This window comes from Neoarius graeffei, chromosome 17 (assembly GCF_027579695.1).
Source record: "Neoarius graeffei isolate fNeoGra1 chromosome 17, fNeoGra1.pri, whole genome shotgun sequence".
NCBI classification, from domain to species: Eukaryota; Metazoa; Chordata; class Actinopteri; order Siluriformes; family Ariidae; genus Neoarius; species Neoarius graeffei.
The window spans coordinates 6990368-7134546 of record NC_083585.1 but is presented as its reverse complement, the minus strand read 5'-3'; the positions used below and the strand labels follow the sequence as shown (position 1 = coordinate 7134546).

Here is a 144179-nt window from a genome sequence, read left to right as displayed (position 1 = left end):
TTTGGCCTCTAGAGGCCGCTGTTATTTCCTTATCTTGTCTTGTTTGTTTTGGCCTCTAGAGGCCGCCACTGTTCCTGTGTTGATTGCCTGTTTGTCCTCATTAGTGTCACCTGTTTCCCATTTAGTTTTATGTGTTCAGTTGGTCGAGTTCATATCTATCTATCTATCTATCTATCTATCTCCCCTCAGTTTGGTCCCTAGTCACAGAGTCTTTGTGCTACCTATGGTTTGTTTCCTCTGTCCCATGTACCTTACTTATGCGCTTGTATTTTTTGGTATTTTGTTTTACCCTTTTGGATCTTCTGAGCATTTTGCCTTTTCTTTTTTTTTTTTCTTTGTACTACCTTTTTTGGATCTTCTGAGCATTTTGCCTCTTCTCATTTTTTGGACTTTGAACCTTTTGGATTATACTTTTTTTGCCCTGGATTGTATATATTGTAAATAAACTTTTTTTTGATACTCTACTTTCGCCTCACGCCTCTGCACTTGAGTCATTCCCCCTGGTGGCCTAGTGGGGGTTTGCTGGATCACTACACCAGAGATCCGGGTTCGATTCCCAGCAAAACCCTAACAGAAAGACTCAGTCATGACCGACTCTGCAGAGGCATGAGGCAAAAGTAGAGTATCAAAAAAAGTTTATTTACTATATATAAATAAACTTTTTTTGATACTCTACTTTTGCCTCATGCCTCTGCAGAGTCGGTCATGACTGAGTCTTTCTGTTAGGGTTTTGCTGGGAATCGAACCCGGATCTCTGGTGTAGTGATCCAGCAAACCCCCACTAGGCCACCAGGGGGAATGACTCAAGTGCAGAGGCGTGAGGCGAAAGTAGAGTATCAAAAAAAAAGTTTATTTACAATATATACAATCCAGGGCAAAAAAAGTATAATCCAAAAGGTTCAAAGTCCAAAAAATGAGAAGAGGCAAAATGCTCAGAAGATCCAAAAAAGGTAGTACAAAGAAAAAAAAAGAAAAGGCAAAATGCTCAGAAGATCCAAAAGGGTAAAACAAATCCAAAGAAAACAAAATACCAAAAAATACAAGAGCATAAGCAAGGCACACAGGACAGAGGAAACAAACCATAGGTAGCACAAAGACTCCGTGACTAGGGACCAACCTGAGGGAGTGTATATATACACAAAACTAAATGGGAAACAGGTGACACTAATGAGGACAAACAGGCAATCAACACGAACACAAAACACAGGAACAGTGGCGGCCTCTAGAGGCCAAAACAAACAAGACAAGATAAGGAAATAACAGTGGCCTCTAGAGGCCAAAAACAGTCCCAGTCCTAACAGGATCAAATTTGATCATCCTGTGCTGGGTTGTTAGGGTAGTCATAACATCTGTCTTCATAACCCTCAGCAGTAGTGCTCGGAGCATGTTGAAAAGGTCTCTACCAAGGAATGGCAACATTGGCTTATCACACTGATATCTCTGGAGGAAAGGTTGCAGTTCATGTAAAAAACTGGATTGACAAAGTAAAAGTCCTGCTTAGGTTTTCCTTCTGCCTGTGCTCTCAACACAGGTGATTTCACCAATTAGCTCATCAACCTGGCTTAGGGGATGTGGTAATTAGGATCAGCTGGTTCATTGAATTGGCTGGAGCAAAAATGTGGCAGGGTTTTTACTTTCTGCACCCGGGTTTTTCCACCTCTGCGTATCACAGAGATATAGAAGTTAATCATGGGGGTGATCATCTTGTCCTCGACAGCTTCACTCACAGTCACATAGCTCTTACAGGTAGGGGCAGCAACTTTCTTATTCTTCACAGCATCTACATATTTGGTGACGTGGCAAAATGGTAAGCGCGCGTTGTGCTACTGGTAGATTTTCAAGCCATTGGTGTTTGCAAAACTGCAGTGGAAATGTAGTGTTATTTGTCAGACTAGTGTAGTCTGCCTGTCTGGCAGGATCATCCTTAAATAGCCAGTACAGGCATGTGAAGAAATGTTGTAGTTTCAAAAAGAGAGCATTCTTTTCCATAGCATTTTTAAATGCACCATGCAGAATGTGAAGACCACAGGAACCAATGTCTATTAAAGTTTTGTCATAATCCATCTCCAGTTTGGCAACCATTTCTTGGTGAAATTTCCAATTGATGGCTGGGCCATCCATGGAAATCTGCAACAGTTTCCCTAGGTGGAGATCAGTGACACAATCGCAAAAACTCTTCACAAGCGTATCAGCATCGCCGTGACCCAGGAAATCCGATCCAAAATAGCGGGAGCGTACCGAATCATGATCCCAAAAACGTACATAAACATCAAGCTGTTTCTTCTGGTTTTCAAAGTTCAAACTCTCATCAAACATAAGCACAAAATTTCCCTGACTATTCGCTGTTTTTATCAAGAGAGACTTGAAATGAGGAGCGATCCCCCATTTAGCAAGACGAGCACATTTTGATTCCCCACACCCAAACGACTTTGCTATGGCACTATCAGGAAACATATCACAAAAAAGCTTATTTGTGCCTTCAGATGGCTTATATGATGAATGAGTTGTGACAATATGCAGACACCAAATTATCTCTGCTTTTAATGTGTCGTTTCGCGAAAAATAACTGTCTAATCTACCTTTGCATGTTCTGTTGTCACTGTCGGTACTCGTGGCAGACGTACTTGGCTGCAGCACTGCATCAGGTGGCTTAGTCAAGTTAGTGACGACCGATGGCGACGCTGATGAGGTTGTGTTTACGACGGCTATATATCCGTGATTCGCATGCAGTCCGCTATTACGGCCACCTGTTCTTGGTGTTTCTTTCCCTTTTGGTGGCTCGTGATAACAGCCTCGACCATGTTAGATATGTCAAACGTCTTCACGCATAATGTGCACTGTGCCTTGTGTCTGTCTCCCGGCACTTGCCGCAGCCACTTCCCGTATTCTGGCTTTTGTAGCCATCGATCAGTAAACAAACAATTTCCAGGCATCACAATTAATAAAAATATATATAACTAAAAAAAAACACCATTTATAACATTTTTGTAAATTGCGTATTTTTGCAAAAAAAAAAAGTAGGGGGTGGGGGTACTCTGCTAATATACACAGATGGCTGTGTATAAAAAAAAACTACACTAAAACTACCGAAAGCTGATCGCTTATGAGCTAACGCATGATGTTTGCGGGTGGCGCCATTTTGTACAGACCTATAACACATGCGTCAAATCACAGCATTGCATCTTATTATTTTACCAACAGATGGCGTTCACGTCGCTATAAACATTGAATACCGATGGTTGATCATCGCTATGATTTTTCTATGAAAATGTGTACGCGCGTGTGTACAGAAACTTTAGATATAACCTACAATAAGGGCATTTTATCATTTTATTTGTTTAAGACCAATTTTCCAGGATTTTCAAGGACTGAATATGAATTTCAAGCACTTTTCCAGGCCTTTAGGGCATATTTTGAAATTCCAGGTTTTTCCAGGCCATACGAACCCTGCCTCGGGGTGATTATTGGCCCCAGTCTTTCATTCGAAACTCACACTGATAACATTACCTGGATAGCTTTCTTTCATCTCAGAAATATTGCAAAGATAAGAAATTTGTCACTACATGATGCAGAAAAACTAGTTCATGCTTTCGTTACCTCCAGGTTGTATTACTGTAATGCCTTACTGTCTGGATGTTCCAATAAGTGCATAAACAAGCTCCAGTTAGTTCAAAATGCAGCAGCAAGAGTCCTTACTAGAACTAGAAAATATGACCACATCACCCCTGTCTTATCCACACTGCATTGGCTCCCAATCAAATTTTGTATTGATTATAAAATACGACAATTGACCTTTAAAGCACTGACTGGTCTCACACCACAGTACCTGAGCGAACTTCTGGTCCTTTATAGCAGAGCTCCAGCGGACCATACCTAAGAAAAAATGGTAAACCCATCAAGTCGATTTTTTGTGGTTTGTCCGTGTACGTGTACCACCAGTCATACACACCGCCTAGTGGTCAGTGTTAGTAATTACCAGTCATACACACCGCCTAGTGGCCAGTGCTAGCCAGTAAAGAAATAAAACAAAAGAGACTGGCTATGATATAAGAAAATTCTACAACCCAGAAACAGATGGGAGCTCCGCTTTTAGGCAGTGCCTAAATCTATATATTAACCCACCACGCCTACTTAGATCAAAAGGTGTAGGCTAAGATTAAGATTAAGATGCACTTTATTGTCCCCAAAGGGAAATTCGTCTTAGACTTCATTGCTGCTACAATGCTGCTTACATGGAGAATAAATAGATGAACAATACACATACCACTATACACAGACACACACTAATAAATATCAATACATATATAGACATGTACAGACACACACCTTCAGGTAAACATAAAAACATATACACCCATGCACCCATGCACACAGAACCATGAGTATAAATACACAATCAAAAACCAACATGATGAACCATCCTTAACCCTATTGCACAACACCTTTGGCCTTAGAAGCATTCAAAACTCTGACTGAAGTTGGCAAGAATTAATTTTTGAAGCGGTTAAGCCTGCAGTAGGGGACTCAATAGCGTTTGCCTGATGGTAGAAGTTCATATTCAGAGTGGAGGACATGGGACTCATCGGACAAAATTCTCTGTGCATGTCTAAGCACAGACTGCTCATAGATGGCCTGCAGGGGCAGCTTTTCAGACCTCCCTATCACTTTCATTGCTGTCTGTACCAGACGGGCAATTTCAAATGGACTGAGAGGTTACTGTACCAAGCTGTCATACCATAACTAAGAATGCTTTCCAAGATAGACTGATAAAATAAAAACATTACTTTTTGGTTTACACCAAACACCCTGAGCCTGCACAAGAAGTACAATCTTTGCTGCAGGCGAGAACACAGGTGGTCAACATGGACTTGCCAACTGAAGAGGTTATCAAGGTGGATACCAAGATACCTATCTGCTGGTACCTTGTATAGTGAAGGCTACATCAGGGGTCAGAGCCTTTTCTTACAAAGCCCCACAGTTATGGAACAGCCTTCAGGGCTCTACATTAACTTTTGAAACCACTTGTCCTGTCGGGCAAGTTGAAAGGAAATTTATTTTTCCGAATGTGAAGTTGACTTGTCCGAAGAAATATTTGAGAAAAAAAAAAACTATTTGTAACCCAACAATCTTTACTGCATTTGTTTCCGAATTCACAACATATGCATAATATCTATGAATCAAAAGTAATCAATACTTGATATACTGAGGCAAAAGTTCAAAATTATAGTAAAACAGACTGATTGATACCATAATTCACCAATTATTATGCTGAAGTTCAGATTCCAATAGAGTAGAAATTATGAACATAAAATTTTAAGAACAAAATAATTATACTATGAGATCCAGAAACACTAACCATTATATATACACAGATCAGTACTCTGCAGTTCATTAACAAATATCACAAAAAGTAACATTATCATAAAATTTATGACTTGATGAGATATCACTAGTTTGGACAAGAGAAACAAATAACAACAATGCTACAAATAAAAACAACTGATAGCAAAATTGACTGATTAATCAATCATTAATTTATTTATGAGAAATTGAAAACCAGAAAATTAAAATTATATATTTTTTCATTTTTAAATTATTAACTTTGAATATATATCCTCCACTGATTAATTGTTGTTGTCTAATTATTCAGTGTGGCTCCTGTATGGTATTTAATGGTTAAAAAAAAGATAATTAATAATTTCAAATAATCCATAATTATATCTAAATTATGAATGAATGAATGAATGAATGAATGAATGCTTTATTTCAAACATATCAAAGTGGTACAAAACAGAAGAGAAGAAAAACAAACAAAAAACAAAAACAAAAGAACAACTAAAAACACTTAATTCAATTAAAAACAATAGAAACAATATTAACATGTTTGAAAAGGAGTAGGAAGAAGCATTAGCTTATTTAATCCTACCCCTTTTCCAATTAATTAATAATACTATTTACTATTTACTTCGTGTGTGTGTGTATATATATATATATATATATATATATATATATATATATATATATATATATATATATATATATAATTTATTATTTATTTATTTTTATTGTTATTATTTTTATTTACTATTTTTAAATCACATACTCCTAAACACAAGTAATTAAACATATTTACCTGTACCAACAAAATAGAAAATAAACAAAATAAACAAAGTTAATAAAAATATGTGCAAAAAACCGTAGTGCTCGTCCCACCCTTCTTCCTCCCTGTACCTAGTGAATACCATGTGTTTGTACCGCTGTTTGAATATACTCATGCTTGGACATTGCTTCAGCCCCCCTGACAGTCTGTTCCACAATTGCACTCCACATACTGAGATGCAATGTGTTTTTAAGGTTGTGCGAGCAAAAAGATGTTTAAAGTTCATTTCCCCCCTCAAGTTATATCCCCCCTCTTTCTGAAAAAACAGTTTTTGAATGTTGACTGGAAATAGGTTGTTTATTATTCTATACATGATTTGTGCTGTTTGAAAATGAACCAGATCTGTGAGTTTTAGTATTTTTGATTTTAAGAATAAAGGATTAGTATGTTCTCTGTAACCAGTGTTATGAATTGTCCTTATGGCTCTTTTCTGCAGTATAATCAGTGGTTGTAATGTACATTTGTAAGTATTACCCCAAATCTCTACACAATAATTTAAGTATGGTAATATTAGTGAGCTGTAAAGAAAGTGGAGTGATTTGTAGTTCAGAAAGTGTTTTGCCTTACTCAGTACTGAAATGCTCCATGACAGTTTGGTTTGTAGTCAAGTCAAGTCAACTTTATTGTCAAATATGCTATACATGCTCGACATACAGCACAGATGAAATATCAGTCCTCTCTGACCCACGGTGCAAACTGGCAATGCAATAAATAAAAACAGAATAAAAATAGAATAAATTGAAAAACAAACAATATAAACAGTATAAACACTCTAGATAGGAACTAGACAGACTAAACACTCAAACAATATAAACAGAATAAATAAACAGTATAAACACTAGATAAGAACAGGACTGACTAAACACTCAGACAATATAAACAGTATAAATAAACAGTATAAACACTAGATAATAACAAGACAGACTAAACACTCAAACAGACAACATAAACAGTATAAACACTCTAGATAGTAACTAGACTAAACACTCATATATATACACACACACACACACACACACACACACACATAAATTGGTACAAATAACCAAACAGTCAAGGGCACTTGAGGTATAGCAGATAAACATGAAATAAGCAGTATAAACAAACTAGCAGCTGTTAAGATGAGGTAGTGCGGAATAGTGCAAATGGGCGAGGTAAAGTGAGATGTGCAGTCCCTGAGTTCAGTGTGTTAATGAACGATGAGATGTACGTGTGTGTGTGTGGGGGGGGGGGGGGGGGGGGACTGTGAGGATGACATGTCAGATGCTGAAGGGGTGTGTGCGAGCAGAATCTGTGGCAGGGGGCAGAGGGGGGAGGAGGGGCAGAACAGGAAGGGAGTTGAGCCTCCTGACCGCCTGGTGAAAGAAACTGTTCTCTACATGTTTTATGTGAGATTTCCATGTTATTTTATCATCCACAATTACACCAAGAAATTTATTTTCATATACCCTTACAATATCAACCCCATCTACCTGTATTAGTGCTTGAGTATTCCTTTTACAATTCCCGAATAACATGAATTTAGTTTTGTTAAGGTTTAAAGATAATTTGTTCCTGTCAAACCACTTCTTTAATTTAGACAGTTCTGTGGTGATCATCCCCAGAAGATCCTGTAAATTCCCCCCAAGCAAAAAATATCTGTGTCATCTGCAAATAAAACTAATTTTAATAACTTAGAAACTTTGCAGATATCATTTATGTTGAGAATGAACAGTTTTGGACCCAATACTGACCCCTGGGGGACACCACAAACAACGTCCAAGCATGAGGAAGTGTAATCTCCCAACTTCACAAACTGTCTCCTATCCCTTAAATAACTTTTCACCCAGTGCAAAACTATCCCCCTGATCCCATACGGTTCCAGTTTATTGATTAATATATCATGATTGATTGTGTCGAAAGCTTTCTTGAGGTCGATGAATATTCCAATTGCGTACTGTTTGTGATCTATAGCGTTAGTGATTTCCTCAACTGATTCCATTAATGCCAGTGATGTTGAACTGTTTGATCTAAATCCGTATTGACTGTCAGAGAGTAATTTATGCTTATCCAGGAATTTGTCTAATCTGTTGTTGAATATTTTTTCTAGAATTTTTGAGAATTGTGGTAATAAAGAAACAGGCCTATAGTTTGTGTAGTGGTGTCTATCCCCAGTTTTATACAGCGGCACAACTTTAGCTATTTTCATTTTGTTTGGAAATTTGCCAGTTTGGAATGATAAGTTACAGATGAAAGTTAATGGTTTTGAAATTCCCTCAATAACCCTATTCACAATTTTCATATCAATGTTATCACAATCAGTAGATGGTTTATGTTTACAGTTTTTTACAATATCAATTATTTATTTTTCTTCCACTGCTGTGAAAAACATTGAGCTTTGATTTCTATCTATAAGTTTATCATTCCAATCCTGCGATGATGATGGATCAGAGATTTTTTCTGCCAGGTTTGGTCCAACACTTACAAAAAAATGATTAAAACTATTAACTATATCATCTATATTGTCTATCTTAATGTTGTTATCTATAAAGTACTGAGGGTAACATTGTCTAGAGCCAGTTTTGATTATATTATTTAATAAATCCCATATTCCTTTAATATTGTTTTTATTTTTATTTAACATGTCATGATAGGGCGGCACGGTGGTGTAGTGGTTAGCGCTGTCGCCTCACAGCAAGAAGGTCCTGGGTTCGAGCCCCGGGGCCGGCGAGGGCCTTTCTGTGTGGAGTTTGCATGTTCTCCCCGTGTCCGCGTGGGTTTCCTCCGGGTGCTCCGGTTTCCCCCACAGTCCAAAGACATGCAGGTTAGGTTAACTGGTGACTCTAAATTGACCGTAGGTGTGAATGTGAGTGTGAATGGTTGTCTGTGTCTATGTGTCAGCCCTGTGATGACCTGGCGACTTGTCCAGGGTGCACCCCGCCTTTCGCCCGTAGTCAGCTGGGATAGGCTCCAGCTTGCCTGCGACCCTGTAGAAGGATAAAGCGGCTAGAGATAATGAGATGAGATGTCATGATAGTATTCCTTTTTGTTAGCTCTAATAATATTGGTTAACTTATTTTTATATTTTTTATATTTATTCTCTGCCTCTTTAGTTTTCTGTTTTATGAATTCTCTATACAGCATATTTTTCTTTTTACAGGCATTTTGTAATCCCTTGGTGATCCATGGTCGATCCATGTATTTATGTTTCCTGCTATATTGTTTAATTGGACAATTTTTGTTATATAGTGATGCAAATATCCTCAAAAATGTTTCATATGCATTGTCAATATCATTATTCTTGTATATAGCGTCCCAGTTTTGCACTAGCAAGTCATTCTTAAATGCATTCATGTTTTCCTCTGTCCTCAATCGTCTATATATTGGTCTTGTATCTGGATGATTTCCTTTAAAATTGCCATCATAAACTGTAAAACTGGTAGGTGGTCACTGATGTCAATGATAAGTCATCCGCTCACAGTATTGTTTTCAATGTCATTAGTGAATATGTTGTCGATTAATGTGGAACTGTATGATGTGATTCTGCTGGGTTTGGTGATTTTTGGATAAAGACTCATACTATACATTGTATTAATGAATTCGTCAGTCATTTTATGCTTCTTAGGATTTAAAAGGTCAATATTAAGATCACCACAGATGAAAATAACTTTCTGATTCATCCTCGAAAAAGATGCCTCAATCCAGTCTTTAAATAAGTCCATACTAGAACCTGGTGTTCTATATATTCAGCTGATTATTACATTTTTGTTTTTTCTGTACAGATTTCAATAGTTATACATTCTAACAGATTGTCAATTGCAGTTGAAATGTTTTCCAATATCCTATAATCTAAATTTTTGTCCACATATACAGCCACACCTCCTCCGCCTTTGCTCTTCCTGTTTATATAGTTGAGTTCATATCCATCCATCTCAAAATCCATCCCCTTATCAGCGTTGATCCAAGTTTCTGATATTGCAAGAAATATTATAGAGCCCTACGTTTCAAATACCTAAACTCCCATTACTAATTAGTTAATTAATACAGCCAGTAACCTAATTAGCAGCCATTTGACAGCTTGGTATTTCCTAGATAATTTTCCCCACTCCTCCCTCACTCCCTGTCAATCCACACGCACACAGGCGCACATTCCCCTCCAGCACGTGCTCGGCTATATAATGAACACCATCAACAACAATTCAAAGATTTGGAAATTACCACACACTCAACGTAAATATACAGTTGAATAATGATCCCGCCAACAGAAATGTCAACAAATCCACGTGTATGGCACGATTAAAACCAAACATACACGACCATTTACTTTCCAGCTCAAATACACGAAGCAAATCTGATTTGACGCAAATACACGAAAAATCTGCTGTCTGGGACTCGGCTCCGTATGGTTCAATCAGATTATAACTCTGCAATCATCTGCTGTGTTCTGAATCCTACATGCACCAGTAGGTGATGCACACGCATAATATTCTGTAGGCTATGTTAGGCTATGATGCATATCTAACATCTGCATTGCTGAGGTTATTCATTTTTTATTTGTCTCATCTCATTATTTCTAGCCACTTTATCCTGTTCTACAGGGTCGCAGGCAAGCTGGAGCCTATCCCAGCTGACTATGGGCAAAAGGCAGGGTACACCCTGGACAAGTCGCCAGGTCATCACAGGGCTGACACATATGCCGCTTTTCCACTACAAACACGGCTGAGCCGTGCCGTGCTGAGTTGGGCTGAGTCGAGCTGAGCGGGGCTGTTGGAGTTGCATTTCGACTACAACCGCGCTGAACCATGCTGGCTGGAAGTGGGTGGACACATTGGGTGGAGTTAGCGAAAGTGGGTGGACGTCAGGTGATGTCGTTAAGCAGCGCAAACAGTGACATCAGTGAGCTTTTAAGTGGTAGTCTCACGACCCGAATAGTAAACAATAAACATGAAGTCGTTAGTGTTGCTGGTCTTGGTTCTGTGGCTTGTTGTCACCGACAACACCAACAGATACTGGCAAGAGCGTATAGATGAGGCGAGGCGCATAAGGCTTCAGAAATTCTCGTAATTCGTAATTCTTCTCCTTCCGGGTTTGCGGTGTTTACAGATCCCAGCGTGCTCGCGGGGCATGTGTGGGCATGTGAGGACACTCCTCCTCACCAATCAGTGCACAGGGGAGTGTCTGCTCACGCCCCCAGCCTCACTCGTCACGGTTTGGCTCGCTTCAGCCCCACTCCAAAACGGTGCGAGTTTTAGGGGCTAAGCAGGGTTGAAGCGAGCTGAGTCGTGCTGTTTTTTGGTAGTCGAAACGCGAGCCGTGTCGGGCTGAAGTGAGCTGAAAAAGGGTAGTGGAAAAGGGCCAATAGACAACCATTCACACCTATGGTCAATTTAGAGTCACCAGTTAACCTAACCTGCATGTCTTTGGGGGAAACCGGAGCACCTGGAGGAAACCCACATGGTCAACATGCAAACTCTGCACAGAAAGGCCCTCGCTGGCCACGGGGCTCAAACCCGGACCTTCTTGCTGTGAGGCGACAGCGCTAACCACTACACCACCGTGCCGCCTTTTTTATTTGTCTTTTATTTATTTATCTTTTTATTTATCCTGTTTTATTAATTTTATAGACCTAGTTATTCTGCTTAATTTATTTTTGTTTACATCCATGTATTTTCTTCATCTGTTATCCTGATTTTTGTGGATTTGTTAGATTGTACCTGTTTTATATACTTCAATTAAAAAAAAAAGTTAGGCTACAATGCATGGCTGAATGTAACATGAGAAGACAAAATGGAGAATGGATTGTGTCATTTTTATTTACTAGTTTATGAGTTCAGTTTCTGCACTACATTACACACATTCATATTAGTCTTACAGTTACATCGACTTTTTTTTGTTTAAATAATACTTAATGAGATTAATGTTTATTGTTAATGATTAATTTAGGCCAATGCTCATTTTTGGTTGTTTAAAATACCTAAGGGGTACTGGGTAAACTAGGTCTATGACTTGCCTCAGTTGACCAAAGATAGCTGTTTTTCCTGATTTCCTTTGCATATTCAAGAACATCATTCGGCTTAGGTGTTTACATTCTCTCCCATCTCTGCTTTCTAGTGGTAGTGAAACTATATAAACATCTGATAAAAACCCGCCGAACTAACGTCAAACCCACCCAATTTTTTTCAACCAGCCCAAGCCATATTTTGCAAAGTAGAATTCAAAACCGCCCAATCTGGCAACACTGCCGGTTTCGCAAGTGAAATATTGCGTATGCGCACGTCGCTCTTTCTGAATAGAAACATCCGGCGATTCATCAAAACAATATGTCGAGTGAGATGCTTCGGAAATCATGTGAATAAACTGATAAATTTGATATGTAACCCGAATATCAGCGTATTTTGGCACTTGTCCGATCGGACAAGTAACTGAGACGATGAACTTGTCCGACATAAAGTATCACTTGTCCTAGACAAGCGGACAACCGTTAATGTTGAGCCTTCCAAGTAGTGCTCAGGACTCAGACACAGTCTCATTGTTTAAGTCTTGGCTGAAAACATATCTGTTTAGTCAAGCCTTTTGTTAATAGTTTTTTTGCGAGGTAAAGGAGTAGATCTGGGAGGTTCTCAGGCATAGAGTGTTTTGGTTTAAGTCTAATGAATATATAATGAATTCAAAAGTCTGAGTTTGTCAAACACCAGTGTGGCAGCGGGGGCGTGGTCAAGCGCCGGTCTGTGACAGGAGGGTGGAGTCAGGGAAGGTAAGTGGCAGAATCACTATACCTGAGAGCAATTAACCTGTTTGTGTGTCTTCCCACTGACCGCGCCCTACTTAAGGAGGGAGAGCGAGAGCAGAGGAGCTCATCCCCGAACAAGACGCCTGTCATGTGTGTGTGTGTCTATCTGTTTGAGACAAATATTGTTCACTGAAAAGTGTGGCAATAAAAGCCCTATTCCAAACCCTGATCTCTGTTCTGCCGTCCTCTGTGCTCCACCCACCCATACGAACTGCCACAGTGGTGCCGAAACCCGGAAAAGTGGAGCACCAGCCAAGCAGCCCCATGGAGTCCTCCCCGTTCGCCGACCTGGTCCACGCCCTTGCCACGGCCCAGCAAAGCCAACACCAGGTGCTCGTCACCCTCCAGAAGGAGCAAGAGCGACGCTTTGAGGCCCTGGTGCTGGCCCAACAAGAAGATCAAGAGGCGTTCCGGCACCTCCTTGCGTCAGCGGGGTCCACCAGTGCTCCTACCCGTCTTACCCGTCTCCCCTCACCGTCACCAAGATGGGCCCGCAGGACGACCCCGAGGCATTCATCATGCTCTTCGAGCAAGTCGCCGAAGCCTCGGGGTGGCCGATGGAGCAGCGCACGGCTCGCCTCCTCCCCCTGCTAACGGGAGAGGCACAGCTGGCCGCGCTACAGCTCCCCGCCAACCGCCGGCTGGCCTACACGGACCTCCGCCGGGCCATCCTCCAGCGCGTGGGGCGCACCCCAGAGCAGCAGCGCCAGCACTTCCGCGCGTTGCGCTTGGAGGAAATCGGCCAGCCATTCGCGTTTGGCCAGCAGCTCCGGGACGCCTGCTGGCAGTAGTTGAGGGCAGACAACCGCAACGCCGAGGAAATCATCGATCAGGTGGTGCTGGAACAATTCGTTGCTCGCTTGCCAGCAGGAACCGCGGAGTGGGTCCAGTGCCACCGCCCGGCATCGCTGGATCAGGCAGTGGAGCTGGCAGAGGACCATTTGGCGGCTGTCCCGATGGCAGGACAGCAGATGGCATCTTCTCTCCTCTTCTCTCTCTCTCTCCCCCTCCTCCTGTGTCCTGTCCTCGCCCCATTCCCCCACCGCGGAGGCAGGGGCCGGCACCACCTCAGCCGGCCCGCTGCACCCGTGGTGCCCTCCCGTTTCTCCCTTCTGTATCTGTCTCTCCCCCACCTCAGGTGAGTGAGCCCCAGATCACCAGTGCAGAGGGAAAGCCCGGGCCGGTTTGCTGGCACTGTGGGGAGCCGGGCCACCTTCAACAGCAGTGCACGGCGATGGAAGTGGGCGTGGTGGTTCGGATCCCCGACACACCAGAGGCTGCCCTCGATTGGGCCGGAGCGTATCGCATACCGGTGAGTATCCAAGGGGATACATATCAGGTGTTGGTGGATTCTGGTTGTAACCAGACCTCAATTCACCAAAGCCTGGTGCAAAACGAGGCACTGGGGGGAGCACAGGGGCTGAAGGTGTTGTATGTGCATGGGGATGTTCACAGCTACCCTTTGGTGTCAGTCCACATGTTTTTCAGAGAGGAAAAATTTATAGTGAAGGCGGCAGTTAGTCCTTGCCTTACCCACTCTTTAATTTTGGGGACTGATTGGCCGGGATTTCGGGATTTAATGACACGCCTAGTAAAGAGTGGGTCCTGCCATTTGACAGGGGGAGGTCCCGGTGTCGCTTTGGTGGGAGCAGCTGTCACAGAGCCATCTACATCATCTCCGCGTCGGAGTGAGGAGCCGTCGGCTCCTCCTCTCTCTATTGGGGAATCCCTCGTGGATTTCCCATTAGAACAATCGCGAGACGAGACTCTGCGACATGCGTTTGACCAAGTGAGAGTAATCGATGGTCAAACGCTCCAGCCAAACGCCACCCTGTCCGTCCCCTACTTCGCAATTATGAAGGATAGGTTATACCGAATGACGCAGGACACTCAAACTAAAGCGCGAGTCACGCAGCTTTTGATTCCAAAGAGCCGCCGGGAATTGGTATTCCAGGTGGCTCACTTTAATCCCATGGCTGGACACTTAGGGCAGGATAAGACACTAGCCCGAATAATGGCCCGATTCTATTGGCCGGGGATTCACGGTGATGTTCATAGGTGGTGTACGGCATGCCACGAATGCCAGTTAGTGAATCCAGCAGCCATTCCAAAAGCACCTTTGTGCCCTCTTCCATTGATCGAGACCCCGTTTGAGAGAATTGGGATGGATCTCATCGGGCCATTAGATCGGTCAGCACGGGGGTACCGCTTTATATTAGTTCTGGTGGACTGTGCAACACGATACCCGGAAGCAGTGCCTCTGCGCAATATCTCAGCACGCAGTATTGCAGAGGCGCTCTTCCGCATCATCTCCCGAGTCGGAATCCCGAAAGAGATTCTGACTGATCTAGGCACTACGTTTATGTCATAAACACTGCGTGAACTGTATGGGTTATTGGGGATTAAGCCGATCCGCACCAGTGTGTATCACCCACAAACGGACAGTTTAGTAGAACGGTTCAACCGCACCCTCAAAAATATCATTAAAAAATTCATAAGCGAGGACGCACGTAATTGGGATAAGTGGCTCAAGCCCTTGTTGTTCTCAGTGCAAGAGGTTCCCCAGGCCTCCACGGCGTTCTCCCCGTTCGAATTATTATATGGGTATAAGCCGCGCGGCATCCTAGACGTGCTGCGGGAAAATTGGGAGGAGGAACCTTCACAAAGCAAGAACAAATTTCAATACGTTATGGACCTGCGCGCAAAACTCCACACGCTCACCCACCTAACCCAGGAGAATTTGCGGCAGGCCCAGGAACAGCAGGCCCGCCTGTACAACAAGGGTACGCGCCTTAGGGAGTTCACACAGGGAGATAAAGTACTCGTACTGTTGCCCACTTCGAGCTCCAAATTGATCGCCAAGTGGCAAGGACCCTTTGAGGTCACACGGCGAGTCGGGGACGTCGACTATGAGGTGAGGTGAACGGACAGGGTTGGGGCGCTACAGATTTACCACCTCAATCTGCTGAAACTCTGGAATGAGGAGGTCCCCGTGGCGTTGGTGTCGGTGGTTCCAGAGAAGGCGGAGCTGGGGCCGGAGGTTCAAAAAGGGGCATTGGCATCCCGTACCTCTCCGGTCCCCTGTGGAGACCACCTCTCCCTGACCCAACTCACGGAGGTCGCCCAGTTGCAGACCGAGTTTTCGGATGTGTTCTCGCCCCTGCCCGGTCGCACGAACCTCATAGAGCACCACATAGAGACGCCCCCGGGGGTGGTAGTGCGTAGCTGCCCTTACAGGCTACCCGAACACAAAAAAAAGGTGGTTCAGGAAGAACTTGAGACCATGCTCGAAATGGGCATCATCGAGGAGTCCCACAGTGACTGGAGCAGCCCGGTGGTCTTGGTACCCAAGGCCAACGGGTCAGTCCGGTTCTGTGTGGACTATAGAAAAGTCAATGCGGTGTCTAAACTTGACGCGTACCCAATGCCTCGTATTGATGAGTTGCTCGATCGACTCGGCACGGCTCACTTTTATTCGACACTGGATTTGATGAAGGGATACTGGCAGATCCCCTTGACTCCACTATCCCGAGAAAAAACGGCCTTTTCCACACCGTTTGGTTTACACCAATTCGTCACACTTCCGTTTGGGCTGTTTGGGGCACCCGCGACATTTCATCGGCTGATGGATAGAGTCCTCCACCCCCACGCCACTTATGCGGCCGCGTATCTAGATGATATAATCATCTATAGTAATGACTGGCCGAGGCACCTTGAACATCTGAGGGCCGTCCTTAGGTCGCTGAGGCGAGCGGGGCTCACAGCCAACCCAAAGAAGTGTGCGATTGGGCGGGTGGAAGTACAGTATCTGGGCTTCCACTTGGGCAATGGGCAGGTGCGTCCCCAAATTAATAAGACGGCAGCGATTGCGGCCTGCCCGAGGCCCAAGACCAAAAAGGGGGTGAGACAGTTCCTGGGGCTGACTGGCTATTACTGTAGGTTTATACCTAATTATTCGGACGTCACCAGCCCGCTGACTGATCTCACTAAAAAGGGGGGCCCAGAGCCGGTCCAGTGGACGGAGCAATGCCAGCGGGCTTTTTCAGAGGTAAAGGCTACACTGTGTGGGGGGGCCACTTTTACACTCCCCTGACTTTTCTCTCCCCTTTGTGTTGCAGACCGACGCGTTGGACAGAGGGCTGGGGGCAGTTTTGTCCCAGGAGGTGGAGGGGGAGGACCACCCCGTCCTCTACATCAGTAGGAAGCTGTCAGTGCGTGAGGGGCACTACAGCACCATTGAAAAGGAGTGTCTGGCGATCAAGTGGGCGGTCCTTGCCCTCCGTTACTACCTGCTGGGGCGCCCTTTCACCCTCTGTTCGGACCACGCGCCCCTCCAGTGGCTCCACCGCATGAAAGATGCCAACGCACGGATCACCCATTAGTATCTGGCACTCCAACCCTTTATTTTCAAGGTGGTCCACAGGCCGGGGGCGCAGATGGTCGTGGTGGACTTCCTCTTCCATCAAGGGGGGGGGGGGGAGTCGGCTGCAGGCCGGACGGCTGCCCGGCCTGAGTCGGGAGGTGGGGGTATGTGGCAGCGGGGGCATGGTCAAGCGCCGGTCTGTGACAGGAGGGCGGAGTCAGGGAAGGTAAGTGGCAGAATCACTACACCTGAGAGCAATTAACCTGTTTGTGTCTTCCCAGTGACCGCGCCCTACTTAAGGAGGGAGAGCGAGAGCAGAGGAGCTCATCCCCGAACAAGAACCCTGTCGTGTGTGTGTGTCTATCTGTTTGAGACAAATATTGTTCACTGAAAACTGTGGCAATAAAAGCCCTATTCCAAACCCTGATCTCTGTCATGCTGTCCTCTGTGCTCCACCCACCCATACGAACTGCCACAACCAGTAATCACCCACTGGATCTGAACATCCATCCATTATCCATAAACGCTTATCCTGGGCAGGTTCACAGGCAAGCTGGAACCTATCCCAGTTGACTATGGGTGAGAGGCGGGGAACACCCTGGACAAGTTCCCCAGTTATTGCAGGGCTGACACATGGAGACAAACAACCATTCACACCTACGGTCAATTTAGAACCACCAATTAGTCTAACCTGCATACCTTTCGACTGGGGGAAACCAGAACACCCAGAGAGAAACCCATACAGACACAGGGAGAACATGCACACTCCAAACAGAAAGGTCCCTTTCAGTCCCTGGGCTTGAACCCAGAATCTTCTTGCTGTGAGGCTTCATGGATGCTTTCTTTTTTTTTTCACCTCCAGTGTAAAGACCACAAGTGGAGGTCATCCACATTGGATCTGCTTTAATATCAACAGATCCTCAATTAAGGTATGTGAATCCATTCAATATGGCACACCTTCAGCTTGTTTAGTGTGCTGAGTGCAGGATGTTTAGCCATTCTTCCTCCATCACTAGTGATCGCTTTATATGTGATAAGTGCAGGTTAGTTAGCTCTCTGACAGAGATTGCAGCTTTGGAGGTGCATATCCAGACTTTAGAGAGGGTTAGTGAGAATGAGAACAGTGTAGTTTCTTCAGGGGAAAGTCTGGATGCCCTAGGTGGAGTTAGTAATTCCCCAACTCCAGCATTAGAGTCCTCACAGCAGGGCAAATGATTGATGACTTGGCAGCATAAGCATAGAGCCAAAACTACTGCTGAGGCTCGCCCACGGGATGAACAGGCTAAACTGACTGTCTGCTAGCTGCACAGAGTCGTCACTTAGGGCCCACTACATCGAGACTGTGTCTGTTCCCCAAGCTAAACAAAAAAGTAGAAATACTAGAGTTTGTTCCAGCAAGCTAATTAATATCAAATTAGATCATACTGACTGTACAGCTGCTACCAGCACCTTTGATCTAAAGGTGGGGCTATTAAATATTAGATCTCTTACATCTAAAGCACTAATTGTTGATGAACTTATTACTGATCAGGAGCCCTCATGCCTGTGTTGCCTTCTGGCTCTCCCCTTTTAGTTATGCTGTCATAGTTAGTTTTGCCGGAGTCCCTGCTTGTACTCAGCGCAAAATGTATACTGTTCCTACTTATTTATGTGACATTGGACATACCTTATAACCTGTGTTTTCTCTCTCTTCCCCCCCATCTGTTCCTCTGAGTTACATGTCAATTCTGAGATTGAGATGCTAACCTCTTCTGCTCCTCAGACCTGTCTGATCCATCCTGATGCTCTATGTCTGGCTGGAGTCTCATCACATCGCTCCTGTGGAGGACAGCCCCATATGGACAGTTGAAAGTCGCACTTGGAAGATGCTCTGAACACTTACAGTAATGCTTTTATGGCTGAGGACTACAGTTAACTACAGTTAACTTTAGGACTGCAGTTGTCATGAACAGTTTTGCACTCAAGTTTCCATCAATGAAGAATTTATAACATCAGTGAAACAGACTTCATGTTAAAGCTGTTAGTTATAGTCATGTTGTCTGTTATTGCCCAAATGAGGATGGATTCCCTTTTGAGTCTGGTTCCTCTCGAGGTTTCTTCCTCATGTAGTCTGAGGGAGTTTTTCCTTGCTACCATTGCCACAGGCTTGCTCATTGGGGATAGATTAGGGATAAAATTAGCGCATGTTTTAATTCATTTCAAATTCTGTAAAGCTGCTTTGCCACAATGTCTACTGTTAAAAGTGCTATACAAATAGACTTGACTTGACTTGATAGCGTAGTAGTAGAGTAGCCAATTGGAGCGTGTGATTGCTCATATCCAGTGAATGTGGCTAGATTAAAAATTATTAGTTTCTTCACCACTTACTTAGTTCATGTTATCCGAACACCCTCCTGTCACCATTTTGGAGAGCAGGAATCAGCTCCACTAAAACAATCAGCAGCATCTTCTATCAAGAGCAAATATGGAATACTACTCTTTGACCAAAAGCATGGGTGGCTCTTAATAGAGCCATTTAGGGAAAGAAAACATGAAACAAACAAACCAACAAACATGTTTACTTCTTTTTGGGGGCTGCCTTTTTCGCCTTGGCTGTTTTGGGCTTTGTGGCTTTGGGCTTAGAAGTTTTTGTCTTCTTTGGGATCTTGGCAGCCTTTTTGGGGGTCACTGTTTTTTTGCCTTCTTCAGGCTCTTGTTGGCTTTCTTGGCAGCAGTGGGGGGCTTCTTCGCCTTCTTAGGAGATTTCTTGGTGGCGACAATAGGTTTCTTGGCCGCTACCTTCTTGGGCTTCTTAGCCACGGTGTTTTTTTTGGTGGCTGCCTTTTTGGCTTTGGGGGTGCAGCTTTCTCAGTGGGCTTCTGGCCTTCAGTCTGCTTCCTCTTCAGCTTGAAAGAGCCAGACGCACCGGCCCCTTTGGTCCGCACCAGAATGCCTTTCGCCACAAGTTTCCTGACAGTGATTTTGATGCGGTGGTTGTTGTTCTCCACATCATATCTAGTGGCCTGCAAAGCTTTCTTTAAGGTGGAGAGGGACACGCTGTTCCTCTCCTTCGACAAAGAAATCCCTTTGATGATGAGCTCGCCGATGCTCAGGCCTGATTTCTTGGTCCTTGAAGCTGCTTTCTTCTTGGGTGCTTTGGCTGGCATGGCAGTGGTAGGCGCGGGAGCAACTTCTGCCATCTGTCTCGGAGCTAAGTAGAGAAAGCAAGTGAAACGCTGTGTGTAAAATTTTGGAACCTCCCTCCCCTCAGCCGGGGGGGGCTGGTCTTAAAAGCGGTCATGAGAACGTTTTAGACTCAACCGCGCTGCCGCTGAGTGAGTGCGCTTCCATGAAAGGCTTGCAGTTGTGTTTTCTCATGGCATTTCTTGGTGAAAATAAGACTCCTAAGACAAGATCCAAAGCGATCAAGCACACATTTAGAGAAAAAGGCTTTTTCTTTTCTCCCGAACTCCAGCATGCCCAGGTACAGACACAGCATCTTGTGCAGTGGCCTAAAAGAGCAAGGCACGCCAGTGGCTCAAGCCAGCAGGCTATGCATTTTGTGTGATGCCGTGTGTAAAAACGGGCTAAAAAAAATGGTGTAGTCATATTAAGCACTGTGGGCCAAGTTGAAGGAGAGCCCTGTCAATGACCTTGATGTATTTCCACTGTCAGAGTGTAGTGTGTAGTTTTTGAAGCAGAGCCCCTTTTGTGCTGTGCAAAGCACAACTTTGGAGTGTGTGTCCACCTTTGTGTCAGGTGTGTGTGTGTCCATGTGGCTGAGTTGTTGTGTGTTGGATTTGGTAGAATTTGATGTGTTGATGTGAAAACTACTAGTACTACTAGTTTGTGCCCAAGCATGTGATTCCCGTGGTGTGATTCCCAACTTCTTTGCCATTGTCTGGCCTTCGACACTCATCTGGTGCTCAAACTCGGGATGGCTGTCACGGCCCCATCCTCTTCTGCTCCTGGTACTCCAGGTGTGCTTCTTTGCTGCCTGAGCAGCCTGCACCTTGTTGACACTGTCTTCTCCCTCATACAGCCCTAGGGCCTCAGTAGAACCCTAATGCTGTTTACCCTGACTGTGCTGTAGCCTTATGGCTATTTTATTCCACACTCCTGGAATCTTAGTTTTATGACCTCAACAGAGATAGAACCCTATTATGGAATCACTTTGTGCTGCTATAACCCTAACATGAAATACTTTGTGTTGCTTTAACCATAATACGAAATACTTTGTGCTGCTATAATCCTAATATGAATTGCTTTGTGTTGCAACAACCCTAATGTGAAATACTTTATGCTGTTATAATCCTAATATGAAACACTGTGTGTTGCTATAACCCTATTTTGAATCACTTTGTGCTGCTATAACTTTAAAATGAAATGCTTTTTGTTGCTATAACCCTAATATGAAATACTTTGTGTTGCTATAACCCTAATGTCTTATCTCATTAACTCTTGCTGCTTTATCCTGTTCTACACGGTCGCAGGCAAGCTGGAGCCTATCCCAGCTGACTATGGGCAAAAGTCACCAGGTCATCACAGGGCTGACACATAGACAACCATTCACACTCATGGTCAATTTAGAGTCACCAGTTAACCTAACCTGCATGTCTTTGGACTGTGGGGGAAACCGGAGGAAACCTACGCGGACACGGGGAGAACATGCAAACTCCACACAGAAAGCCCCTCGCCGGCCATGGGGCTCGAACCCGGACCTTCTTGCTGTGAGGCAACAGCGCTAACCACTACACCACCGTGCTGCCCACAACCCTAATGTGAAATACTTTATGCTGTTATAACCTTAATATAAGATGAAACACTTTGTTTTGCTATAACCCTATTTTGAATGACTTTGTGCTGCTACAGGAGTGTAGCTGGGGGGGGGGGGCTGTGACCCCCCCATCAGACCATACATTTTTTCAATAGACACATAAGAATATTGGAAAAGCGCCCACTGTAATTTTTCTAACATTTTTTTTTAAACTAGATTGTCACCTCAGCCTCATTAGGGTTTCTATAACCTTGTATGGACTTCCTGCTGTTTGGCCGTGAAAACCCAGTTTGTCAGAGTGTGTGCAGGAGAGGCGGATGTAAGTGCAGAAATGTTAAGTAATACACAGTGCAATATGAGCATAAAGTGTGTGAAACGCACACAACAGGCAAACAGTCCGAAACAGCAGGCATAGTCGTAATCGAGAGAAAGAGGCAGGAGGTCAATTGAGGCGTGGACAGAATATGAGAGGCAAAACTATACAAGATCAAGGGATGAGAAACAGGCGTTGAAAAACCAGGAGGTCAACAAGAACAGGGACAGGAAACAAGGCTCAGTAAGGCACACTAGATGCGGCTTAATGCTTTGCACCATCCTTGCATGGATGCAGTCCTTAAATAGCCCAAACATTGATTAAAGACAGCTGTTCTTTGTTAACGGCGTGCAGGCCGGAGCTCGTTAGGCACATGTGCAGCGAGGCGCGCCTTCAGGTGCACAAGCCAAGGCATGCAGAACTGACACAGTTCTGCACAAGCACAACATGATCGCACTAGAAAGCATGGTCAAGCTGCCAGTGTAGCTGCAGTCTTTTTAGTTGCGAATTACGAGTATTTCCTCTTGTGTTAATAAGTCGCCATGTCAAAACATGTGAAACTTTCCTCCTTCTTTTGACGTGAAGAGAGGTAAGCAATTTATTATATATTTTTTTCCATCAAAGTTGCATTTTGTGGCTTCGAAGCTAAGTTTTAGTGTGCCGTTTCTAGAATATAACATCAAGAAAATGTGGAAGAAACAGCAATAATGGAAGAACCTGTTTCTAAGCTACCTAAAACTAGCAATCGTAATTATTTTTTGTTACATAATGTACTCAGGCTGCCAGTCAGTGTGTGACCCCCCCCCCCTTGAAAAATCCTAGCTATGCCCCTGAATCCTAGAGGTTCACATACTTTTGCCACTCACAGATATGTAATATTGGATCATTTTCCTCAAAAAATAAATGACCAAGTATAATATTTTTGTCTCATTTGTGTAAGTGGGTTCTCTTTATCTACTTTTAGGACTTGTGTGAAAATCTGATGATGTTTTAGGTCATATTTATGCAGAAATATAGACAATTCTAAAGGGTTCACAAACTTTCAAGCACCACTGTGTGTATATCTCATCTCATTATCTCTAGCTGCTTTATCCTGTTCTACAGGGTCGCAGGCAAGCTGGAGCCTATCCCAGCTGACTATGGGCGAGAGGCAGGGTACACCCTGGACAAGTCGCCAGGTCATCACAGGGCTGACACATAGACACAGACAACCATTCACACTCACACCTATGGTCAATTTAGAGTCACCAGTTAACCTAACCTGCATGTCTTTGGACTGTGGGGAAAACTGGAGCACCCAGAGGAAACCCTTCTCTCATTCCACACAATTTGTAGTACAATATCAAATCCATCAATTAATCGCTTCCCTTCACCAGCAACACCATCAATTCACAGGGAATATCCATGTAGTGGCACCAGTCAAAACAGCCAGAGGTTCAGGGGCTGCCTTTAGCCCCTGAAAGTTTACAGGTTCTACATGCTCGGAGATGCATTCTAGTGCATTTCCTGGGACTTGCAGGCCTCCCTGAAAGTCACTCCTTTTTTGGTAATATTAATGAGATTTTTTTTTTTGCTAAAAGTTGCTGTGATTGAAGTCTTATTGTAATTAATATTCAACTATATTCATGACATATTTATGAATATAGTTGAATATATTCATAAATATGTCATGAATAAGCTGAAGCTGAAGGAGAACAGCATGAGGGAGGTCTGGGAAGGTGTTAAAACCATCACAGGCCACAATACAAAGACCAGAGTCATTGAGGGGACAGTGGAGAGGGTGAATGAGTTGAATGACTTCTTCAATTGGTTCAACCAGCCCACATCCCCCCCACCCTCTCCCTCACTGCAGCCATCTCTCCTTCTTCCCTCAACACACCTCCCTCAGTCATCACAGCAGCCCCCTCCTCCCCCTCATCCCCCACCTCAACACAGACTCCTCCATGCATTACTGCAGACCTTGTCAGAGGTCAACTGATGAAGCTTCACCCCAGGAAAGCAGCAGGCCCAGACAAGGTGTGTCCCCGACTACTGAAGACCTGCGCTGCTGAACTGGGTGAACCACTCCAATGCATCTTCAACCTCAGCCTGCAGCTGGGGAGAGTGCCCACCCTCTGGAAGACATCATGCATCATTCCAGTTCCCAAAAAGAATCGGCCCAGTGAGCTGAATGACTTCCGACCGGTGGCACTCACTTCACATCTGACGAAGACGTTGGAACGGCTCTTCCTCAGCCTCCTCAGACCCCAGGTACAAAATGCCCAGGACTGTCTGCAGTTTGCATACTGGGCAGGTGTTGGTGTGGAACATGCCATCCTCTACCTGCTACACCGAGCCCACTCGCATCTGGATAAGGGAAATGGCACAGTGAGGATCCTCTTCTTGGATTTCTCGAGTGCCTTAAACACCATCCAGCCCCTATTGCTTCAGGACAAACTGAACAGGATGCGAGTGGACCCCTGCCTGGTCACCTGGATATCCAGCTACCTCACTGACAGGCCACAGTATGTCAGGCTGAAGAACATCACGTCTGACACTGTGATTAGCAGCACCGGAGCACCCCAGGGCACGGTGCTGGCCCCTCTTCTCTTCACCCTGTACACCATGGACTTCTGCTACAACTCGGAGCTGTGTCACATTCAGAAGTTTGCAGATGAGACAGCCATCGTTGGGTGAATCAGTGATGACAGAGAGGAGGAGTATAGGAGCCTGGTGAGGGACTTTGCTGTGTGGTGCAACAGTAACCATCTGCAGCTCAACACCTCGAAGACCAAGGAGCTGGTCATTGACTTTGGGAAGTCCAGACCAAGGTCACGACCAGTTCTGATCGAGGGAGTCGAGGTGGAGGCTGTGGATTCCTAGCCTGGGCCCGCCCATCCTAAGCGTGATGCAACACGAGGGCCTGTTGCGAGCTTAGTCTGGCCAGGCAAGCTATCTACAGCTCTTCCAAGCTCCTGAAAAATCGGGAACCAATCAACTTTGAGCATCTCCAATGGCCCTGGGTAGAGGCGTGTTCAAGGCACTGATGTAGTAGAACTGAGACCGGAAGCCATAGATTGTTTACAGAATCTATGCCGGAAGCGCTTCATTCACGCTTCCGCATCTATTATGCATAGATGCTGTATTGAAAGCATTCAACGGGAAGTTCTCATTGAAAACGGAGCAAAGAGCAGCCCTGGAGGTATTTATTGAAAGGAAAGACATTTTCGCCTTGCTCCCGACCGGCTTCGGTAAGAGTTTAATCTACCAGTTAGCCCCGTTGCGTCGCATACGTCAGAGGAAAGAGTGATGTGATTGGTTTAAGCTTCATCACAGCCTTTTCTGGCTTCGACCAGTAGCAAACTGAGGCATTTCAGGGAGGCGGGTCAACCATGGGCTCTGGGAAACAGTTGGGCTTAATATCTTGGTCAGACCAATAGCTCGTAGAGCTTTGAAGTCATGTTAGCCAGGCTAGTGAATTCCTACAAGTACCTTGGGCTGTGGCTGGACAGCAAGCTGGACTGGACTTGCAACACCAATCACTTATACAGGAAGGGACAGAGCAGGCTATACTTCCTTAGGAGTCTGTAGTCCTTTAACATCTGCAGGAAACTCCTGTGGATGTTCTATCAGTCTGTGGTCGCCAGTGTCCTGTTTTACACTGTGGTGTGCTGGGGGGGCAGCACATCCAAGAAGGACACATCCAGGCTGGACAAACTGATCAGGCGGGCCAGCTCTGTGGTTGGCATGAAGCTGGACTCTCTGGTGATGGTGGCAGAGAAGAGGTCTATGGACAAACTGTTGAACATCATGGACAATGCCAGTCATCCTCTGCACACCATCATTAGCAACCAGAGGAGCCTGTTCAGTGACAGAATGCGCCTTCCCAAGTGCAGGACAAACAGACTCAAAAACTCCTTTGTCCCTCACGCCATCAGACTGTACAACTCCTCTCTGGGGGGGGGGAGGGTTAACAGGAGGATAGAGGACAGGAAGGAGCAGTAGCCTAGCCTAACAATAAGCAATACTGGACAATGTGCAATATAATGTGCAATATAAAGTGCAATAGCTCTCCTGCTGCTCCCCCTTCTCTCCCCCATTTTTTTTTCTTTCCCTCCTTCCCCCCTCCCCTTCCTCTCTTCCCCATATCTTATTCTTTTTATATTTGTATATGTAAATACTTAATTTATTTTAATTTATCTAGAAGTTTTCCTCTATTTCTTTTCTCTGTTTATCTGTAATGATGCTGCTGGAATCTTAATTTCCCTGAGGGAACCCTCCCAAAGGGATCACTAAGATTTTATCTAATCTAATCTAATCTAATCTAATCTAATCTAATCTAATCTAATCTAATCTAATCTAATCTAATCTTTTATGGAATAAAAATAAAACAACCAGTTGATGTTCACCAAATGTCAGCTTTATTTTGAGCTTCAGCCATTCAAGTACAACACAATGTAAAAAAAAAAATTGCCGGGGACTGGCAGATATTACGTGCAGGGCGTGCAAGTGCCTCTTAACATGGATGGCACTTTACAGAAAACACAGCATGAGTAAGAAGATAAACTGGACTAGCATGATCAGTGACAATCTCCACATAGAACTACTCAGGCACCTAGGCACTGGGTGCTTACGTGGACGGGGAGTCGAGCGTGTCCAAATATAGAACATTCGCATGGCAGTGCGCTGTTGCCACTGTGTGGGGATAACAAGAGAAAATTAAACAAAAGTTCACATTTTCATCATTGACAAGTCTTTTTATTAGTGTGGTAGCAACTTTTACAGCCGTCTCAGCAATGTTGTGGGCATAGTGGTAAGGAAACATTGCATATTGGCCCAATACACTGAAAAGGCCTAGTTAGAACCCTGAATTCAAGACAGAAAATATTCCTATTTGGCCCACATCAACCCATCCCACACCCGTTTTACCTCCTTTCTAAAATTCATAAACCCCCAGAAACATGGACTGTTCCCCCTGGAAGACTTATTGTTTCTGGCTGTAATAGTACCACCTACAATGTATCAATATTCACTGATCACTATCTCATCCCCCCTCTCCACCAAATACCCTTCCTACATTAAAGACACCTACAACTAGGGATGTCCCAATCCGATCACGTGATCGGAAATCGGGCCCGATCACATGGTTTCAGACTCGATCGGAATCGGGCATTGCCTCCCGATCAGGGATCGGATATATATCTATATAATATATTCTCATTTTTAACACATCAATAGCTATGCGTTGGCACAGAGTGAGACCAGACCTCTTGTCTCAACACAGCAACATCAACACGTGCGGCATGACATCACTTTGTAGCGGAGACGCTATTGGTTATTGGCTGCCTGTTGCCGGCAAAGTTGAACACGGAAGCAGTTCGAAGCGGAAAGCAAAGAATGAGATCATTTTTTTTTCGTTGGATGACAAAAGAAACGGGCTCAAACCTGAAAGGGTAGAAATGCTTGTTTTCATCAAGAAAAACGTTCATTTCCTTAATTGAAATTACTGTACACCACTGTGAGATGCGTTCTTAAAAGCAAATTACCGGCACTGTGGCACTTTATTTTTTTTATTTGTTTACATTCCTGCCAGGTATTTTAAGGTTATTTTTAAAAATTTGTTATTTATTGTTCAAACTGCCTCACGTAAGTGCTCTGTTTGCTAACGGAGTTGTTGGATGTTAAAATAAGGTGTTAAATAAAAAATGAGGAACATCCTGGATCCGTTTCTTTCCTCGTCTTTATTTTTTATGGATTATAAGAAGTATCGGATCGGGACTCGGTATCGGCAGATACTCAAAATCAAATGATCGGTATCGGATCGGAGGGCAAAAAAACCTGATCGGGACATCCCTACCTACAACTTCCTGGACAGAATCCAACCCATGGCAGCCCCCATCCACACTCTCCTCTTCACCCTTGATGTAGACAGCATATAAACCAACATCCATACACCCATGGGCCTACAAGCCCTAAACAACACATTCCATAAATAGCCAGACCCCACCAGACCAGATCATGCACTCTTTCAATTAATAGAAATATGTCTCACACACAATTACTTCCTGTTTGACAATAAATATTACTTATAAATTCACGGGACTGTCATGGGCCAGAGAGTTGCACCTTCATATGCCAACACATACATGAGTGAGTAGGAACAAGCTGCCTTATCCAAATGCCCACTACAACCCACTTTCTTTTTTTGTTTCCTAGATTACATTATTGGAGCTTGGCCATATTCCCTCCTGGATTTCTATAACTTTTTAGGCATTCTCAACTCTCACCATCCTTCTGTTCAACTTAAAGCCACCATCCAGCCTGAATTGGTCAATTTCTTAGACACAACAGTTTTCTTCACACCCATTTCCCCAACTCACAAGAAATTTAGCACTAAAGTTTTCTTCAAACCCATCAATACACATTGCCTTGTTCATAAATACAGTAACCATCCAAACATACATTAAAGGAATTATTAAATCACAAATCATCCAGTTCCACTGTATCGGCTCCTTTTCAGATGACTTTCACTACGCCATTGTAGGTACACAGTCGCAGTCCATCTAAGGACTACATTTCCCATCAACCAACTTCTGCATTGACCTACGTCATGCCTGGGTGGGATCACCTACGTCACATCCTCCATGAAGCCATAAATAACTGAGCAGACTTCCGTTCTATCTCTTTTGGCTCCGCGTGAACTCAGCACATGGACACAAGGAGGACTGCTCGCCCCAAGCACCCAAGATAAAGATGTCTTTCTCCCAAGAAAAATGACTCAGCGCGGTTTTTGTTTACCATTGGCCATGGTAGAACTACTTAAATCGTGCTATCTCTCTCGGTTGAGCTACAGCTAGTTTGTTTGTCTATTATCAGTAACGTTACAACTGCCGCCCAAGCAGTTTAATTAAAAGTTAGAAGCGACCTGATTCCTTCTAACTAAAAGCGCTGTGCACATTGTTTGATCAGAGACTTCTTCTCCATGGACAAAGCGTCCAGACTAAGAAATCCTCTGCTTTCACGGAAGCGACTCACGTGCTCCGGTGGACTCAGAAGTTTTGGAACATCTCTACGTAATCTTGCATAGGAGCAAGATACTAAGTAAGACTGGCATTTTGGGGCAGAAACTAGTCTTAGGAATTAACTTTATGAAGTAGTGTGAATTTAAACTCAGGAATTGTTTAATTGTGCACACTGATTTTGTGTCCTACATTGTTCTATGTTCTCTCAGTTGTTTTAAAAGATAAGCCATGCATGCTCTCTTCTATCCTTACTAACATCCTGGATTTCCTTATTACACATATTTTGACCTCATCAAGGTTTCAGTGGATTTAGGAATGTTATAAGCTAGTGAATTAGCAAATCTAAGCTAATCCTTTGTTCTCAAACCCCACGTGGTGACACACCCCCTTTGTTCTCCCCAAATCCCACGTGGTGACCCCCACACCTCAGATAACACACACACACACACACACACACACACACACACACCTCAGATAAGATTCCAGTCACTCTCACACATCACTCTCACACATGGCACTGTTCCTAATATATTTGAAGTCATCCAATCTCAAAAGAATTCCAAGATGCATGAATGCTATTGGCTGTAGATTGATGGTGATCATAATAATTTGGAATATACCATAATTTAGCTGTTCGATAATTTATTATTAAGCACCAAAATTAAAAGTATTATTTAATGAGACTGATTTAATGATTTAATGAGACTGATTTAATGAGATTGATCACTTAAGTACATAATTGCACCTACATTAATTGGTGCCCCGTGTGAGGCGATTGGTGTTGACTTCTTGAATATTGTTGCAACAACAGATAAATTATCAGTTTGATTCAGCAGTTGCCAAGGTATATCCCCAGGTGTGTTAACTGGTTAACAGTAGCGTGATAACCATATCACAAAATACTAATAACCTATTCATAACTTAGGATAAGAGATAGCATTTCCAAACAAAACAAACTTTATCAATTGAGTAATTAATTACCTACTTAATATTAATAAAAAATAATTAATTAATTAATTAATTCATTACATAATATCCAATCTAAGTAAAATGGCATCCCCTTGTGTCTCAGAAATTGAAGACAATGCTCAAGATGTGTCTCTCCTTGAGGTCATCGCAGACCTCATTCACTGCTCTGCCTCCGAAAAGGCAAACATTAGGAACACGAGTAAGAGTGAATGCCAAAACAACATAGATAACTCAAATAAACATATGAGAGATCCAAAAAGAACAACCATTAGTGTCTAAAATACTTCCAAAATACTGATTCAGCAATCAGACACCTCCACGGAGAGATTGACAGGCTGACCACCAGCAACTCCGAGCTGGCAGCTGATAATAATGATTTACATAGGGAGCATGAGCTCTTGAAGAACTCTCTTGATGATTGCGCCGAAAGGCTAGAGAAAGCCGAAAAGGCTGCCAAGAGGGCTGCCGAGGAGCAGACCCCCCAAGAAGGGCGCGAGGGGCATGAAAGACCCCCAACAATGCGCCGAAGCTCAGAGTGGGAAGAGGTGTCCGAACCGGACACCGTAGATTACCTGGTCGAGGACCAGACACCCCGCCAAACTCCATTAACTCGCTACATGACTTTGTCATTTAGCCAGGGTGGAGCTGTACTGTGCTCATTCCGAGCCCAGGACCATAGCACACCCAGGTCAGTGTGCTACAGTATCCTTGATCCATCTTCAGATGAATCAGGCTATGAATCTAGTGTGAAACAGGAGCAACACCAGAGTAGCTTAGATAGTGAGTCCTCAGGACAGCTAAGAAGGCCGCACAAGGACATGCACCAAACTCTTCGCTTACGGCAAATTGACCTACTTGCCAATGATGTCGAGCAATTCGATCCTGAGAATAAAAGAACAAATCTGGATGATTATTTGCGAGAAATTGACAGATGCCTGATGGACCTACCGAAAGCCACAATGCGAGAGAAACTTAAACTGATCTGGAAGACCTCCAGTAGCAGCGTTCGTGCCTTTTTAGAGACGCTACCCCAAACATTTGCGATAGTTATTCGAAACTTCACAATTACATGAGGGAAAAATATGCGCTGTACACGGATGAAACCTCCGCGACATTGTGTGCATTACAAATTAAACAGAAATGGTCTGAGGGGCCTCGCGAATATTATAGATGGCTATGTACTGCCTATTTCCAGGGTAGTAACGCACCAGGCTTGGAAGAAGATAGAGGTTTTAAATCCCTCTTCTAACATAACCTCCACCCAAGCGTGCGGACTCAAGTCACACTGACGTGTCGACAGGGTTTTTACTCGATGAGGGAAATTAGGCAACTAGCCCAAATGACCTGGGAGACCATTGTCAAAACCACAAATGGAAAAGATGATGAACCCAGAGTCCTTAGTCTCCAGAGTGAGGACAAGCCCCCGCTAGCCTTAGAAGGAGGTGAAGCTCCAAAAGGGGGACCCCCCCTGGAGAAATCCCGGTCCGAACTGCCCCTTGCCGAGCCATCACCAGGGTGAGTGGAAAAATCGGCAAGGTAAGGCCAGGAGGGACCGAGGGCAAGGCCATAGTGACCATGGCAACTGCCCCTCATATAAAAAGGGTCGTAAGGAACAAGGTGGTTGGCAGCAAGACCGTCATTCCCGCTCTGGCCAGAGACAGCAGGAGCGCTCCAACCGTAACTCTAAATGTAGGGGTAGAGATGACCGACACATTGACTCAGACCAACCTGGTGAGTTCCACTCAGAGCTGGACTCTTTGAAAGCCCCAGTTGGCTGAGATTAAAAGACTGTTACAGAGGTCAGACCCCTCAACAGATAAATAGAAGCGAGCATAAAAGGGCAAAAGGCCTACTACGACCGAAAAGCCTCCCATCACGAATATCAAATAGGCGACAAAGTCCTATATACTTTACCAAGCTGGTAGGAGTTTTTTTTTTTAAAGAAAAGTTCCTACCACACTGGTCGGGACCTTTCGATCATGGAAAACTGTCCCCCGTCGCGTATCGCATTAGGACATCCAGGCCTAGTCAAACGCCCTCAAATCGATTTCCATAACAATCAAATCAAGCCTTTTGAACAGTCCTCACTCCAAAAGGGGGGGACGATAGCTAGGCCCATCCTGTCCACCTAGCTTGTACACCTCACTCACCCATAAGCATACACTGACATTCCCAGTCACATTCACCAACCCAATACCTTTCCAGAAGATTAGGTTTACCAACCCAAACACTAATACTTTTTTCTTCCTTCATTTCTTCTCTTTTCTTGTGTTTTTATGCAAAGGAAATGAAGTATATATGTAGCGTTAATGTTTAATTTTTTTTTAGATGTGATTCTGACCTAGTTAGATAGCGTGATTATATGCCCAAATGCCTATAGCCTGATTATATGCCCAAATGCCTCTGCCTCCAACTGTCTTACTGGAACTCATGAGTTTACACAGTTTTCACAGGACACCATGAACTGTACAGAGGATGCTGCCTCAAGGACTATGGACATGTGGACTATATGGTACTGTGCTCTCAGTGCTATGACTCCATCATACCCCTGAGACCAAAAGGGGGAATGTAAGTACACAGTCACAGTCCGTCTAAGGACTACATTTCCCATCAACCAACTTCCTTGTTGACCTACGTCATACCTGGGCGGGATCACCTACATCACATCCTCCATGAAGCCATAAGTAACTGAGCAAATTTCCGTTCTATCTTTTTTGGCTCCGCGTGAACTCAGCACATGGACACAAGGAGGACCGCTTGCCCCGAGCACCCAAGATAAAGATGTCTTTCTCCCGAGAAAAATGACTCAGCACGGTTTTTGTTTACCATTGGCCACGGTAGAACTACTTAAATCGTGCTATCTCTCTCTCTCGGTTGAGCTACAGCCGGTTTGTTTGTCTATTATCAGTAACGTTACGACTGTCGCCCAAGCAGTTTAATTAAAAGTTAGAAGCGACCGGATTCCTTCTAACTAAAAGTGCTGTGCACATTGTTTGATCAGAGACTTCTTCTCCACGAACTACAAAGCATCCAGACTAAGAAATCCTCTGCTTTCACGGAAGCGACTCACGTGCTCCGGTGGACTCAGAAGTTTTGGAACATCTCTACATAATCTTGCATAGGAGCAAGATACTAAGTAAGACTGGCATTTTTGGGCAGAAACTAGTCTTAGGAATTAGCTTTATGAAGTAGTGTGAATTTAAACTCAGGAATTGTTTAATTGTGCACACTGATTTTGTGTCCTACATTGTTCTATGTTCTCTCAGTTGTTTTAAAAGATAAGTCATGCATGCTCTCTTCTATCCTTACTAACATCCTGGATTTCCACAAAAATTGCACATATTTTGACCTCATCAAGGTTTCAGTGGATTTAGGAATGTTATAAGCTAGTGAATTAGCAAATCTGAGCTAATCCTTTGTTCTCAAACCCCACGTGGTGACACCCCCCCTTTGTTCTCCTCAAATCCCACGTGGTGACCCCCACACCTCAGATAACACACACACACACAAACACACACACACACCTCAGATAAGATTCCAATCACTCTCACACATCATTCTCTCACACACACACACACACATAACACACACCGTTTATGCTTGCTTATATGTATATATCTGCTGACTTTATTGAATGTACATCATTGTTATAATAAATTCAATTATTATTGAAACTGTGTGTTTATTTGTTGCTCCTAATATATTTGAAGTCATCCAATCTCAAAAGAATTCCAAGGTGCATGAATGCTATTGGCTGTAGATTGATGGTGATCATAATAATTTGGAATATACCATAATTTAGCTGTTCGATAATTTATTATTAAGCACCAAAATTAAAGGTATTATTTAATGAGACTGATTTAATGAGACTGATTTAATGATTTAATGAGATTGATCACTTAAGTACATAATTGCACCTACACCATTTCCATACTTTTCAAATCTCTACACACCAGACATTATTCCAAATACTTCCTCCACTGCATTAAAAATCAAACACTGGCAAGGCTCTTTCCCACTCACTCGCTAATACACCTTCCCAAACCTCCTCTGATCCCCCTCGTCACCAAATTCTCTCAAGATATACCATTCCTACATAAACAACTTAGAACTTTACCCACTTCTCTACAGAACACCAAACTTTCCATAACCACACTTTCATATCCACCTACAAACATAATAAAAACCTCAAACATCTAGTTCATACCTCTTTCACCTGGCACCTCCCTCCTCCCAACCCAATAGAAGCAATACATTTCCAATCCCTACAATTTGTCACTTATCCACACACTCACCTTTCGGCCCCCTCCAATAAACTCAATCTGGATACCCCCAATCTGGTCTATGCAATTTTTCTAAATGGACTGAACGAGAAAGAAAATAAAAACATAATTACAATGTATAACCACTTTTTCCTATGGAGTTGGAAACCTCTCTTCTTCCTTCTTTTTTGCCACTTAGGAGTAACATTATACCTTTTCTAGTACCTAGTAAACTAGTTCTTAACAGGGCTGTTTACCTCCATGGTTAAAATGGCTGTCTTTCCACCCAAAGTTCATTGACTCAATTCCAAGCTTGCACATGGAATTGTCCATAATTTAATCTAACAATATATCCTCCTTGATTTTTTTTTTTACCAGTGACCCCCTACTAACCCCTTTTGTCCTAATTGCATGACATATTCTACTTTTTAACATTTATTTGAAGCACTTATAAAACTTTGTGAGTGCATATCTATCTATCTATCTATCTATCTATCTATCTATCTATCTATCTATCTATCTATCTATCTATCTATCTATCTATCTATCTATCTATAGTGGAAACTCTCTAACTCTCCAAGCAAAAAATGATTCAAAGTCCAAGAGGTTGGAGAAAGGTTTACATTTTTATTAAATCAAATAATAAAAACTGTGTTTGGTCTGCAGAATGAACCAAGTCAAAATTACAAAGTTCTCATTTTATACTGTCTCAAAGAAAAAAAAAATCCAAAGTGTATGCAAATAATTTCATTGGTTAACATGTCCCGTCATACCACTTCAACATTTTCTATTGGGCAGTACATCTCACACCTTTCATATTTTGCATCAACTGAGGCAAATTTTCCAGTATGAATGGTCCATTCAGAAAGAATCAAAACACATGATAAGAGGTGGTACACAGCATTCAGAGTGTACAATACATAATTTAAAATGACTGGGGTTAAATCAGGTTAAAGACTAATACAGGCTGCAGGTGGAAGCCAGCACAACACTCGTGGCCTTGGCCAGTCTCCTGCACCATAAGATTATAATTTTTGAATAGGCCTGTGATTTAACAGAAAACAACCTTCACAGTATAAACTATCTCAATGTCTTTGCTGTATTTTACTGTAATTATGATCATTCATAAACCAATTTATTATTACTTTTAATATAATTAACTTCATTTATTCTTTACTGAAAATTAACATACTCGGCTTTTAATTAATATTCAATCAGCATAAAAAGAAATCAGTGTATGTATGGATATATCAGAAGACATTTGTGATTACTTAAGGTGTGTCAAGTCAAGTCAAGTCAACCGTATTGTCAAATATGCTATACATGCTCGACATACAGCACAGATGAAATTTCAGTCCTTTCTGACCCACGGTGCAAACAGACAATGCAATAAATAAAAATAAAAATAGAATAATTGAAAAAACAATATAAACAGTATAAACACTCTAGATAACTAGACATAGACTAAACCCTCAGACAAACAATATAAACAGTATAAACACTAGATAAGAACTAGATAGACTAAGCACTCAAACAAACAATATAAACAGTATAAACACTCTAGATAAGAACTAGACATAGACTAAACACTCAAAAAAAAAAATCTCCTTCTCACCCCCGGCGGGGGGGTGGTATCCATGTCATCCTCAAGCTTGGGTCCTCTACCAGAGGCCTGGGAGTTTGAGGGTTCTGCGCAGTATCTTCGATGTTCCTAGGAGTGCGCTCTTCTGGACTGAGGCTTCAGATGTTGTTCCTGGGATTTGCTGGAGCCACTCTCCCAGTTTGGGGGTTACTGCCCCAAGTGCCCCCACTACCACGGGGACCACGCAACCCTTGACCTTCCACATCCGTTCCAGCTGCTCTTTCAACCCTTGATACTTCTCAAGTTTCTCATGTTCCTTCTTCCTGATGTTGGCATCAGCTGGGATCGCTACATCTATCACCACCACCCTCTTCTGCTCTTTGTCCACCACCACTATGTCCGGTTGGTTAGCCAGGATCTGTTTGTCAGTCTGGAAGCTGAAGTCCCACAGAACCTTGGCCCTGTTGTTCTCAGCCACCTTCTGTGGTATGGCCCATTGGGACTTGGGTACTTCTATTCCATACTGGTTGCAGATGTTCCTGTATACTATCCCAGCCACTTGGTTGTGCCTCTCCATGTACGCTGATCCAGCTAGCATCTTACACCCTGCTACTATGTGCTGGACTGTTTCAGGGGCTTCTTTGCACAGTCTGCATCTTGGGTCTGATCTACTCTGGTAGATCCTGGCCTCTATGGCTCTTGTGCTTATGGCCTGTTCGTGTGCTGCCATGATTAGTGCCTCTGTGCTGTCTGTCAGTCCTGCATTATCCAGCCACTGGTAGGATTTCTTGATATCAGTCACTTCCTCTATCTGACAGTGGTACATGCCATGTAGGGGTTTGTCCCTCCAGGTTGTCTGTTCCTCCTCCTCCTCTGCACTCTCATCAGGGTTCTGCTGCCTGAGACATTCACTTAGCAGTTCATCCTTTGGGGCCATCTTTCTGATGTATTCTCGGATTTTCGATGTTTCATCCTGGACTGTGGTCTTGATGCTCACTAGCCCTCGGCCTCCCTCTTTCCGCTTAGTGTATAGTCTCAGGGTGCTGGACTTGGGGTGGAACCCTCCATGCATGGTGAGGAGCTTTCTAGTCTTGATATCTGTGGCTTATATCTCCTCCTTTGGCCAGTTTATGATACCAGTGGGGTATCTGATGACTGGTAGTGCATACATGTTGATGGCTCGGACCTTGTTCTTACCATTCAGCTGACTTTTCAGGACCTGCCTTACTCTCTGGAGGTATTTGGCTGTGGTTGACTTCCTTGTGGCCTCATATATATATATATATATATATATATATATATATATATATATATATATATATATATATATATATATATATATATATGTTTAATGGTGGAAGTTACTGATGAAAATATATTTAAATCTAAATTAGTTTTCAAAATTTCGGTTTTCTAGACCCACAGTTTTTTTTATTTATGCCATTTTGAAAAATTACTAAATTAGAACAAAATGTACCCCTAAATCCTCGCCAGGGATTTTTGGGATTTTAAATGCATTTTTCTCAGCTTCTAGGCTACACAGAGGTTTGAAATTTGGTAAATTAATTCTCTCCATGTTGCTAATCTGGTAGGAAAACATAGGGCCATCTATCTAGAAAATCCTGGCCATAGGTACTTCCTAAAAATGCTAAAAATTAAGAAAAACGCACTCGTATGTGGGGTTTAGGGCCCTAATAATACTAGAAAACAAATGTATTCATCTCCTATCACTACCTGGTCTTATTATAAACCAGATTGCCTGGTCATTTATATAATGGGAGCTCTCTGATTAGATTATTTACAGAAATATGGCAGATTCAATTACATACCCCACAAAAAGTATCGTATCTTGAAGACCCTGAATGAAAATGAAGCACATTGTATGTAGTGTCTTGTTATTTGTGCATCATTCTCTTTTTTCAATCCCAAATCTTCCATTTTTAATGCCCTTGAATCTGTTGTTTGTGTATTTAGATGAAAACAGAAAGGAAATATCATCAAATAAAAAGTGATATAAATTATATACATGTATTTTAAATTACTGGTGTATACATGATCTATGGAAAATTAGAAATACTGATATAGTCTCTGTCAGAAATGCAGCTGGAAACAGACAATACACCCAATATCAGTCATGATAAAAATATGAATAGGAGAGTGCTGCATCTGTGATCTTAAATTACTTTTTCATGGTCAAGTATACTAGTGCATCTCAAAAAATTAAAATATTGTGAAAAAGTTCAATATTTTCCATCAGTTATTTAAGAAAGTGAAAATGTTATATATTATAGACTCATTACACATAAACTAAAATGTTTCATTTTTCTATTTTAATTTTAATCAGTATGGCATACAGTACAAAAAAAATCTCAAAATATTAGAATATTTCATTTCGAGTTTGAGTAAAACAGTATGAACACAGTGTATCTCTCGGTCTAGTTCAGTACACACAACCACAATCATAGAGAAGACTGCTGACTTGACTGTTGTCCAGAAGATGATCACTGATGCCCTCCACAAGGAGGGTAAGCCACAAAAGGACATTGCTGAAAAGGGTGGCTGGAAAAGGTGCACAAGCAACAGGGATGGCCGCAGTCTTGAGAGGATTGTCAAGAAAAGTTGATTCAAGAACTTGGGAGAGCTTCACAAGGAGTGGACTGAGGCTGGTGTCAGTGTATCAAGACCCAGCACGAACAGACATCTTCAAGAAAGGGGATACAACTTTCGCATTCCTAATATCAAGCTACTCCTGAGCCAGAGACAATGTCAGAAGTGTCTTATCTGGGCTAAGGAGAGAAAGAAATGGACTGTTGCTCAGTGGTCCAAAATCCTCTTTTCAGATGAAAGTGCATTTAATTTGGAAATCACAGTTCTAGAGTCTGGAGGAAGAGTGGAGAGGCACAGAATCCAAGGTGTTTGAAGCCCAGTGTGAAGTTTCCACAGTCTGTGATGATTTGGGGTGCCATGTCATCTGCTGGTGTTGGCCCACTGTATTTTATCAAGTCCAAAGTCAACACAGCCATCTACCAGGAGATTTTAGAGCACTTCATGCTTCCATCTGCTGACGGGCTTTTTGGAGATGCTGATTTCCTTTTCCAGCAGGACTTAGCACCTACCCACAGTGCCAAAACTACTACCAAATGGTTTGCTGACCATGATATTACTGTGTTTGATTGGCCAGCCAACTTGTCTGACCTGATTCATAGATTATCTATGGGGTATTGTCAAGAGGAAGATGAGAAACACCTGACCTAAAAACACAGATACGCTAAGGCCACTATCAAAGCAACCTGGGCTTCAATAACACCTCAGCAGTGCCACAGACTGATCACCTCCATGCCACACCGCATTGATACAGTAATTCATGGTAAAGGAGCCCCAACCAAGTATTAAGTGTATAAATGGATATACTTTTCAGAAGTTGGACATTTCTGTATTGTAAATCCTTTTTTTGATTGATCTTAGGGAATATTCTAATAATTTGAGATACTAGATTTCTGATTTTCATGAGCTATAAGCCATAATCATCAAAATTAAAACAAAAAAGGCTTTAAATATTTCACTTTACATGTAATGAATATAGAATATGAAAGCTCTCACAAAGAAAATGAATCTGGTGCTGCAACCACCATCTGGTTATTTGGCATGGCCCTACCCAGCATTAAAAGTTTGTCTATGTAGTGCCAGAAGGTCTCCTTCCATGGTAATTGGAATACTATCAATTTTGTTTGACACCATTTTCTAATTTTATGTTTTAAGGTGCATGTGCAGGTGGCACAGTGGTTAGCACTGTTGTCTCACAGCAAGAAGGTCCTGGGTTCAAGGCTGGCAAGAGCCTTTTTGTGTGGAGTTTGCATTTTCTCCCTGGGTTTCCCCCAAAGGCATGCAGGTTAGGCCAACTGGTGGCTCTAAATTGAGTGTGAATGGTTGCTTATCTCTATGTGTCAGCCTTGCAATGAGATGGTGACTTGTCCAGGGTGTACCCTGCCTCCTGCCCAGAGTCAGCTGCGATAGGCTCCTGCAACCCTGTATAAGATAATTGGCTACAAATGATGGATGCATGCGTGACCAGGGTGCTAGTTTTTTTTCTTTTCTCCTGAATTATTTTCTTTTAAGTGGAGCTACATTATCTAAAGTAAAGCAGAATGTTGACTGTAAGCATTCAGTTGTCTGATGAAGTTCTGTGGGAACAAAGTTGATAACTCTGGGAGACTGCTGATAAAACTTTATGCAGTAGTTGATGTGAATGTACTTTTGATGTGATGGCATGCAAGGTGCATATATTATTGTTAAGACATTTCAAAAGAGATGAGGCAATGGTCTGAGGGAGCTTCAGGCTGTGGAAGCATGACTATATTTTCTATATTTAATACAAATGCAAGTACTAGATCGAGAGTGTGACCACTAGGAATCATACAAAAACCTGAACAAAAATAGGGTTAGGTCCTGTGACCAAGGGAGTAACTTTGATTTTGACATTGGTGGGGACACAAAAGTGATCCAAGGCAGAGCTTCTGAAAGGTGTTTTTTTTTTTTTCTGTTAGCAATCATAATTTCATGTCATGCCTTATAGGTTAACGAGGGCAGCTGTGGCTTAATGGTTTGGATCTTTGGATCCCAGGGTTGCAGGTTCAAATCCCACCCTTACATCTCCATCCATGGCTGAAGTGCCCTTGAGCAAGGCACCTAACCCAACATTGTAACCAATACCCTGTACCAAAATAGTAAGAGTCAAAAGTGTCAGCTTAATGTAATGTCATGTAATGAAAGTCAAGGAGGCAACTTCAGAGTTCTCAGCTTTACTCATGCAGGATGTTAAGGGCTGCAAAAGTGCAACATACAGTCAATTAACATACATCAAGAACATTGAAACACATAACTACAACATGTAAGTAAATGTGTTGGTTACTGATACATAAACACAAGCAAATTAGTTTACACTGGTTGCTCCTATTTGAAAGAGGTCTCTGTAAAACGGTGAACTCAGCGGCTGTCACGCTGTTGATTCTGAAATGCAAGTCGCACATCTGCATGGCCATGCAGTAGCCTACATCTGACTACTTACATTCTGTAAAACCATTTGGTCTATAAATTTAACATTCATTCATCGAGGATATTATCTAACACCAAGTTACATTGCATTCCTTTTCTCTGCAGCTATGCAGTAGCCTAGCTCTGATGAGTCCTGTCATGTTGCCAAACCTGCCTAAGGAGCCGCAGCAATACTTTTATGAAAGGTTTCCATACATCAAAAGAATTTTGTTGAATTTTTAAAGCTCAAAGGAAACCCTGCACTTACATTCTTGATTTTGAAGGAGAATGAACGAATGTCTCGTTTCTTGGGAGGGGGGCCGTCGTCCATGAAACTCAAGTCAGCATGCGAATAGTAGGGCAAGCATGCATGGACATCGAAGTCCAACTCAATTTGTAGGCTGACGGAGAGTAGGGGGTGCGTGGGGTAGGTCAGGTGTGTACGTGTGAGATACGGGGGGGGTTGATGGGCGGGTAGTCACGGCTGCTGTGGGAAGTGTGCTGCTTTTACAGCAGATGGAGTGACAGCTGGGATAGCCAACCATGTAAATTAGCGAGAAACAGGTAGCTAATCAGAGAAAGATATCTACATTAGAAGGGGGATTATTAGCAGTGTCATACATTTAACCCTTTGTGTGCCATATAATCATTGCTCAGGTTAGGACATCGGTTTTATTGATCGTGATTACACAGTAGCGGCTGAATATTGGTCCCTACCCAAAAATTACGCTCTAGCCTGTGACACTAATTAATGCCTACTGAATCTAGAATGGACATGAATGCTATTCTCAGAGTCTGACAGATAATCAAAATGAATAATGTCTAACAATTAATTTGTCTAAATAAAGAACTAGGTTTGAGATGAAATCCGCAAATTCAGAAAGATCCTCAGAATATAAAACCACAGGTCTGTAAATAATAATTAGCTGAATTGACTGGGTAGACTTATATTTTGGCTACATATGTTAGGATAAAGAACTTCAAACTTGGTGAATTTTTGTTCAGGTTTTTGTACGATTCCTAGATTATCATTGTAAATAACTGTGATGCCTTCTCTACCAGTGAGATGAGGCGGATGCATATAGCTGGACGAGTTTCATTTAAATGCTCCATACCCATTTGGTTTGATCCACAGTTCTGATAAACATATTACTGATCAAGAGTTTAATGTACTAATTCCATTAACAGTTAGTCTAATCCTGCAGTATTACACTGATAATAGTGTTGCAGTTTAATTGTTACTTGTATGGTGGTAATTAAGGACTACTTAAGCTCAAAAGAAAAGATTAATAGTCTTGTTTTAAACATCACGATAAGGTTAGACATTTTAAAACAGTCATAGAAACAATAAAGTTCAAAAGTACAGGTCACTTTCAGCCAAAACTGGAATAATAACAACGATATTTAATTTGACAAATTTAATCATGCAATGTCTCCAAGTTAGTGCACTTGTAGATTTTAAATGTAACTGAATAAGTAAACATCTTTCCACACTGCGATCAGTGATACGGCTTCTCTCCTGTGTGAATGCGCTGGTGTCATTAGAGATTACTCCGATGAGTAAAACTCTTCCCACACTGTGAGCAGTGATACGGTTTCTCTTCTGTGTGAATACGCTGGTGTCATTGGAGAGCACTCTGCGGAGTACAACTCTTTCCACGCTGAGTGCAGTTATATGGCTTCTTTCCTGTGTGAATGCGCTGGTGTTGTTGGAGATTACTCCGATGAGTAAAACTCTTCCCACACTGTGAGCAGTGATACGGCTTTTCTCCTGTGTGAATGCGCTGGTGTCGTTGGAGATCACTCTGCTGAGTAAAACTCTTCCCACACTGTGAGCAGTGATACGGCTTCTCTCCTGTGTGAATGCGCTGGTGTTTTTGGAGATCACTCTGCTGAGTAAAACTCTTCCCACACTGTGTGCAGTGATACGGCTTCTCTCCTGTGTGAATGCGCTGGTGTTTTTGGAGATTACTCTGCTGAGTAAAACTCTTTCCACACTGCGTGCAGTGATACGGCTTCTCTCCTGTGTGAATGCGCTGGTGTTGTTGGAGATGACTCTGATGACTAAAACTCTTTCCACACTGTGTGCAGTGATACGGCTTCTCTCCTGTGTGAATGCGCTGGTGTTGTTGGAGATCACTCTGATGAGTAAAACTCTTCCCACACTGCAAGCAGTGAAACGGCTTTTCTCCTGTGTGAATGTGCTGGTGTTTTTGGAGATTGCTCTGCTGAGTAAAACTCTTCCCACACTGTGAGCAGTGATATGGCTTTTCTTCTGTGTGAATGCGCTGGTGTTGTTGGAGATTACTCTGATGACTAAAACTCTTTCCACACTGTGTGCAGTGATACGGCTTCTCTCCTGTGTGAATACGCTGATGGATTTGGAGATGACTATGACGAGTAAAACTCTTCCCACACTGTGGGCAGTGATACGGCTTCTCTCCTGTGTGACTGCACTGGTGTGTCTTGAGTGCATTCTGATGACCAAAACTCTTTCCACAGTCTGAGCAGTGGTGAATTTCCTTCTGTGTATCATTATGAGAAGGGTCAGAACTGAGAGGATCAGATGATGTTGGCTGACTACTGGAGTCTTCAGAGGGGATCTGAAGTTCATATTTAATCTCTCCTGATTCTCGCAGTCTCACATACTCTTCATAGTGGCATCTCTGGATGTGTTTGTTGAGGTAAATTTGAGATGCATAAGAACGAGGGCATGTGGAGCAGGAAAAGACTTGCAGCAGAGCGTTCTTTATTTCTGGAGAAGTGAAAGGACAAAAATATCTGAAATTGGACATGAAATGCAACAAGATTATAAAATGTAACACTAACCCAATGTAAGGGAGCATTTTTACTGAACCTCAAACATTCAAGATTCTACATGAATGAAGACAGACTAAAAAAAAAAAAAAGTTTGAGGACTAAGATATACCAGCCTCTAACTAGGAGTACTGGTACTGTAGATTCAATAAGGTACTGGAACAGCAGCTATGCACAGCATTGGCCATAGCCACGTGGGTCTGAGCGACCAACAGGGAGTTGTTGGTTTCTGTTTGATCTAATGTTAAGTCTAGGTAATGGCAAGCCTAGCCTTATTTACATCTAAGACATAAGAGTAGCAATTTAATTAAAAAAAAATTAAATGTAGGCATATTTAAAAATAAATAAATAAATAAATAAAAGACACATTGCAACGGTTCAAATGGCATTCAAGTAGTTCTGCAGTAGTATAGGAATTTCCTTACTGCAGTATTTGAAGAATGCCACGGTGTGGTTTGTAGTAATAAAGCAACCAAACCTCCATGTGTTTAATTATTCATTCATCGGATGCTATTTGTCCCTTAGCATGTTGAAGCTCTTCAGCTACAAGAGTTTAAGGAGCTAAAAATAAACATAAGTAAAAAGATAATTTCTCTATGGCATGACTCTTGTGGAATTATTGAATTCCATAAAAATACTAAAAATGTTATTGCTTGTTAAATTGCTTGATAATATAACCATCACATATACTCCTGAAATAAACAAATATGTTCCAATTGATTTGTATAATGTTTGATGGGTTTGACTGACATCTGCATTAGCCAATTAACAACTTCGCTTGGTTCAGGCACGCTGCATGTGTGTTTTCAACTAACTTCTCTCCAGCCAGCTGGTTGTATTGCACTGAAGGTATTTGTGGCTGTGGGGGCATGGCCTAGCATTAGTTTGTGAATAGAAGGTAGGGCCAGGGAAGGTGAGTGGCAAAGTCAATGCACCTGTTGTCAATTAAATGTGTGTGTTTGTTGCAGTGATGGTGGAGGTTAGAAAAGGAGGGAGAAAGTGAAGAGAAGGGACTCCTCCCAACCAGAACATGTGTGTGTCTGTGTATGAGCAATGAGTGAGTGAATGAAGCTGAAAAGCAATGAAAATAGTAAAAAAAAAAAGTGAGAGAGAACATCAGCTCCTGCCTGCCATGCTTCTGTACTCCACTCACATCAAGGACATATTACAGTGGTGCCGGGAGTATGGAAGGGAACTACCACATGGAGTCCTCCCCATTTAAGGATCTCATCCATGCCCTTGCTACCACCCAGCAGAACCAGCATCAAGCACTGACCGCTCTCCAGAAGGAGCAAGAGCAATGCTTTGAAGCCTTGATGCTGGCCCAGCAGGAAGATCGCCAGGCATTCCAGCATCATCTCGCATCGGCAGGGGCCTCAAGTGAGCGTGAATGATGGTTAAACTTCTTCAGCCAAATGGGACACCCTCCTTCCAGTTTTTCACTATTATTAAAGATAGGCTGTATCAAGTGATGCAGGACACTCAAACCGGTGAAGAGATAAAACCGTTGTTAATCCCCAAGAGCCGTAGAGAACTCGTGTTCCATGTGGCTCACTTTAATCCCATGGCCAGACACCTAGAATAGGATAAAACACTAGCCCAAATGATGGCCCGGTTCTACTGGCCAGAGAGTTGTGGGGACGTTCGTTGGTGGTGTGCAGCATGCCGTGAATGCCAATTAATACATCCCGAGGCCATTCCAAAAGCGCCTTTGTGCCCACTCCCTCTAATCAAGACCCCCTTGAAGAGAATTGGTGTGGATTTCGTCAGGCCATTCGATCAGTCAGCATGAGGATATCATTTTATTTTAGTTCTGGTGGACTATGCAACGCGATATCTAGAAGCAGTGCCACTCTGCAATATCTCCACATGCAGTGTTGCAGAAGCACTCTCCCAGGTTGGGATTCAAAAAGAAATCCTGACGGACCAAGGCACTACATTTATGTCACGTGCACTTCGCGAGCTGTACGAGTTATTGGGAATTAAATCTATCCGCACAAGCGTCCATCACCCACAAATGGACGATTATTAGAGCAATTTAATCAAACCCTTAAAAATCTAATTCAGAAGTCTGTAAACGAAGATGCACGTAATTGGGATAAATGGCTCGAGCCCCTCTTATTCACAGTACGAGAAGTCCCACAAGCTTCCATGGGGTATTCACCGTTTGAATTATATGGGCGAAAGGCGTGTGACATTTTGAATGTGCTGCAGGAAAATTGGGAGGAGGGACCTTCAACTAGCAAGAATGAAATTCAATACATTCTCGACTTGCACACAAAGCTCCACACCCTCACACACTTAACCCAGGAGAATTTATGGCAGGCACAAGAACGTCAAGCCCGGCTGTACAACAGGGTTGCGTTCCTTAGGGAGTTCACTCCGGGAGACAAAGGACCCATGTTATTATCCACGTTGAGCTCCAAATTAGTCACCAAGTGGCAAGGGCCCTTCGAGGTCACACAGCAAATCGGGGATGTCGACTATGAGGTGAAGCAAATGGATGGGGCGGGGCTCTGCAAATATACCACCTCAACCTCTTAAAATGATGGAAAGAGGGGGTCCCTGTGGTGTTAGCGTCGGTAGTTCTGGAGAAGGTGGAGCTGGGGTCAGAGGTAAAAACAACGAAACCAACCCAGTCCCATGTGGAGACCACCTCTCACAGAGGTTGCCAAGTTGCAAAACGAGTTTTCTGACGTGTTCTCGCCCCTTCCCGGCCACACCCACCTCACAAAACACCACAGTGAGATGCCCCCAGGGGTGGTGGTGCGTAGCCGCCCTTACCCAAACACCAAAATATAAATAAATAAATTTTTTAAAAAAGTTGGTTTGGGATCAACTCAAGGCCATGCTCAAGGAGTCCTACAGTGACTGGAGGAGCCCGATGGTCCTGGTACCCAAGACCGACAGGTCGGTCCGGTTCCGTGTAGACTATTAAAAGGTGAATGCAGTGTCTAAATTCAACACATACCCAATGCCACGCATTGAGGAGTTGCTTGATTAGTTAGGTGCTGCTTGCTTTTATTCAACATTGGATTTAATAAAGGGATAGATCCCCTTGACTCCTCTATCCTGAGGCCATCCTTTAAAAAAAAAATCCGTTTCCTGTCCACCGGGTGAGCAAAAAAATTTTCAGTAGGGAGGGAGGGATTTTTTTTTTTTAATGGATGGGTAAGAAATCACAATGCTGTTTGCTTTTTCTTTCAGTACTTTTTTATTACAAAAGCAGACACATTTAATAAAATGACAGTTTAATCAACTGAAACTTGAACAAAAACTTTAAGTTAGCATTTTAAATGCTGACTGCAACATTTGCAAAACTTTTACAAAAGGTACTTAAAATGCCCGACACATGGACGTTTTGTAGTTCTAAATCGACCGTTAGGCCTAGTTCGGATGAAATTACACTATTAAAATGATCACTGAATGATTTGTTTTTCTGAATCTTTACTATTTTGTTGTTCGCTAGAATACCATTTTGCGATTTCACACTTAAGCAAATGTTTGAAAACTCCGGATCTCCTTCCTTCATGGCGGCTGCCATTTTTTTGTGCCGCATGGCGCATGCGCAGAGCTGATTCGACAGGGCTTTCCACAAGCACCGGCTGCCGGCCATACAGCCGACTACACAATTAAGTCCAGCCGGCTACTTTAATGACTTATTTTTGTAGCCCACAGGCTCTAAATATTAATTTTCGATTTTAATAAAATTAAATGTTTATCTAACGGACTGACAATAATGTCAAACTGAACCGCACTCATTTAAGTTGTGATTCGTGCTGTTTGTACCAATAATAACCACAAATTCCCCGCCGACTTAGTTGATCAAGGGAGAGTAACTCATCCGCAGCCCCTACATGCGGTGTGTGTGTGCGCGCACACTCGGTGGAGGCAGTAGTGTGTCGGGGCTGTCGGAGGCGACATCGGAAGGAACAGAAGGAGAGAGAACACTTATTTTGTCTCCGGTAAACCAGTCTTCTCTCTTTCAATTACGTGCTGGCATCAAAAGACACCGTTGGTTGTAAATGAAACCAAACTGAGTCGTTGGAGTGTATTTGCATACACAAATGGAGAAATGTTCACTGAGTGTTTAATTGTGTAGCCACCACTGCAGACCGTTGTCGTTGTTAATTCATAGCATGCTCAGTTGCGTGAATGTGTGCACAGGAGTTTATTATTAGTGATGCAGTGCTATGCATTGCAAACTATTAAACTATTGACTCCCATATAGGGAGTCAGTAGTTTGCAGTGCAAAGCACAGCAAACTCTTGTTCTTCCGTTTTTCATCGTCTGTACAAATTTCGATTGCGAATAACCCAATAACCGTACATCGCACACAGACAAACAATACATCAAAACGTGCGGCTTGATCGGACTTGCTATGCTATTACTTTGTTCAGCATTCTATGATTTTTTTCGCGACTATGTCGCGAAAAAATCACACAAAATTTCCCATTCATTTTCTATGGAATTAATTGAAAAAATCGCACATTTTCAATGTTTTTCAAATATCCGCTGCTCTGGCATGCTTTCACCTAGAGACATGATTCAAACTTTAAAATGTAGACAAACTTCTCCTGTGTAGATCTGGCATTCAACATTTTTGCTAGGTTCTATACTTTTTGATCAGTCACAGATCAAACACCATGACCAAATCTGGAGAAATTCAGACTTTATAATGGGTGTCTATTGCGTTACACACCAGTGGGGCTCAGCAATTTATTGTGTAGGCAACCTGAAAAAAAAGCTCTAACTTTCTCATTTAAACTGTGTTTTCAACCACAATTTTCACTCTACACACATAATTTTCTCAAAAGTTGTAGTCACACTTGTCTTGATTCACACAATGTGTCTACCTGAGCGACAGGACTTATAGTTTTTGAATGAGAAGCCTGAAAGTAAGGAGAGGACAGGCACGCTGTCCCATAGACTTCCATTATAAACGTGGGAGCGCTTTGACTGCAAAATCAGAAAAGTCACTTGTTTTTAACTCGCTCTATTGTCCACATTTTTTAAACTAGGGACAAAAAAATTACATAAATGTGTTCATGGGAGCCTTGTAGCACTCAATGTGAAAGAATTTTGTGAGTACCTCCTTTCATTTCCGTGTAAATCAGCGTTGTTCGAGGAGAGGGAACTCTGAGAAAAAGCGCTCTTTGCTTGTCATATTGTGTCTCTTCCCTGCACCTGAGCACCGTTACCAAGGCAACGAGCTCCACTCAGGGAGCAGAGAGGGGAGGGGCTGCTCTTTCTCTCAAACACCCCCCGGGCGGCTACTTATTTGTTATGGCTGGCTAGTATGAGCCTTAGTGGAAAGCCCTGGGAATGCATAAATGTCAAGTTCGATTTTAGATTTATGAACCCCAAAAAAATGTGGGAAAACCGGCGTTAAAAAAAAAAAAATTCACCCGCACAAACGGCACTCACCCGGCCGGTGGACCGGAAACAGAACATTTTTTAATAATGGCCTGAGAGAAAACAGCCTTTTCCACACCGTTTGGATTACACCAGTTTGTCATGCTTCCTTTTGGGTTATTTGGGGCTCCCGCTACATTCTAGCGGCTCATGGACAAGATCTTCCATCTCTATACCATGTATGGGGCAGCATACTTCGATGACATTATATACAGCAATGATTGGCCATGGCACCTTGAACACCTTAGGGCCCTAGAGTCGCAGAGGTGTGTGGGGCTCACAGCTAACCTGAAAACGTGTGCAATTGGGTGGGTGGAAGTACAATATCTGGGTTTCCACTTGGGTCATGGGCAGGTGCGTCCCCGAATTAACAAGACTGCAGCGATTGCGGCCTGCCCGAGGCCCAAGACCAAAAAGGTGGTGAGACAGTTCCTGGGGCTGGCTGGCTACTATCATAAGTTCATACCCAATTATTTGGACGTCACCACCCCGCTGACTGAGCTCACTAAAAAGGGAGCACCAGATCTGATCTAGTGGATGGAGCAATGCCAACAGGCTTTCACCAAGGTAAAAGCTGCACTGTGTGGGGGGCCACTTTTACACTCCCCTGACTTCTCCCTCCCTTTTAATTTGCAGACAGATACATTGGACAGAGGGCTGGGGGCCATTTAGTCCTAGGAGGTGGAGGGCAAGGAATGTCCCATGCTGTACATCAGCCGCAAGCTCTCAATGCAGGAAAGTACAGCACCATAGAAAAGGAGTGCCTGGCCATCAAGTACACAGTCCTCACCCTCCCCGATACTACCTGCTGGGGCGCCCTTTCACCCTCTTCTCTGACCATGCACCCTTCCAGTGGCTCCACTGCATGAAGGATGCCAATGCGTGGATCACCTGTTGGTATCTCGCCCTCCAGCCATTTAAATTCAAGGTGGTCCACAGGCTGGGGGCACAGATGGTGGTAGTAGACTCCCTATCCCGTCCGGGGGGGGGTCCGCTGCAGGCCGGATGGCTCCCCGGCCTGAGTTAGGTGGTGGGAGCATGTGGCAGCAGGGCTGTGGCCTAGTGTCAGTTTATAATGTGTCCTGTTCCCCTCAGTTTCTGTAATATGGAAAGATCTGACAGCATTATCCGATATTGTGCATTTACTGTGACAGGGCATTCCCCCCCCCCCGACTTCTCCCCAATTTTCTCCCTAATTTAGCCATGGCCAATTCCCACCCATCAGACTGCTCTCCAGTATCACATAACAGCTACCAACCAGGGAGGGCCATCACGTGCTTCCTCTGAGACAAGTAATACCAGTCAACTGCATATTTTACTCATACAATGACAGGGGGGAGAAAGTGAAAGCCCAATCCACTCAATTCCTATTAAATGTACTCTCACACGCCCATGACTGGCCAGTGTAATTGACAGGGCAGGGAAGATGCAGCATGCCATCTCTCCCTCCCAGAGAGCCCAGACAATTTTGCTCTCTTAGGCTACCAACCACAGATGATTGTGGCATCATCAGGATTCGAAAGTGGCAAGATCTGGATGATGGGGAGGATGATGGGGCAACACTTTCCTGCTGTGCCACTCGGGATCCACAGGGCATGCATTTTACACTACTTCTGGTTCAATTGTGCATGATGAATAAAACTAACAGTATTTTGTGGTTTACTATATAGTCAGTTTCGCAATAACAGGATGTGCAGTGGGGTGACTTCACATGTCTCAAAAGGAAGCTGATAGACTTCACCCTCTCTGGTTGGTCACGGTCATATGATCGAGAAGACCTACCTGGTTGGTGGAACAGGCCAAAATGAGTTCTCTGGGGAATGCTCTAGTTATTGCAGACTGCATTGTACAACAGCTTTCATCCCAGAAATATTGGTAGGCTCAGAAATGTGTCACTAGACGATACAGAAAATAACCTCTATAACCTCTTAGACAAAAGTAACACCTTGCTGTCTGGTTGTTCCTGTAGGTGCAGGACTGAGTTCTTTGATGTACTCCTCTTCATACCACACCAAGAGCTCCTGTCCTGGGTTAATGGGTCGACAGCAACGATACAGAATCGCCCCTCGATACTGAAATGCCACAAGATTCTGTTCATCATCATTACGGGCACAATTCACATACCTAAAAGAGTGAGGCAACGTTCCAGAAAAGGTAAAAATCAGATCAGAGTTGCAGACTTGGAGAAAGCATGGCGGAGATATCAGTGATGTGAAGATAAAGCTCTTCCAACAAATGAGGACCTGTAAAATCAAATCACTAAAATGACCCAACAGCTGGTGTACTGCTCACCTCATCCAATTCACATGCGTCTCTCTTTTGGCATCGATGTATTCTTCACACTGCATGCTTCTGTATACCTGTAGAAAAATACCACATTTACATTTTCTTTACTAAATCGATCTATGGCTTTAAATGAGGTGTACAGAAACGAGAACGTTGGCTCATGCCAATATTATTAATTCTTGACTGTATCTTGAGTCACAAAACAGCCGACAAGCTCCAAGATAAATTTAGTAACTATAGGAAAATGCAGTCAAGGCTTTTCATCAGAATTTAGGCAAAGGAAAGATTTCTTATAAAAGGCTTTATGTCTGACATGGCAAAGCTGTGCTGTGAATCAGACCTCTGATTCTGATTCTCTGATCTGTCCCTTGTATTTTGGTCTCTAAACAGAAAGCTACAAAACTACACAACTTTAAAAAGTCAGTTCCATCCCTAAATGGGTTTTATATAAAATATTTTGGATTTGTACAAGTAATTCTTGTCATACTGTAAGTGTTTGGGAGCTAATGTTGATTTAGTTCAGTGTAGCAGTGTTTATTTTTAATTTAAAGAATTTTAAATTTACTTTTGGTCTTAGTCGTGTCCTGAAAATTATAGTTACATTTTAGTCTTTTTTTTTTTTTGTCAAGATTTAATCAGTGGAACTCAATTTTAATTTTAGTCTAATTCTAGTCAAAGTTTTAGTAATAATTTTCTCAGATAGTTGCATGGTATTTGTAAAATGTGCCCTGTAGTTTTAAGAGGGGCTGTCACAGCAGGAGTATTGCTGGATGATTCTCTGCCCCCAATAATTAGCATTCATCAAACTTTAGCTTAGTTAGGGAATGTTAAAGGTGCCCTTCCACCAAAAACATTTAATACAGGCTCTTTTTGAAATACCATAGTTCACTCCGAGTTGCATATGCATGCGAAAATGTAATTCTACCCCCATTCCCTGTATTAGCTTATGAAAGAAAATAGTCGGAAAAACGAGCGAATCTGAAAAAGCCCTACGAACTTACGTCACTTCGAAAATTAATATTCATGGCCTCGCCCACCTTGGCTTGCGACCGCCCACGGGAAGAAAGTTCGGATTTAAGCGCAAGGAGAGATAGCAGAGCCCATCTCGTCAATAGCTAATGAAGAGGACCTAACAGCAAGTTGAAAACATGGCTGAACAAGTTCATGCCTGTGTTATTTGTGGCAGTAAGACATCAACGTTGCATTTCTTGCCCAAGATAGAAGATGTGAAGAAGAAATGGTTGGAATTTATCTTTGGAACACCACCAGCGAAATATAATGCAACGTTAGTACTGTGTTCTTATCATTTCAACCACAGTGACTTTTCAAACTTCGGTGCCTTCAGTAGTGGTTTTGCGTCGAGGTTGTTTTTACTGTACCGTCAAGACGATCGACCACCAGCTCACGAGCTGTAAGTAAAACATGAACTTTTTGTTCGAAGGTTTTTGTTACAAAATAGCATGTTCATATTCTCCACGTTAGCATGCATGACATGGTCACAAGCCAGGCAGGGATGAGAGTTTTCCGCTTTTCGGCGGATTTCCGCTTTTTCTGAGTAAAAAACGACCTTTTTATATTATGCCAAATCCGTTGAGATTTTTTTTAATTAATTTCGGGGGGGTTGAGGTATGTTTCTTCATGCTGTTCAAACTTTATTAACTCCAACGATGTTTACACATTATTTGTAAGTCACCATCTTTAGTCTCGTTTAAATCTTGTTGAATGTGATGTAAAATTCGTGTTATCTACATTGTTATTGGTCAAAACATCGATGTCGAGACCATAATAGCCAATCAAAACAGTTTTAACAAAGACACCCACATCCGCTTGTTCTGACCCACTGGAGGTAGCGTCACAGTGCTGTTAGCCAATCAGAGGTAACATGTTTACTGATTGCTGTTAGCCAATCAGAGGTAACACGTTTACATGTCATGAATATTAATGAGTAAGAGCTGAAATCCTGTCGTTCTCCCGCCACCCACTCCTCCACCAAACTAGAATAGCCTGAAACAGGAGAGCCACAGCATTTTTTTCACCAAAACCGGCTCACAGGGCATTCATTCATACTAGAGACCACAGCACAATTAATGAAAAAACGATGCAATGAGACCTTTAACATCAGCGTGTCCGACTCTCATCTCCTTGCTTTAAAACAGTGCACATTTAAATTTGTAGAGTTTTAGCTTATTTGAGTCAGAAAAGCTGCCAACACATCCGGTAGCATGTATTCATCATTCAAAATACAAGTGCATGCTCTAACCAAAGTTCAAAATACAACCCCAATTCCAAAAAAGTTGGGACATTCTGTAAAACATCAGTAAAATCAGAATGCAATAATTTGCAAATCATAGAAAACCTATATTGCATTAAAAATAGTACAAAGACAACGTTTTTTTTTTCTCTCCGTGCTTTCACGGAAGGCGGTCGCATTTTTCTCTGCTCTCCCTGTTTTTCCCTGCTTGTGCTCCTTTGTCTCATCTTGTCTGTCTATACATTTGAGAGACTCTCTCCGCACTGCTCTCTAAAAAAAAAAAAATCATGGAATTGATAAACTGGTGTAGGTACACAGCCCGTCCTTTTAAGAAACTACATTTCTCATCAGCCCACTTCCGTGTTGACCTGCGTCACACCGGGGCGGGATCATCTACGTCACTTCCTACAGGAAGGCATAAGAGACCCGGAAGCGCTCAGCTCCTCCTCTTTTGGCACCATGATTCCAACGGACACAGAGAGAAAATCGCTCGCTCTGCCGGGCAAATCAAAAAGACGTCTTTTTCTTTCTTTCTTGCAAGATCCACGAGTTAGCGCGATTTCTTTGTTTACCTTTGGCCACGGTAAAAATCTAAGATCGCGCGATTTTAAACTCAGTGAGTTACAACCGGTTTTTCATTCATTCATTAAGTACGTACTACTGCAGCTCAAAGCAGTTAATTTGTAATTAGCTGTGCACATTACTTTGATCAGAGACTTTCTTTTCATCACAAGCGACCACACGCCGGACCCAGGAAGTTCTCTGCGCTTTCTCACGAGCGACTCACGTGCTCCAACGGTCTCGGAACATCTCTTCATATCTTGCTAAAGGCAGGATATTAAGTAAGACTTGGCATTTGGGCATAGTTAAAGCTAGTCTTAGGAATTTGCTTTTATTGAAATAGTGTGAATTTAAACTCAGGAACGTTTGTTTACACTGCTCGACACGCAGCGTGTTGAATTGTTGATTGTTCTGTTTTGTTTTAATCTCTCAATTTAATAGATAGGCTGTGCATGCTTCTCTTTATTCCTACTAACATATTTAATTCTCTTATCATACAACTTGACCGCATCAAGATTTCAGGGGATTCAGTATTGTTATAAGCTAGTGAAATTAGTCTACGGCTAATTCCTTTGTCTACTTAGCAACACAAAGCTAATCTAGGCCCACACAAACACACCTTGGTTAGCTACACAGAGCTAGCCTTTTGTCTCCAACACGTGGCAGTCCTTCCCCCACACACAAACACACCCTAGTTAGCCACACGGCTAATTCCTTTGTCTTGTTAGCAAGCTAGGCTAACCTTTGCTCAAGCCACAAGGCCTACACCACGTGGGGACACACACACACAAACACCCTCCTTAGCTAGGCCATAGGGCAGGGGTCTTCAATCCTATCCGCAAAGGGCCGGTGTAGCTGCAGGCTTTCATTACAGCCAAATTGGAGGCTCACTTGATTGTTGACTGGAGACGAGGGTGAAATGATTAAACAAGTGAAATCAGGTGTAGCTCCTGCTTGGTTGGAATGAAAGCCTGCAGCCACACTGGCCCTTTGTGGATAGGATTGAAGACCCCTGCCATAGGGCCTTTCACAGGCCACACCCACACAAGGCCTCTCATACACACACCCACACACACCTCACTGTTTGTATATATTTCAATCTGCTATTATCCATTTTTATTTTTGTTATAATAAATTCATCTATTATTGAAACTGTGTTTTATTTGTTACAATATACTCGAAGTCCCCAATCTCCCAAAGAATTCAAAAAGGTGCATATAAGTTATGTAATACGGTAAGTGATCATAATAATTTAAGTGATTCACTTTGAATGATTCACTTGAATGATTCACTTGAATGATTCATTTGAAAGATTCAATTTAAATGATTCAATTTAAACGATTCAAATGAGACTGATTCAATTTAATTATTAACCTTCAAATTTAATATGAGACTGATTTAATGAGATTGATCACTCAATTACTAAAATGCACCCACACTGGTCTCCTAACGAAATTGACAGTTTTCTTGACGAGAAGCTTGGGTTCGGGGGAACCCGCCTGCCCTGCCGTAATGTTCGCGGCTGGTTACATGATGGATGTGTGGGAGCAGTGACGGGTCGTGTGCCTGGCGATTCTTTCTGTGGAGGACATTGAAGACATCTACCTATTTGGAACTATGATTACAGGACTTTTTCTGATTGGATTAGGCATTGCCCTGGTTTATCGAGGAATTCAGACAATGGTGACAGCTGTTCAAAGCCCCATAAAGCTGCCCGATATGATTGAAGCGGTGGGCAGAGCTGTCGGCACTCAGACTGTGGCTATTCAGAACTTGAACCGCAACATGCATGACATCATGGAGAAGCTTTCGGCTTTGCAAAGGAAATGTATTTTGGAGACCAAATTGGACAAAATGGACAGAAATGAAGAAACAGAGTGGACGTGCAAAAAATGCGTCTGCTCGCCCCAAGACCAAGGGTGTGGTGTTGCAATTATATCCAATCACCGCAACCTTCCCACAAATTTGACCAATCGTTGGCGTCGTTTTGAGGTGACGTCGACAGACTACCTTCCGCCTTACTTCCGTGTATACGTTCAAGAGAAGCAGCATGCACGCAGTGTTGCCAGATTGGGCGGTTTTAAGTGCATTTTGGCGGGGTTTTGAACATATTTTGGGCTGGAAAACATCAGCAGTATCTGGCAACATTGCATGATGTGCGAGTCAGTGTTTATGTAGGCTTAAATTCTGTTACTGAAAGTGTGTTATGTTTACAGTGAAGGACTGTGTGCACTTTACATTATTTTTTTTTACTTAATACAAGAAATTAATGGATGCCAACATTTTTGCCAAAATGGTATTTTATTTTCCATTGTTTAAGCAGCTTCAGCATCATACTGTGAGATTCTGTTCAAATTGTTTTTTTTTCTTCTATGAAGCCTGAGCCATTTATTTTATTAGTTTATAATTATTGTTTAATTTAGTCTTCAGGAGAGACTGCCTGCACACAGTACAAGTATTAATAGTGTTTTTTTCTTACATGAAAGCTGAGGCATTTATATTATATTTTAAGGTAACTTCATGTTGTGCTGTGAGGTTCTATGCACTTTAACTTTTGAACCAACAGGTGCATTTGGATAAGTAAAGCCTATTTTTCTGCATTTTTGTAGTCCTGGTAATCTTTTATATTGGTAAAGTTGTTTATAGGACCATTTCTCAGTGTCTTTGTTTTTTTTAATCAATAGTTTTTCGGTAATAACTTAATATTTAACATATCACTCAATTTTAATCACAAAAAGAGAAAATCGCAACAATTTCTCGCAACTTTCACTTCCTCCCGCAATGTAATCGCAACAAAAACCAAAAAAAACACCGCACCTTTCATCGCAATTTTTTGGAAAAAAACCCCGCAACATCAGACATTTTAGCCCGCAAAAATCACAAAAAAGACCCGCGGAATCTTGGGGGGACTGAAAAAAGAAGGAAGTATGACCACGATTATTTAAAGTTTGGATTTTCATGGACTGGATCTGAAGATGCTCCACTGCCACAGTGTGTTGTCTGCCAAGAGGTGCTAGCTAACGATGCTATGAGATGTTTAAAATGTGTAAAACAAGATGTTTTAAAAAGAAAAGCACAGATGTTTAAAATGTGTAAAAGAAAAAAATAAAAATGTGTACAACAACCTTTTTTTTTTTAAATACGAATGGAACATTAAGTATCACAACAACAAAAATTGTGAGGGGGGGCGCTACTGTTTATTTGCTCTGAGGGGGGGCTGACTCTCCCACACTTTGAAAACCCCTGCTCTAGTCATTTTTTTAACTGTTTATGAACTCCTTTAACCATGCTTTGTGGGTGTGACCTTTTTGCTGGGGCATTACAACCAGGTGTTTATGCTTAAATTAGTAAAGCACAAAATTGTTTTGCGCAAGTTCTTCATACAGCTAAACTCTTAATTTTGCTCTCAAAGTGCACCAGTTTGATACATTTAACTTTAAAATAAACAAAATTATCTTCCAGGGGAGCATGCCCCCAAGTGAGGTCCACTGACCATAGTTTCACAAAATCCTGAAGGAAACATGATTATTCTGTCTTTTTAAAAAAAAATAAAAATAAATAAATAAATACTGTCAGTAAAACATTTACCTGTTCTTTTGTGAGTTAAGGTAGCTGTGAAAGAAATCCCTCTCAACTCAAAATGTAAAAGCAGGTGACTGTGATTGTGTGACATACTGTATCCTAGAAGCATGTTGATGGGTAGTGAACTAATGTGGCAAGTATGTGTGGAAGGAGGAATCATGAGACAGAGATCTCCACTTTTGAATATGAATACATCTTTGTCACTGCACATTGTACAATGAAATTGGATGCCATCCTACCAGTGCAATATCTGCCTATAAATAAACAAATATACTATGTGTTGCGATATAAAACTCTAAAAAGACACACAAGACATGCACATTCCCTGCATTGCACAGTCCCTTTAAAAGCAGCATTTAGTGCAATTATGGCTCTTGGGTAGAAGCTGTTTTTCAGTCTGTAGACCCGTTGCACTGATGCAGCGGCGCGGGAAGACACTGTCGGCAGGGGGTGCTGTGACGTGACCTGGGACATTTTTTTGAAGGGGGGTCTGGGGGTCCTCCCCCAGAAAATTTTGTATTTCTTAGATGCAATTTCCTGCATTTTAACCAATCAGGTGTCCGAAATCCTTTTAAGCTTGCAATTGCAATATTTCGTTAAACTGCCTACTACTTATAGGCCTAATCCGTAAAAACGACGTTTTTTTTTTTGAGTGATGACGGAAGAATCTGAAGCCTGTCTGTCAATGACAATTCTCAGTTAACACGATTACGAAGGACAGGTTATTTTAGAAGCAGAAGCGCACAGCTGTGGTTTAACAGTCGCAGGTTTTACATCTGCTCTAGATAAACTGAAGGAGACGCGGATTCCACCCGATTACAGCCTTACATACCCAGATCCAGTCAAGCAAGTGTGCATTTCAAATACAGTAGTTAGTCGCACGCACACACACACACACACACACACACACACACGAAACAGAACAACACTCTCGCTGGAACAACACAAACACCATGGTTCTCTCAATCAACAGACCGAAATCCATGAACCCACTCATCCTACTACTATGGGTTAGTGACACTAACTTAGTGTTCTATTGCAAAAATCACTCATAAAAGTGATGCAGTGGTATTTCACACTCTCCATTAAGAAAAGTAAAAGTAAAACATGATGAGCATGGACACACCGTTTTAAACGAACATTTTTTAAGACTGTAGTTACATCTGAGTCAACTTCAAAGCACGATGCTAGCAACACCTGCACTTGTTCAAGGCATACCAAATAGGCTCAAGTGAACACGACACAGCGGGCAAAATTAATAACCAAATGGCCTTACCTTAAAACGCTGTCTTGATCATATGACTTCTCGCAATTATTCCACTTAAATCCACACGGTTCTCTTCTGAGACATAGTAACTATTAAGTATCAACTAACTAACTAACTAACTAACTAACTAACTAACTAACTAACTAACTAACTAACTCTTACTCTTCTCTACAGACGGTCGACTCGTACTCGCTTCCTGTTGTAATTTCGCGCGCTGAAAAGCTGAACGTCAACGTCACGACAAAAAAAATTCTGATGGTCCACTAGGCTACATATTAAGTTATAAGTTTTAATTAAATCCTTTTTTAAATAACTAAAATGTAGCCCTCATCATCCTACATCTAAAACATGACATATAAAATCAGCAGAGCCAAATGAAAACAAATAAATAAACAAATATATTTTCACGTAAGTTTTGTTTTATGTTCATGTCAGTTTTGAGGGTCCACCACCAGGGGGTGCTGCCGCACCACCCGCACCCCCGGTTCCCGCGCCGGTGCACTGATGTCACATTTACATTATCAACCGCCGCTACCCTATACCTGGGGGATAAGCAAACTTTGTTTACATACTGAAGCCAAGCGGAGATGTCTAGCGTCTGTTGCTGTTGTCTGAAGAAAACTACAGTGAAAAAAGCTCTACTATCGGATTACTTGGATAATCTTAGTCAGAAAGAAGTGAAGGCTAGATATACGTGGAAATTAGAGTTTATTAGCGGTTATGATCCTTACAAAATTCCTTGAAACAACTGGAGCAACGGTGTAGATTTGTGGGCTAGCATTAGCTACATGTTGGAACATTCTTTTTCCTGAAGAGTCTCTACATGGAAGAACAGTTAAATAAATAAATAAATAAATAAATAAAACTACAAAAGCAAGAAAACCTTCTTTGCGTACAGAATTTTTCCCGAAATCAGCTTTTGGGAACAGAACATTACAAAAGCCAAAGCATTTACTCTCAAAGGACTCTGACCTGAACTGTAGGCTGGATCTTATTCCCACCCCTCCATGTCTCAACAACCCCAAGGACATCTAGGAGTGCAAATAGCTCTATAACATCTTTTATACAGTGATGCTTATTATTGTTAAAACAGTAATCTGAAGTGCTATTATTTGTAAAATAACAAAATATCTTGCTCTAGACTTTCAAACAATATTGTAAGATTTTATTTTAATTTTATCCAGTAGTGGATACGGACAGTAACAATTTTATCCAAAACAGTTTTTCCTGCCTCAGTTGATTTATTTCCATTTCACATGCATGCAGCTGTTGTAAAGTTCAGTGTGTTTGCATAGAACTCTTTTGAACCGTAGGTTCATTACTACACTCTGACCTCCACGTTGACATTTTGCACAGGACTGTGTTCCGCTGATAACAGAAAAAAGCTTCAGTGCTCTCTGCTTTTAATCTTTTCTGTTCTTTCAGGATACATCTGGCACGTCGCTCCTTGTTGGATTTTTTTTTTTAACCAAATTATGTCTGCGTTGTTCAGTGCCCAATCTGGGTTTTCCGTGTCAAATAAAGAAGCTGCTTCACCTGTAAGAACATCAAACACTTTCATGAAGAAGCTAACTTGAATTCAAGCAGGAAAAAAATAAAAGAATCTTAAGCAAACTCTTCCATACTCACTTCTGACATTTTTTAAAAATACATTTTAACTCTTTACTCCTTAATGACGACATATAACAACCCCGTGTATATCCCATAATGACGACATATGATGCCTTGTCTAAAACCTTGTCAAAACCTTGTCTTTAGACTTTTTTTCTTGTAAATATGTTCTCAGGGTGAACAGTTTATACATATACAAGGGTGGCTGGAGCAACTGCTTTCAGGGGTAAAGAGTTAAATACAATCACGAATTTCTCTGGAGTTTTCAGGCTTAGCTCCTCTTGCCATATTCTGTTTAACCACTCAATTCTTCATTGTTCTTGAAGCATTTGATTCTCTTTGTTAACATTTTTGTCGATAGCAGGGAAGACGGTAATACCTTTTTATCCATTTCTCTATTTGAACAACCAAAGGCAGTGCAAAAATGAACCATACTGAAGACAGGTTAAGCCTTACTTACACGAAAGACGGTGTCCACTTGACCCCCCAGGTGAAATTATCACGTGATGCGTGACATCATGCACAAGGAGTCTATTAGTCCATCTCTTAATTGATCTGAACTGTCTGCCCAAGGGCAGCAGTTCAAACAGAGAATGTCTGGGGTGGGATGGATCTTTTAATCTACCCTGGGTTCTTTTGAGGCAGCAGGAACCGTAAAGCTCTTCCAGGCAGGGGACAGGGTATCTGATGATCTTCTGGGTGGTGGTGCCGACCCTCTGGAGCACTTTCCTCTCTGCTGCTATGCAGCTGGCAAACGACATACTGATGCTGTAAGTACGTACAGTATGCTCTCAATGGAACAATGGTAGAAGGTCACAAGCAGTTTCTAAGTGAGGTGGTTCTTCCTGAGAATCCTCACGAAGTAAAGTCTCTGCTGTGCCTTCTTTATCACTTGTGTAGTGTTGATGCTCCAGGTCAAGTCCTCCTCTATGTGCACCCCAGGAAGTGGAAGTCCGAAACCCTCTCCACACATTCCCCACTGATGAGAATAGGCTGAATGTCACTTTTCTTTTTCCTTAAGTCTATGATCAGCTCCTTGGTTTTGAGGACCACGCTGTTGTCTTTGCACCACCCAGACAGCTGCTCCACCTCATCCTGATAAGCAGACTCCCCCCCCCCATGGTAGTGTGTCATCCACAAATTTGATGTCATTACTGGAGTGGGCAGGGTGCAGTCGCAAGTGTGTGTGGGGTGGGGGGGTCAGCACACAGCCCTGTGGGGGCCTACTCTCACCCTCTGGGAGCGATCAGACAGGAAGTTCTTTATCCAGAGACAGATGGATTGAGACAATCCCAGGTCTGTCAGGTTGGACACCAGTCTGTGAGGGAGAATGGTGTTGAATGCTGAGCTAAAGTTCACAAAGAGCAGACTAGCATAGCTCTCCTGCTGCTCAAGGTGAGTGATGGCAGTGTGGAGAGTTGTGGCTATGGCATCCTCTGGACTGGTTAGCTCTGTAAGCATACTGGTGTCATGTCTAACATGGGTGGGAGGCTTGCTATGATGAAAGTCTGGACAAGTTTCTCAAAGCACTTCATGATAACAGAAGTAAGTGCCACTGGACAGTGGTCATTCAGGCTGCTGGTGATGGTCTTTTTTTGGCAGTGGAACTATGGGAGAGGACTTCAGGCAGGGTGGGATGGTGGACTGAGATAGGGACTGGTTGACTTCTCATGTGATATCTTGTGGTCTGTACATAACATGGTTCTAGATGTTTTATTTTACTCCAAGATGCATGTCCATCAGAAATACTGGCCAGAGGTGATCAATTACTGCAGGAGTCTTGGTCAAGGTGGCCCATTGCTATTTAGCCCTTAATGCTCTCTAAACTTTAACAGCCCCATGAGCCTTTGCACTCTGGCAAGGCTCTGTGGAACTTGGAACAACTAGAGTGATTACCTTTTCTGGGTCACAACAACAATAATCCTCCTCCCTGGACCTAAAATTATTTTCAAAATCAAAGTGAGAATTGGATTAAAGGCCATTTAGTTACATTTTTTTAAATGTTCTAAATAAGTGACTCCCTACAAACATTTTTAATTAAAAAGCAATCATTGTTGTATTTAAAAAAAAAAAAATAAATAAATATATATATATATATATATATATATATATATATATATATATATATTCGTTTTAACAATTCGATTCGAATCACGATTCGTGGTTGCCGATACGATTCAAGGACGATTTTGGTTCATTTAGAACGATACGATCCAAAATGATTCAGTGACTTGAAATCGATTAAAACCATTGATTAAACCAGTGTACAGTGGTGCTTGAAAGTTTGTGAACCCCTTAGAATTTTCTATATTTTTGCATAAATATGACCTAAAACATCATCAGATTTTCACACAAGTTCTAAAAGTAGATAAAGAGAACCCAGTTAAACAAATGAGACAAAAATATTATACTTGGTCATTTATTTATTGAGGAAAATGATCCAATGTTACATATCTGTGAGTGGCAAAAGTATGTGAACCTCTAGGATTAGCAGTTAATTTGAAGGTGAAATTAGAGTCAGGTGTTTTCAATCAATGGGATGACAATCAGGTGTGAGTGGGCACCCTGTTTTATTTAAAGAACAGGGATCTATCAAAGTCTGATCTTCACAACACATGTTTGTGGAAGTGTATCATGACACAAACAAAGGAGATTTCTGAAGACCTCAGAAAAAGCATTGTTGATGCTTATCAGGCTGGAAAAGGTTACACAACCATCTCGAAAGAGTTCGGACTCCACCAATCCACAGTCAGACAGATTGTGTACAAATGGAGGAAATTCAAGACCATTTTTACCCTCCCCAGGGGTGGTCGACCAACAAAGATCACTCCAAGAGCAAGGCGTGTAATAGTCAGCGAGGTCACAAAGGACCCCAGGGTAACTTCTAAGCAACTGAAGGCCTCTCTCGCATTGGCTAATGTTAATGTTCATGAGTCCACCATCAGGAGAACACTGAACAACAATGGTGTGCATGGCAGGGTAGCAAGGAGAAAGCCACTGCTCTCCAAAAAGAACATTGCTGCTCATCTGCAGTTTGCTAAAGATCACGTGGACAAGCCAGAAGGCTATTGGAAAAATGTTTTGTGGACAGATGAGACCAGAATAGAACTTTTTGGTTTAAATGGGAAGTGTTACATTTGGAGAAAGGAAAACACTGCATTCCAGCATAAGACCCTTATCCCATCTGTGAAACATGGTGGTGGTAGTATCATGGTTTGGGCCTGTTTTGCTGCATCTGGGCCAGGAGGGCTTGTCATCATTGATGGAACAATGAATTCTGAATTATACCAGCGACTTCTAAAGGAAAATGTCAGGACATCTGTCCATGAACTGAATCTCAAGAGAAGGTGGTTCATGCAGCAAGACAAGGACCCTAAGCACACAAGTCTTTCTACCAAAGAATTGTTCAAGAAGAATAAAGTTAATGTTTTGGAATGGCCAAGTCAAAGTCTTGACCTTAATCCAATCGAAATGTTGTGGAAGGACCTGAAGTGAGCAGTTCATGTGAGGAAACGCACCAACATCTCAGAGTTGAAGCTGTTCTGTACAGAGGAATGGGCTAAAATTCCTCCAAGCCGGTGTGCAGGACTGATCAACAGTTACCGGAAACGTTTAGTTGCAGTTATTGCTGCACAAGGGGGTCACACCAGATACTGAAAGCAAAGGTTCACATACTTTTGCCGCTCACAGATATGTAATATTGGATCATTTTCCTCAATAAATAAATGACCAAGTATAATATTTTTGTCTCATTTGTTTAGTTGGGTTCTCTTTATCTACTTTTATAACTTGTGTGAAAATCCGATGATGTTTTAGGTCATATTTCTACAGAAATATAGAAAATTCTACAGGGTTCACAAACTTTCAAGCATCACTGTAACTGAAATAAATACCTGGATACTGGACAGTGCAGGTGAAGTTTTCTAGATTCCTGTTGTTTCTTGTAAGGGAATCAGGTATAATTATGGATATAAAACAACAATTAGTGGTAAATGCATTGACATTGTATTTGAATTAAGTGCAACCAACACTTTAGGTTGAAAAAAATAATAATACTTCTAAAACTTCTGCTTTTGTTTTTCCAACACAAAAATATTACAATATAATCCGAAGCATGGGTGGCACGGTGGTGTAGTGGTTAGCGCTGTCGCCTCACAGCAAGAAGGTCCGGGTTCGAGCCCTGTGGCCGGTGAGGGCCTTTCTGCGTGGAGTTTGCATGTTCTCCCTGTGTCCGCATGGGTTTCCTCCAGGTGCTCCGGTTTCCCCCACAGTCCAAAGACATGCAGGTTAGGTTAACTGGTGACTCTAAATTGACCGTAGATGTGTGAATGGTTGTCTGTGTCTATGTGTCAGCCCTGTGATGACCTGGCGACTTGTCCAGGGTGTACCCTGCCTTTCACCCGTAGTCAGCTGGGATAGGCTCCAGCTTGCCTGCGACCCTGTAGAACAGGATAAAGCAACTAGAGATAATGAGATGAGATCCAAAGCGTTTCCACACACTGGACCGTAATGCTGGTTTGAACATTTCCCACTCGCCGGCTTCTCCTCTGCTATCCGCCATCATGCCATGTTTTGATTTGTGCTGCTGCTGGCGCGTGACGATGACGTCACAGACAGGCAGACTGAATCGAGTAACGTTTAACGCCTTTATCATTAAAAGTGCTAAAAAAACCACATCAGTATAAAGTCTGACGTGCTTAAAATCCAGTGCATTATTTCCTATCGATACAATCGATTGATTACCTTTTAAAACGATATTAGATCAATGTATGTCGTCCGGAAGGCCGACTTGCTGAGCACAGATCGTTGTAGTTGGATCGTAGGAAAATAAATTGATTAATCGATGTAGTAGATGAATCGTTACACCCCTACCATTTCATGAGCCTTCTTAAAAATGCATGGGGTTGGTCAAAATTCCAAAATATGTATATACTGTACATATCTAATCAAGTTCAAATTATATTTTGTTTGCATTTCTGAATGCACCGGGTGGCATGGTGGTGTAGTGGTTAGCACAGTCGCCTCACAGCAAGAAGGTTCTGGGTTCGAGCCCAGCGGCCAGCGGATGCCTTTCTGTGTGGAGTTTGCATGTTCTCCCCGTGTCTACATGGGTTACCTCTGGGTGCTCCAGTTTCCCCCACAGTTCAAAGACGTTAGGTTAATATGGGACAGCCTTGAGCTGAGGTGCCCTTGAGCGATGCTCCCCGCACGCTGTTATGGCTGCCCACTGCTCTGGGTATGTGTATTTTCACTGCTTCAGATGGGTTAAATGCAGAGAGGAATTTCACAAACATGTGATCAATAAAGTTGTGCTTTTCTTTTCTTTGAATTCATGGAAATGAAACACATTGTGTAAAAAGTCATACCAACTGCAGACCCCAGCATCAAACCAGCTCACATCATGACAAATTTTGTGGCATCGAAAATCATCAGATCATTGGTGTGGTAACAAGGTTTATATTAACTTGAGCATTAATTATCATTAACAGTATCTGTTCAAATCCTGTAGTGTCATGCTTCTCTGTTTATCCTCGACATTTAGAAAAGAAACAAGCTAAGTGTGAATGAATAAGTTCTTTGTTTGTGTGTGAGAAGAAGCTACCATGTTGTCATGGATGCGGCAGACTCAGCTGCATTTGGGAAAACAGACTATTATGAAATGTCGATGGAAGCTATATGATGACGACTAATATTTTGTGTAACACAGAAAGCTGACCATGCTTAGGTCGTCCCATAACTACTTCTATGTTAGTGACTACCTGGGCTTATGATTTTATGGGACTTTCATTAAATGATACAAAAAAGAAATATTTGCTTGAGCATTATTCAGGTGTTACTAGTATTTCTATTATTAACCAGTGAATTTCCACCACACTGGCTAAAAGAATCAGGGTTAGATCTTAAGGTTTTTCTGCACTAGCCAGCCGGGCTAGTGGCTTGCAAATTGCACTAGCCCGCAGAGTGTTGCACTAGCCCGCTATTTTAAGCCCAATTCCTGTGACAATTGAAAGAATTTTAAATACTAAACAATGAACAAGTTGAAACAACAGAAGCTCCCAATTCAGTGTAACAAAACCAGTACTTTATTCAATCCATTATGGTTTTCATATGTGACTTTGTGTTTCAAACCATAATTGTCACTTTGAAGTATAAAAGAGGTAGTCATTGCTTACAGTTAAGTAGACTAGTACATGTAGTAATCTCGCAAAATGGACTAGAACTGAAATCATTCAGTTGCCTTAGACTGGAAAAAAACATAGCAAATTCTTATAGAAATGGACTAGAACTGAAATCATAAACTTATCTTGGACTAGAAAAGAACATGACTAATTCTTGTACAAGTAAACATTCCATACAAAAAATATTAATTAATTGTGCACATAAATGTAGCAATACTGTCAGGGTAACAAACATAAATGAGATCTAATGGCAACATAGGAAGATACAAGTACATAATGGCAGTCAACTGAGAGTTACAAGTAAAATTAATTTCTGTTTGTTAAGTACAAACCACAACACTTGAAGAAATATCACAATTATTTTCCCTTTAAGGGTGGGATTATTCACTAAGTGAAAGTAAGTCACCAGTTCATTCCCTGGTTGTTTCAGTCACACTAACAGAGTCTATGTGAACAATGGTATCTGCAGACTCATAATCAAGCTGCAGAACACTTGATGGCTCATCCTCAGACTGGCTGGAGTCGGACTCACTGTCCTCGTAAGAATAAGATTCTTCATAGCAGTCTGGCCTAGTAAACACATACCCAGTGTTGGGTCTCCTTGATCTGGTGGAAGATCCCTTCAGCCAGAGATTAATGGCAGGGTTTGGGTCAAACTCTCTTACATCTGGTGTATGGAGCTGGATTGTTAGTAAATTAGTCAGGTGATCAGCTCTCAGCCTTGAACGCAGTTTGGTCTTCACTAGCTTCACCTGACTGAAACCACGTTCAGCATCAGCAGAACTTGCAGGCATACATAGAACCAAGTCTACCAAAGCCAAGATGTTATTGAACCTGCCAGATTCTTTGTATGCATCATTCACCTGTTGCCAGTTCAGGGTTTGCACTTTTTCTGGCCTGCCATATAGCTCTGACTTCAAAAAACTCCATTCAATTGTAATTGCATCTGTGTCTGCACCAGAATTTTGAAGAACAGTTTCATAATGTTTGGTCAGAATCTGTATGCTGTTTTCTCCAAAATCATCATCTTCATTTTTTGGCCATGTGGCAAAGGCCACAGATGAAGTTGCTAGCACAACTTGCTTTTCACAATCAATAAACCTGTTTGTGAGTGCCTGTTCAAGTTTCTCAATTGTTGCTTTCCTGGTGGAGGCTGCGATTGCAGTCCCCACTAGGGTCTGCCCACCAAAAGTACTTCCCTCATCTTCCACACTTGTGACAGCTTTCTCTTTAGGTGTTGGCCTGTCTTTGTACTTTTTATGAGTAGCCATTGTGGTCTCCAAAACTTGAAACACATCCCCTATGGTTGTATCTCTACCTTGACAGGTTAAGGACAGATGTTTGAGGACAAGCACAATATCCCACATAAAATGTGCATATGATGTCCAGACGTTGGAGCTGCTTAAGCATGCCCTTGGCTTTGGCAATCTGTTCCTGCCTGCCTGTCTGCACTTGCATCTGGCCAAGATGGGTTGTAATCCCTTGGTAGCCAGTGAGAATGTTTTTCAAGGAACGCTCCAGATGTGGCAGCCACCTGGTACCTCCGACCCGTGTTGGAATAATCTCTTTCTGGTCACTCATCATGGTACACAGTTACAACCTGTGTCAATGAACTGTGACAGTAATGTTCAGCAACAATGCATTACACCATGTACAATAAATAGAATGAGCTAAAAGATTTTGTATCAGATTTTGCGTGATTCAAGATGGCCACACCCATGTCAAGTTATTGCACTAGCCAACACGGGCTACTAGCAGAGATTTTGCACTAGCCCGTGGCTATCTGCACTAGCCACGGGCTAGCGGGCTAGTGTTAAGATCTAACCCTGAGAATTGATGTAGGATCGCATTGTGATCAAACTTGCGATTTACACCACTACTCCACATATCATTGGCAAGAAGAAAATGATATTAATTGGAGCTACCTTCATCTAGTCATCATATTTTGTTACTTAAAAATATACAAATCTTTATCATAAATTTATGACAAACTCACAACCGAGGAGTCTCCACTGTTCCTGGCTTCCTCTCGGTTCACCAGCTCTCCCTGGCAGGGTCCAAAGTGTGCACCTACTGGAACAGTCTCCCCCTTATTAAACACTCCCAGGCCTGCATCAGGAATACTGGACTTCTGGATTTCTAGCCCAGGAGGAAGAGTTTGTCTGGCTCGGTCAGGGACTCCCATGGGAACAGGAGTATCGGGGATGAAGAGGGGTGGTCCATGAACCTCACAATTGTTGAGGAAGAAGGATTTGCAAACTTCACAGTCTGGGAGTAGAGAAAACGCAGTAGGAAGAAATGAGGCCCAAATGTGTGTGCAATCTATATGTACAGGATATCTAAGACCACATACAGTACATTAATACTGGATTATCCTATGAAAGCTTGCCAGAAAGGTTCACTGAATATCTGGTTGAGACTAGAGGTGTTCATCAAGACCGAAATCTCTCAGGACACAACAAGGTACACAAGTACGAATTGTTTTTACTTCCTTGTGGGTGTAAACAAGTGGTTAGAAGCTTGCAGGGCAAAATAAAACAAATGTTCATTAACATGACTGTGGCACTGCAAGATGTACAGTATTTACAGCATTCTTAGGACCTGCCTATTCAGGGTCAAGGATGTTTTAAATTTGGCTACTTGCTTATCTTTTGGGAAACAGAATATCCCAAATTTGTTATGAAATCACATGCAGGTACCAGGGCTTTACATTAGCACCCGCCAAATGCGGGTAAAATTCGACTTTGGCAGGTAATAACTTTAGCCTCACTAGCCACTTTGGCGGGTAATAACTAGTTTCACTAGTCACTTTGGCGGGTGGTTTATTCTGTGGTATGACAATACATTTTAATTGTAGTTTTCTCTGAAGGCATCTGATATAATAAACACATTGCAATGTAATATTACACGCCTACAACTCCCATGAGCACCTGCATAAACATTGACAACCTTAGAATTGTTTAGAATGTTCGTTAACGTCTCAGATAAAATCAACGATACGGTAACTTGCGGTTAATGAACGAAGCGACAAAGTTGCTGACGACTGACAAGCGCACTATGTGGCAACATATAGCTGGAGTTTCAAACCCTGTTGCTCAGGAAAAAAGGGGCAGAGATGATGAACAAGATGCTAATAGGAAGATAAGACAGTTCAATGACAAATGGAAGTTAGGGCGAGATTGGCTAGTTCATAGCAAAACCGAAAATACCATGTACTGCGAAGACTGTAGAAAGTCTGGCAAAGACAGGCACCAGTAATTTTAAACTCCAAACTATAAAAGGACCATGAAAAGTCAAATGCACACATCGGTACTATAACATCAAAACAGGCGAAGATGGCTGGTCACTACAGGACAGCATTGCTTTCAAGTCCCTGGCTGTCATGAAGTCGGCTGAGCTGGAGAGGATGGAGCTGCTGTTTAGAAATGTTCATGCGATTGGAAAGAAGTTGATCTTGCCTAGGGCTGGGCGGTATGACCCAAAATTCATATCACGGTATAAACTGAATCTCTTCACGATAATGGTATACATCGCGGTATAAATGTCACGGTGTAAAACTTATAATGGAAGTGTTTCTGAATGGGTTTTGTAGTCCCTTAGCAAAGCTAAATTGATTTAAACAACAAAAAAGCAAAGATATAATGTAATTTTTTGAGCATTTATTGTGCAGAACAACAACAGAAGTCAGGATAGCGCCTCAGAAGTACAAAATTCTTACAAAAATAAAGTTGATATTGTAAACAGTACTTTAGGTAAGAGAGGTTTTCTCTCAGGCAAATGGCAAAAACAGTGAAAAGGTTCTGTAATCCAAAATAGTGCAAAAGACACCAAACATTAAATTTTCCACATCTTAAAGAACACAAAAAATAAATAGATATTCTAATAACACTACTTCAAGTACACAGACAGAACAGGCTTTTGTTCTCTTGTGCAAAAACTCACTGAACATTTGGTTTCATATTTCAAATTACAAATCAAGCTGCAAACACAAACACTGAACTTTGGTTGCCTTAAGTTTTATAATAAGAATAAGGTTTTCTTCTCTAATCCAAAATAGTGCAAAAGTTACCAAACAAATTTTCCACATCTTAAAGAACACAAAAATACAATTCTAAATAACACTACTTCAAATACACAGAACAGACTTTTATTTTTTGTTTGTTGTGCAAAAGTGTCACTGACTGACTGAACAATATATTTTTAAGAGAAACACTTACCCTTAGCATCTTTTCAGTAAAAAACAATAACAAAAAGCAGCATATTTCAAATTAAAATCACAAGCTGCAACACTGAACTTTAGTGTTTACTCCAGTTCACTTGCTTCCCAAGTTCCCATCTTCTTTTATAGGTTGTTAGCCAGAAACACAAGCTTATCCACAGTCTCTGGCTTTAATGCAGACCGGTGGCATGTGACAATGCTGCCACCAGCACTAAATGCCCTCTCTGAAGGGGCACTGGTGGCAGGAATGCAAAGATATTTCTTTGCAAGGTTTGTCACCCTTGGGAAATTAGCCTGGTGCAGCTTCCATCACTCTAGTGGGTCAACTTCTCCGTCAACTTCCACTGACTGCAGGTAGCTTTTTATCTCCACTTCAATGGCATCTCTATCAGAGAGAGCAGCTGGGCTAGGCTGAGTGGATGCTTTTTTGAAAAAACTGCCCAGACTTCGTTTCACCTTCTTTGCCTCTCTCTCCACAGCTCCACCAGCAGCTGCAGTGCTTGTTTGTGGGGGTGACTCTGTGGCAGGTACAGCTTCAGCTTGCTTCTCAAGCAGTGCTTGAATTTCCGCTGCTGCTCTGGTCTTGATGTAGTCCTTTCTGTCATCAGATATGTAGGAGTCTTTAAAGTGTGGATCAGCAAAGGACACCATGTCCAGCAGGTCACTGCTAGCAGGGTCAGAGTATTTATCATTAAGATACTGGAGGATGGCCGTCTTCATTTGTTTTGTCAGGTCTGTGTCATCATCAGACTGAGGAAGACTGTATTGTTCAGTAGATGGAGCACAGATTTGAGGTATGACACACTGACGTACTCCTCCCCAGACAGTGCATCGGTGAACTCCATTAGAGGGCTGAGGGTCTTGTTCACAGATTCCCAAACATTAATGTCCTGCCAAGTAGGTACCAGATGTCTGGTCTTTTTATCTGTTTTCAGGACCTGTGATATAGCCTTCTCCTGTTCAAGAACCCGCTCTATCATTTGTTGTCGTGACCCCCACCTTGTTGGTGTTTCGGTGATGAGCCTGTGAGGAGGCAGGTGTAAGGCAGCCTGGGCAGCAGCCAATTCTCTCTTCCTTTTCCATGTACATGAAAAAAACACTCACAACCTTTTTACACACGCCAACAGCTTGCTCCACACGAGGATCTTTCACACTTCTCTGTTAACAAAGATAAAGGTTATTCATTTAGTTTCACCTACAGAGCATCAGACATCTCTTCAACAAAACATAAAAATACTATACAGTTATCTAAAAACAGATCAAATTAATGAATCTGAATAATTTTACACCATGGAGGTGTGAAACTTAAAATTATCTTTATCAGTGTCCACATTGTGAATCACCCTAGGAGGCTGACAGACACACACACACACACAATTGAAAATTGGAAATGCAAATTATAGTATATAATGTTACACTTTAACCTACCAATGGCGAGATGCAGCCTGTGGCCGAAGCATTGCAGTCTTCTCCAGTCATTTAGCGTCACTGCCTTCACCACATTTGCGCCGTTGTCGGTGGTAATACAGACTTGGGATTCTTCCCTGAGGCCCCATGACTCCTCCAGCGCATCCTTTAATCCTTCTGCTATTGCCTCACCCGTATAGTCATCAGGGAAATATGAAGTCTGCAAGCACCTGCTGGCCAGTTTCCACTCATCTGTAATGTAATGAATCGTGAGGCTGTTATAAGGCTCCATTGTGCGACTCGACCACAGGTCCGTAGTAGTCGCGTAGTATGTTAATTCACGGAGGTCTTTCTCAACTTTCTCTTGGAGCTGCCTATACAGTTTGGGCATTTCTGTCGCAGTAAAATACTTGCGGCTTGGAGGCTCGTATCTTGGATCAAGGGTTTTAATCATGTGTTTAAACCCGCTGCGCTCCACCGTTTGGAAAGGGACCATGTCTTTGCACAAGTGTGTTGTGATGGCTCTTATGTCATTCCACCGCGTGCTCTTTCTGTCATAAGGAGTACTCTTGGAAAAGGCTTGCGCAATGGAGGTCTGTTGTTGGGTCGCGGGGGAAACTTTTTTCTTTCCTCCCGTGTTCGTAGACTGAGCCGGTGTTTGAGCCGAGCGCAGCCTCTGGCTCTCTGCATACTCGAGCACATGTTTTGATTTCAAATGGTGAAATAAATTGCTCATGTTACCTTTGTTGGCGGTCACAGTTACTCCACACACTTTGCAGATGACATTTTTCTGCTCAACATCCGACTTTTTAAACCCGAACCACGTCCAAATCACGGATGTAGCACCGTTTTTTTTTTACTAGCTCCTCCTTCTCCGCTGTTCCTGTGCTTGCGGCCATTTTCATACAGAGGCAGGTGCGATGATGTCATCAACGGTATGACGGCAGAGCACAAATCTCTACCGTGGCCAAATTTATATTGTTTCTACCATCATACCATGTATACCGCGCAGCCCTAATCTCGCCCCAGCTATCAACTTATGGCCTGCTGGAAGCCTCAGGTCACGAAGACCATTTTTCATGGACCATTCAGACTCATCTGATGATGAATGTAATGAGGACATGTAATGTCTCTCTCTACACATGTTCTCACACACACACACACACACACACACACACACACACACACACACACTATTAATAGATAATACATAATATACATAATGCTTGATAATACACAATACTTGCATGTCAAAACATCAAATGTTTTTCAGTGATAAATGTTTTGAATTGGACTTTTAATATTCGAATCAGTTCAGTTGTACTGAATGTTATTTTTCATATACGATATTTCATATTGTAAGGGGCTTGAATTTGAGTTCAATAAACAGAATACTCTGTTTATATTTTTGTCTGAATTGGTTGCATGTTTTCATATAGGGAGCTACCTTAACAGCACTGAATACTTGAGTGCTACTGTAAAGATACATTAATCAGTCCCCCCAAGATTTCACGGGCCTTTTTTGTGATTGTTGCGGGCTAAAATGTCTGATGTTGCGGGGGTTTTCCAAAAAATCGCGATGAAAGTTGCGGTGTTTTTTAGGTTTTTGTTGCAATTACATTGCAGGAGGAAGTGAAAGTTGCGAGAAATTGTTGTGATTTTCTCTTTTTGTGATTAAAATTGAGTGATAAGTTATTACTGAAAAACTATTGATAAAAAAAAAAACCAGAAGACACTGAGAAATGGTCCTATAAACAACTTTACCAATATAAAAGATTACCAGGACTACAAAAATGCAGAAAAATAGGCTTTACTTATCCAAATGCACCCGTTGGTTCAAAAGTTAAAGTGCATAGAACCTCACAGCACAACATGAAGTTACCTTAAAATATAACATAAATGCCTCAGCTTTCATGCAAGAAAAAAAAACAACTTAATACTAGTACTGTGTGCAGGCGGTCTCTCCTGAAGACTAAATTAAGCAATAATTATAAACTAATATTTCAATGGATTTCAAATTGTGAGAGCGGACAGGAAAGCCAAGGAGAGCGGTAAGAGAAAAGGAGGGGGTATAGCGATGTTTGTGAATGGCAGATGGTGTAACCCAGGGCACATCAGGGTAAAGGAGCAGTATTGCAGTAAAAACATTGAACTGCTAGCGGTTAGCATTCGGCCATATTACCTCCCGAGGGAATTCTCGCACGTTATCGCGATAACTGTGTACATCCCCCCCAGCGGCCGATGCTGCTGCAGTCTGTGAGCTCTTACACACTACAGTGTCAAAGCTTCAGACATCACACCCCCAGTCCCTGCTACTAATCTCTGTTGACTTCATGCATCCCTGTCCTCCACTCTCCCAACCTTCACTCAGTATGTGAAATGCCACACCAGAGACAAGAGAACTTTGGATTTAATGTATGTGAAGACCAAGGATGCATATAGTTCATCCCCCCTCCCCCCGCTGGGCCGTTCTGACCACAATCTGGTTCACTTGTCCCCTACATACATACCTATGGTGAATAAACAACCACCCACCAAGAGGTATGTAAGGAGCTGGTCTGAGGAGACCAGTATGGCACTGAGGGACTGCTTTGACACCATGGACTGGGATGTGTTGTGTGAACCTCACGGGGATGACATTGATAGTGTAGGTATAATGCACAGTCCCTTTAAGAAACTACATTTCCTATCAGCCAACTTCTGCGTTGACCTACGTCACGCCTGGGCGGGATCACCTATGTCACATCCTCCAGGAAGGCATAAGAGACAGAACAACGCTTCTGTCTCTCTCTCTCTCGTCTGGATGTCAAGCCGTCTGGACACAAAGAGATTTGCTCCACCAGAAAACCCAAGAACAGACGTCTTTCTTGCAAGATCCACAATTCAGTGCGATTTCTTTGTTTACCCCTGGCCACAGTAAAAATCCAAAATCGCACAATCTAACTCAGATGAGTTACAACAGGTTTTTATTTGTCTATTATCAGTAACGTTACGTACGACTGCAGCCTAAGCAGTTAATTTAAAATTAGAAGCAACCGGATCCTTCTAATTAAAGCGCTGTGCACATTATTCTGATCAGAGACTTTCTTTTCATCACGAGCGACCAAGCGTTGGACCAAGAAATTCTCTGCACCTCACGGAGGCCTTCACAACGGAAACTCCAAAGTCTCTGAACATATCTCCATAATCTTGCTATAAGCAAGATACTGAAGTAAGGCTTGTCATTTTGGGCAAAACCTAGTCTTAGGAATTTGCTTTTATGAAGAAGTGTGAATTTAAACTCAGGAACGGTTTAAACGTGTACACTGTAAACACGCAGTGTGTTGAATTGATGATTATTCTATTTGTTTTAATAGATAGGCTTTGCATGCTCTCTCTCTATTCCTGGCTAACACTTTAATTTCATTATTACACGCATCTTAACCACATCAAGATTTCAGTGGATTTAGTACCGTTATAAGCTGGTGAAATTAGCCTACGGCTAGCATTCTTTTGTCCCATTAGCATCCAGGGCTAAGTATATTGTCTCAAGGGAACACGTGGCGGCCCTCCTCCACACTCACATACACACCTTTTGTCTTAACTCCAAGAGGTAGGATCCTTGGGCCTTAGCTAGCCACATACGGCTAATTCATTTGTCTAATTAGCAACCAAAGCTAGCTCACCAGGCCTCACACACAAACACACCTTAGCTAGCATTCCTTTGTCTTAGCTAGCGACACAAGGCTAATCCGTGTCTACACATCTCAATTAGCAACCAAAGCTAACTCTCTTGCTGTACTTAGAAACATGTGGTCACGACCACACACACACACACACACACACCCCTCAGATAAGATTCCAATCACTCTCTCTCTCTCACACACACACACACACACACACACACACACACCGTTGATGCTTGTTTATATGTATATATCTACTGACATCATGGCCGTAACTACCATTGAGGACACCGAGGTCATGTCCTCGGTATTTTTTTCAGAAATTTAAAATTGGTCTACACTGAATTCGAGCAATGATCAATGTAAAACGCAGCGTCCACATCCACATGTCATCTGTATTTCCCCCCAATAAAATTCACATTTGTCTAATGTCATCTGAAATCTCTCAGCCTCTATCTCTATCGTTGCCGTGTCTAACGCAGCGTCACGCGACGTAGCCTATACTAGTGTCGGCCGGGGAAGTTGGGTTTTGGATAAAACAGGCAGGGTGTAGTCTACGCTCTATCACATATGCCTACCTAACCTAACGTAGGCTAATAGTCACATCGCATTATAGAGCTTTACCCGAGTGCAAAATGAAAACATTGCAACAAACTAAATTAAGGTTTGGACAGCCAACAGAAGAGCAGGGAAAGAGAAGGAGGGAAGGTGAGAAAATATTGTCAGTGCAGTGGCAGACCGTTCAGCGGTGTCATGCCAACTTTCCAAGGGGAAACGTTTCATTGTCATTGCCTATTACATTTTAGTTAGCATTTCGAGAAACATTCAAAACTACGTTGTCACAGGCAGCCCTGTGCAGGGCTGAATAAACGGGCTTGTTCGAGTAACTCTCTCGCTTTCTCTCATAACTCTCTCTTTCTCTCTCACTCACTCACACAGACACACACACACACAAATAATACACTCTCACACACTCTAATACATAGTCTTCACACAGAACTAATAGCCCTACATTCTAATGTAATTTAAGATAATGAAATGTAAATAATGCCAATACTTCAGGTAGCTGAGCGGTCCGTGTATCATCCGATCATTCAAGTATTCCATTCAATCTGGAAAACGGAAAAAAAAAACCACTCAATATTTCGTTTTCCTGTTTTTCTGTATGACAAAAAAATGAGAGATTGGTGTTTGTTTTCCTTTTTCCAACTCAAAACAGAACAAATAATAAACAGGGAAACCAAAACGAAATAATAACTCTAATTTACGATTATACGAGCAACTTAACTTTCATTTTAGATAAAAAAAAAATCAAGTTTATTTGTACAGCGCTTTTAACAATAAACATTGTCGCAAAGCAGCTTTACAGAATTTGAATGACTTAAAACATGAGCTAATTTAAATAAAACTAAATTCATTTGTATTCATGTCAGTCAGTCTCAAGAATTAGTTCTTATTCATACATTATAATTTTTTGCGCTCATTCAGGCTCCTTTTACTGGAAGCAAAACTCTAGGAAGATCATGGCTGTTCCCGAGTCTGACTTTCAAGCTGTCCAGCAAAAGAAGCGGAGAATCTCGTAAGTTGGAGTGCCAGTGACTTGTTACTCCTCCTCATATTTTCCTCCTGACATGAGTCATCGTAAAATGCTAAGCATGTCCTCTAATAAAAAGCAAAGTTGGTCTGACACAATATATTGAAAGCGACAAAATGAATGCCATGTTGTTATTATCATTCTTTATTACTATTATATTGAGATAATAATAATTAAGAGATCATCAGCTTAACATTAACAGCTTAATATATTAAATGAATAGGATGTATGAATAAATTACTTGACATGCACATGCAATTTTTCTGTTTCATAGACGCAGAGATGATGATGGACTGTCGCTGAGGATCATGGGAAGGCTAATGTAGCGTGGGGAATAGAGAAACTCAATAATCGTAAATTAGAGTTATTATTTCGTTTTGGTTTCCCTGTTTATTATTTGTTCTGTTTTGAGTTGAAAAAGGGAAAACAAACACCAATCCCTCATTTTTTGGTCATACAGAAAAACAGGAAAACGAAATATTGAGTGTTTTTTTTGTTTTTTCGTTTTCCAGATTGAATGGAATACTTGAATGATCGGATGATACACGGACCCTGAGCAATACACTCAGTTCAGTTCAGTTTTGACTTTTATGTCAGACAAAACTCCACAGTTATGATGGCACAGTTTTAGAATTGTTGAAGTAAATGTGTTATGAGCCAAACTTACATTACAGGCAATGGTGAGAACACTCTGTTTCAGAGAATGCATGCAAATGGATCTCAATTCAAGACAGCCAGATAGACTGATGCCTTTACATTACTGCTCAGAATGTCTCTACACATACAGACACCCACAAATAACACACAAACTCTCAGTCACTCTCTCTCTCTCTCTCTCTCTCTCACACACACACACACACACACTATTATTATAAGGTGTAATACTAAAGCTTACAATTCAGCAGTTCACACCCTTTCTGTCATGTGTATGCTGCAATGTAAATAATGCCAATACTTTATGTAACTGGTACTTTAGGTATGTATACTCAGTTCAAGAGTTCACTACCTTTCTACTTTTATGTCAGATAAAACACCACAGTTATGGTGCCACAGTTGTAGAATTGTTAAAATAAATGTGTCCACCACCAAATCTATCCTTGGTTTGTTATTTATTTATTTATTTATTTATTTAAGTTGTGCCGGGGGGGTTTGCTGTCAGCCATGCTTGACCTCGGTATTTGAAAAATCCTGGTTACGGCCCTGACTGACATTATTCAATTTTATCTTTGTTATAATAAATTCAATTATTATTATTGAAACTGTGTTTATTTGCTTCCATATTCCTTGAAGTCACACAATCTCAAAGAATTCCAAGGTGCATATGATTTATGTAATATGGTAAGTGATCATAATAATTTGGAATATACCATAATTTAGCTGTGTGGTAATTTATTATTAAGCACTAAAATTAATGGTATTAATTAATTAATGAGACTGATCCCATGAGACTGATTCCATGAATGATTTAATGATATGAGACTGATTCAATGAAAACGATTCAATGAGACTGATTCAATTTAATTATGAACCTTCAGATTTAATGAGATTGATCACTCAATTACCAATTGCACCTACAACAGCCTGACAACCTGCATCACGGATTACATTAATTTCTGTGTTGAAAACACTGTGCCAGTCATGAAGGTACAGTGTTTTCCCAACAATAAACCCTGGGTGATCTCTGAACTAAAAGCCCTATTAAATGAGAAGAAGAGGGTTTTTAAATCTGGCAACAAGGAGGAGATGAGGAGAGTGCAGAGGGAGCTGAAGAGGGGGATAAGGAGAGGCAAGGACAGCTACAGGAGGAAGCTGGAGGAGCACCTCAAGGGGAGCAACACTGAAGAGGTATGGAGAGGCCTGAAAACCATCTCTAGCCACACAAAAGGACAGTGGGAGGGGCCCTGTATCTGGGGGCCCAAGACTGGGCAAATGAGTTGAATCTCTTTTTCAACAGATTTGACTGTGCCACCCCACCCTCCCCCACTCACCATAGTCCTGACCGGTCTGTGATATCACTCCACCCCCCCCCCCCCCCCATAATACCTCTGACACCAACAGCTCCCTCCTCACACCACATCACCCCCCTCCGATCCCTGCCAGACCAATCCACACACTCCACCCCCGACCTCACTCGACAGGACTCACACCTCGGCTACACCCCTCGCCTCTCCATAACAGCTGATCAGGTGTTGAAGGAGCTGAAGAGGATCAAGACAAGGAAAGCTGCTGGCATCAACTCCAGACTGCTTAAGGATTGTGCAGATCAGCTCTGTGGGATTCTTCTGTACATTTTCAACCTGAGCCTCAATGTGGAGAAAGTTCCACTTCTGTGGAAAACATCATGTGTGGTTCCAGTTCCCAAGACTGCGCACCCCAGGGAGCTCAACCACTTTCGGCCAGTAGCTTTAACGTCTCACCTAATGAAGATCCAGGGTTAGATCTTAACACTAGCCCGCTAGCCCGTGGCTAGTGCAGATAGCCACGGGCTAGTGCAAAATCTCTGCTACTAGCCCGTGTTGGCTAGTGCAATAACTTGACATGGGTGTGGCCATCTTGAATCACGCAAAATCTGATACAAAATCTTTTAGCTCATTCTATTTATTGTACATGGTGTAATGCATTGTTGCTGAACATTACTGTCATAGTTCATTGACACAGGTTGTAACTGTGTACCATGATGAGTGACCAGAAAGAGATTATTCCAACATGGGTCGGAGGTACCAGGTGGCTGCCACATCTGGAGCGTTCCTTGAAAAACATTCTCACTGGCTACCAAGGGATTACAACCCATCTTGGCCAGATGCAAGTGCAGACAGGCAGGCAGGAACAGATTGCCAAAGCCAAGGGCATGCTTAAGCAGCTCCAACGTCTGGACATCATATCTTATGCACATTTTATGTGGGATATTGTGCTTGTCCTCAAACATCTGTCCTTAACCTGTCAAGGTAAAGATACAACCATAGGGGATGTGTTTCAAGTTTTGGAGACCACAATGGCTACTCTTAAAAAGTACAAAGACAGGCCAACACCTAAAGAGAAAGCTGTCACAAGTGTGGAAGATGAGGGAAGTACTTTTGGTGGGCAGACCCTAGTGGGGACTGCAATGGCAGCCTCCACCAGGAAAGCAACAATTGAGAAACTTGAACAGGCACTCACAAACAGGTTTATTGATTGTGAAAAGCAAGTTGTGCTAGCAACTTCATTTGTGGCCTTTGCCACATGGCCAAAAAATGAAGATGATGATTTTGGAGAAAACAGCATACAGATTCTGACCAAACATTATGAAACTGTTCTTCAAAATTCTGGTGCAGACACAGATGCAATTCCAATTGAATGGAGTTTTTTGAAGTCAGAGCTATATGGCAGGCCAGAAAAAGTGCAAACCCTGAACTGGCAACAGGTGAATGATGCATACAAAGAATCTGGCAGGTTCAATAACATCTTGGCTTTGGTAGACTTGGTTCTATGTATGCCTGCAAGTTCTGCTGATGCTGAACGTGGTTTCAGTCAGGTGAAGCTAGTGAAGACCAAACTGCGTTCAAGGCTGAGAGCTGATCACCTGACTAATTTACTAACAATCCAGCTCCATACACCAGATGTAAGAGAGTTTGACCCAAACCCTGCCATTAATCTCTGGCTGAAGGGATCTTCCACCAGATCAAGGAGACCCAACACTGGGTATGTGTTTACTAGGCCAGACTGCTATGAAGAATCTTATTCTTACGAGGACAGTGAGTCCGACTCCAGCCAGTCTGAGGATGAGCCATCAAGTGTTCTGCAGCTTGATTATGAGTCTGCAGATACCATTGTTCACATAGACTCTGTTAGTGTGACTGAAACAACCAGGGAATGAACTGGTGACTTACTTTCACTTAGTGAATAATCCCACCCTTAAAGGGAAAATAATTGTGATATTTCTTCAAGTGTTGTGGTTTGTACTTAACAAACAGAAATTAATTTTACTTGTAACTCTCAGTTGACTGCCATTATGTACTTGTATCTTCCTATGTTGCCATTAGATCTCATTTATGTTTGTTACCCTGACAGTATTGCTACATTTATGTGTACAATTAATTAATATTTTTGTATGGAATGTTTACTTGTACAAGAATTAGTCATGTTCTTTTCTAGTCCAAGATAAGTTTATGATTTCAGTTCTAGTCCATTTCTATAAGAATTTGCTATGTTTTTTTTCCAGTCTAAGGCAACTGAATGATTTCAGTTCTAGTCCATTTTGCGAGATTACTACATGTACTAGTCTACTTAACTGTAAGCAATGACTACCTCTTTTATACTTTAAAGTGACAATTATGGTTTGAAACACAAAGTCACATATGAGAACCATAATGGATTGAATAAAGTACTGGTTTTGTTACACTGAATTGGGAGCTTCTGTTGTTTCAACTTGTTCATTGTTTAGTATTTAAAATTCTTTCAATTGTCACAGGAATTGGGCTTAAAATAGCGGGCTAGTGCAACACTCTGCGGGCTAGTGCAATTTGCAAGCCACTAGCCCGGCTGGCTAGTGCAGAAAAACCTTAAGATCTAACCCTGAGATCATGGAGAGGATCGTTCTCTCCCACCTCCGACACCTGGTGAACAGTGAGATGGACCCCCTGCAGTTCGCATATCGACCGGGCATTGGTGTGGATGACGCGGTCATTTACCTGCTACACCGGTCACTTTTGCACCTGGAGGGAACTGGGAGCACTGTGAGAATCATGTTCTTTGACTTCTCCAGTGATTTCAACACAATCCAGCCATCACTGCTTAGGTGGAAGCAGAAGGACGGTTCCTCAAATTGCACCAGTGAACATCCAGGGTTTGGACATTGAGATTGTGGAGGAGTACAAATACCTGGGTGTTCACCTCAACAACAAACTGGACTGGACTAACAACACAGATGTCCTGTACAAGAAGGGCCAAAGTTGTCTCCACCTCTTGAGAAGACTGAGGTCTTTTGGTGTGTGCAGGACACTGCTTAGGACTTTTTATGACTCTGTGGTAGCATCAGTGATTTTCTACGCCGTGGTCTGCTGGGGATGTGGAAGTTCAGAGAGGGACAGGAAGAAACTTAATAAACTGGTCAGAAGGGCTGGCTCAGTCTTGGACTGTCCTCTGGACTCCATTGAGGAGGTGGGTGAGAGGAGGATGTTAGCCAAGCTGACCTCAAATCATGGATAACCCCTCTCACCCCCTACATGAGGCTGTGGGGGCTTTAAGCAGCTCTTTTAGTAGTAGACTGCTACACCCACAGTGTAAGAAAGAGATACCGCAGGTCATTCATACCTACTGCTGTCAGACTGTATAACACCCACAACTTGTAATGTGGCACCAATAACCTGTTTGTCGTTATATTTGCACTACTTCACTACTACTACCTCTGCCATCTCTCATCGATGCAATTATTATGTGCAATAATATAGGCCTTAAACTATTTTTATGCATATTATATATATATATATATATACACACACACACACACACACACACACAGTGGGGCAAAAAAGTATTTAGTCAGCCACCAATTGTGCAAGTTCTCCCACTTAAAAAGATGAAAGAGGCCTGTAATTTTCATCATAGATACACTTCAACTATGAGAGACAGAATGGGGGGAAAGAATCCAGGAAATCACATTGTAGGATTTTTAATGAATTAATTGGTAAATTCCTCGGTAAAATAAGTATTTGGTCACCTACAAACAAGCAAGATTTCTAGCTCTCACAGACCTGTAACTTCTTTAAGAGGCTCCTCTGTCCTCCACTCGTTACCTGTATTAAATGGCACCTGTTTGAACTCGTTATCAGTATAAAAGACACCTGTCCACAACCTCAAACAGTCACACTCCAAACTCCACTATGGCCAAGACCAAAGAGCTGTCAAAGGACACCAGAAACAAAATTGTAGACCTGCACCAGGCTGGGAAGACTGAATCTGCAATAGGTAAGCAGCTTGGTGTGAAGAAATCAACTGTGGGAGCAATTATTAGAAAATGGAAGACATACAAGACCACTGATAATCTCCCTCGATCTGGGGCTCCATGCAAGATCTCACCCCGTGGGGTCAAAATGATCACAAGAACGGTGAGCAAAAATCCCAGAACCACACGGGGGGACCTAGTGAATGACCTGCAGAGAGCTGGGACCAAAGTAACAAAGGCTACCATCAGTAACACACTACGCTGCCAGGGACTCAAATCCTGCAGTGCCAGACGTGTCCCCCTGCTTAAGCCAGTACATGTCCAGGCCCATCTGAAGTTTGCTAGAGAGCGTTTGGATGATCCAGAAGAGGATTGGGAGAATGTCATATGGTCAGATGAAACCAAAATGGAACGTTTTGGTAAAAACTCAACTTGTCATATTTGGAGGAGAAAGAATGCTGAGTTGCATCCAAAGAACACCATACCTACTGTGAAGCATGGGGGTGGAAACATCATGCTTTGGGGCTGTTTTTCTGCAAAGGGACCAGGACGACTGATCCGTGTAAAGGAAAGAATGAATGGGGCCATGCATCGTGAGATTTTGAGTGAAAACCTCCTTCCATCAGCAAGGGCATTGAAGATGAAACGTGGCTGGGTCTTTCAGCATGACAATGATCCCAAACACACCGCCCAGGCAACGAAGGAGTGGCTTCGTAAGAAGCATTTCAAGGTCCTGGAGTGGCCTAGCTAGTCTCCAGATCTCAACTCCATAGAAAATCTTTGGAGGGAGTTGAAAGTCCGTGTTGCCCAGTGACCGCCCCAAAACATCTCTACTCTAGAGGAGATCTGCATGGAGAAATGGGCCAAAATACCAGCAAGTGTGTGAAAACCTTGTGAAGACTTACAGAAAACGTTTGACCTCTGTCATTGCCAACAAAGGGTATATAACAAAGTATTGAGATGAACTTTTGTTATTGACCAAATAATTATTTTCCACCATAATTTGCAATTAAATTCTTTAAAAATCAGACAGTGATTTTCTGGATTTTTTTTTCCTCATTTTGTCTCTCATAGTTGAGGTATACCTATGATGAAAATTACAGGCCTCTCTCATCTTTTTAAGTGGGAGAACTTGCACAATTGGTGACTAAATACTTTTTTGCCCCACTGTGTGTGTGTGTATGTATAGCCTCGGTCACAACCGGCCGTACGTGCTCCTACGGCCAGTCTACATGCAAAAAACGCAAAGAAACGCACGGAGGGCGCGCGTGTGATGTGCTGATTTTCGAGCCGTAGACTGGCTGCAGACCGGCCGCAGAGGTTCTTTGTCATGTCAAACAAACTCTACAGGCGCTTACGTTTTTTTCAGGTTGCAAGACAAACTTACGGCCTCGTGCGTCTTTCATACGATTTGCTGGTGTCAGGTTTGGGCAAAATGTTATTTTTTTTCGTACGTCGCACTTGCGGACTCCGTATGTGTGTCGTGCGCCCCACATACGTAATTAGTGCGGCCAACGCACGGTCAGATATTTCGTATGTCATCCATGCGTGTCAAGTAAGTCGGCCGTGCATTGGCCGTACGGCGAGAGGGCGTCAATCGCACGAAAACTCGGGTATATATGTCAGCCTCTAGCTGTGTGGGGATCTTATTTTTGCTGTGATTTATTTGGGTTGCTGTGATTTCACTGTGTGCTGCTAACTGACTGCTACCTACACTGATCTTGTATTTGCAGCTCTCTAATTGCTTAGATGGATCAGCTGTTTGGACAATTATTACCTGACCTATTGAAGCACTTGAAAGACGAAGGGGTGGGGTATAAAAAGGGGACCTTTTCAGTATTAAGGAGGAGTTCAACAGGGCGTGAAATCGTTAAGAGGTGCCCGTGGACGGTGTGAGGCCGGTAACGGCCCCCGCCCCGCCGGGGACGCGGACTTCTCGGAGTCGGGTTGTTTGGGAATGCAGCCCAAAGAGGGGACGTGGATTTCTCGGAGTTGGGTTGTTTGGGAATGCAGCCCAAAGAGGGGATCAGACGCCGCAGCAGATCAGTGCAGTATTAAGCCAATGCGGTGCCCCTGGGCACTATACCTCAAGTGCCCCCCCCCCAACCACCACCACCACCCTGTGCGCACGCGTTCAGTAACCTCCTGCACACACTCACAAACCTTGCCCTTTGCTGTCAAAAATAGTAGCATATACATAAACAATAGTACACATAAACAAGGTCATTCTTCCTCATTGAAAATTTATTAAGTAGGCTACATCAGCCCATCAAATTCACTGAAAACAACCAACGATATGCATGTAGGCATATTGAAGTGTCTTATTCAAAAATGAGCAGCATATATTTGTATGTCTCAATAAAAACCTTCAAAGCATCCATACTCTATTCTATCCATATTAGTGTCTCAATTCAAAATGTGTATCAATTCAAACAGCATCAGCAATTTAACCCTTAGATGCATGGACGACCAGACCTACACTCTTCCATGAGTGGGGTCAAAAATGACCCCAATTGGAATTAGGGCATTTTTGAGTGGAAACTGATTTTATGTTGTTCAGAGTTGATTGTTAATGCCATATTTTGATATTTGACATGTTCATTCACCACTTTGTATGTTTGTTTGTGTTTGTCTTGTGTGAATTTGTTTGTTGTTTATTTTTGTATGTCTGTACATGTACAGTTGAATTTTTGTGTGTGTGTGTGTGTGTGTGTGTGCTCATCCGTATAGCGGTATCTCAGAGGATAACATATTCTCCAGTGGAGAGAATGATGAGAGAAACAGTAATGGCACAATGACAACAGTATGATGTTCTCATGCACTTTATTTACATGTTTACTTATCCCCTTAACACCCAAATATAGAAAAAAAGTGTAAAAAATTTTTTTCAACCTAATATATGTTGTTCTAGGAAGGCTCTGATGCAAAAATTGTGTATCTTTTTTAATTTTGACATTTTAGCATCTTTTGGGGGAAATGTTGTAAAATTACAACGTTGGCTCTCAAGGGTAGGTAGCAGAATTTCACTGGCATCATTCACACACTGTAAATGATCTGGGTGTGTTTGTCTTCACTTTCCTGCTGATAAAGGGTCACAGAAGTGATTGTATCTTCACAACAAACAACAACAATAATAGTCAGACATGTTATATTGTTTTATGACAAGTAATTTATTCAAAAAAAGTAATTTCCACTCTTTAAAAACACTGGATGAATGCTGTATGTACAAATCTGAAAACAAACTTAAGATGCATTTTTACATCTCCCTTCTTTACCTATGGTAGTCCAAAAAGCAGTTTCTTTGTTCTGAAAAACAAAGGCAGACATCACACTTCATACAAACAGTGTTAGTGTAGCCTTAAGCACACTGTCTGCACCTTCCCCTGTCAGCTTTGATGGGGAAATGCCCAGTCATGTCTTTGCAGACATCACTTGGTGGGTGTGCATTTCTCCTCTTAGAGGGCCTAGCAGCTGGAGAACTCATAGGGCTTGAGGATGGCCGCCCTCGCTTTGGCACTGGGACAGATGTGCCAGTCAGGATAAGGGAGGATGCCAACTGGGCCTGAAACCGTCTCCTGATCAGGATCTCTTTCTTTGGAATAGCCCAGGCCTTGCAGTCCCGTTTGTACAGGAGCCAAGCGTTGATCACAGCTAGAATAATTGTGTGCCAGAAGATGTAGATGTACCAATGATGGGACTTGAGAGGAAACTTGTACTTGGCCGCAAATGAGTCCAGCAAATCCACTCCCCCCATGTTTTTGTTGTAGGTCGCCACGATGTTAGGCCTCTGAACTTCCACAAATGTTTTGGCAGTTTTGTCCCAACGTTTAACCTTTTCCACTGGTTCTGGGCCAGTAAAGGATGACATAAGTGTCACCTGACGGGTGTCGTACCATGTCACAGCACAAATGTTGTGGTTCTCCTCCACTCTGACATCAAATGTCCCTCTTCCCAATTTCTTCAAGGTTTTCTCATCATTGAGGTTGCAGTTTGGAAGCCGTACTTTACTGTTAGCACAGTAAGCTAGTGTAATAAAAATAAGTATAGAACAACATAAGTATGCAGTAACAACACAATCACACAAGATTCATTGATGTTGAAAATAAGTTAACATTTTAGGACTATTGTATGGCGAATAAAACTGATGATAATACTTACATGTGTGTTGCTGAGTAAAAATGCTCTTCAGGGTGGTGAGAATGTAAGCAGTAGATGTGTTGATCGGCAACAAATGTATTCCTGACAACCAGAGGTGACAAAAATAAAAAGTTCCTAGGGATATCAACCGAAACTCCATATAAAATGCTTGGGGTACGTTTTGACCCCACTTATGGAAAAGTTGGGTATTGATACAAAATATAAAATAACTTAAAAGAAAAAAAACTATACATACAAATCCAAATGAGACCATATCAAAAACACCCTATTTGAGGAATACATGGAAGGTTAGACAATATAAATGTAAAATGACAAAGATTTTGCAACAAAACTACCACTGGGGTACGTTTGTACCCCATTTATGCATCTATTAAACAGCATCCATCTATATACAATACAGCATATTCAAATGTGTCAATTCAAAATGTGTATCAATTAAAATAGCATCGATCTAGGCAACATATTCAAATGTCTCAATTCGAAATATAAATTCAAATAACATCCAGTATGGCATATTCAGATGTACAATGTACATGTACAATGTATCAATTCAAAGAGTATCTGTTCTGTATGAACCTAGACATGTTCTCCCCATAGCGCAGGATCAGTTGAAATAGAGAACTGTTCTACTGGCGTCGGCTGCGCTGGGTTGACATCCATAACACCCTCGTCTTCCTTCTCGTCACCATGGTGTGAACTGATCTCTACCTGGCTTAAAGTGGCTTCGCACATATCCTCCTCCCCGGCTTCAGCGCTGGTAGTGACAGCAGTTGTCGATGTTTTTATAAAAAAAACGATCCAACACTGGAACATTTTTAATTGCAGCTACACGCCTGGAGTCTCTCTTTTTTTTAATTTTCTCTTCGCACAACCACTCAATTGATGTCTGTCCATTTTTCATTTCCACCGCGGTTTTTAAAAAATTGATGCATTTCACCAAGGTGGACTGGCACAACTGACAGGTTGAGGAAAGGGGGGTTAATGGTCACATAGGCCACTCTTGCTCGGAATTATGATTATTGTTGTTGTTCTTATGAAATTAGTGTTCATAATGAATTATATATGACTATTTAACAATGTCAAGTGTATAACCATTTTAAGTGTACAAACATTCACGAAAAATATTTTTAAAGTTTCTGTCATGTGGTGCCCCCCCACTGGCTGTGAGTGGTTAGTGCCCCTGGGCACTGTGCCGCAGGCCCATATAGTTAATCCGGCCTTGCAGCAGAGTTACCAGTGGAAGATCAGCGGGCAGATTGAAGGAAGGAACGAACGGACGAAGGAAGGAATGAACAAACAAACAAACAGTTTTTTTTTCTCTGCCTGCGCTGTGCTGTTTCCCTGATTTGCTGCCTTCTTTTGAGGTGCGTCGGCTGCGGACTTAGGAAATCGAGACCTAGCCAACGGGAATCTGGAGTCAACTGTACTTAATTCAACGCTCGCTAACGACAGGGTAAAGGGACGTAAGACTTCTCCTTCCCTGCTGTTTTTGCCTTGTTGTGTACGTCGGCATTGTTTGATACTTTTATTGTCCGAAGTGTGTGCTGACTCCGGGCGAGCCATAGACGTTTTTGGGAATCCCCCGCTGCTACCTGGATGCTGGAGCTGAGACGTCACGCGCAGTGCTTCCCCGCGCATTAGGCTTCCCCACGATTTCAGCGCTTCTGGGACTGGGATTCCTCTTTGCGCGGACTGCGCACTGCTGAGACGGGACAATTTTATTTTTCTTTTATTTTTTTTCTTTCTTTGTAGCTTGGTGCTATTTTTAAAGGATAATTTAGTTATCTATTTACTAAATAAAGCATGCATTTTTTTTAAGCTTCTGTTTTTGTGATCCTTCTGTGTCCTGGGCATTTGCTGTTAATTAAAGGGTTAAAAAGTGCCTTACGGCCGACATATAAAGCTGCAGGGGTGCCTACGGCTATTTGTACACGTATGCTTTGATTGAGAGAAAACCCAATTTGATTTAATTTCATAAAAGGTGTTGGAGACGGAGGAGAGAGAGACGGCGGCAGAGAGGGAGGAGAGAGAGAGGACAAGGAGCAGTGAGGAGGAGGATGAAGACCATGACAGTGGCCAGCAGGCCAGGAGTTTGAGACGAAGTCTTTGCGGAGGGATTGCCATTTTCACAGTGAGAAACCAAAGTATGCCGAAATATACATAACCCTCTCCAATCGCCGCAGTGCGACAAACGAACGCCGTTGGTATGCACAACGTACAGATCGTGCGCAGTTCTTGTAACCTTCATCATACGAAGCCTGCATGGAACGCACGGTCAGTACGATTAGTGCACGTTTGAAGGTGCGTTGGCTGTACGAATGAAGTGATAGCCGTACGTCCGAGCATCCTCAGATTTCGTGCGTGGTACGCACGTTCGACTTCTGAGTTGTACGTTGGGTGCGCGGTGATCTTACTCCTTCATGGTCACCACAATTACGTTCTCCACGAACAAAAAAAAAAAAAAACGCAGCGATTTGGGAAACGCCAAAAATCGCACGGCCAAAAAAATCGTACGTCCGGTTGTGACCGAGGCTTATGTATGTATGTATGCATGCATGCATGCATGCATGCATGCATATATAACACAGAGTCTACCTGTCTACCTGTAATGTGCAATTTTTCTGAGCCTCTCAATAAGGCAATTTTTCTATACTTTTTCACGGTAGATAATGCAAATAGCCCTCTGTATTTAATCCTTCGTTTGTCTAATTTTTATTTCAGTTTATTTAAATGTCTGTTTGACATTTTCTTGCTACTGTAACACGTGAATTTCCCCGATGTGGGATGAATAAAGTGAATCTAATAAAATAAATGGCTCAGGCTTCATAGAAGAAAAAAAAACAATTTGAACAGAATCTCACAGTATGATGCTGAAGCTGCCTAAACAATGGAAAATAAAATACCATTTTGGCAAAAATGTTGGCATCCATTAGTTTCTTGTATTAAGTAAAAAATAATGTGCACACAGTCCTTCACTGTAAACATAACACTTTCAGGAACAGAATTTAAGCCTAATGCCGCTTTTCCACTACAAACGCAGCTGAGCCGTGCCGTGCTGAGTCGAGCTGAGCGGGGCTGTTGGAGTTGCATTTCGACTACAACCGCGCTGAACCGTGCTGGCTGGAAGTGGGTGGACACATTGGGTGGAGTTAGCGAAAGTGGGTGGACGTCACGTGATGTCGTTAAGCAGCGCAAACAGTGACATCAGTGAGCTTTTAAGCGGTAGTCTCACCACCCGAATAGTAAACAATAAACATGGACATGGAGTCGTTAGTGTTGCTGGTCTTGGTTCTGTGGCTTGTTGTCACCGACAACGCCAACAGATACTGGCAAGAGCGTATAGATGAGGCGAGGCGCATAAGGCTTCAGAAATTCTCGTAATTCGTAATTATTCTTCTTCCGGGTTTGCGGTGTTTACAGATCCCAGCGTGCTCGCGGGGCGTGTGTGGGCATGTGAGGACACTCCTCCTCACCAATCAGTGCACAGGGGAGTGTCTGCTCACGCCCCCAGCCTCACTCGGCTCGCTTTGGCTCGCTTCAGCCCCACTCCAAAGGCCCTTTTCCACTACCCTTTTTCAGCTCACTTCAGCTCGCTTCAGCTCACTTCAGCCCGACACGGCTCGCGTTTTGACTACCAAAAAACAGCACGACTCAGCTCGCTTCAGCCCTGCTTAGTCCCTAAAACTCGCACCGTTTTGGAGTGGGGCTGAAGCGAGCCAAAGCGAGCCGAGTGAGGCTGGGGGCGTGAGCAGACACTCCCCTGTGCACTGATTGGTGAGGAGGAGTGTCCTCACATGCCCACACACGCCCCGCGAGCACGCTGGGATCTGTAAACACCATAAACCCGGAAGAAGAAGAATTCCGAGAATTTCTGAAGCCTTATGCGCCTCGCCTCATCTATACGCTCTTGCCAGTATCTGTTGGCGTTGTCGGTGACAACAAGCCACAGAACCAAGACCAGCAACACTAACGACGCCATGTCCATGTTTATTGTTTACTATTCGGGTCGTGAGACTACCGCTTAAAAGCTCACTGATGTCACTGTTTGCGCTGCTTAACGACATCACGTGACGTCCACCCACTTTCGCTAACTCCATCCAATGTGTCCACCCACTTCCAGCCAGCACGGTTCAGCGCGGTTGTAGTCGAAATGCAACTCCAATAGCCTCACTCAGCTCGACTCAGCACGGCACGGCTCAGCCCGACTCAGCCGCGTTTGTAGTGGAAAAGCGGCACAAAACGGTGCGAGTTTTAGGGGCTAAGCAGGGCTGAAGCGAGCCGAGTCGTGCTGTTTTTTGGTAGTCAAAACGCGAGCCGTGTCGGGCTGAAGTGAGCTGAAGCGAGCTGAAGTGAGCTGAAAAAGGGTAGTGGAAAAGGGCCATATATAAACACTGACTCGCACATGCTGCTTCTCTTGAACGTATACACGGAAGTAAGGCGGAAGGTAGTTTGTCACCTCAGGACGACACCAACGATTGGTCAAATTTGCGGGAAAGTTGCGGTGATTGGATATAATTGCAACACCGCCCTGAATTCACAGGAATTGGTTGAATTTGCGTTGATGTTCCAAATTGCAACATCGCGAAATCCTGGAGGGTCTGCATTATACGCTACCATTCATAATTAAATCTAGATCTTCCGAACTTTAACATATCATGGTGAAGAAAAAACTGATTTCCTGGCAACAAAATTGTGGCTAGTGAAAAGGATGAATGGCTAATGACTCGGGAAAACCACTAGCCACAGTGGCCGGTGAGCAAAAAAAAAAAAAGTTAATGTAAAGCCCTGGCAGGTACAAACAAAAATAACCAGGGTTTCCATTAGTAACCGACTGCCGATCGAACTCATCGGTTGTAATGACGTCTGAATCGGTTGCTTTTCGGCCAAATGCAATTTTCCTGTAATTGTTCGAACTTTCTCGTCCGACTTGTTTGATAAGGAACGCCGTTCCTTGTGCACCATGACAGAGATTGTGACCCAGAGCTCTGCAGATTGAGGTCTATCCCTGCATTACACTACACCGCACCACATTACACCATACTGACACAGTAACACTGGAAGCTACAAGCTGCAACTAGCCAGCAGCTAAATAACTTTGCGGGTGTTCATAGTGTTATTGTTCAATGGTTATGCTTATCTATCGTCTTTTCTGACCATACACAGTTACAGTAATCATAACAGTACGCGCGCGCGCACACACACTAGTTAAGTTCATCCCCCTTGCCCCCACCCCCTTTTATTTTTGAAAAGTGGAGAACCCTGCCCAGTTTACATTTTAAAAGTTATTGCTATTTTGCATGTTTGTCGTTATATATTAGATTTCTTCATTCGTGCACGCGTTTTTGTTATGTTCTGATTTCCCAAATCTTGATTGGGCTTTGTGGCATACGAACTGTAATTGCCATGAGACCCAGGAATGAAATCTACCATTAATAGGCTACAGCAGTGTAGGTTTCTGAACTGGATGATGACAGAAATCACCACAGCATATTGCATACACAGATATTCTCATTGAAACTCAGCCCATTGAAGTGAAGCAGCGTCAAAATTACTCGACGGGCAGATTGCGAAGATTTCATTGTTAAAATATTTTCAAATCGTTGCGGGGTTTTTTCCCCTAGTTCTTTTACTGTTTGTTTGAAGTTCCAGAGTTCGGTGCTTGATGGTTGTAGTGTTTGTTTGACTGAAAAAATCATTTGGAAGAAGGTATGTTTTTTTCTGTTGAAGAATTCATATTGTAATAGTAAATGATGGATAACAGTAATTTATTATTCTTTAAATGAGAAATACAATGTTAGGTCTTATTTACTCAGCACTGTATATACAGAATTTTTGTTTTATGCAAAAAACTCATTATACAGGTATGGAAAAATTAGAGATGAGCATTTAGGAAAATACTAAAGCAAGACAGTATTTTGTGGAGATGGCAAATTGATAAATTTCAAATGGTGTATGCTTCAAAATTGACAATTTGAATCTCTAAATGATGGCATATCATGGAGGAATAGATTCCATATGTCTAATTGTATAGATAATTGTTATACTTAGAGATGTTTGCAGTTTACATATGCATGTTGTTTGTGAAGAGATAATGTTTTATATATGCTTTTTCCTCAAACTTAACATGTTGTTTGCAATAGTTAGAATTCAAGATTTGCTGTTTGTCATTACTTGTCCTAATCCTAACTTAATAATTTTCAGATCCCTTCTATATATTTATAGAAAAATCTATTTCAGATGGAGCATGGAGAGCTAACGATTGGCTGTTAGAAATTGCGAAATTTGTTTATGACGGGGGGACTTCGCCTCCTGGTCCCCCCAACCAGGGCGTTGCCCTGGACCCAAATGGGGGCCTATAACCCACATAACCCCCGGCCTAATCTGTTACTTTTCACATTTCATCTGTTGTTTTCCATACTCATGAAAACCCTGAATAACTGTGCACCCAGTCAGTCAGTAAAGCCTCGGTCACAACTGGCCGTACGTGCTCCTACAGCCGGTCTACGTGCAAAAAACGCAAGAAACGCACGGAGGGCGCGCGTGAAATGCACGGAGGGCGCGCGTGTGACGTGCTGATTTTCGAGCCGTAGACTGGCTGCAGAGGTTCTTTGTCATGTCAAACAAACTCTACGGGCGCTTATGTTTTTTTCAGGTTGCAAGGCAGACTTACGGCCAACGTGCGTCTTTCTCCACAAACAAACAAACAAAAAAAACCGCAGCGATTTGGGAAACGCCAAAAATCGCACGGTCAAAAAAATCGTACGTCCAGTTGTGACCTAGGCTTAAGTAAGTAAATAAAGAGTCCAACGCACGTCTCTATTTGAGCTTGCTGACAATTCTGGCATTTATAGATCGAGGCATTTTTCCAATGCCATACATTTAGGATTCATATTTAATAAAAAGAAATAATAATAAAATAAACCCTAGTGGCAATTTAAGCATAACCAATTTGTCAGTCCCCCCAGGACTCCATGGGCCTTTTTTGTGATTGTTGCGGGCTAAAATGTCTGATGTTGTGGGGGGGTTTCCAAAAAATTGTGATGAAAGTTGCGGTGTTTTTTAGGTTTTTGTTGCAATTACATTGAGGGAGGAAGTGAAAGTTGCAAGAAATTGTTGCGATTTTCTCTTTTTGTGATTAAAATTGAGTGATATGTTTAATATTAAAGTTATTACTGAAAAACTATTGATTAAAAGAACAAAGACACGGAGAAATGGTCCTATAAACAACTTTACCAATATAAAAGATTACCAGGACTACAAAAAAGCAGAAAAATAGGCTTTACTTATCCAAATGCACCTGTTGGTTCAAAAGTTAAAGTGCATAGAACCTCACAGCACAACATGAAGTTACCTTAAAATATAATATAAATGCCTCAGCTTTCATGTAAGAAAAAACACTTAATACTAGTACTGTGTGCAGGCAGTCTCTCCTGAGCACTAAATTAAGCAATAATTATAAACTAATAAAATAAATGGCTCAGGCTTCATAGAAGAAAAAAAAACAATTTGAACAGAATCTCACAGTATGATGCTGAAGCTGCCTAAACAATGGAAAATAAAATACCGTTTTGGCAAAAATGTTGGCATCCATTAATTTCTTGTATTAAGTAAAAAAAATAATGTAAAGTGCACACAGTCCTTCACTGTAAACATAACACACTTTCAGTAACAGAATTTAAGCCTATATAAACACAGACTCGCACATGCTGCTTCTCTTGAACGGAAACACGGAAGTAAGCAGTGTTGCCAGGTACTGCTGACGTTTTCCAGCCCAAAATATGTTCAAAACCCGCCAAAAGGCACTTGAAACCGCCCAATCTGGCAACACTGGAAGTAAGGCGGAAGGTAGTTTGTCGACGTCACCTCAAGACGACGCCAACGATTGGTCAAATTTGTGGGAAAGTTGCGGTGATTGGATATAATTGCAACACCGCCCTGAATTCGCGGGGATTGGTTGAATTTGCAAATCGCAACATCGCAAAATCCTGGAGGGTCTGATTTGTTGAAGAACAAACCAGTGGACCCAGAGGAAACCCACACTGATGGGGGAGAACTTGTAATACTTCACACAGACAGCAACCCGAGCTAAGAATCGAATCCAGGACCCTGGAGCTGCACCACTATGACGCCCCTAAATCCTTGTACAGATATTTGGACGCCTGTCCATCACACCCATATGTGCTTATTGAACATCCCATTCCAGGGGCATAACAAGGGGCATACTCTCTGTCCCCTATTAAATCAGTCAGTTGGGGTCTTTTGTGAGCTCATGCACGTGGGGAAGAGAGCACATGGCACTTTCCTCCGGGTGTGTTTTGCTATCCTGCGACACAGCATGAGCTGGATTTGGAAAAGAGGAGGTTGATGGCTTTACATGTCTTGGAGGAAGTACATGTTAGCCTTCATTCACATGGTTAGAGAGACCTGGCTGGTGGGTGGATACTAGCAGGTGATCACATTGGAGAGAAAATGGGTGGAAGGGGAAGAGGAAAAAACAAAACAAAAAAAACCCCTATCCTCTTCTAATGTGGTGATGATGTTAGGACATGTTTATTTAACATTTATGGAAGGAGACCTAGGTATCAGTCAGTAAATTTCCCCAAGATGGAAGAGTCTTCAGGACAGAGGACTTTGTGCTTTCTGGTTTCTCAGGTCACACAACATCCCACTTTTTTTTTTTTGTCTCAGAATAAAACAGGAGTGGCTGGAGAGAATGGCAGACATTCTGTAACATTAAATGTAAACAGAAACAAAAACATGATGTGTGTCATTCAGTAATAAATTAAAAACTGTAATTGTAGGCAAATCACTGTGGTATGAGGGGAATAATACATTTTGGGCTGTGCTGTTATGTGAAAATAAAATCACCCGCCATAGATTTTTATATCACGGCATGACCCATCATGTGTTATTCCACACTTTTTGTTCAGGTTAACATAATTGGTTTATAACGACTAATGTATTTTAAGGAAATAAATTTATTATTTAGTTTCTCTCACTCCTTGCTACCATATTACACTCTCAACAAACAAAGTTCATATTTTATCAATAAAAATATCAATTTTAATTCTATTTTGTCACAATTAGTTGATTAAATAATCTGAGACTTGGGCTACATCCTAAATGTACTGCATTGCAATTTTAGTGCATCAGATAGTGTGTAGGGTAGAATAAACAGTGAGTGTTACTGAGCACCAGAGTGACCTGATGTCTTACAGAGGTAGTCTTTATTGTCAGGATCTTCAACTTTAACAGAGACACCTTCAGGTGGGTTGTCGAGATCGTCTCCATAGTTGTAGATATTCAGCTCCAGGGTCTCCTCTTTCTTCACACGGACTTCTGACGTCCCTCCAGCCGTGGACGTTTCTGTTTTCATGTCCTCACACAGCTAGAGAGATCAAACAACAAATCTGTTAGGGCAGGATGGTATCCATCCCACTCAGGAAGGTGCTGCTCTCATTTCTCGCAGCATAGCTCATAGTCTCAGAACAGGCCTAGTTAATCTGTGACAATCCAGAGCCAAGGCCATGGAGCAGACGAACAGGCTAAACTGACTGCCTACGAGCTGCACAGAGTCGTCACTCAGGTTCCACTATATCGAGACTGTGTCTGTTCCCTGAGCTTAAAAGAAAAAAAATGTAGAAATACTCAGAGTTTGTTCTAATAATCTAATTAATATAAAATTAGATCATACTGACTGTACAGCCGCTGCCAGCACCTTTGACCTAAAAGGTAAGACTTTTAAATATTTTCTCTCTTATGTCTGAAGCACGAACTGTTAATGAACTTACTGATCAGCAGTTTAACGTACTGTGTTTAAACAGAAACATGGATTAAACCAAATTAGTCTGTACCGAAACGGTCCAGTACAAATACGTGTACCATTACGCCCCTACAAGAGGGTAAACTGGAACACAGCAGGAGATAGACATAAAAAGCTGTTGCCTCCAATCAGCCACACTTGGTCCTTTCCTGGCCAGGTATTTATCATCCCCCAGACACAATACCCTCCAGGCCTGTGGAGGGTGCACACACTAACACGAAGGGTAAATCCTGGCTCCAACACGCATCACTGCTCACAGTGCAGGGCTCGACATTAAGGATTGCCCAATTGCCCAGGGTAAGTGGGATATGTCTCTGACATGCCCGACTGGGCAAGTTGGAATGAGCATATATTATGAACTAGCACCACAAAAAGTTGGCTTTTTGAGCTTTTATTTCAGTTCCTAAAAGTGTCCCTCACTACATATCCGCCATTGTGTCTTGGCTGTTTTCTTAGTCTTGGTTTCATTTACTGCTTTGCAAGTTATTTTATATACCCCCACTGTTGTAGTATGGTACGCGTACTGTTTATAAACCCCTTGTGCATGACCTCACGCATCACATGATAATTCAGCTGGGGTCAGACACCTTTCATGCAAGCAAGGCTTAATCTGTCTTCAATATGGTTAATTTTTGCTTGTTCAAACAGAGATGGATAAAAGGGCATTACCGCCTCCCCACTATCAAGAAAAAAAAAAAAGAAGTGTGAACAAATAGAAGCAAATGCTTCAAGCACAACGAGGAAATGAGTGGTTAAAGACTATGACAAGAGGAGCGAAGTCTGAAAACTCCAGAGAAATTCACGAATGTACTTAAAACTTATTTTACAAAAACAAAGTTGGAAGTGAGGATGGAAGACTTTGCTTAAGAATCTAGTGTCTTTTTTTTCTGTTTGCATTCAAGTTAGCTCCTTCATGAAAGTGTTTGATTTTCTTACAGATGAAGCAGCTTCCTTTTTCAACGCAGAAAACTCAGATTGGTTTCAAACAACTCGGGCATTAAAAAAAACAAAAAACACCACCACCACAACTCAACAAAGAGCGACATGCGTGATAAATCCTGAAAGAACAGAACAGACAGAGTAGAGAGTGAGCTGGAGCTTTGTTTCTGTTATCAGAGGTGGTATCCACCTCTAGGTTTAAAAAAACAAACAAACAAAAACCCCAACCCTGTGCTGCGTCATGACAGACCAGCTGCACTGATTCAGTTACAGGTTGCCAGGTCTGTAAATAAAAACACCCATAACCTACACACTAAACGTTTGAGTTTAAAATTATTATCCTGTCATGACACAGCGTGGGGTTTTGTTTTGGGTTTTTGTTTTTTAAACCTAGAGGTGGATAATAAACACACACAACCACGATATATAAATATTCTCAAACACAGTACTGTTCAAAAGTCTTGGCACCCTGTTTTCTTCATGCAAACTTTGTTATATATTTCTATTTTATAATTTCTACAATTATCAAGTAATGAATCTACAGTCAGAGAGTTCTACACAAAAACACTGAACTTGACAACAGCTGCATGCATGTGAAATAGAAATAAATCAACTAAGGCAGGAAAATCTATTTTGGATAAAATTGTTATTGTCCGTTATAAGTTAAAATTAACCAATAACCAAACTTCAACTCAATGTGTGCTCTTCATTTTATGTTGCAATTCACAACTGTTCTATGGTTTTCCTTATTTAAAACAAACAAACAAACAAACAAAAAAAACGCAAAAAAAGGGGTCAAGTGGAAATTAGCCCCCACTTGCCCCCCCCCCAGGGCAAGTGGGTTTAAAAATTAACGTTGAGCCCTGCAGCGTGGAAAGTGTTTTACTCAGCAGAGTGATCAACACCACCAGTGCATTCACACTGGAGAGAAGCCGTTTCACTGCCAACTGTGGGGGAAGAATTTTACAATGCAGAATTCTCTCCAAATACACCAGCGTATTCACACAGGAGAGAAGCCGTATCACTGCTCACAGTGGGGAAAGACGTTTACTTATTGAGTTACATTTCAGACCCACGAATGCACTAACTCAGACACTGCATGATTTAAAAGTTGTCAAATTAAATATGGTGAATGTTTTTGCTGGAAAGGACCTGGACATTGAACTTTATTGTTCCTATTATAGGACTACATATTTTAAAATAATCTTATAGTGATATTTAAAACAAGACTAAAATCTTTCCTTTTCATCTTATGGAGTTAAGTAGTCATTAATTACCACCATACAAGTAATGATGTAACTGTAACACTATCATCAGTGTAGTACTGCAGCATGAGACTAATTGTTTATGGAATTATTACTGACCAGAAGTTTAATGTACTATGTTTAATGGAAATGTGGATCAAACCAAATGAGTATGGAGCATTTAAATGTAGCTATATGCTTCATCCTCAGCTACAGTGGGGCAAAAAAGTAGTCAGTCAGCCACCAATTGTGCAAGTTCTCCCACTTAAAAAGATGAGAGAGGCCTGTAATTTTCATCATAGGTACACTTCAACTATGAGAGACAGAATGGGGGAAAAGAATCCAGGAAATAACATTGTAGGATTTTTAATGAATTAATTGGTAAATTCCTCGGTAAAATAAGCATTTGGTCACCTACAAACAAGCAAGATTTCTGGCTCTCACAGACCTGTAACAACTTCTTTAAGAGGCTCCTCTGTCCTCCACTCATTACCTGTATTAATGGCACCTGTTTGAACTCGTTATCAGTATAAAAGACACCTGTCCACAACCTCAAACAGTCACACTCCAAACTCCACTATGGCCAAGACCAAAGAGCTGCCAAAGGACACCAGAAACAAAATTGTAGACCTGCACCAGGCTGGGAAGACTGAATCTGCAATAGGAAAGCAGCTTGGTGTGAAGAAATCAACTGTGGGAGCAATTATTAGAAAATGGAAGACATACAAGACCACTGATAATCTCCCTCGATCTGGGGCTCCACGCAAGATCTCACCCCGTGGGGTCAAAATGATCATAAGAACGGTGAGCAAAAATCCCAGAACCACACGGGGGGACCTAGTGAATGACCTGCAGAGAGCTGGGACCAAAGTAACAAATGGCCCTTTTCCACTACCCTTTTTCAGCTCACTTCAGCTCGCTTCAGCCTGACACGGCTCACGTTTCGACTACCAAAAAACAGCACGACTCAGCTCGCTTCAGCCCTGCTTAGCCCCTAAAACTCGCACCGTTTTGGAGTGGGGCTGAAGCGAGCCAAGTGAGGCTGGGGGCGTGAGCAGACACTCCCCTGTGCACTGATTGGTGAGGGGGAGTGTCCTCACATGCCCACACACGCCCCGCGAGCACGCTGGGATCTGTAAACACCGTAAACCCGGAAGAATTACGAATTACGAGAATTTCTGAAGCCTTATGCGCCTCGCCTCATCTATACGCTCTTGCTAGTATCTGTTGCTGTTGTCGGTGACAACAAGCCACAGCACCAAGACCAGCAACACTAACGACTCCATGTCCATGTTTATTGTTTACTATTCAGGTGGTGAGACTACCGCTTAAAAGCTCACTGATGTCACTGTTTGCGCTGCTTAACGACATCACGTGACGTCCACCCACTTTCGCTAACTCCACCCAATGTGTCCACCCACTTCCAGCCAGCACGGTTCAGCGCGGTTGTAGTCGAAATGCAACTCCAATAGCCCCGCTCAGCTTGACTCAGCACGGCACGGCACAGCCTGACTCAGCCACGTTTGTAGTGGAAAAGCGGCAATAGGCTACCATCAGTAACACACTACGCCGCCAGGGACTCAAATCCTGCAGTGCCAGACGTGTCTCCCTGCTTAAGCCAGTACATGTCCAGGCCCGTCTGAAGTTTGCTAGAGAGCATTTGGACGATCCAGAAGAGGATTGGGAGAATGTCATATGGTCAGATGAAACCAAAATAGAACTTTTTGGTAAAAACTCAACTTGTTGTGTTTGGAGAAGAAAGAATGCTGAGTTGCATCCAAAGAACACCATACCTACTGTGAAGCATGGAGGTGGAAACATCATGTTTTGGGGCTGTTTTTCTACAAAGGGACCAGGACGACTGATCCGTGTCAAGGAAAGAATGAATGGGGCCATGTATCATGAGATTTTGAGTGAAAACCTTCCATCAGCAAGGGCATTGAAGATGAAACGTGGCTGGGTCTTTCAGCATGACAATGATCCCAAACACACCGCCCGGGCAACGAAGGAGTAGCTTCGTAAGAAGCATTTCAAGGTCCTGGAGTGGCCTAGCCAGTCTCCAGATCTCAACCCCATAGAAAATCTTTGGTGGGAGTTGAAAGTCCGTGTTGCCCAGCGACAGCCCCAAAACATCATTGCTCTAGAGGAGATCTGCATGGAGGAATGGGCCAAAATACCAGCAACAGTGTATGAAATCCTTGTGAAGACTTACAGAAAACGTTTGACCTCTGTCATTGCCAACAAAGGGTATATAACAAAGTATTGAGATGAACTTTTGTTATTGACCAAATACTTATTTTCCACCATAATTTGCAAATAAATTCTTTAAAAATCAGACAGACAATGTGATTTTCTGGATTTTTTTCTACTCATTCTGTCTCTCATAGTTGAAGTGTACCTATGATGAAAATTACAGGCCTCTCTCATCTTTTTAAGTGGGAGAACTTGCACAATTGGTGACTGACTAAATACTTTTTTGCCCCACTGTATATGCATCAGCCTCGTCTAACTGGTCGAGGAGAAGGCATCACAGTTATTTATAATGATATTCTAGACATCATACAAAAACCTGAATAAAAATTCAATGCATTTGAAGTTCTTTATACTGACATATGTAGCCAAAATACAAGTCTACCCAGCCAATTCAGCTAATTACAACCCCAATTGCAAAAAAAGTTGACACTATAAAATAAATAAAACGAGAATATGAAGATTTGCAAATCATGGAAACCCTATATTTCATTGAAAATAGTAGAAAGCAAACAAATTTACTGAAACTGAGAAATTTTATTGTTTTTTGAAAAATGTATATTGATTTTGAATTTGATGCCAGCAACATGTTTCAGAAAGTCAAGTCAAGTTTATTTGTATAGCGCTTTTAACAATAAACATTGTCACAAAGCAGCTTTACAGAATATGAACGACTTAAAACATGAGCTAATTTTATCCCTAATCTATCCCCAATGAGCAAGCCTGTGGCGACGGTAGCAAGGAAAAACTCCCTCAGACGACATGAGGAAGAAACCTTGAGAGGAACCAGACTCAAAAGGGAACCCATCCTCATTTGGGCAACAACAGACAGCCTGACTATAATATTAACAGTTTTAACATGAGGACAGTTTTGTTGATGTTATAACTCTTCACTGATGGAAACTTGAGTGCAAAACTGTTCATGATAACTGCAGTCCTAAAGTTAGCAAGGCAACTGTAGTCCTCAGCCATAAAAGCATTACTAGGTTGGGACAGGGGCAACAAAAGACTGAAAAAGTTGTGTAATGCGAAAAAAAAAAAACAATTTGGTTAATTGGCAACAGGTCAGTAAGATGATTGGGTATCAAAAGACCATCCCAGAGAGGTGGAGTCTCTCAGAAGTAAAGATGGGAAGGGGTTCACCACTCTGTGAAAGACTGCGTGGGTAAACAGTGCAACAATTTAAGAATAACATTCCTCAAATGTACAATCGCAAAGAATTTGTGGATCACATCATCTATGGTACATATCATTAAAAGATTCAAAGAGTCTGGAGAAATCTCTGTATGCAAAAGACAAGACTGAAAACTGACATTGGATGCCTGTGATCTTCACGCCCTCAGGCTAGGCGTTTTCTAGGGGCCCGTTGGCCCATCTTTTCAATGCCCAATACTAGAAGTCGACGGGTAATTTTCTGCAATGACAGGTTTTAAAATTCCCATTCAGGTATCCTTTGGAGCACGTTGTGCATGCGCTTAAGACCCAGTCATTATGGGAACCACCTGATGCTGATCTGAGCGCAATCAGTATGCTGTTTTCACAGAGGCTTTGTGAAGTATTCTGTCAGGTCTGCGGTGATAGACGGGTCTAAGTGCAGGAAGAGTGTTTATTAGCAGGCGTGATGTTCACAAAAACGAAACTGAAAGCAGAGTCATAAACATGGTTACAAACAAACGTGACAGTGATAATACTTCACAAAAGTCTGTCTTTATAGACCCCTTGCATATGACGTCATACATCACGTGACAGTTTCACCTGGGGGTCAGACAGACACCATCTGTTGTGTAAACAAGGCTTAATCGGTCTTCAACATGGTTCATTTCTGCACTATTTTTGGTTGCTCAAATAGAGAAATAGATAAAAGGTATTACAGTCTCCCCACAATCAAGAAAAAATGTTAGAGAAGCACATTGTAGCAAGTGTTCTAGGTAGGTGGAGCACAGAGGCAAGGCAGGCCAGAACTGAGTTCTCAAAGACTCTTTTATTATAGCTTTTCAGCTTTGAACTACACTTATACACACACGGACGCATGCACGCACACAAGTATCCAGGTTGGGGAGCAGCCCCCTTCCTCCGCTCTCCCTCTCCTCTTATAGGGCGCGGTCACTGGGGAAGACACACAAACACAGGTTAATTCCTGTCAGGTGCAGTGATTCCACCACTTACCTTCCCTGACTCTGCTCTCCATTCACAGACCGATGCTTGACCACGCCTCCGCTGCCACATACCCCCACCGCCCGACTCAGGCTGGGGAGCTGTCTGGCCTGCAGCCGACTCCCCCCCCCCCCCCCGATGGGAGAGGAAGTCCGCCACAACCATCTGCGCCCCCGGCCTGTGGACCACCTCGAACTTAAACGACTGGAGTGCCAGAGTGATCTGTGCGTTGGCATCCTTCATGCGGTGGAGCCACTGGAGGGGCACGTGGTCCGACCAGAGGGTGAAAGGGCGCCCCAGCAAGTAGTAGCGGAGGGCGAGGACCACCCACTTGATGGCGAGGCATTCCTTCTCTATGGTGCTGTACCTGCCCTCGCGCGCCGACAGTTTACGGCTGATGTACAGCACTAGATGGTCCTCCCCCTCCACGGACAGAATAGCCCCAGCCCTCTGTCCAATGCATCCGTCTGTAAAACAAAGGGGAGAGAAAAGTCAGGGGAGTGTAACAGTGGCCCCCCACACAGTGCAGCCTTTACCTTAGAGAAAGCCTACTGGCATTGCTCCGTCCACTGGACCAGATCTGGTGCCCCCTTTTTAGTGAGATCAGTCAGCAGGCTGGTGACGTCCGAATAATTAGGTATAAACCTACGATAGTAGCCAGCCAGCCCCAGGAACTGTCTCACCCCCTTTTTGGTCTTGGGCCTCGGGCAGGCCATAGTCGCTGCTGTCTTATTGATTTGGGGACGCACCTGCCCATTGCCCAAGTGGAAGCCCAGATACCGTACTTCCACCCACCCAATCACACACTCCTTCGGGTTGGCTGTGAGCCCCGCTCGCCTCAGCGACCCCAGGAAGGCCCTCAGGTGTTTTAGTCATTACTATAAATTACTATAGTCATTACTATAAATAATAATGTCGTCCAGGTATGCGGCCGCATAGGTGGCGTGGGGGCGGAGGACCCTATCCATAAGCCGCTGGAACGTAGCGGGCGCCCCAAATGGAAGTGTGACGAACTGGTGTAAGCCAAATGGTGTGGAAAAGGCCGTTTTCTCTCGGGATAGTGGAGTCAAGGGGATCTGCCAATATCCCTTTGTCAAATCCAGTGTCGAATAAAAACGAGCCGTGCCTAGTCGATCGAGCAACTTGTCAATATGAGGCATTGGGTACGCATCAAATTTAGACACCGCGTTGACTTTTTCTATAGTCCACACAGAACCGGACCGACCCGTCGGCCTTGGGAACCAAGACCACCAGACTGCTCCAGTCACTGTAGGACTCCTCCACGATGCCCATTTCGAGCATGGCCTCGAGTTCTTCCCGAACCACCTTTTTCTTGTGTTCGGGCAGTCTGTAAGGGCGGCTGCGCACTACTACCTCCGGGGGCGTCTCAATGTGGTGTTCTATGAGGTGGGTGCGGCCGGGCAGGTCAGAAAATTCTGTTTGCAACTGGGCGACCTCCGCGAGCTGGGTCGTGGAGAGGTGGGCTCCACAGGGGACCGGAGCGGTGGGTGATGCCGATTTTCCCTTTTGAACCTCCGGCCCCAGCTCCGCCTTCCCTGGAACCACTGACACCAGCACCACGGGGACCTCCTCGCTCCAACATTTTAACAGATTGAGGGGGTATATCTAACGCCCCACCCCTGTCTGGTCGCCTCACCTCATAGTCGACGTCCCCGACTCGCCGTGTGACCTCAAAGGGTCCTTGCCACCTGGCGATTAATTTAGAGCTCGACGTGGGCAATAACACAAGTACTTTGTCTCCCGGTGTGAATTCCCTAAGGCGCGTGCCCCTGTTGTACAAGCAGACTTGACGTTCTTGGGCCTGCTGCAAATTCTCCAGGGTGAGGTGCGTGAGTGTATGGAGTTTGGTGCGCAGGTCAATAACGTATTGAATTTCGTTTTTACCAGTTGAAGGTCCCTCCTCCCAATTTTCCCGTAGCACATCCAAAATGACACGCGGCTTACACCCATATAGTAATTCGAAAGGGGAGAACCCCGTTGAGGCTTCTGGGACCTCTCGCACTGCGAATAACAGGGGTTCGAGCCATTTGGGGCCATTGCTGTTTAGTATTTACATTAACGACCTCCCACTTGTATGTGACCGAGTTAATATTGTAATATATGCAGATGATACTGTATTGTATGTGCACGGTAATAATGCATCTGAGGTTGCAACTATACTTTCAAATGAAATGAAAAGGGTTGTAGAATGGCTGCATAGTTCCTGTCTTGTCTTAAACACTGATAAAACGGTATCCATATTCTTTACAAGCAAAACCAAAATCAGAAACTATCCTGAAATCACAATCAATGGGCAAGCCATAAAGAATGTAATGGAGTTTAAATACCTAGGCATCACTCTTGACCCGACTCTAAGTTTTAAATCTCATGTAAAAAAATAAATAAATAAAATCAGTAACACACTGAAGTTCAATCTATCAAATTTCAGATACATATGCAACTCTCTCACTACTGAGGCATCTAGTTTATACTTAAATGCAATTATTATGTCTCATTTTCTATACTGCATCACAAGTTGGTCACAAGCCTGCAAAACGGTATTAAGACCCCTCAGCTCAATTTACAAAAGTGCCATAAAGATCCATGCCAGAAGAAAACGTTCTTACCACCACTGTCTTGTGCTTCGTAAATATAACATATTGAGCCTTGAAAATCTAATTAGGCATGCAAATCTCTGCCTGCTTTTTAAAATTATACATAAGGATGCACCACCACCTTTGAAACAATTTATTTCTTTGTGCTCAGAGGTATCAACACGTACCACTAGATCAGTGTCGAGGGGGGAATGTAGTGTCCCACTATGAAAGACTACATTTGGTAAATCATCTTTTTCTTCTGTAGCCACAAATCAGTGGAATAACCTCCCAACAGAATTAATATCCTGTACAAATTTTAAGTCTTTTTCACATTTGACAAAGAAATGGATATTATCAACTCAATTATGTACACATGGATAGAAAAGGATAGTTAGGGCATTTTATTGAATGGTACGTGTGTGTGTGTGTGTGTGTGTGTGTGTGTGTGTGGTGGTGGGTGGGGGTATTGGTGTGTGTGTGTGGGGGGGGGGGGATGCAGATTTTGCACTTTTTAGTGTGTTTGTGGGTGTGTGGGGATTGTGAGGGATGGGAGAGTCCTGGGGGGGGGGGGGATTTCTTATTCTTATTTTATCTTATTATGCTTGTGTATGACCATTAGGTGTGGGAGGGTATAACCTACTGAAATGTGAAGTTTTGGTGGTTTGGAGAGCATGTCTTGCGCTCTCTCTCTCGAGGTTGGAGTGGTAAAACTTATACTCTATGTAAAGAGGGGGTAGTGGGATGGGATAATGCATATTTGCACTGGCTTGCACATTCCTTTGAACATTTCGCTTAACTTATGGTGTGTGTGTGAGATTGTGAAAAATGATGCTGCTATGTATGCTTTATGAGGCTATACACTTCTATTCTACTGGTCTAAATCACTACAAATTGCTCTAATGACAGATTTGGTGACATTTCCTGTACATTTTATTTATCTTTATTACATCCACCTGCCAAGGGACTACAGGCGGAAACTAGCATGTACTGCTATAACCTGGTACAGACATCTGTCCTTACCACAAGGATAATGTTTAATTTGTACACTGTCCCTTTGAAAAATAAAATAAACTTTATTTATCCCAGTTGCGTGCGTCCTCGCTTACAAATTTTTTAATTATGTTTTTGAGGGTGCAATTAAACCGTTCGACTAAACCATCCGTTTGTGGGTGATAAACGCTGGTGCGGATCAGCTTGATTCCCAGTAACCCATACAGTTCGCGCAGTGTGCGTGACATAAACGTAGTGCCTTGGTCAGTCAGAATCTCTTTGGGGATTCCGACCCGGGAGATAACGCAGAAGAGTGCTTCAGCAATACTGCGTGCTGAGATATTGCGAAGAGGCACTGCTTCCGGATATCGCGTTGCATAGTCCACCAGAACTAGAATAAAGCGATATCCTCGTGTTGACCAATCTAATGGCCCGACAAGATCCATCCCAAGTCTTTCGAATGGGGTCTTGATTAATGGCAGAGAGCGCAAAGGCGCTTTTGGAATGGCCGCTGGATTTACTAACTGGCATTCGCGGCACGCCGTACACCACCTACGGACATCGCCACGAATCCCTGGCCAATTGAACCGGGCTATTATTCGGGCTAGTGTCTTATCCCGCCCTAAGTGTCCAGCCATGGGATTAAAAGTGAGCCGCCTGGAATGCCAATTCCTGGCGGCTCTTTGGGATTACAAGTTGGGTTATTTGTTCCTTAGTCTGAGTGTCCTGCGTCACTCTGTATAATCTATCCTTAATAATGGAAAAATAGGGGAAGGATGGGGTGGCATTTGGCTGGAGCGTTTGACCATCGATTACTCTCACTTGGTCAAACGCATGCCGCAGAGACTCGTCTCGCGATTGCTCTAACGGAAAATCCGTGATGGATTCCCCAAGAGAGGGAGGAGGAGCCTGCTGCTCCTCACTCTGACACGGTGATGACGTAGACGGCTCTGTGACAGCTGCTCCTGCCAATGCCACAGCGGGACCACCAATGCCACACCGGGACCCCCCCCCGCTGAACTACAGCAGGACCCACTCTTCACTAAGTGCATCATTAAATCCTGAAATCCCGGCCAATCAGTCCCCAAAATTATCGAGTGGGTAAGGCGAGGATTAACCGCTGCCTGTACTCTAAATTTCTCCCCTCGAAACAGAATGTGGACCGACACTAAAGGGTAGTTGTGAACATCCCCATGCACACACAACACCTTCACCAACTGTGCTCTTCCCAATGCCTCGTCTTGCACCAGGCTTTGGTGGATTGAGGTCTGATTACAGCCGGAGTCCACCAAAGCCTGATACATATCCCCTTAGATACTCACCGGTATGCGATACGCTCCGGCCCAATCGAGGGCGGTTCCTGGTACGTCGGGGATCCGGACCACCGCGCCAACCTCCATCGCCGAGCACTGATGCTGGAGGTGCCCCGGCTCCCTACAGCACCAGCACACCGGCCCAGGCTCTCTCTCTGCACCGGTGTTCCGGATATCACTCACCTGGGGGGGGGCAGAAGTAGGAAACGGTAGGACACCGTGGGTGCGGCGGGCGTGGAGCCGGCCCCCGCCTCCGCGGTGGGGGAATGGGGACAGGGCGAGAAACAGAAGGGGAGAGCGAGAGAGAGAGGGGAGGAGAGAAGGGGAGACACGCTGTCCTGTTGTTGGAACGGCCGCCATATGGTCCTCCGCGGTTCCTTCCGGAAGTCAAGCGACGAACTGCTCTAGCGCCACCAGATCGATGATTCCCTCGGCGTCGCAGTTGTCGGCCCTCAGCCACTGGCAGCAGATGTCTCGGAGTTGCTGGCCAAACGCGAACGGTCGGACGACCTTCTCCAGGAACAGTGCGCGGAAGCGCTGCTGCTCCGGAGTGCGACCCACACTCTGGAGGACGGCCCTGCGGAGGTCCGCATAGATCAGCCAGCTGTCGGCGGGGAGCTGTAGCGCGGCCAGCTGTGCCTTGCCCATGAGCAGGGGGAGGAGGCGCGCCGCATGCTGTTCCACCGGCCAACCCGGTAGCTTTTCAGCTTTGAACTACACACACACACATCCAGGTTGGGGAGCAGCCCCCTTCCTCCACTCTCCCTCTCCTCTTATAGGGTGCGGTCACTGGGGAAGACACACAAACACAGGTTAATTCCTGTCAGATGCAGTGATTCCACCACTTACCTTCCCTGACTCCGCCCTCCATTCACAGACCGACGCTTGACCACGCCCCCACTGCCACACACGTTTCAAGAACAACAAAGAAATGAGTGGTTAAAGAGAATACGATGAGAGGAGCTAAGCCTGAAAACTCCAGAAAAATCTGCGATTCTATTAAAAAATAAATAAATTAATTAATTAATTAATTAAAAAAGAAAAAAGTCGGGAGTATGGAAGAGTTTGCTTAAGAATAATCATTTTATTTCTACTCGCATTCAAGTTTGCTTCTTCATGAAAGTGTTTGATTTCCATACAGGTGAAGCAGCTTCCTTATTTCACATGGAAAACCCAGACTGGGTGCAAACAACTCGGACATCTCATCTCATTATCTCTAGCCGCTTTATCCTTCTACAGGGTCGCAGGCAAGCTGGAGCCTATCCCAGCTGACTACGGGTGAAAGGCGGGGTACACCCTGGACAAGTCGCCAGGTCATCACAGGGCTGACACATAGACACAGACAACCATTCACACTCACATTCACACCTACGGTCAATTTAGAGTCACCAGTTAACCTAACCTGCATGTCTTTGGACTGTGGGGGAAACCGGAGCACCCGGAGGAAACCCACGCGGACACGGGGAGAACATGCAAACTCCACACAGAGAGGCCCTCGCCGGCCCCGGGGCTCGAACCCAGGACCTTCTTGTTGTGAGGCGACAGCGCTAACCACTACACCACCGTGCCGCCCCAACTCGGACATAAAATCAGTAAATAAAACAAACAAACAAACAAATGATAAAGAAAAAAAAAAGTGCAACACAATATCCTGAAAGAACAGAAAAGATAAGAAGACCTTTATTATACCACAGTGGGGAAATTTCCTGTTTGCAGCAGCACAGTGGATAGCAGCAGAAGAGCAACATATCAAGCCACAAGTTTAAAAAAAAAAAAAAGTGTCTATTTTATATTATATAAAACACACACACACACACACACACACACACACAGAGTGGTGCTTGAAAGTTTATGAACCCTTTAGAATTTTCTATATTTCTGCATAAACAGGACTTAAAACATCAGATTTTCACACAAGTCCTAAAAGTAGATAAAGAGAACTGAGTTAAACAAATGAGACAAAAATATTATACTTGGTCATTTATTTATTGAGAAAAATGATCCAATATTACATATCTAAGTTGCAAAAGTATGTGAACCTCTAGGAGTAGCAGCTAATTTGAAGGTGAATTTAGAGTCAGGTGTTTTCAATCAATGGGATGACAATCAGGTGTGAGTGGGCACCTTGTTTTACAACCCCGATTCCAAAAAAGTTGGGACAAAGTACAAATTGTAAATAAAAACGGAATGCAATGATGTGGAAGTTTCAAAATTCCATATTTTATTCAGAATAGAACATAGATGACATATCAAATGTTTAAACTGAGAAAATGTATCATTTAAAGAGAAAAAATAGGTGATTTTAAATTTCATGACAACACCACATCTCAAAAAAGTTGGGACAAGGCCATGTTTACCACTGTGAGACATCCCCTTTTCTCTTTACAACAGTCTGTAAACGTCTGGGGACTGAAGAGGCAAGTTGCTCAAGTTTAGGGATAGGAATCTCATCTCATCTCATTATCTCTAGCCGCTTTATCCTTCTACAGGGTCGCAGGCAAGCTGGAGCCTATCCCAGCTGACTACGGGCGAAAGGCGGGGTACACCCTGGACAAGTCGCCAGGTCATCACAGGGCTGACACATAGACACAGACAACCATTCACACTCACATTCACACCTACGGTCAATTTAGTGTCACCAGTTAACCTAACCTGCATGTCTTTGGACTGTGGGGGAAACCGGAGCACCCGGAGGAAACCCACGCGAACACGGGGAGAACATGCAAACTCCACACAGAAAGGCCCTCGCCGGCCACGGGGCTCGAACCCGGACCTTCTTGCTGTGAGGCGACAGCGCTAACCACTACACCACCATGCCGCCCAGGGATAGGAATGTTAACCCATTTTTGTCTAATGTAGGATTCTAGTTGCTCAACTGTCTTAGGTCTTTTTTGTCGTATCTTCCGTTTTATGATGCGCCAAATGTTTTCTATGGGTGAAAGATCTGGACTGCAGGCTGGCCAGTTCAGTACCCGGACCGTTCTTCTACGCAGCCATGATGCTGTAATTGATGCAGTATGTGGTTTGGCATTGTCATGTTGGAAAATGCAAGGTCTTCCCTGAAAGAGACGTCGTCTGGATCGGAGCATATGTTGCTCTAGAACCTGGATATACCTTTCAGCATTGATGGTGTCTTTCCAGATGTGTAAGCTGCCCATGCCACACGCACTAATGCAACCCCATACCATCAGAGATGCAGGCTTCTGAACTGAGCGCTGATAAAAACTTGGGTCGCCCTTCTCCTCTTTAGTCCAAATGACACGGCGTCCCTGATTTCCATAAAGAACTTCAAATTTTGATTCGTCTGACCACAGAACAGTTTTCCACATGGCCACAGTCCATTTTAAATGAGCCTTGGCCCAGAGAAGACGTCTGCGCTTCTGGATCATGTTTAGATACAGCTTCTTTGAAATATAGAGTTTTAGCTGGCAACGGCAGATGCCACGGTGAATTGTGTTCACAGATAATGTTCTCTGGAAATATTCCTGAGCCCATTTTGTGATTTCCAATACAGAAGCATGCCTGTATATGTGATGCAGTGCCGTCTAAGGGCCCGAAGATCACGGGCACCCAGTATGGTTTTCCGGCCTTGACCCTTACACACAGAGATTCTTCCAGATTCTCTGAATCTTTTGATGATATTATGCACTGTAGATGATGATATGTTCAAACTCTTTGCAATTTTACACTGTCGAACTCCTTTCTGATATTGCTCCACTATCTGTCGGCGCAGAATTAGGGGGATTGGTGATCCTCTTCCCATCTTTACTTCTGAGAGCCGCTGCCACTCCAAGATGCTCTTTTTATACCCAGTCATGTTAATGACCTATTGCCAATTGACCTAATGAGTTGCAATTTGGTCCTCCAGCTGTTCCCTTTTTGTACCTTTAACTTTTCCAGCCTCTTATTTCCCCTGTCCCAACTTTGAGATGTGTTACTGTCATGAAATTTCAAAATGTCTCACTTTCGACATTTGATATGTTGTCTATGTTTTATTGTGAATACAATATCAGTTTTTGAGATTTGTAAATTATTGCATTCTGTTTTTATTTACAATTTGTACTTTGTCCCAACTTTTTGGAATCGGGGTTGTATTTAAAGAACAGGGATCTATAAAGTCTGATCTTCACAACACATGTTTGTGGAAGTGTATCATGGCACGAACAAAGGAGATTTCTGAGGACCTCAGAAAAAGCGTTGTTGATGCTCGTCAGGCTGGAAAAGGTTACAAAGCCATCTCGAAAGAGTTTGGACTCCACCAATCTACAGTCAGACAGGTTGTGTACAAATGGAGGAAATTCAAGACCCTGGTTACCCTCTCCAGGAGTGGTCGACCAACAAAGATCACTCCAAGAGCAAGGCGTGTAATAGTCGGCGAGGTCACAAAGGACCCCAGGGTAACTTCTAAGCAAGTGAAGGCCTCTCTCACATTGGCTAATGTTACTGTTCATGAGTCCACCATCAGGAGAACACTGAACAACAATGGTGTGCATGGCAGGGTTGCAAGGAGAAAGCCATTGCTCTCCCCCCCAAAAAAAAAAACATTATCAAAATGCAGATGAGCAGCAAAGATCATGTGGACAAGCCAGAAGGCTACTGGAAAAATGTTTTGTGGGTGGACGAGACCAAAATAGAACTCTTCAGTTTAAATGAGAAGCATTATGTTTGGAGAAAGGAAAACACTGCATTCCAGCATAAGAACCTTATACCATCTGTGAAACATGGTGGTGGTAGTATCATGGTTTGGGCCTGTTTTGCTGCATCTGCGCCAGGACAGCTTGCCATCATTGATGGAACAATGAATTCTGAATTATACCACCGAATTCTAAAGGAAAAATGTCAGGACATCTGTCCATGAACTGAATCTCAAGAGAAAGTGGGTCATGCAACAAGACAACGACCCTAAGCACACAAGTGGTTCCACCAAAGAATGGTTAAAGAAGAATAAAAGTTAATGTTTTGGAATGGCTAAGTCAAAGTCCTGACGTTAATCCAATGGAGCACTTGCATGTGACGTCACAGCCAATCCAGATTGTGACAGACGCCATCTTGTCGGTCAAACGCCATATTCCGCCTTCTACTTCTGGTTCTACTTCTGCTTTTACTTCTACCTTTTCTTCTGGAAAACCCTACTACATACAATTCTACTACAACGGCTGCGGCTACAAGCTCTCCCTACCTGTGCACGTTTTTTGTGTGTATTTTTGCGTGTTGTTCGTCTGTACCGGACTTCAATATCCACTACAACCGTATGGACTTACTGGACATTGGTTTCCAGCAGAAAATGACGGTTTGTAGCGATTCCCATCGCATGCATAACCCAGAAATAAAGGCTCGTCTCAAGGAGAAGTGGAGGGCTTTCAGGTCTGGAGACGAGGATAAGCTGAAGGTTGTGTAGAAGGAGCTGAGGAGGAGGATTAGAGAGGGAAAGAAGAGCTACAGGAGGAAAACGGAGGAGCAGCTACAGCAGAACACCACCAGAGGAGTTTGGAGAGGACTAAAGACCATTTCTGGTCAGCTTTGTTTCTGTTATCAGAGGAACCTAGTCCTGTGCAAAATGTCACCATGGAGCCAGAGTGTAGTAATGAACCTACAGTTCTAGAGAGTTACTTACACACACACCTTTACAACAGCTGCATGCAAAACAGAAATAAACTGACTAAGGCAGAAAAAACAATTTTGGATAAAAATGTTACTGTCCGTTGCACACTTAACTTGTGTGACTCAGTTGTGCCTTTTGAATAGAGAATAAGTGAAGTGGGAACTAAACATTAATCGTTTATTGAAATTATTATTTCAAAGGTGATTATAGTTACTATATGACTATAGCTACAACTGGAACATGCTGATTGTTAGCGTTTGTAATTACTGTACCATCCACGATTAGATAAAATTAAAATAAAAATCTTACAACATTGTTTGAAAGTCTAGAGCAAGATATTTTATTTTACAACTAACACTTCAGATATTGTTTTAACAACAATACATATCACTGTATAAATTAGTGTGCAAACAGCTCTGTAACTAGATGTCCTTGAAGTTGCTGAGACATGTTATTCCTGGCCCTCCATCTAGCCCACAGTTCAGGTCGGAGTTCTTCGAGAGTAAATGCTTTGGCTTTCACAGCATTCTGTTCCCAAAAGCTGATGTTGGGAAAACCTTCTTTGTGGAAAGAATTGTTCTTGCTTTTGTAGTTTTTTTTAAACTGTTCTTCCACGTCAGGACTCTTTTTGGGGGTGGGGGAAGCTGTATTCCTACATGTCCAGTCATTTCAAGGAATTTTGTACGGATCATAACTGCTAAAAACTCTAATTTCCATGTACATCTATCCTTCACTTCTTTCTGACCAAGACTGTTCAAGTAATCTGGTAGTCAAGCTTTTTTAGCTGTAGTTTTCTTCAGACAACAACAACAGATGCCAGACACCTTTGTTTGGCTTCAATATGTGAACAAAGTTTGCTTGGCCCCCAGGTATAAGGTAGCAATTGCTGCTAACGTAAATGTGACGTCAGTGAAAGGGCTCGATATGCGTGCACCGATTGTGCTAAAAATCAGTATCAGGTGTTTCCCATAATGACTGGGTCCCAAGCATGTGCACAACGTGCTCTGAAGGATCCCTGAATGTAAATGCACTTGAGTCTCGGTGAAGGTTAGGCTCTGCAGAGCCGCTGTGTTACTCACATTAACTTCATCCACATTCCTTACATATCTTTATAGCACTCCCCTTCGTTGTTGGTTTTTTCCCCCCCTTTCCCAGTTAAGTCTCTGATCTTTTTTTGAACAGCTCTTTTACTACGATCATTATTTTTAAGGAGATTATTTCAATTTTTCTTTGTACAGGAAATCATATAAAATCGGACACTGTCCAGAAAATAAGCCTTTGACCATGAAATATGACCAACCCTGATTTAAGAGTACTTATCGATATACTTGCACTCAATTTAAACTAAAATCATGTAGTTAAAGCAGACAATCATGCCCATTTTGTCAATTTGTGCAAGTAGGTGTGACATGTAGATGATCTACAATGTCAACTGTGCTTAGCCTGAGGTCAATGAAAAGAACTACTGACCAAACTAGAACAATAACATCTCTCTTTTTATTTGCGTCCCTCACTGACATTTCTGCCTCAGGCTATGGTCCTTCTTTCATTTAGGTTCCTGAGGCTAACTTACTCACAGAGACTCAGATTGTTTTGCAGGTCAAGGGGCCCACAGGGCCCCTCCTGGGAAAAAACAGGGGCCCATTTCTACAACGGGGGGCCCAGTGATTATCCTTCAGTTGAAGCGAACCTAGTGAGCGAAGCGAGCCCAATGAACAGCTGGGGCAGCCCAGGGGCTGTTTTTTTTTTCTTCTCAATTCTGTTTTTTTCTTTTTTGGTATTAGAAGCCATATGAAGCAATGTAGGTGACAAAAATCAATGCTTCAACCAAATATATTGAGATATTGTTTAATCAGTGGCAAAATTTTGGAATTCAACCACAGGCCACTATATATCACATCTATATTATCTCCTCCTTGTAAATTATAATTTATTTTCTTAACTTGTTTTCAGTTTGGTGTAGGTCTATAGTAGTAGTAGTCACCAGTGGTAGTAGTAGTGGTTGCTGTTGTAGTAGTTGATGTTGCAGTAGTAATTGTTGTTGTAAATGTAGTATGACTAATTACCTTGGGTATCAGGGGTATCAGTTTTTTCAGGTGAATGTACTCTCTTTCTGCCGAAGAATGACAAAATAGATGTATTTTTTTCTTATCCATGTTTTCTTGTCTCTTTTGAATATTTGTACATAGACTAAGACGCCACCTAGCGAAAGACTTGGATCAGGTTTTACTCGCTTGGGACGCTACAAACGGGGCGGCGTAAATACACGAACGGGTCCGACGTATATTCAATATGGCGGCGGTCAAAACAAATTCATCGGATGCTGAAATCTGTTGAATATCCAGATAATTATGTTGGAAGTTGCATATTTGTGCAAGATTTTCGATATTGAGACCATGAAGTCAAGTAATACCAGTCCCCCCAGGATTTTGTGGGCCTTTTTTGTGATTGTTGCAGGCTAAAATGTCTGATGTTGCGGGGGGTTTTCCAAAAAAATTGCGATGAAAGTTGCGGTGTTTAAGTTTTTGTTGCGATTACATTGCAGGAGGAAGTGAAAGTTGCGAGAAATTGTTGCAATTTTCTCTTTTTGTGATTAAAATTGAGTGATATGTTAAATATTAAGTTATTACTGAAAAACTATTGATTAAAAAAACAAAAAGACACTGAGAAATGGTCCTATAAACATCTTCACCAATATAAAAGATTACTAGGACTACAAAAATGCAGAAAAATAGGCTTTACTTATAATCCAAATGCACCTGTTGGTTCAAAAGTTAAAGTGCATAGAACCTCACACCACAACATGAAGTTACCTTAAAACAGAATATAAATGCCTCAGCTTTCATGTAAGAAAAAAAAAAAAACACTAATACTAGTACTGTGTGCAGGGAGTCTCTCCTGAAGACTAAATTAAACAATAATTATAAACTCATAAAATAAATGGCTCAGGCTTCATAGAAGAAAAAAAAAAACAATTTGAACAGAATCTCACAGTATGATGCTGAAGCTGCCTAAACAATGGAAAATAAAATACCATTTTGGCAAAAATGTTGTCATCCATTAATTTCTTGTATTAAGTAAAAAAAAAATAAAGTGCACACAGTCCTTCACTGTAAACATAACACGCTTTCAGTAGCAGAATTTAAGCTGACAAACACTGACTCGCGCATACTGCTTCTCTTGAACGGAAATACGGAAGTAAGCAGTGTTGCCAGATACTGCTGACGTTTTCCAGCCCAAAATATGTTCAAAACCCGCCAAAAGGCACTTGAAACCCCCCAACTGGGTGGGAAACCACCCAATCTGGCAACACTGGAAGTAAGGCGGAAGGTAGTTTGTTGACGTCACCTCAAGACGACACCAACGATTGGTCAAATTTGCGGGAAAGCTGCGGTGATTACAATTATATCCAACACCACCCTGAATTCGCGGGGACTGGTTGAATTTGCGTTGAAGTTGCAACATCGCGAAATCCTGGAGGGTCTGTAATATGCCATGAAACGTTCCAAATAGGGTATAAAATGCTCGCGTCCATATTGGCCCCTGACCTTCTCGACAATGCGTTCATTATTCGAAATAGTGCGTCTTAGACGCGGGCGTGCCAACAATCTGAGTCTCTGAATGTACACTGCAAATGGATGAAGAGTGCATTGGCTGTTGTCCCAGTGGTATCCCTGGGCAGAATCCTGTACACAAAATGAATAGTTTTTGGCAAAATCCAAAAGCATAATACATTCACCTGCTGACAGATTTTCCTTCAAATATCCACTCTGGTGTTTGGCAATGAAATGTTTTGCTAGTTTGTCTGCTCATAGATTATATGCCTTAAAACAGCATTTCCGTCTATTGTAAAACATGCCGTACTTGATACCTTAATATTTATAGTTTGGTTTAGGGTACTGTGGCGCACACAAGTAGGTGACCACAGGTTTTACATATTTGTTTATTTACTACGTTTGTATTTTTGTCTTTATTCATCTAGAACGGCACTATGCCCAGTAGGATTTTTATTTTCAATTATTACTCTAGAACAGCCTAGTGCCTAGTAGGAACATAAGTGCGTGACACAGGAGGAGCAGTTGCGTCCGGGGTGTTAAAAGCAGCGGACCACCGCTCTCCCCTCAGATGCACTTTGGATGAAGAACTGGAAAGCAGCAGCCTGTGTAATTTCCTTATTTTATTCACCTGTTTACAGATTAGTACTGGGTAAATCCCTCCCGCCTATGTCAGGCTTTTGTCTAAACGGGGGAACAGGGGCGCTGCGCCCTCTTACTCTCGGCATGTGCCCCCTTACTGACTCCGTGAAAACATCCCAGCAACACTACGTGACAATGTGTCTGATCATCAAATACGTTATAATTGCTCCAAAAATATTCCAATCATAGTAGATACACCGCCAGATGGTGCAAAAACAATCCGAATTGGCGTTTTCCAGACTGAGGCGCCATGTTGTTTAGTTGTTTACTTGTCGCGGCTGCTCTCGCGAGATTTGACATGGGTTACATACAAGGTCAGCTGACTTGTAGAGCGAGAGTTCTCGAGACTGAATGACCTTTCACCCACCGGTGTGGGAGCTTTTGACAGAAGTAGTTCGCGAGTTGTTTTTGTTGACACTTGGGCATTTAAAAGATGTCATCCCGCGGCACGAAACGGAAGAAAGCCAAAGACTGTCCGGGGCAGAAGAAGATTACTTCTTTCTTTTTCAATGTTGACAGACAATTTGTTACAACTTCCCTCTCAGATACTCAGAATGTCCCATTGGAGCATTTTTCAAAGGCACCCGGAGGAAATCCACGGGGACACAGGGAGAACATGCAAACTCCGCCCAGAAAGGCCCTCACCGGCCACTGGGCTCGAACCCGGACCTTCTTGCTGTGAGGCAACAGTGCTAACCACTACACCACCGTGCTGCCCTAGGTGCAAAATGTTTTTTTTAATTTTTAAAGTCTAATAAGTCAGAAAGTTTGATTTCTTTTGAACACATACCTCGTTACCTAAAGAGTACTATAGCATGAGTAATAAATAAGAAAATTTGAAAGATCTGGTGTGCTTTAATGTGGAAATATGGGGCGTCAAAGTTGCTCCAAAGCACATTTTTTTTTTTAATAATTTTCAGCAAGCCATAACTTGGCAAATATTGAACTGTATTTTAGTATTTAAAGGCATCTGGCATTGAAGAACAATCCTTGAAAAGTTCATGTATTTTGCATGAATAGTTTAAAAGTAATGACTTATGGAAGTTAGGTCCGTTTTCTGTAGCACGCGTTTCAACAGTGAAATTGGGGCCACGCCTTTTTTTCAAGCCCCTATATCTCAGAAACTAATGAAGGTACAAGCCTAAAATGTTGTAGACTATTTATTAGGCACACTGACAATATTTCCAGAAAGTATGAAGCAAATCTGAGATGGTCAGTGGCACACATTTTTCTAAATCTGGTGATTTGGGGTGGAATTACCCAATAGTGAAGGCTACATCAGGGGGCGGAGACTTTTCTTACAAAAGGCTACAGTTATGGAACAGACTTCCAAGTAGTGTTCGGGACTCAGACAGTCTCAGTGTTAAAGTCTCGGCTGAAAACATATCTGTTTAGTCAAGCCTTTTGCTAACAGTTATGATGAGATAAAGGAGTAGATCTGGAGGGTCCTCAGGCATAGTGTGTTTTGGTAAACTGAGATGTATGGATGCTGTCAGCCCACCCCACTCTCACACGTTCACTGGGGTTTGTTGACGGGTTAATGCCTGCTGCACTATGTCCCAGGGCTCCCGTGTGTCCATGTTACTGGCTCTCCCATTTAGGCTACATCCACACTACAACGAGATGTTATTAAAAAAAAATATCGCGTCCACATGGGCAACGGATCAGTAAAATATCAGGTACATATGGCAACGCAACACTTGCTGAAAACGATGCAACACACATGCCACACCTCTACGTGCGCTGTAAGACGGTCCCATCGGAGACACCAGAACAATAGAAGTAGGATGCATGCGCATAAACCCCTTCTTCTACCCGGCGTGAAGCACTCACAGGAACAAACACACAACAACAAGATGGCTGCGACTACGTGAGGAAATCGTGCCTTCTGTGTGTACAAATGAGTTTTATTAGTGTGCATAGTTTTATGTAACTTAATTTTCTTATTGTGTGTGAACATTTTGAAAAGCAGTCTTATCCAATAAAAAAAGAAATTCAAGAAATGGTTCAGTTACTTGTTTATTTAAAAGAAAAGCTGTATACAAAAGTGAATGCAATGCAGTGTTTCATACAAAACAGCGAGAGTGCTGCTTGTTCTAGTCATGTGGTTGTGACATCATCGTAAACAAATCCGTTCTACTCATCCAGATGACTTCGCAACGGCGCCGTTGCCAGATTTTTCCACTCTGGAACCCGTTCTCGTTTTGGGGCACCCAAAACGCTGGTGCCGTGTGGACGCCAGGCCGAAACGATAAACAATTTTATCAGATTCACCTGAATCCGTTGCCGTGTGGACAGCCTCTTATGCCGCTTTTCCACTACCAACGTGGCTGAGTTGGGCTGAGCCGTGCCGTGCGGAGTTGGGCTGAGTCGAGCTCAGTGGGGCTGCTGGAGTTGCATTTCGACTACAACCGCGCTGAACCGTGCTGGCTGGAAGTGGGTGGACACATTGGGTGGAGTTAGCAAAAGTGGGTGGACGTCACGTGATGTCGTTAGGCGGCGCAAACAGTGACATCAGTGACCTTTTAAGCGGTAGTCTCACGACCCGGATAGTAAACAATAAACATGGAGGACATGGAGTCGTTAGTGTTGCTGGTCTTGGTGCTGTGGCTTGTTGTCACTGACAACGCCAACAGATACTGGCAAGAGCGTAATTCTTCTTCTTCCGGGTTTGCGGTGTTTACAGATCCCAGCGTGCTCGCGGGGCGTGTGTGGGCATGTGAGGACACTCCTCCTCACCAATCAGTGCACAGGGGAGTGTCAGCTCACGCCCCTAGCCCCACTCGGCTCGGTTTGGCTCGCTTCAGCCCCACTCCAAAACCGTGCGAGTTTTGGGAGCTGAGCAGGGCTGAAGCGAGCTGAGTCGTGCTGCTCTAAGGTAGTTGAAACGCGAGCCGTGTCGGGCTGAAGTGAGCTGAAGCGAGTTGAAGTGAGCTGAATAAGGGTAGTGGAAAAGGTCCATTAGTTATGCTGTTATAGTTGGTATTGATGGAGTCCCTGCTCACACTCAGGCCCTGTCCACACGGCAACGGATTCAGGTGACTCCGATACAATTGCTTATTGTTTAGGCCTGGCATCCACACAGCACCGGCGTTTTGGGTGCCCAAAACGCAATCTTTTTGAGAACGGGTTCCAGAGTGGAAAGATATGGCAACGTTGCCGTTGTGAAGTCGTCTGGATGAGTAGAACGGATTTGTTTACGATGACGTCACAACCACATGACTGAGTGCTTCACGCCGGGTAGAAGTGTAACGAACTCGATGCGAGTTGTCAACAAATCCTATAACTTGGTTCATGAAACGCGCTTACAAAATATTTTCACTGTGAATATTTATTGTGTAATGGTGCAAAGTGAGAGAGAGAGAGAGAGAGAGAGAGACTCTGCCCTTAGGGCAGAGTCAATCCCGCCAGCAAAAATAGGGAAAAAAAAGGAGCGATCTCACCTCTGCAGATGTTGGTTTAAGTCCTACATTACATTCCTCAAAAAGGGCGTAGAAGAGCAAATTAATCCATCAACGTGTAGCATTCAATTTATTCTGGACCATTAAAGACGCCGCCTTCCGCGTAGAATCATACGTCCTCCTCGCCGCCATATTGGATAAGTCAAAGCGGAGAATAAAGATTCATGTGCTGTGTTTAACTGTACCAACAGGTTTGCCGTCCAAACGAGATCACATGGGATTACCTTTCACAGGTGAGACTGGAAAAATACTTTTCATTGTAATTGGTCATTATAATGTAATTTTACAAACAGATTTTCCTGACTTTGTGGCTAATATGAAGTCTCGCGCATAATAGTTTATGAGCATGCATCCTTACTTCTATTGTTCTGGTGTCTCCGAAGGGACCGTCTTACAGGGCCCCTAGAGGTGTGGCATGTGTATTGCATCGTTTTCAGCAAGCGTTGCGTTGCCATATGGACCTGATATTTTACTGATCGTTGCCCATTTGGACGCGATATATTTTTAAATAACATCTCGTTGCCGTTGTCGTGTGGATGTAGCCTCAGAAAACAATGTACACGCTTCATTAGGTGACAATAGGCAAACCTAACAATCTGAGCTTCTCACTTTTTCTCTCTGTTGAGTTACAGGTCACTCCTGAGATACCAGTGATGCTGACCTCTCCTGCTCTTTGGACCTGCCTGATCCATCCTGATGCCCTACTCCTGGATTAAGTTCTCATCACTTCTCTCCTGTGGAGGATGGCCCCATATGGACAGTCTAAACACACTTTAGGACTGCAGTTGTCATGATTGCACTCAAGTCTCCATCAATGAACAGCTGATAATGTCAACAAAATAGACCTAATGTTAAAACTAATGAATTTCCTGGTTATACAATTGCATTTTTTGACCATATAGGACTTATCGTGGCTCAGGTCGATAAGGCGCCATACCATAAATCCGGGGACCTGGGTTCGATTCCAACCCGAGGTCATTTCCTGATCCCTCCCCATCTCTCTCTCCCGCTCATTTCCTGTCTCTACACTGTCCTACCCAATAAAGGTGAAAAAAAAAGCCCCCCAAAAAAATCTTTAAAAAAGTAATCAATGGAGCACTTGCATGTGACGTCACAGCCGATCCAGATTGTGACAGACGCCATCTTGTCGGTCAAACGCCATATTCCGCTTTCTACTTCTGCTTTTACTTCTACCTTTTCTTCTGGAAAAACCTACTATATACAATTCTACTACAACGGCTGCGGCTACAAGCTCTCCCTACCTGTGCACGTTTATGTTTTTTGTGTGTATTTTTGCGTGTTGTTCGTCTGTACCGGACTTCAATATCCACTACAACCGTATGGACTTACTGGACATTGGTTTCCAGCAGAAAATGACGGTTTGTAGCGATTTCCATCGCATACGCAACATTCCGGACGAGAAAAAAAAAACATTCCGGACGAGATAGCGAGACCAGCGGGGTCTCCGTGGATTGTTATCCGAAGCAAAGCGAAGGAGGCGGCGCCGGGAGCGGAAGCAAAAGCGAGGCTACAGGCAGAGCCGGCCTGTTGACTAAGCTCAGAAAACAGCCACTCAAACCTCCACTGCCAAGCCTCTACCTCTCCAACACCAGATCCATGTAAACAAGACGGACGATCTGGAATTACCTTATTCTATTCTATAATCGGCTGGTCAGTGCTATACTCAATACTTAAGTGACTTACCCATCCAATGAGGATTCTTGTTTACAAGATGCCACATCTGAGTCGCTGACAAATCCTGAATTTCTGTAAAGATAACTGTCCAGAGATTTATAGGCACGCAGTGCTTCACCACTGAACAGCGAGGGAAAGTTAATGAGGTAATTATACACGTCTGGGTATTCCGCTGGCAATTCAAAATCCGGTCATGAAAACTCCGTCCGGTAAGCCATAAGGGTCACAAATCTGTAGATCGTTTATTTTAGATATATATCTAGTTATCTGTTCATTAGAAAAATGAGCCGTGTAGTCCGTCGGTTGAAATTGATCCATTCTGTACACGAGTGCAGCAGTATTCAGCTGTGTTTTTGACCGACAAGATGGCGGTTGTGTACTTTCCGGTCACGTGACTGCAAGATCTCTATACTTGATAAACTGAGGCAAAAGTTCAAAATTATAGTAAAACAGACTGAATGATACCATAATTCACCAATTTATTATGCTGAAGTTCAGGCCCACTTTACACGGGGACGGTCTGAAACAAAAACGCAAAAGTCCGTTTTCGTTCTCACTTTTTTCCGCGTCTACACGACCGTTTTCAAGGAGGAAATCTGCGTCTATACGGTGACGCATAAATGTGTGGAATTCAATTGGATGTGCGGAATTCAATTGGATGTGCATGCCAGGCGGTTAGGTGGTGCTATGAAAGACCTCCGCTATGCCTGCACGCATGCGCAACGTCTTCCGTCTTATCTGATCTGCACCGCGAAAACTTTGACTACTCTGGCTATGGTAAGTAAGAAAGTAAGTAAAAAAGTAAGAGCATACTATACCCGCCTCTGTTCATTAACGGTATATGTGCAGATTCGGTATAGATGTTCGAAGGACTCCTGGACGTTTATTAAAGCTGCCAGAGCAGCTTGAAGGTCCGTTGGATCAATGTAATCAGACATGCTCTTACTTTTTTACTTACTTTCTTACTTCCCGGGCTGGCATGTACAGTATATGACATATGTGAGCAGATCCGAGCACTTTTTCGCGTATTGGGTAGTTTAGACGGATATGCAACGGGGGCTGTTTTTAACTTATCCACTCTGGAAGGCGTTTTCAATTTTTTCCGTTTTTCAGCCTCGGAAATGCAGTCCCCGTGTAGACGAAAGGCACTTCCGATAAAACATTTAGTCGTTTTTACCCGACAGCGTCCTCGTGTAAATGGGCCCTGAGAAGCAATATATTCCAATAGAGTAGAAATTATGAACATAAAATTTTAAGAACAAAATAACTATACTATGAGATCCAGAAACACTAACCATTATATATACACAAATCAGTACTCTGCAGTTCAGTAACAAATCACAAAGTAACATTATCATAAAATTTATGACTTGAGATATCACTGTTTGGACAAGAGAAACAAATAACAATGCTACAAACAAAAACAACTGATAAAATTGACTGATTAATACTGTAAATCACTATTATACACTGAAATCAAATGACAAGATAATATATCTTGTGAAAACCTCCACACCTCTATTGACTCAGCTCATCTCATTATCTCTAGCCGCTTTATCCTTCTACAGGGTCGCAGGCAAGCTGGAGCCTATCCCAGCTGACTACGGGCGAAAGGCGGGGTACACCCTGGACAAGTCGCCAGGTCATCACAGGGCTGACACACAGACAACCATTCACACTCACACTCACACCTACGGTCAATTTAGAGTCACCAGTTAACCTAATCTGCATGTCTTTGGACTGTGGGGGAAACCGGAGCACCCGGAGGAAACCCACGCGGACACGGGGAGAACATGCAAACTCCACACAGAAAGGCCCTTGCCGGCCCCGGGGCTCGAACCCAGGACCTTCTTGCTGTGAGGCGACAGCGCTAACCACTACACCACCGTGCCGCCCCTCTATTGACTCACAATAAAGAAATCATTTCGCCAGAATTACTTTAACATAAAAAAAAAATCAATTCACTGCAGAAAAAATTGGACTCCATCAATCATTAATTTATGAGAAATTGAAAACCAGAAAATTAAAATTATATTTTCATTTTTAAAATTATTAACTTTGAATATATATCCTCCACTGATTAATTGTTGTCTAATTATTCAGTGTGGCTCCTGTATGGTATTTAATGGTAAAAAAAAAAAAAAATTTCAAATCATCCATAATTATATTTAAATTATAGAGCCCTATGTTTCAAATCCCTAAACTCCCATGACTAATTAGTTAATTAATACAGCCGGTAACCTAATTAGCAGCCATTTGACAGCTTGGTATTTCCTAGATAACTTTCCCCACTCCTACCTCACTCCCTGTCAATCCACACGCACGCAGGCGCACATTCCCCTCCAGCACGCGCTCGGCTATAGTAATGAACACTATCAACAACAATTCAAAGATTTGGAAATTACCACACACTCAACGTAAATATACAGTTGAATAATGATCCCGCCAACAGAAATGTCAACAAATCCACGTGTATGACACGATTAAAACCAAATCATACACGACCGTTTACTTTCTAGCTCAAATACACGAAGCTCTTTCCGAATAGAAACATCCGGCGATTCATCAAAACAATATGGCAAGTGAGATGCTTCGGAAATCATTTGAATAAACTGATAAGTTTGATATGTAACCCGAATATCGGCGTAATCTGGCACTTGTCCGATCGGACAAGTAACTGAGACGATGAACTTGTCCGACATAAAGTATCACTTGTCCCGGACAAGCGGACAACCGTTAATATCGAGCCCTGTCAGCTCTCTCTCTCTCCAGGGATCAGAGGCTTCGAGCTCAACACCATACGATTCTTCCAACAACAAGACCTCCCGGTTCGGGAAACCATGCCTAAAACAGTCCCCTGTGATTTCATCCATTTTCAGTGTGTAAAGCTTTCTGCTCAACACACTTCAGAGGGGGTGAGTCTGCCTGATTAGCTTAATAATAATAATAATAATAATAATAATAGCATTTAAAAATAAATAAATACCCCCCGGTGTCGGTCTTTGAGAAATCAAGTCAGAATTTCGAGAAATAAAGTTGAAATTGCGAGGAAGTCGCAATTTAGAGAAAAAAAAAAACAACCCGTGATGGAAATTAACTTGAAGTGAAGATTACTTAAATACTTTAAACATACAACTAAACAGGTTAGCCAAACTATAAATCTCTCCTTGGATAAATAGTGCACTATCTAGGGTGCACATGGCATTATTTCATACTGAACATAGTTCCTAAAACAGTAAAGTATATTTGGGATTCGACCACACACCTTCAGTTTAACTTACCTGAGGGTTTTAAAGCAAAACAAGGTTTTAAATCCTCAGAGCCAGACACAATAACGTGTTTTTATTTTTATAAATCGAGGGACTCAAGCGGCTCAGACGAGCAGCGGTTTTTTCTTCTCCAGTGTTTTCTAGCGGTTGGAGAAGCAGCTACTGGACGCGTTACCGCCACCACCTGGACTGGAGTGGAGTTTCAGGGTGGAGGACGCCTATCCCAACCCTCACACACTTTTACTCATAACAATTAAAATGTCATTTTTAAAAAGTGTAATATTACATGCCTGGACCCATTTGATTGTTCTGAACATGTCTGTGCTGCTTTTTTTCCGCTGGAAGTTAAAATTCTCTGTGGCTGGTTTGCTTCCAGTGGAACTGGTGCATAACACAAAGTGGGCAGAATAATAAAGACTCCTCTGAGGCACAGAAAGCCTAGTCTGGCTAACGCGACAAAGCTCTACGAGCTATTGGTCTGGCCAAGATATTAAGCCCAACCGTTTCCCAGAGCCCGTGGTTGACCCGCCTCCCTGAAATGCCTCAGTTTGCTACTGGTCGAAGCCAGTAAAGGCTGTGACGAAGCTTAAACCAATCACATAACTCTTTCCTCTGACGTATGCAACGTGACAGGGCTAACTGGTAGATTAAACTCTTACCGAAGCCGGTCGGGAGCAAGGCGAAAACGTCCTTCCTTTCAATAAATACCTCCAGGGCTGCGCTTTGCTCCGTTTTCAATGAGAACTTCCCGTTGAATGCTTTCAATACAGCATCTATGCGTAATAGATGTGGAAGCGTGAATGAAGTGCTTCCGGCATAGATTCTGTAAACAATCTATGGCTTCCGGTCGCAGTTCTACTACGTCACTGCCTTGAACACACCTCTACCCAGGGCCGTTGGAGATGCTCAAAGTTGATTGGTTCCCGATTTTTCGGGAGCTTGGAAGAGCTGTAGATAGCTTGCCTGGCCAGACTAAGCTCGCAACAGGCCCTCGTGTTGCGTCACGCTTAGGATGGGCGGGCCCAGGCTACAGAAAGCCAGCATCTATTTGAACTGCTGCTCATGCAGCATAGCACCCCTGCACCTACTTCCATATGTATGAGCTCACAGACATTTGGCTAGTGTTGGCTTGTGATTAACACCCCTCCCTTCCTGACTTTTGACTACATCAGGATTTGAACTCCATCTCCAGATGACAGGGTGAATGCTTTTCTGCTGCACTAATTAAGCACACCTGCCCAATCAGCTTTCTGTCAAAATCTTGTTGATGTCTACAAAAAAAATGTCTGTCCAAGGTGATATTTCATGAAATAAATAGGTATGCTGTATGTATATTTATTACCCTGGAGGTATACTTTTAGGGCGGTGTGGTGGTTAGTGCTGTTGCCTCACAGCAAGAAGGTTTTGGGTTCAAGCCCAGTGGCTGCTGGGAGGGGCCTTTCTGTGTGAAGTTTGCATGTTCTCTTTGTGTCTTTGGGTCACTTCTGGGTGTTCTGGTTTCCTCCAAAGATATGCAATTAGGTTAACTGGCTACTCTAAATTGCTCATAGGTGTGCATGAATCTACAGAAAGGAACTGGCCACTGAACTGCTACAATTTTAGCCAAGTCAACCAAATATGGCTTGGCTGAAACCTGGATCAGGTTCAGCAGTTGACTTCAGAAAACCCAAATAAATTAAAACCTGTGCACTAAATTATTGGGTTTTTTCTCTGTTAAAGATGTATGTTGTAACATCATTATTCCACAGAATAAATCCTTGAAAGGCCAATATTAGAAGAAACACTTTTTCCCCCCTTCCTAGAACTGCCACCTTATTGTGGTGGAGGGGTTTGTGTCCTTGAATGATCCTAGGAGCTATGTTGTCGGGGGCATTATGCCCCTGTCAGGGTTTCCCAAGGCAGACAGGTCCGAGGTGACAGGCCAGACCAAGAGCAGTTCACCAAAACCCTTATGGAGAAACAACCAAGGACCGTGACGTCACCCAGTATGGTGCAGCCGGGGCCCCACCCTGGAGCCAGGCCCGGGGTTGGGGCTCGTATGAGAGTGCTTGGTGGCCGGGCCTTTGCCCATGGGGCCCGGCCAGGCTCAGCCCGAAGAGGTGATGTGGGCCCAACCTCCTCTGGGTTCACCACCCACAGAGGTAGCAGTAGGGGACTGGTGCAGTGTGGATTGGGCAGCAGTCAAAGGCAGGGGCCTCGACAACCTGATCCTTGAACACAGCGGCTAGCTGTTGGGACATGGAATGTCACTTCGCTGGGGGGGAAAGAGCCTGAGCTTGTGCGGGAGGTTAAGAGGTACCGGCTAGAGATAGTCGGGCTCACCTCCATGCACAGCTTGGGCTCTGGAACCCAGCTCCTTGAGAGGGGCTAGACTCTCCACTTCTCTGGAGTCGCCCATGGTGAGCGGCGGCGGGCTGGTGTGGGCTTGCTTATAGCTCCCCAGCTCAGCTGCCATGTGTTTTAGTTTACCCCAGTGAATGAGAGGGTCGCCTCTCTGCGCCTTCAGATTGGGGAGAGGGCTCTTGCTGTTGTTTGTGCCTATGGGCCGAATAGCAGTATAGAGTATCTGGCCTTCTTGGAGTCCCTGGGAGAGGTACTGAGGGGTGCTCAGACTGGGGACTCCATTGTGCTACTGGGGGACTTCAATGCTCACGTGGGCGATGACAGTGACACCTGGAGGGGCATGGTTGGGAGGAACAGCCTCCCCAATCTGAACCCGAGTGGTGTTTTGTTATTGGACTTCTGTGCTAGTCACGGTTTGTCCATAACAAACACCATGTTCGAGCATAGGGGTGTCCATAAGTGCACGTGGCACCAGGACACCTTAGGTTGGCGGTCGATGATAGACTTTGTTGTCATTTCATCTGATCTCTGGACCTATGTCTTGGGCACTCGGGTGAAGAGAGGGGCTGAGCTGTCAACTGATCACCACCTGGTGGTGAGTTGGATCCGCTGGTGGAGGAAGAAGCTGGACAGACCTGGCAGGCCCTAACGTATGGTGAGGGTCTGCTGGGAATGTCTGGCCAAGCACTCTGTCGGGGGAGTCTTTAACTCCCACCTCCGGGAGAGCTTTTCCCAGCTTCCAAGGGAGGTGGGGGACATTGATTCTGAGTGGACCATGTTCTCTACCTCCATTGTGGACACAGCTGTTCGGAGCTGTGGCCACAAGGTCTCCGGTGCCTTTCGTGGCAGCAATCCCTGAACCCGGTGGTGGACACCAGAAGTAAGGGATGCCGTCAAGCTGAAGAAGGAGTCCTATCAGGCCATGTTGACCTCCGGGACTCCTGAGGCAGCTGACGGGTATCGGCAGGGCAGGCGTGCCGCAGCTCGGGCAGTTGCGGAGGCAAAAACTCGGAACTGGGAGGAGTTCGGGGAGGCCATGGAGAAGGACTATCGGTTGGCCTCGAAGAAATTCTGGCAAACCGTCCGGCGCCTCAGGAAGGGGAAGCAGTACTCTGCCAACACTGTTTACAGTGTGGGTGGGGAGCTGTTGACCTCGACTGGAGACATTGTCGGGTGGTGGAAGGAATACTTTGAGGATCTCCTCAATCCCACCGTCATGTCCTCCATTGAGAAGACTGAGGTTGATGACTCAGAGGTGGACTCATCCATTACCCAAGCCGAAGTCACTGAGGTGGTTTGCAAGCTCCTCGGTGGCAAGGCACCGGGGGTGGATGAGATCCGCCCTAAGTATCTCAAGTCTCTGGATGTTGTGGGGCTGTCTTGGTTGACACGCCTCTGCAACATCACGTGGTGGTCAGGGACAGTGCCTCTGGAGTGGCAGACTGGGGTGGTGGTCCCTCTTTTTAAGAAAGGGGACCGGAGAGTGTGCTCCAATTATAGGGGGATCACACTTCTCAGCCTCCCAGGGAAGATTTACTCCAGGGTACTGGAGAGGAGAATTCGACCAATAGTCAAACCTTGGATCCAGAAGGAACAATGCGGTTTTCGTCCTGGTCACGGAACACTGGACCAGCTCTATACCCTTCATAGGGTGCTCGAGGGTTCATGGGAGTTTGCCCAACCAGTCCACATGTGCTTTGTGGATCTGGAGAAGGCATTCAACTGTGTTCCTTGTGGTATCCTGTGGGGGGTGCTTCAGGAGTATGAGGTTCGGGGCTCTTTGCTAAGGGCTGTCTGGTTCCTGTACAAACGGAGCAGGAGTCTGGTTCGCATTGCTGGCAGTAAGTCAGACCTGTTCCCAGTGCATGTTGGACTCTGGCAGGGCTGCCCTTTGTCACCAGTTCTGTTCATAATTTTTATGGACAGGATTTCTAGGTGCAGCCAGAGGCCGGAAGGAATCCTGTTTGGGAACCACAGGATTTCATCTCTGCTTTTTGCGAATGATGTTGTCCTGTTGGCTTCTTCAAACCAGGACCTTCAGCATGCACTGGGGCGGTTTGCAGTCGAGTGTGAAGCGGCTGGGATGAGAATCGGCACCTCCAAGTCCGAGGCCATGGTTCTCGACTGGAAAAGGGTGGCTTGCCCTCTCCAGGTTGGTGGAGAAGTTCTACCTCCAGTGGAGGAGTTTAAGTATCTCGGGATCTTGTTCACGAGTGAGGGAAGGATGGAGCGTGAGATCGACAGGCGGATCGGTGCAGCCTCCGCAGTGATGCGGTCGCTTTACCGGTCTGTCATGGTGAAGAAGGAGCTGAGCCAAAAGGCGAAGCTCTCAATTTACCGGTCGATCTATGTTCCGACTCTCACCTATGGTCATGAGCTTTGGGTAATAACCGAAAGAACGAGATCGCGGATACAAGCGGCCGAAATGAGTTTCCTTCACAGGGTGGCTGGGCGCTCCCTTAGAGATAGGGTGAGAAGCACAGTCACTCGGGAGGAGCTCGGAGTAGAGCCGCTGCTCCTCCACATCGAGAGGAATCAGCTGAGGTGGCTCGGGCATCTTTTTCGGATGCCTCCTGGACGCCTCCCTGGGGAGGTGTTCCAGGCATGTCCCCCCGGGAGGAGGCCCCGGGGAAGACCCAGGACACGCTGGAGGGACTATGTCTCTCGGCTGGCCTGGGAACGCCTTGGTGTTCTTCCCGAGGAGCTGGCCGAGGTGTCTGGGGAAAGGGAAGTTTGGGCTTCCATGCTTAGACTGCTGCCTCCGCGACCCGGCCCCGGATAAAGCGGAAGAAGACGAGACACTTTTTTTTTATTGCCAGGTATGTGGACACACACGAGGAATTTGACTCCAGTTTCACTTAGCTCTCATAGTACAAAAACAGATAAAAAGCGTATACACAAAACAAACAAACAAGCAAAAACAAGGTGCAATAGGTGCATAGTGCAAACTAATCCAGGTAAGTCAAGTATGAAATAGATAAATAAAGTATACAGTGTGCACAGAATGACGGTATGATTGTGCAGATATTTTACAAGTGATATTACTGATATATGAATCTGGATTTTAGCTGTTCATCACAGAAAGGATTTTCCCTTTTGGTGCAATATGGTGCATAGTGCAAAGATGAAATAGTAAATATGAATAAGTAAAAATATAAATATAAGTAACAGTGAGCACAGAATGACAGTATGAGTGTGCAGATATTTTGCAAGTGATATGACTGATATATGAATCCGGATTTTAGCTATTCATCACAGAGACAGCCTGAGGGAAGAAACTATTCTTGTGTCTGGTTGTTTTTGCATACATTGATCTATATTGCCTCCCTGAGGGGAGAAGTTTAAACAGTTTGTGACCAGGGTGTGATGGGTCCGCAGAGATGTTACCTGCCCGTTTCCTGACTCTGGACAGATACAGGTCTTGGATGGAGGGCAGGTTGACACCAATAATTTTCTCTGCAGACCTTATTGTCTGTTGTGGTCTGTTCTTCTCCTGTTTGGTGACTGTGGCAGCGGGGGCGTGGTCAAGCACCGGTCTGTGACAGGAGGGCGGAGTCAGGGAAGGTAAGTGGCAGAATTACTACACCTGTCGTTAATGTTTGTGTGTCTTCCCAGTGACCGCGCCCTATTTAAGGAGAGAGAGCGAGAGCAGAGGGGGCTCTCTCCACAACTAGATGACTGATGTGTGTGCGTGTGTCTGAGTGTGTGAAAGAGTACAGAGATCCGCTGAAAAGCTGAATAAAGCGAGTTTTGGTGAACTCAGTTCTGTCCTGCCGTCCTTCTGTGCTCATCCCGGGTTTCAGCACCACTGTGACAGTTCGTGTAAGAGGGGGGCGCACAATTGGTAAAGGTGTTGTGTGTGCACGGGGATGTTCACAACTACCCTCTAGTGTCAGTCCACATTTTTTTCCGAGGGGAAAAATTTAGAGTAAAGGCAGCGGTTAGTCCTCGCCTCACCCACTCTCTAATTTTGGGGACTGATTGGCCGGGGTTTCGGGATTTAATGACACATTTAGTGAAGAGTGAGTCCTGCCATTTAACAGGGGGAGGTCCCGGTGTCGCTTTGGCCGGAGCAGCTGTCACAGAGCCATCTACGTCATCTCCGCATCAGAGTGAGGAGCCGCCAGCCCCTCCTCTCTCTGTTGGGGAATCCCTCGCGGATTTCCCATTAGCTCAATCGCGAGACAAGACTCTGCGGCATGCGTTTGACCAAGTGAGAGTAATCGATGGTCAAACGCTCCCACCAAATGCCACCCTGTCCTTCCCCTACTTCGCGATTATGAAGGATAGATTATACCGAGTGATGCAGGACACTCAAACTAAAGAATGAGTCATGCAGCTTTTGATTCCGAAGAGCCGCCAGGAATTGGTATTCCAGGCGGCTCACTTTAATCCCATGGCTGGACACTTAGGGCAGGATAAAACACTAGCCCGAGTAATGGCCCAGTTCTATTGGCCAGGGATTCGCGGCGATGTCCGTAGGTGGTGTACGGCATGCCGCGAATGCCAGTTAGTAAATCCAGCGGCCATTCCAAAAGCGCCTTTGCGCCCTCTACCATTAATCGAGACCCCGTTCAAAAGAATTGGGATGGATCTCGTCGGGCCATTAGATCGGTCAACACGAGGGTACCGCTTTATATTAGTTCTAGTGGACTATGCAACGCGATACCCGGAAGCAGTGCCTCTTCGCAATATCTCAGCACGCAGTATTGCAGAGGCACTCTTCCGCGTTATCTCCCGAGTTGGAATCCCGAAAGAGATTCTGACTGACCAAGGCACCTCGTTTATGTCACGTACACTGAAAGAACTGTATGGGTTGTTGGGTATTAAGCTGATCCGCACCAGCGTGTATCACCCACAAATGGACGGTTTAGTTAAACAGTTCAATCGCACCCTCAAGAACATAATTAAAAATTTCGTAAGTGAGGATGCACGTAATTGGGATAGATGGCTCGAACGCTTGCTCTTTGCAGTGCGAGAGGTCCCCCAAGCCTCCACGGGGTTCTCCCTGTTTGAACTGTTGTACGGGTGTAAGCCGCGCGGCATCCTATATGTGCTGCGGGAAAATTGGGAAGAGGTACCTTCACCAAGTAAAAACAAAATCCAATACCTGCGCGCATAACTCCACACGCTCACCCACCTAACCCAGGAGAATTTGCGGCAGGCCCAAGAACGACAGACCCGCCTGTACGACAAGGATTTCCCATTAGAGCAATCACGAGATGAGACTCTGCAGCATGCGTTTGACCAAGTGAGAGTAATCGATGGTCAAACGCTCCCGCCAAATGCCACCCCGTCCTTCCCTATGACAAGGGTACGCGCCTTAGGGAGTTCGCACCAGGAGAGAAAGTACTCGTACTGTTGCCCACATTGAGCTCCAAATTAGTCGCCAAGTGGCAAGGACCCTTTGAGGTCACACGGCGAGTCGGGGACGTTGACTATGAGGTGAGGCAAACAGATAGGGGTGGGGCGCTACAAATTTACCACCTCAACCTGCTCAAACTCTGGAATGAGGAGGTCCCCGTGGCATTGGTGCTGGTGGTTCTGGAGAAGGCGGAGCTGGGGCCGGAGGTGCAAAAGGAACATTGGCATCGCTTACCTCTCCGGTCCCCTGTGGAGACCACCTCTCCCCGACCCAACTTGCGGAGGTTGCCCAGTTGCAGACCGAGTTTTCGGACGTGTTCTCGCCCCTGCCCGGCCGCACCAACCTCATAGAGCACCACATTGAGACACCCCCGGGGGTGGTAGTGCATAGCCGCCCTTACAGGTTCCCTGAGCACAAGAAAAAAGTGGTTAGGGAAGAACTCGAGGCCATGCTCGAAATGGGCATCGTCGAGGAGTCCCACAGTGACTGGAGCAGCCCGGTGGTCTTGGTACCCAAGGCCGACGGGTTGGTCTGGTTCTGTGTCGACTATAGAAAAGTCAATGTGGTGTCTAAATTCAATGCGTACTCAATGCCTCGTATTGATGAGTTGCTCGATCGGCTAGGCACGGCTCGTTTTTACTTGACACTGGATTTAACAAAGGGTTATTGGCAGATCCCCTTGACTCCATTATCCCGGGAAAAAACGGCCTTTTCCACACCATTCAGCTTACACCAATTTGTCACACTTCCTTTTGGGCTGTTTGGGGCGCCCGCTATGTTTCAGTGGCTAATGGACAGGGTCCTCCACCCCCACGCCACCTATGCGGCCGCATACCTCGACGATATCATTCCTTATAGTAATGACTGGCAGCGGCACTTACAACACCTGAGGGCCGTCCTTAAGTCGCTGAGGCGAGCGGGTCTCACAGCCAACCCAAAGAAGTGTGCGATTGGGCAGGTGGAAGTACGTTATCTGGGCTTCCACTTGGGCAACGGGCAGGTGCGTCCACAAATTAACAAGACAGCAGCAATTGCGGCCTGCCCGAGGCCCAAGACCAAAAAGGGGGTGAGACAGTTCCTGGGGCTGGCTGGCTACTATCGTAGGTTTATACCTAATTATTCGGACGTCACCAGCCCGCTGACTGATCTCACTAAAAAGGGGGCACCAGATCCGGTCCAGTGGACGGAGCAACGCCAGCGGGCTTTCTCTGAGGTAAAGGCTGCACTGTGCGGGGGGCCACTATTACACTCCCCTGACTTCTCTCTCCCTTTTATGTTACAGACGGATGCGTCAGACAGAGGGCTGGGGGCCGTGTTGTCCCAGGAGGGGGAGGGATGCTACAGCACAATAGAAAAGGAGTGCCTCACGATCAAGTGGGCGGTCCTCGCCCTCCGCTACTACCTGCTGGGACGGCCTTTCACCCTCTGTTCGGACCACATGCCCCTCCAGTGGCTCTACCGCATGAAGGATGCCAACACGCGGATCACCCGTTGGTATCTGGCACTCCAACCCTTTAATTTCAAGGTGGTCCACAGGCTGGGGGCGCAGATGGTTGTGGCGGACTTTCTCTCCCATCAAGGGGGGGGGGGGAGTCGGCTGCAGGCCGGATGGCTGCCCGGCCTGAGTTGGGCGGTGGGGGTATGTGGCAGTGGGGGCGTGGTCAAGCGCCGGTCTGTGACAGGAGGGTGGAGTCAGGGAAGGTAAGTGGCAGAATCACTACACCTGTTGTTAATTAATGTTTGTGTGTCTTCCCAGTGACCGCACCCTATTTAAGGAGAGAGAGCGAGAGCAGAGGGGGCTCTCTCCACAACTAGATGACGGATATGTGTGCGTGTGTCTGAGTGTGTGAAAGAGTGCAGAGATCCGCTGAAAAGCTGAATAAAGCAAGTTTTGGTGAACTCAGTTCTGTCCTGCCGTCCTTCTGTGCTCCACCCCCTTACACGAACTGTCACAGTGACCGATCCAAACCAAACAGTGATGGAAGAGCAAAGAACAGACTGAATGATAGCAGAGTAGAATTGTGTCAGCAACTCCTTCGGCAGATTGAGCTTCCTGAGCTGCCGCAGAAAGTACAACCTCTGCTGAGCCTTTTTGATGATAGTGACTGTGTTGGTCTCCCACTTCAAGTCCCAAGAGATTGTGGAACCCAGAAACCTGACACGTTCAACAGCAGTCACAATGTTGTTGGTGATGGTGATGGGCAGCAGAGTGGGGGGGCTCCTCCTAAAGTCCACTGTCATCTCCACAGTTTTGAGCATGTTCAGCTCCAGATTGTTCTGACTGCACCAACAGACCAGCCGTTCAACCTCCCGTCTGTATGCAGACTCGTCACCATCTCGGATGAGGCCGATGACCATTGTATCGTCTGCAAATTTCAGGAGTTTAACAGATTGGTCTCTTGAGGTGCAGTCATTGGTATAAAGGGAGAAGAGCAGTGGGGAGAGCACACACCCTTGGGGGGCACCAGTGCTGATAGTCCGAGTGCTGGATATGATGCTTCCCATCCTCACCTGCTGCTTCCTGTCAGTCAGGAAGTTTGTAATCCACTGACAGGTGGATGAGGGCACAGTGAGCTGGGTGAGCTTGGTGTGGAGGATGTCTGGAACAGTGGTGTTGAATGCCGAACTGAAGTCCATGAACAGGATCCTGGCGTATGTCCCTGCAGTGTCAAGGTGTTGCAGGATGTAGTGTAGACCCATATTTATTGCATAATCCACTGACCTGTTTGCCTGGTAGGCAAACTGCAGGGGGTCCAGCAGGGGGTCTGTGATGTCCTTCAGGTATGACAACACCAGTCTCTCGAAGGACTTCATGACTACAGATGTGAGGGCAACAGGCCTGTAGTCATTCAATCCTGTGATATTGGTTTTCTTAGGAACTGGGACTATTGTGGAGCGTTTGAAGCATGAGGGGACTTCACACAGCTCCAGGGATCTATTAAAGATCTGGGTGAAGATGGGAACCAGCTGGTCAGCACAGACCATCAGACAAGAGGGTGACACACCATCTGGGCCAGGTGCTTTCCTGATCTTCTGTCTGTGGAAAAGCTGACAGACATCCTCTTCACAGATCGTGAGTGCTGGTGGGGGGATCAGAGGCGGGGGTTGGCAGAACGGCAGGGGGTGTAAATGGGTCTTTAATGACTGAAGGGGGGAGAGGTATGAATGTGTCAGATCTGCAGTAAAACACATTCAGCTCGTCAGCCAGTTGATGGTTCACTGCAGTGTTGGGGGATGGTCTCCTATCGTCAGTAATGCTCTGCAGGCCTCTCCACACTGATGTCGGATCGTTTGCTGAAAGGCTGTTTTTAATCTTATCAGCATAGCTCCTCTTAGCTGCTTTCACCTCCATTGTCAGTGTGTTTCTGGTCTGATTATACAGAACTCTGTCTCCACTTTTGTAGGTCTCTTCTTTGTTCTGTCGAAGTTGCCTGAGTTTTTCAGTGAACCAGGGTTTATTGTTGTTGTATATGTGGAAGGTTTTGGTAGGCACACACATATCCTCACAAAAACTGATGTAAGATGTCACAGTATCAGTCAGTTCATGCAGGTCTGAGGCTGCAGCCTCAAAAACACTCCAATCAGTGCAGTCAAAGCAGGCTTGTAGTTCCACTTTGGCCTCATCGGACCATCTCCTCAGTGACTACGTTTACATGCACATCCAAATCGAGCTGCTGTCGGTAATCGAGCTGAAGGCCCCAGCAGGGTGCCAGAGAAATCCAATCCTACATGCACACAACTGAAATCGGGCTATTGTGTGAGGTGCATTGTGCACCCGAGCCACAGGTGGCGCAACACGCCCCATCGTGTTGGTACACTTCCGGTTGTCGTCATGAAGAAGAGCTATTCAAGAGTGTAAACAAAGTTATCAGTTCCGTGTTCTCCATTGCGCGTTTTTCTCCCATCCATGAATTTTAATATATTCAACTCCTTAAGCTGAATGAGCATGAACTCTCTCCTCACTGCTCCAGAAGTGCACGTTTCTGCTTGCCTGTGGCAGTGGGGGCGTGGTCAAGCGCCGGTCTGTGACAGGAGGGCGGAGCCAGGGAAGGTGAGTGGCAGAATAACTCCACCTGACGGTAATTAACCTGTGTTTGTGTGGCTTCCCAGTAACCGCGCCCTATTTAAGGAGGCAGAGGGAGAGCAGAGGGGACAGCTCATTCCGGGACTAGAACACAGCACGCGCGTGTTTTTCTCTCAAGAATAAAAGTAGGCTGTTAAACTGAAAAGTCTGACAATAAAAAGCCTATTAGTACCAGAAGCTTTGTCCTGCCGTCCTCTGTGCTCCACCCACACTTCAGAGAGCTGTACATCGCCATTTTCTCTTCTTCTTTTGTTCCTCCTGACCTCTTCTGCTGCTCGCTACTACTGTTGTCATGCCGACCGAGGTTGTTGTGTTTCCCGCTTGTGGTTTCGTCACTCGTCACTTCCGGAAGTAGCTCGACAAGTAGCTCGATAGGGTATACATGCACAAAGTAGCTCGGCAGAAATCGCATAAACTAGGTCGTGTAGCTCGATTCCGAGAAATCAAGTTCGGTTCAATTTCAGCCGAATTAAGGTGTATACATGGCATTTTGAACTTCGATTTCAGTCGAGCAATGGCAGAAATTCGATTCTCTCTATGTGCATGTAAACATAGTGACTGTCTTAACTACAGGCTTAGCAGCTTTCAGCTTTTGCCTGTAGGACGGGATAAGATGAACCATACAGTGATCAGATAGTCCCAAGGCTGCATGGGGGACAGAGTGGTATGAGTCCTTTAAAACAGTGTAACAATGGTCCAGAGTGTTAGAGTCCCTGGTGGGACACTTAATGTGCTGTTTATATTTTGGCAGTTCGTGGCTGAGGTTTGCTCTGTTAAAGTCCACCAAAACAATGAGCAAAGAGTCTGGGTGTTTTTTCTCCATGTTGTTTATCTGGTCAGCCAGGTGTTGTAACGCCTCATTAATACACGCCTGAGGGGGGATGTAAACTCCAACCAGAATAAACGAGGAAAACTCTCGCGGAGCATAAAACGGTTTGCAGTTTATGAATAATAACTCCAGATGAGGACTGCATGATTTATTTAGAACTGTGACATCAGTATACCAACCTTCGTTAATGTAAAAGCCATCACCTTCATGTCCACCCAGCTGTTCACCCAGTTTTTTTATTTTCTAGCAAATAAATCATAGATGTGACACAAAACCAGTTTTTAATAGCTGAACTTTCTGGCTTCATGGAACATAATTCAAAATCATGAAATGAAATGAAATTAATGGCATTTTCCCCCAGATAAAGTAGAGGGAGAAATTATGGAATCACTCAATGTTGAGGGAAAAAAATGTCAGAATCTGAGCACCTCAGGGGGGAGATCTGTTACAGCTGCACCAGAATCCACAATGGACTCCACTTCCCACGAATACCTACAGCCTACTACAGTGGCCCACAAAGTCTACAACAACAACTTCTTCTTCGAGGTTTTATGGCAGCTGGCATCCACAATGTTGCATGACTGCCATCTACAGATTTTTTTTATATTCTTATCACTTCATTTTCAAGCCGTCTTTCGAGTCCAGTTGTTCTTGAAAATGTAAATAACCATTTCTTCCCCTTCAGTGTCTCCATATTTTAATATACATTTAATACTGTCCTCTACCTGGCCTATTTTCTGGAGCTCTGTCATTACTTATTGCCTCTCATACCTAAATTTTTAGCATGATGTGAAAATATGCTCAACTATCTCAACTTCATGGCATTGATCACAGAGACTCATTAGATGTTTTCCCATTATGTTAAGTCTACTGTTAAGATTACTGTGTCCAATTCACAACCTGCTTATTATTATTTGCTCTTTCTGGTTTGATCCCCTACTTTTCAACATATCTACTTTATTTTGGATTGAATGCATATATCTCCATTTTGTTTCATTATCCCATACCGTAACTGTTGATACTGTTGGTTTACCTTTCTCCTCACTGTGCTTTCCCCTATGATTTTGATAATTTGATGCCAAATTCAACAGTTTTTTTTATTGCTTCTTTTGCTAGTTTGTCCACTCTCTCATTCTCCTGGATGCCTGAATGTGCTGGGACTGAAATGAATGTGATATTTTCCCCTTGATTAGTCATTCTTGAATTGGTAAACAAGATTTCATAAAGCAGATCTTGATGACTCCTGGCTGAACCTGTCTTAATGCTTGTAAGTGCTGACATGGAATCACTACATATTAATATATTTCTGCAGTCTACCTGATCAGTCCATTCTAATGCTAACATTATGGCAAATCATTCCACTGGATATACACTCAAACAATCAGAAGTTCTCTTACTCATTTCCACCTGGTAACTGGGCACAGCAACTGCAGAACGTGTTGCATCTGTCTGCAAATCGTTTGATCCATCTGCAAAAATCTGAATACTGTCATTATATATAGATATTCTGAGATGGCGCCGTGCGCCTGCCAGAGCAAGTCCCAGTGTCGTGTGTGTTTGTGTGCATCTTTAAATCTTTGAGTTTATTGATTGCGTACAATGTCAAGAATGTGTCTGTAGCAGCTTTTAAACTTTTTATCGATCTACATTATCCTTGGATCACTTCTGATGGCTCAAAGTCATGCTTGCAATCCTGCCATCATTGTATACACCCATGACCAGTTGATCGCCCTGAAGCGTCCAAGTTTATCGGCCAGGGAAAGACCCCCAATTCCCAAGGAACTATGCAGAAGACGGAGGGGATGCAGAGCTGGTGTTAAACAAAGGATTAAGAGAAGGAGGTTTAAACCCTGTATCCCAGCTGTTATTATGAGAAATGTGAGGTCCCTGGCTAATAAAGTGGATGAACTGGCTGCGTTAGCGAGGGCCCAGAGGGAGTACAAGGAGTGCAGTATCATGTGTTTTCACTGAAACATGATTATACGAACAGATACCGGACTCAAACATAACCATCCCTGGTTTGTTTACAGTTTGAGTCGACAGAGACACTGCAGCGACCGGTAAGAGGACAGGTGGGGGACTTGCCGTTCTCATGAACTCCAGGTGGTGTAACTCGGTACACATTTCAGTTAAACACCGTATTTGCAACTCGAACATTGAGCTACAGTGGATATAAAAAGTGTACACAGCCCATTAAAATGACAGGTTTTTCTCATCTCATCTCATTATCTCTAGCCGCTTTATCCTTCTACAGGGTCGCAGGCAAGCTGGAGCCTATCCCAGCTGACTACGGGCGAAAGGTGGGGTACACCCTGGACAAGTCGCCAGGTCATCACAGGGCTGACACATAGACACAGACAACCATTCACACTCACATTCACACCTACGGTCAATTTAGAGTCACCAGTTAACCTAACCTGCATGTCTTTGGACTGTGGGGGAAACCGGAGCACCCGGAGGAAACCCACGCGGACACGGGGAGAACATGCAAACTCCACACAGAAAGGCCCTCGCCGGCCCCGGGGCTCGAACCCAGGACCTTCTTGCTGTGAGGCGACAGCGCTAACCACTACACCACCGTGCCGCCCACAGGTTTTTCTGATGTAAAAAAAAAAAAATTGTATTTTTACATATGCACACACACACACACACACACACACATCTATCTATATACACACACACACATTATATATATATATATATATATATATATATATATATATATATATATATATATATATATATAAATAAATAATGTGTGTGTACTTTCAAGCACCACTGTGTCTCACACACACACAGTGGTGCTTGAAAGTTTGTGAACCCTTTAGAATTTTTTATATTTCTGTATAAATATGACTTAAAACATCATCAGATATGCACACAAGTCCTAAAAGTAGATAAAGAGAACCCAGTTAAACAAATGAGACAAAAATATTATACTTGGTCATTTATTTATGGAGGAAAATGGTCCAAGATTACATATCTGTGAGAGGCAAAAGTATGTGAACCTTTAGGATTAGCATTTTTTATTTATTATAAATTTTTTTTTAACCAGTGAATTCTAAAGGAAAATGTCAGGACATCTGTCCATGAACTGAATCTCAAGAGAAGGTGGGTCATAGAGCAAGACAACGACCCTAATCACACAAGTCGTTCTACCAAAGAATGGCTAAAGAAGAATAAAGTTAATGTTTTGGAATGGCCAAGTCAAAGTCCTGACCTTAAAGTGCATATCCTGGATCAATTTCATTTTTTTTTAAATATATGAAAGTATGTCCCTTTACACACTCATCCAGAAAGGTAATTTTGCACAAGGACATCTGTCTCATCTCATTATCTCTAGCTGCTTTATCCTGTTCCACAGGGTCGCAGGCAAGCTGGAGCCTATCTCAGCTGACTACGGGTGAAAGGCAGGGTACACACCCTGGACAAGTCGCCAGGCCATCACATGGCTGACAAATAGACATAGACAACCATTCACACTCACATTCACACTTACGGTCAATTTAGAGTCACCAGTTAACCTAACCTGCATGTCTTTGGACTGTGGGGAAAACCGGAGCATCCAGAGGAAACCCACGCGGACACGGGGAGAACATGCAAACTCTGCACAGAAAGGCCCTCGCTGGCCACGGGGCTCGAACCCGGACCTTCTTGCTGTGAGGCGACAGCGCTAACCACGACACCACCATGCCGCCAGGACATCTGTCAACAGCAGAAAAAAATAAAATAACAAAACATGTCTGGAAAAATCCCAATTGAGTCTGGAGCCAGATTTGTGACGTTACCTGCGGAACCGCCAGCAGGCTGAGAGAGCTTGCATGGTTTCAGTGCACAGCCTGTGTAGACCAAGTTTAGCAGCTAATGATTTTGCATTGAAATATGAA

At 43.4% G+C, this 144179-nt stretch overlaps 2 protein-coding genes across 3 annotated transcripts; both read right to left on the bottom strand.

Annotated features, from left to right (window-relative positions):
• Positions 1-20066: 20066 nt before the first annotated feature.
• On the bottom strand, positions 20067-20471 carry LOC132864574 (histone H1-like). The gene has a single exon (XM_060898004.1). The coding sequence runs from the start codon at positions 20469-20471 to the stop codon at positions 20067-20069; it is 405 nt and encodes a 134-aa protein (XP_060753987.1).
• Positions 20472-42578: 22107 nt separating this feature from the next.
• Positions 42579-127794, bottom strand: LOC132901322 (histone-lysine N-methyltransferase PRDM9-like). Of its 2 annotated transcripts, XM_060943639.1 has the most exons (6): positions 127684-127794; positions 97355-97526; positions 69172-69443; positions 51731-51798; positions 51384-51562; positions 42579-43961 (listed from the first exon to the last, which is right to left on the bottom strand). In XM_060943639.1, the coding sequence occupies exons 2-6, from the start codon at positions 97512-97514 to the stop codon at positions 42829-42831; spliced, it is 1812 nt and encodes a 603-aa protein (XP_060799622.1). In that variant the 5' UTR covers positions 97515-97526; positions 127684-127794; the 3' UTR covers positions 42579-42828. The 2 variants fall into 2 exon arrangements, 1 of the variants encoding a protein (XP_060799622.1); XR_009656838.1 differs by lacking the exons at positions 42579-43961; positions 51384-51562; positions 51731-51798; positions 69172-69443; positions 127684-127794 and adding exons at positions 87127-88003; positions 88139-88219 and having other exon boundaries at positions 97355-97429.
• Between the last annotated feature and the right edge of the window lie 16385 nt (positions 127795-144179).

Coding starts and splice junctions, on each gene's coding strand:
- LOC132864574 (XM_060898004.1), bottom strand. CDS start 20,471: ATGGCAGAAGTTGCTCCCGCGCCTACCACTGCCATGCCAGCCAAAGCA.
- LOC132901322 (XM_060943639.1), bottom strand. CDS start 97,514: ATGAAAACAGAAACGTCCACGGCTGGAGGGACGTCAGAAGTCCGTGTG. Junction 69,444..97,354: donor TGACAATAAAGACTACCTCT/GTAAGACATCAG, acceptor CTCTACTCCCAG/ACTGTGAAGTTTGCAAATCC. Junction 51,799..69,171: donor ACAGTGGAGACTCCTCGGTT/GTGAGTTTGTCA, acceptor ATTTTTCTACAG/GTATACAGAAGCATGCAGTG.